Source organism: Centropristis striata, chromosome 5 (genome assembly GCF_030273125.1).
Source record: "Centropristis striata isolate RG_2023a ecotype Rhode Island chromosome 5, C.striata_1.0, whole genome shotgun sequence".
NCBI classification, from domain to species: Eukaryota; Metazoa; Chordata; class Actinopteri; order Perciformes; family Serranidae; genus Centropristis; species Centropristis striata.
The window spans coordinates 5,131,846-5,276,024 of NC_081521.1; the positions used below are offsets into that span (position 1 = coordinate 5,131,846).

The window sequence follows — 144,179 nt, forward strand, 5'->3', positions numbered from 1 at the left end:
ATATTGGGATATGACTTTTGGGCCATATCGCCCAGCCCTATACTGATGTATATTTATTTTATTTTTATTTATTCTTCATCAGTTTTCATTTCTACGAATGGTTTATATACTCTATAATAATGTTAAATATTCTTCTTTTTTTTATGTTATTTGTAGCAGCTCAATAACAGGCCGCCATATCTGTAATCTGGACATTTTTTCTTTCTAAAAGCTGTATCAGTATCTGTTTCAAACATCCTATAGCAGTTGGGCTCCAGCGACAAGACATTTTTTGTCATTTCAAATATGAGTCAGTGACAACTGTCTCTATACTGTAACATGCTGCTTTGGCTCAGCTTCATGGTGAACATTTCTCTGTTAGAGGTGATTAAACACACACACACACACACACTAAACTTCATTTCTCTGTTAGAGGTGATTAAACACACACACACACACTAAACTTCATTTCTCTGTTAGAGGTGAAACATGATAACTAAAAAAGACACAACAACAGACACAAAATTATCAAAAAAGACACAAAAAAGACACAAATGACCAAAAAAGACACAAAATGACTTACAAAGACACGAAAATACATGAAAATGATTCAAAAATGGACAAAATAGCCCAAGACTCCATAGAGTTAACTGTCTATACTGTAACATGCTGCTTTGGCTCAGCTTCATGGTGAACATTTCTCTGTTAGAGGTGAAACATGATGCGTCTGACCGCCACAAGATCAACGAGCCGTATTTTAGAAAGCCTGAGGGCTCTCCATGCTCATTCTGATCATGTATCAGGAATGCAAAGAAGGAGTGCAGCATCCCTTCATGAACCTACTGTACAGGCATCCAATTTACTCCCATTTATCAGCCGGAGCATTCCTTCTAAGCTGAGGTCATTACACCAAGTTAAGCTCCTCTCTTCAAACTGCATGATAACTGACTGGAAATATACAATCCGACCACTCTGACACTACCTGGAACAAATAAACTGTGTGTGTCTGACTCCCTGTGGGGTAACACCTGATTTCTGCACCACTGAAATAATGCACGTCTTCCAGCTTCCAGACAACACACACACACACACACACACACACACAAACATTTAACTCACACACACACACACACACACGCAAACATTTAACTTACACGCACACACGCAAACATTTAACTCACACACACACACACACAAACAAACATTTAACTCACACACACACACCCACAAACATTTAACTCACACGCACACACACAAACATTTAACTCACACACACACACACACAAACATTTAACTCACACACACACACACACACACACAAACATTTAACTAACACACACACACCCACAAACATTTAACTCACACGCACACACACAAACATTTAACTCACACACACACACACACACAAACATTTAACTAACACACACACACAAACATTTAACCCACACACACACACACACACACATTTAACTAACACACACACACACACACACAAACATTTAACTCACACACATACACACACACACACACACACACATAAACATTTAACTCACACGCACATGCACACACACACACACACACACACACACACACACTAGACTTCTAGTTCAGAAATTACAGTGGAATTTAAGCAAAATGCTGCTCACCGACTACAGCTTCTGTTCTGATTCCAAATTTAATAATCACTGTTTTTTATCTTTCTATAATATAAACTGAATATCGTTGGACTTCTTTTGGACTTTTGATCAAACATAACATCTGAAGACTTAACATTGAACCCACAAAGACTGTGATGCACATTTTTCACGATTTCTGACATTTTTTTAGACCGCAGGATTATTTATTGATCAAGAAAAGATTTGGTAGATGAAAAGCTAATGAATATAACTGTTAGTTGCAGCCCTGGTGAAGACACAATGCTGACATTTTGTTCCAAAATATAAATTTGACACCTTTTTTACAAAATTTTATTTTTAATGTAAAAAGAAGCCAAACCTCTGATTTTAAATGAACGACAGCAGCTACAAGACCTTGGGTTATAGATAAAATATTTAAAAATTTAGATTTAACTCAGGAACTATAGCTCATCTACAGATGCAACGATTAGTCGACTATTCAATTAATGAATTAAGCAAGTTTTTCATGCAGGAATAGCAGAAAGTCCTGTCTTCAGCCTCTTAAGTATGAGAATGTCCTGCTATTTTCTTTTTTTATATAGTTTAGAATCTAAAATCGTTGATGAAATTGACACTTTTTCCTGTTTTCTAATTTTTTTAAAGAACAAAAAATAAATTAATTTTAAAAAAAATCTGTAGATTTATCAATAAAGGGGAAAAAATTGTTAGTTGTAACCCTACTCTGATCTTAAGATGCTTTAAAAAGACATTCAGACATTACACATATGTAATAAGTAGTCTAAAAAGATAATAAATAGTTTAAAAGGTAAAAGATAAAGTGGTGATGGATGCAAATGATGTGTTATTGTCTATTTAGAGTTGCTGTGGGAAAGAGACTATAATAAATATAATAATAATATTGACTCAATTGACCTCGATTTGCAATATAAAACTGAAACATTTTGCAAAATGTCTTGTAATATCCTCCAATAACACTTCACGGTTGACATTTTCAATTTCCAGGAGTGCCCTATAAGGGGTTAACATGGCTAGTTAATGAATGGAAAATCTTACAATGAATGTCTCTGCCTGCTGGAGTGTTACATCCAGTTGTGTCTTGTTACCCGTCTGCTGTGCGCACCAACCTCATTGTTCCAACACCTGAGGCAAAACCTCTGAATTACAGCCGTTTGTTCAAGCTTAAATGACACAGGCTGCTTGTGTGTGGTGTCACTGCTCCTGCACTGGTATGCTGCCATTGTTAGCAGTGTTAGCCAGTCACTCCATCAAGTCCAAAGCAAAATGCTCATGTACGAACCTTAACCCTCTGGAGTCTCCAAAAGCACCAAAGCATGGCTTCTTCATCACATCCAGACCAAAAAAAGACACAAAATGACTAAAAAAAGACACAAAATGAGAAGACAGAATAACCAAAAAACCCCACAGAAGACACAAAATGACAAAAAAGACACAAAATGACCAAAAAAGACACAAAATGACCAAAAAAAGACACAAAATGAGAAGACAGAATAACCAAAAAACCCCACAGAAGACACAAAATGACAAAAAAGACACAAAATGACCAAAAAAGACACAAAATAAGAAGACAGAATAACCACAAAAAAACAGAGAAGACACAAAATGACAAAAAAAGACACAACAACAGACACAAAATTATCAAAAAAGACACAAAAAAGACACAAAAGGAGAAGAGAATAACCAAAAAACCCCACAGAAGACACAAAATAACTAAAAAAGACACAACAACAGACACAAAATTATCAAAAAAGACACAAAAAAAGACACAAATGACCAAAAAAAGACACAAAATGAGAAGACAGAATAACCAAAGAACCCCACAGAAGACACAAAATGACAAAAAAGACACAAAATGACCAAAAAAGACACAAAATGACCAAAAAAGACACAAAATAAGAAGACAGAATAACCACAAAAAAAACAGAGAAGACACAAAATGACAAAAAAAGACACAAAAAAGACACAAAAGGAGAAGAGAATAACCAAAAAACCCCACAGAAGACACAAAATAACTAAAAAAGACACAACAACAGACACAAAATTATCAAAAAAGACACAAAAAAAGGACACAAATGACCAAAAAAGACACAGAATGACTTACAAAAGACACGAAAATACATGAAAATGATTCAAAAATGGACAAAATAGCCCAAGATTCCATAGAGTTAAAAGAATGTATGCAACACAAGCAAACAAGGCCATTTAAGCTGTTCCTTTTAAGACATCCACACAGGAGAATGTCAAACTCTCAGTCTTTGTCACTGTTTGTGCCCAATAAGACTGAACATTATAAACAGAGCTCATAATACTGTGATGGTGGATGTGGAAGGGAAAGTGAAAAAGCAAGAGAGAAAAAGAAGAGATAGCTGCAGCATTCATGTCACAGCGTTGACAAGCCTTTCAGGGATGTACTTATGCAGCCGGTTGCACTAAATCAAGACTGACAAAATCGTCATACTTTAGAAAATATAAGGGACTTGCATTCTGGGACAAGCACATCACAGAAGAGATCTGTGTCTACAAAGCTGTCGCATCCTCTGGATGTCTGTGTAAGCCTTCTTAACCATGCGCAGAGACCAGAGACACAAATTCAGTGACACAACTTAGTGCAATCTTTACATAACGTCAGTCTTCAGATGGAGCTAGCGACTCGAATCACAGGGTAACATAGAGCGCCGAGTACAGCAGTTATCATTCCCATATGAGATATAAAACATGGTCTCACAGCAATCCGTGGAATAGCCACGGAATCACTCAAATTTCCGTGAAACTGACACGGATTTCGCTACAATGCAAGTTAATGACAGTCATATCCCGTGGCTATTCCAACATACAAAGTGATTATGTACATTCACTGAGTGAATATTTAGAAAATAAAACATATATTTCTCGCTAGAAATGTGATCAAAATCTTTATGCAGAAACTAAGTCAAAATATTGATTTTTTCACTAAAAATGACAGAACTGTCCGCCATGTTTTTTGTTCTGACCGCCGGGACCTTAAAAGTCACGTGACTTGGACACAAACCAATAGGAAAAAATATTAACTTGCATTGTAGCGAAATCCGTGTCAGTTTCACGGAAATTTGAGTGATTCTGTGGCTATTCCACGGATTTTGAGTTAAGCGAATCCGTGGCTATTTCACGGATTTCTGTGAGACCAGGTTCGAGATATATATATATATATATATATATATATATATATATATATATATATATATATATATCCTGGCAGGTTGAAAAGGTCATTATCAGCCCAGTCAATGGTCACTCACTGAAAACAATGCAGTTACATTTAGTTAAAAGGTTGCAGTTTCTTTAAGGTTATGCTACAGAACTACTTCCCTAAGGTTAAGGCAAAAAACCTGGTTAAGTGGCAATTTATAAAGTAAAACGGTAACACTTAACAATAACCATCATTAATGTTTAATCATAATTTATAAACCGTATATGGGCCATTTAGAATGGTAAATACATCATTTATTAATGTTTAACTAACTACACTCCGTTTGGTCTTCCTTCTTAACTGTGCCACTTCTATAGTCAGTCGATAAAAACACTATTTTTCCACGCGAGTGACGAGACATGACAACTTCTTTGTCTTTTAAAATGTTTACTTAAAAACAACAAAGTCAATTACAAGTCTGACGCACGGTCAAAAGACTGTGTTGCTTCCACCATGTTCTGACTAAAAACGAAACTTAAGATACACAGTCAGTTACCATAGTTACCACTATATAGTGACATCACAATGTAAAATTTTAAGACATAGAAACATTTTTAACCCTTTAAACATTTCTAATTGTATATTTTAAACTAACATACTCTTAGCATTGCATGAATTACAATGAAATTATTATCATTCATTTTTAAGTGTTTTTAACTTAAATTATTATTGATGAACTGGCCCTTATTGGTCCTTACAGAAAGTACACCTTTAACTGCCCTTTCACTACACAGTTACTATCCTGAAGGTTTGAATGATTAAACATATGGTCTCCCTAATAACTATACCACCCTGTCACCCAGGGGTGAGCAGAGTGACAGGACACAGCAAGGAGGGGTGAAACTGGAACAAAATGTGTGATGTGTGAAAGCGGTCTGGGTGATTCATCAGGGCGTACCAGTGAACTCCTGGTCCTCCTCTCAGGAATGCCTGGCATCCAGCAGGCTGCCCTGACTCCCTCTGGCCATTTGTCCCGGAGGTCAGACAGGATCTCGACCAAACCCGCCCATGATCAGAGCGCCATAAACCCCCAGACCTTTAGGTGCTGGAAGGGTTTCGGGTTCACTTAACCCATTTAGGCCTGAAACGCCTGGAAAAAATGCCTCAAAAACACAAAAAACCTGGAGGCCGCTGGAGGCAGTATCAAAATGATCACAAAAAAAGACACAAAATTACAAAAAAAAGACACAGAATTACCAAAAAAAAACATTAAAAAAAAAAAAAAAAAAGACAAAAATATATATTTTTTTAAAAGACAAAATTATTTTAAAAAAGACACAAAATTATTATTTTTAAAAAGACAAAATTATTTTTTTTAAAAGATACAAAATTACCCAAAAACTTTCATATCAAGGTGAGGGCCACACAATATCGTCACGAGGGCCGCAATTGGCCCGCGGGTCGCAAGTTTGAGACCCATGGTGTAAAACCTATGGGCGATGGGCAAAGTTTTTTTTGGAAATTCAACAGAAGTGTCAACTCTTCCTACTAAATAATAGATTTTTTAGCCTCTGTAGCAGATAGAAATGAAATTCAGAAGTAAAAAAGTATTTGAGAGCTTATAGCTGTTATATCTGAGCTCCCTCCACTCTAGTCGTCTTCCGCCATGATTCCAGTTCTGGAAAAGTCCCATGTTGCATTGCGACACTCCAACATGTATTCTGATGCATTTCATTGGCCAAGAGAGGTGAAACAGGTGTTAAAAAAAAAAACTACAAATACTACAAAACAACATATCTGCGTTCCCGGCTTAAATGGGTTAAAAGGTAAAAACTCAAATGCCAGACTGTCCATGTTTTAAGACATTTTGTTCACATATGGGTTTTTTTATATATACTGTGATTAGCCTTATTTTAAATCAACACGTATGATTCTTCTAACATTATATGACCTGAGAGCCTTTGCACCTATACAGGAACACCACTGATATCACATAGTCATTAAAATACAGCCAAGGGACGAAACCATTCACCTGTGAGCTGGTTTCAGCTGAGGATAAAAGATAAGAGCTGCACACAGACGGGTCAAAGTCTTGATATGAAAGTACTCGCTGTTTGTACTTTAACCTATAAATGATGCCATAACATATACATCTATTCACCATTTACCTGGGCCTCTGTAAACAGAGAACAATTAAAGTTAGATTTAAAGTGACTTCAGCCTGTTGGAGAGGAGAATGCACAGTCACAGTGTGTTTGTGTTTAATGTGTGTTTTGTGAGTCTGTATTTCAGTTTGAATAAGCCACAGGGTTTCAAACTGGGAGACATCAGGAAAAGATACTAGGGATGCAAAATATATTTTAGCCCAATAATTATGGGCTAATAATTATTCTAAATTATTTTAACAATTATTTTAACAGGGCTTTAACAACCGGGTGTTTTCATAAATTATTTATGCATTTGTTTATTTAATCTATTTATTTTCTATTTTTTTGTAAATATGCATTATGTAAATATGTATGTTTAGGATTTTTTTTATTTTTATTGAGTAGTGGAGAAGGGGTAGGTTTAAATAAGCATGCTTTATCCTACTCTTTTTCGGACATGTTACGTTCACATTATAGCTTTTGTTTTGACTATTGCTATTTTTGTTTTGATTATTCTCATCCGATTTGTTTGTTTTTCAGTTAACTTTGTTGTGTTACTCGCACATGTTCGAAATAAAAAAGCTGAACTGAACTGAACTATATTATTCCCATTATAGCTGATAAGTTGTGTTAATAATACAAAGTCAAACTGCTTTCGTTAGCTTAGCATAGCTGTCCCTCAACTCTTTTCTATTTATTTATCAAGCATAACAGTCTACTGCATGCCTTTTGTCATTGTGTTTTATCTGCAGACTATAACAGTGCATTTTTTATTAAGTATTTAATACATTGGCATGTCTGATTTGAATGCCAATGCTCAATGAAAGCCAACATTTTTTTGAAGAGTCAGAGTTGTTCTTTGTTTTTGTAGTGATGTCAGCTAAGGTCAGAGCTATGAAATATTAAAACATCCACTACAGCTTAGTCTTCCTCACCCTCAGGTGTGCATAAACTACAGGTTATGAACTTCTTTTTAAAATACAAAAATGTGACATTATCGGTCATAGGCAAAAAAAGAAAATACTGCATGAGGTGAAAGGAACAGATGCATGCTGGTATATAATAAACAATACACTTATCATAACGTTACATTTCAGCTTCTCATCTGGAGCTGAACCATGACAACAGAGTGTATCTGTGGTGACAGGTGAGCGAATGATCAGAGGAGAGAACAGGTGGCTGCGGTGACGCCACAGAGTGCTTCTGTTCAAACACAGAGTTCATGATGATAACTGAATTTACTCTCTGATGTATTACTGTAGAGCAGAGTTGCATGGGCACTGAATTTGTGAATTAAACGGTGCCTTTTCTACTAACCTCAGAGACAAGGACACAACGTTTTAGAGAGCAGCAAAAAGCAAAAAAAATGTTTGGACTGTTGGTTTAACATGCCATTTCGACTATTAGTTGTATATATTAGGGCTGGGCGATATGGACCAAAAGTCCTATCCCGATATACGATACATATCCCGATATTTTTAATTGCAGAATGAGAGCAAATGTTCAGTGAAAGTCAAATATGACATGTCACAAGTGGTTTTACTAAAACTGTTTATTTAAGTGAACATAAATACTGTATAACAGGAGTACCTTATTTGTTTTTTAATCAAAGCTCATTTGTGCACATTTAAATAAAAAAAATATCTTAAATAAAAGCCGCAGCTTGCCCGGAGCAAGGATCACAGTGCAAAATTGAGCTAAATTGATATATGCGATATGGTCTAATTCCATATCACATTTAAAAATATATCTTTTATATCGATATATCGCCCAGCCCTAGTATATAGATCTGTATATTTTTGTGAGAACTATTGAGGTGTTGTGGTGGGGGAAGGCTGCTTTTTAAGTCATTTTATTTCATTATTTTTTTATTTTTATATATATATATATATATTTTTTTTAAATTGTTTTCAGTTTTTTTGTTTGTTTGTTTTTGTATGTACATAATTTTATCATCTGTTGTCTTTTTGGAATAAGCTATTATGTTAAAATAAATTAAGATTAAAATGACAAAAAAAAATAAAACCATTATCATTACCAGCTCTGGGAAAATGACACAGCATTTTTCACTATTTTCTGACATTATACTGACAAAAAGATTAATCGATAATAACAATAATCATTACTTGAGGCACTTCACTAAAATACATTTTCAAACTGGGGCGTTCCCTGTGACACACCTGGTAGAGCGCGTACCACAGAGGCCCAGTCCTCGTACACGGGCGGCCCGGGTTCGAATCCGGCTCGGAGCCCCTTCCTGCAAATCTTCCCCTCTGTCTCCCCCTTTCACTCTAAATATCTCTACTGTCAATAAAGCTACAAAATACCCAAAAATATCTAAAAGACTAACAATAAACTTCAAAATCAAGTTTTGTTTTATTTTGCTGTTTTTTTTAATTACTTCTTTTTTTGCTATTCGTATTTTAGTTCACATCAATATCTAAGTATAGTCTGGACCTGTAAGAACTTTTAATTTTTAATGTAATTTTATTTTATTTTATTTTTATTTAATTTGCCATTTCTTAACTCCCACTGTCTTAAGTTGAATGATGTGTGATATGTGCCTCTTTTTGTGTGTGTGTATGAGGACTCAGCAAACAAAATCTACCTTTGGGTACAAATAAAGTAACTTGAACTTGAATTTGAATTTAAAAAATTCCACTGACTCCAGTGAACTATACATTGTGTACATATAAACAGGCTCTCTCACATATCTTCCATTCCTCTTGAATCTGAAGTATTATTTACAGTGCAGGGCCTAATAAAAAACCCTGGAGTGTAATATTCCACCTCTCCACCACAGGAATGCCCAGACTTCATTCAGGTGGTTTTTCTTTCTGCATTCCTCAGTGGGAGCAACACACCTGTGGAGCTGTAGTACACCACAGAGACGACCTGTCTACCTGCACACACTGATACACTTTCCATCAGCAGCACTGAGCTGATGTGGCCTCCTGTAACATGAGCCACAGCTCTGCGGAGGGGAAAGGAGAGAGATCTGATCCATCCCTGCCTGGCTGGTTCTGCATAGGAGACCAACACACTGTGAGGCACAATGGAGGTCTTGTGGAAGAATATCCCCCTCCTTTAATTATAGACGAGGAGAATCTGCTGATTTACGAGAGAAACTAATGACAAAGCAATGGAGACATACTTTAGATCTACAGTCGGGGCGGTGCAGAAGTCTCCACAAGTGTTTCCATAGTTAGTAATAATAGGAAAACTGTTTGTGGGTGATTCTCATGAAGCCAGTCTAAGTTCTGTCTGTGAAGATTATAAGGACATACTTTATTGAACTAAATATATTTCACTTTTATATGAATGAACAATGTAGCCAGGATGAGGCACAATTCATTGTTTTGTGTTAAAGTAATATTTTCTATATTTTTAAACATATTTTTGATTCACAAATTAATTACCGTAATGCGTCCAGATAAGAATGTCATGGTTATACACAATCAATATTTAATAAACTTTATAAAAAATAAATATACATTTGTTTAAAAATGTATAATTTAACAGAATATAATCAAACATAAGGGTTTTTAACAATGTATAAAGAACAAAATCGGAATGAAAATTGATGAGAAAAAATAGTTAAATGTTATGGTAATGATAGAATTGTTTAAATTAAAATATGTGTATATTTTAATAAAATACATTTTGGTGATACCAACTACCCTTGAGCATATTTAAGTGCTTGCCAAAGAAATTTTATTTATTTTTTTAAGAAATTTTATTTAATTTAAAAATGTGTTACGATGTCAGAATGTCAGAAAAAAATGTCAGAAAATACCTTAAAAAATTTACATAGATTATAAATTCTTATTAAACAGTGACTTTAGATTGTATATGTTATAAAGGGTCAAAGAAAATATGTATTCAATCAATGCTCTTGGATTTTTGCTATAAGCTGTACCATGTTGATGAGAATCACCCTTATAGAGATTAGAAACACCCAATGGTGCAACACTGGACTGATGAACAAACGCCTGTTCTGCAAACACAAACAGCCTTAGTGCTGAGCTAACGGGGTCGAGACTTCAGCTCCAGAGGTCAAGCATTCACTGTGCAGCCTAATGGACATACAGAACACTAGAAAGGCAATGATGCTACACTGAAACTACACCACTGTTATATAACACTGTTAATGATTTCCCCTGAGACAAAGCAATGCAAGCCTTGTCAAATATTGTTTGAGCAAGGAGAGTGGATGTGAGCGTGTGTGAAAAGACACATTTCAGGTAAAATATACAAATGTCTGACTTAAAATAAAAAAAATAATTATTTCAGGATTCAGTCAGGCATTACAGAACATCCAGATTTGGCCAACAGAAAGAACAACAAAAACATGCACAGTACACTGGAGACTTTGAGAAAAAAAAAAAGTTTGAACCAGTGCTGCATCCCTCTCCCTCTAGCTGTCTCTCAGACAGATGCAGATGCAGCAGACCGTGGGCAATGGGTCAAGCTCATCTAACACGCAGAGAGCAATTCCAGAAATAAGCCCAGCTGCCCATGAGTGGTGTCCCACTCACACAAACAATGCATCCCTCAGCTGACATAAACAACATAAGTAGAGATGGAACGATTAGCTCATTGATTGATTAGTTAGTTGGTCGACAGAAAAGTATTGTTTTTGTCATTTTTAGAGTAATATTGTGACACATTCTCAGCTTCAGCTTCTATTTCTGGCTCAGTTGGTGGAGCGGTCGCCCACTGTTCGGAAGGTTGGTAGTTTGATCCCCGACCATGGCAGCCTACATGTTAAAGTATCCTCGGCCAAGATACTGAACCCCAAATCACTCCCGATGGTGGCAGGTGGCACCATGAGGGTGTGTGTGAATGGGTGAATGATCGCTGTCTGTAGTTTAAAGCACTTTGATGGATGCAAAGACTAGAAAAACGCTATATAAGTGCAGTCCATTTCCCATACATCATATTAGACTGGATACCTTTGGAATCTGGGCTGTTGGTTGGAAAGAAAGACATTTAAAGTGGCTGTGGCTCAGTTGGTAGAGCGGTCGCCTACTAATCGGAGGGTTGGTGGTTTGATCCCCGGCCATGGCAGCCTACATGTCGAAGTATCCTTGAGCAAGATACTGAACCCCAGATTGCTTCCGATGCTGCGTTCATCGGTGTGTGAATGAATTCCCAATGGTGGCAGGTGGCACCGTTTAGGGTAGCCTCTGCCACCAGTGTGAATGTGTGTGTGAATGGGTGAATGAGCGCAGTCTGTAGTGTAAAGCGATTTGAGTGGTCGCAAAGTGACTAGCACTATATAAGTGCTGGTCCATTTAAAGATGTCACATTTGGCTCTTTAATGTTGAGACTGGCATTTTTTCACCAAGTGTCAGTTAAAAGGACAGTTCGCCCCAAAATCAAAGATACTGTTTTCTCTAATCTAGATCTTCAATCTTTTTCGATTTGGTGTGAGTTGCAGAGAATTGGAGATATCGGCTGTAGAGATGTCTCCCTTCTCTCGAATATAATGCAATTAGATCTACTTGTGGTGTTCAAAGTGCCAGAAAATTGCATTTTAATAAACTCAACAGCGATGACTTTTTCCAGAAATCATGACCCAGTTACTCAAGTGTCATGCAGGAACTGTTATATTTTTAATATAGTTCCTACATCTGACTGCTAACAAGGTCTGTGGAGTATGTTTAGTGACCAGGAAATGATTTCTGGAAAAAGTGAGTTTTCTAAATGTATTCTCTGGCGCTTTGAGCACCACCAGCTAAGAGCCATCAGGCTTCATTATAATAGAGAGAAGGCAGACATCTCTATGGCCGATAGGTCTGGGAGATATGGCCGAAATCTGATTTAGGCCATCCCAATGACAAAATGCACGATGATATAGCATGTTTGCTGGTAATTCAATAAATATATTGTCTAAATGAAATAATCACATGGTAAAGGGTAGGTCCAGCTTTGCTGTTTCCTGTGTTTGCCACACCACAAAAGAAATGATACAGAAAATATTGACTTATTTCAATATTGTTTTGACCATATATATCAACATATCACCCAACAAAAACAATGTAAATTGAAAAACAGCCATTTAGGTATGAGATAGAAATATGCATATTTGATTTTGGGATAAACTGTCCCATTCAGATTTATCAGATAACTAAAATAATCATTAGTTGCAGAGCTAGAAAGACGCCTTGTGAGATTTTAAACTGCAGCAGATAAAACAAGCCAATTAAGGTGAAAGTGGCTTTAAGCAGAGAAAGCAGAGTATCAAAGTTCAAATGTCAATGGACAGTGTGTGCTGGAAGTGTGGGATGTGCAGATGAAGCTTGAGTCTCTAAGTGGCCTAATCTGTGACCCCGCAGGTCTGACCCACAGTGGCTTTGGAGATGTTAGACAAATGAGGGCAGGAGGACTGTCAGGCCGGCTTCATGTCAAAGGCTGAGAGAACTCCAGGCTGCTGTGGAGGAGAAGATGAGCAGCAAGCAGCACCATGCACTCCTCTGCCCTACTTCACACGCATCACCATTTTGTTATGTGCTCATGATGCTGTGCCACATGGCAATTATAAAACAACTTCCACTGGGACCATTTTCTGCATGAGAGTTAATCTGACACGCACAGTAGCCCACATAATGACTTTTAACAGTTCTGTTTGAGATTTCTCTTACCTTGACGCACAGTTTTCAACCTGACAGGATCTTTGCAGCACTTAATCACAGTTAAAATGTCATAGAGGGGTAATCCAGACACAGGCAGCCCTTCCACCTCCAGGAGCAGCTCCCCTTCGCATAGTTTCCCGTCCTGATAAACCACAGCATCATCCCGAACTTGCCCGATGTAAGGAAACTCTCCATTCTCAGCTCCACCGCGCAGATCCACATTAAACTCCCCACACGCGTCCCGGACAACCAGACAGTCGTTGACTTTGGTGATCCAGTGGTTTTTCTTCTGAATGACTTTTGACATGATGACTCAGGTCCAAAACCAAACCCGTTAGTTCCGCGGAATGGTGTTAAAACCAGCCGATGCATAGCACAGAAACAGTCCCAACAGAGAGAAAACTTCTAATTGTTTGGCTGTCACTCCAAATTGGGACATGTTCACCCTTCTCCTGAGCCCAGGCATGCTGCTCCCAGCGCGTGTCAATATCCCAGGTGGATCAAAATCCAAATTGTTGTTGCTTCTGTTGTTGTTTCCGCATCTTGGACGCACACACACGGGCTCTGATTCCTCGCTATGGGGTCTAATCCGCTCTCTTATTGCCCGCTTTACATTCAAACACTCTTCTCCGCGTTAATCCTTTAGTTCTGCCTGCTGCTCTGTCGAGTATTTTCGCTTTTTTAAAACTTTCCAGAAGAAAACAGTTACCTATCCCGTGAGCAGGTTGGGCTATTCGCGCACACGGCGGCGCCTTTAAGCAGGTAACGCGACAAGTTCATCCTATTTGCTCCTGCGCTGTAGGATGGAGAAATAGTGGGGAAGGGGGGCGCATGCGTCCAGCTGCTACTACACCAGGGAAAATCCTCTCCGACCCCACACCTACTGGGTCCCAAAGCTCCTCCCAGCACGAGTTTCCAAACGGATTACAGCGATCTCCGCGTCTAATCCCCCCAGGAGCTCCAGCATTTAGTCTTTATTCATAAATAATGGACCAGTTTCTCGCTGCAGAGCTGCAGGTTTATTAAAGTTGTTGGTTCAAACTCCAAACCAGCTGCTGCGTGACACCAGAGGAGACATAAAGTTGTTTTTAATTGAAACTAAAACTTTTCAGGACTTTATTTTATTATACAGTTGACCAATCCAAGGTTCCTATATGTGGAAACACTGGTATTTGTGTCTTTATATGCTATTTTTTACTGCTATTATTTATTAGATGCTTTTTTTAATTGAATTTGCATAGCACTTTTTTTTATATTAGGTGATATAACGCCTTTTACACTGTCTGTTTGTTTTATGTACTGTATGTGATTGTATTTTTGTCTATTTGGACGTTGACTGTGCAAATTTCAACAAAAATACTTACATTTATTTGCATTATTTTGATCAACAGGACTTTAATATCCAGCACAAACAAAGGGCAAAACATACTTTATTTTTAGATTTGGTAAGATTTAAATAGAGTTTATTTGTGTTCTTAATGTAATTATAAGTTTAGTTGAATTTGCCCAGAGGTTGAGGATAAAGTTTTATTGGTAATAAAAGGTAATGTTTATTGTGCAGAAGGGGAAAGAAGCCCAGAGGGCTCATACAGTCTCTCTCTCTCTCTCTCTCTCTCTCTCTCTCTCTCTCTCTCTCTCCTTCATTTCCACAAGTAATTTAACATATAATGAGTCAAAACAAAACAAAATAATTATGTCAAATACACAAAAAACATGTACAGCAGAAAAGAAAGAAAAGAAAGAAAACATATCCAGACCAAATATGGTCAATAACACTTTAAATGTGAGAAAGATACAATACCTAGCAGCAGCAGTAGTAAGTAGGTTAAAAGAGATAGACAGATATTTAACTAATATAACATTCTGAATACAACACAGAAAAAAACAATGAATAAATAATAAAAAAAATAAAAGTATTGATTTCAAAATTTCACCTAAAAACATATCAGAATAGAGAACTTTAATGTAATCATAGTCTGCTCAATCTATAAGAATGCTTCATATTTCATTTTTTATACATATATTTTGTGTGTAAATCTGATTTTAAAGCATTTAAGCTACATTTAAATTTAACAGAATAAGAATTGTATGTTCCCCTTTGTGGAGTTAGTACAAAATTACATAAAAAATAGAAATATTCCAATAAAGTACCTCCAAATTGTACTAAGCAAAGTATGTGTTAAACATCCCTTAGATACAAACAAGTAGCGGTAACGTATGATGCATATCTTCTAGCAGTATGTGCTATTAGAAGCCTTCTTATTTTGTGCCCATGCATTTGCCAGTAATACTCCTTCTTTAAATTAATTTAATGTGCAGACAGCTGAGCCTGGTAGCAATATTTAAAATATACTTAATTGTTTAAAATCGTACCTTCAGGCATAATAGTTAAACTTTACACTTTCTAGGGTTAGGAAGTCACTTAAAAAAAGACACAAAATTACCAAAAATAAGAGACAGAATTACCAAAAAAGACACAAATGTATTTAAAAAAGTCACAAAATTACCAAAAAAAGACACAAAATTGCAAAAATGACACAAAAGTATTATAAAAAGACACAAAATGACCAAAAAAAGACTCAAAATGACCCAAAAAAATACACAAAATCACCACAAAAAAGACACAAAATTACCAAAAAAAGACACAAAACGACCAAAAAAGACATAAAATTACTAAAATAAACTTCAGGTTTTAGAGGGTTATTTTAAAATCGCCCGTAGGTTTTCCAGGCATTTTTTCCAGGCGTTTTAGGCCTAAATGGGTTAAAGTGACTCAGGCAGAGGGAAGACTTACTTCTTTTGACAACTTATCGTAAACACAGATATTTCTCAAAAGGTGTGTTGTTTAGTTTTTCTGACAATCTCTGAGAACATTTTGTTGTAGTTATTGTTTGAATTTAGCATGACATTTCTATTTGCAGTTTGTAAATGAATGAAAAGTTGCAAACAAGACTGTATTTTCCCACCTGTCCCTAGACAGCTGTACAATTTAAATGTTCTAGTTTAAGTAGGTTTTCCTCTGACAACCATAAAATGATCCCTTTGTCAGGTCTGACAGTGATTTACAATAATACACACATATAAAGGGTTTGCAGAGTGAGAAGGGATCAGGTGAGAAACACATGCCACTGCAGGGAAAAACAGGCTCTCTGTGTTTCCTGCCTGTTCAGATAAAGTACAGTAACTGGCACTCTACCACAGGCTGTGAGGGCATTGGCCTGGATAGCTGTGCATGAAAGGCAGCTTTCCATCCCATTACATCTCAGTGTTGAGTGCTGGGAGTGTTCATGTTGACTCAACTGTGTCACTTTTACCTCTCCTGCTCGTCACATAGAAGTTATTTGTCAGATAGAATATGGCCGTCAGTTGCACCGCCTATATTAACTTGATTTTTATATATCTGTGTGTATGGAAAAAAACAACATATGCAACATACACAACACTTTGTCTATCATTTTCTCTCTGTGTGGGATCTGTTCTGCCAGTCACATGTCACATGACATTCTCAGTGGAGAACCAACAGCTGCAGGCCGCCGCTGAACATGACACACATCCAGCTCTGATGTGCTCTGACCGCTGAGGTGTTTCTAACACACAGCCCTGTGATCACATCACCGTCTAAAAACTTGGCTCCATACATTAAAGCTTTGTCTGTAATGCTGGTTGGTGTTGGATTAACTTCACTTAATCTTCACTTAATTTGCACTAAATTGTATATAGTATATTGTATATTGTTATCTATTAGATTGTTTATTTTTGTTTGATTTTGTTTGATTTTTTGTTTGATTTTGATTGTATCTTTATCTAAAAGGGAAATCATTTTGTGTGCAATTTTTGTGGTCGGCTGTAACAAAGAAATTTCCCAGCTGTGGGATTAATAAAGTCGAATCATATCTAATCTAATTATTTAACATTATTCATTATTTGCTTCAGAATCAGAATCACAATTTTTTAATAATCCCCAGGGGGAAATTACTTTCTTACAGAGACTCTAGTGTGAAAATGTTCCAAAGTAAAACAGCTACACTAAAACAGCTCTTCTGTGTGGAGTTTGCATGTTCTCCCAGTGTCAGCGTGGGTTCTCTCCGGGTTCTCCAGCTTCCTCCCACAGTCCAAAAACATGCACTTTGGTTTAATTGGTAACTCTAAATGGCCCGTAGGTGTGAATGAGAATGAGAGCGTGATTGTATCTATATGTCAGCCCTGCGATAGTCTGGCGACCTGTCCAGGGTATACCAAATACAAATTGTATACAACATATATACAATATACAACACACAAAGTAATATATCCATATATACAGTTAACAGAGTCCAGGTAAGACTGAGTGTGTCAGTCTCTCTGAGGAGAAGGTGAAGGTGCTTCTCTATCGGGCCAGATCATCATGGAGATGGTTCACTGATGTTCTAGAAAAAGTTCTGCACCCTGTCGACACTGAGTTTATTAGAGGTGCAACATTTGTGTTTCATTTACATACAAAAAAATGAACAACACAAATCAATATAAAAGGTCTGTCACAGTGTTTTCTTACTGTACAAAATATATTTTAATATACTCTGAACCACACTTTTATACCACATAGGTGTATTGATTGACTCTTCACACTTCAAAAAGTTTTCAATTTTACAGTTCAGCTTTTGTACGAATTAAACAAACCAGATGTGATGTTTTAATTTGTGAGTTTTAGAGGTGCTGGTAGGCTATTTGGTTACCCTTGAACAGAGCCAGGTTGTTTCCACCTATTTACAGTCTTTATGATAAACTAAGCTAAGCTAAGCTAAGGTAACAGGCTGCTGGGTTGGTTTTTTCCCCTCATGTTCCTATCAACTTGGCTCCCCTGGTGGCCTTCACTTTGAAAATCGCTGCTCTAAATCATTAATATATTCATGTTTATTAACTGTGAAGTAATTTGTGAATACAAGAATGTTTTATTATTACTATGATTTTATTTTATTTGCCCTGGAGTGTCAGATGAAATAACCTTGGTTGGAGGCTCCGCTCCCTTTTGGTGACACTTAACTAGATTCAGCAGTTTGAACAAACTGTTTCTTTTACAAGAATAGAAAGTACACAGTGTTACTTGTTCACTTTGTGAAGACAAATGAGAAAAGCCTGACTTTGAGTGGTACATAAAGGTGAGGTCGCAGAAACACCTGGTGAAATAATGAATGTAAATCCTCCAGAGTTGTGTAACAGAGACAGTGTTTAGTTTTATGAGTGACAGTAATTGGCCGCCCAAACCTCGAGAATGCCACAATCAATGCACAACAATTAAACATTAACCAGCAAGTCAAACATTGTAGCCTATTGATCCGTCTCAGCGGTCAGAGAATAAAAGACACTGCATCAAAGCTCTGGCTGGTGACAACAAAGACACTCAAGGTGTTTCATTAAACCTTTGCAGAATATACTCTTGCTTATTGTGTTTTATTCATGATCTTGCTGTATTTATTCTATCTTTACAGATCAGCCACAAAGGGAAAGAAGTTCAAACACTCAGAGTTTTATGTAGAATCTAAAAATAGTTTTGATTTAACATGTTCTCTCTTTCTTTATGCATGTGGTGTCCCGTGGCAGGCTAAATCAGCCGCCTGTACAGTGAATAAAATATTTAGCTCATCTCATACTGTACCAGTAAAGAAAAGATACAGAATTCACTTCACATTATTATCAACATTTATAATATTTATCAGATAAAGTTACTTAACATTAAAATAGCTAAACTAAAACTAAAACATTGCCCCATAATCCAGTTGCAGCAGCCTCAGCAGCAGCAAAATTTAAAAAATGGGAGAAAAAATAATAATACAATCGCTAGAAGAACTCACATGTTATCTCAAAGACACTGGTAACTTTGGTGGTTAAATATTATGTTAAAGTCCTGACATATAATCACTTTTAAGTTGAAATTGCAGGAATTTCAGAGTTTTCCTTTGTTGAGGGTTTCCCTGCACAGCAGGTTCTCTGAATAAGGCAGGTCTTAGACCTATAATTGTAAATTTGATTTGTACTGTGGTGTGCTTTTATGAAATTTTGTACTTGGATGGGTGGTGTGTGAAGTACAGTTATTGCTGTAGGCTATTTTATATTTTTTTCTATCCCTGAAATGCTTTTCTTTATTGTTTTACTATTTATTCTATTGTTTTGAGACATGTCTATGGTGGATCCAAGTACATTATCATCCATTTGGAATCCTGTAAGGCCCTATATGAACTCTTTAAACTCAGTTTTTGGTCTCTACCAACTCCTGAGGTAAATGCTCCACTGTGTTCAGCTACATGTAAAAACTGTCTGTCTGCTGTTTGGTGCTGAGCAGGTGGTGTGCTGTGGGGTTTGGAGCTAAACAATAAGCTGAAACTGATTTCTTTGCTCTGTATAGTTGAGTAGAACTGCAGATTCATGGTGGTAATTCAATAGTAGTTTCATCAATAAAGACTATTGTTGTTTTAACCAAATTTTAGTGTGAAGTTTATAGTCAGCCAGCAGTGTGTGTACTGGGCAGGCTGAGGCCTTCAGTTACCTTCTTGTGCATGTGATTGAGATTAGTGCAACACAGTTGAACAGCTGGTCAGTGGGGTTAAGAAAGAGTTATTTCTGTTCCACATGAAAAAAATACCCGCATGACCTGACTTTGCATTACACACCGTGCTCTACATATTGCTGCACATTTGATGCATGCACAAAATCAAGTGTATTGAAAACAACCTGGTCTCACAGAAATCCGTGAAATAGCCACGGATTTCGCTTAACTCAAAATCCGTGGAATAGCCACGGAATCGCTCAAATTTCCGTGAAACTGACACGGATTTCGCTACAATGCAAGTTAATGACAGTCATATCCCGTGGCTATTGGTTTGTTCCAAGTCACGTGACTTTCAAGGTCCTGGCGGTCAGAACAAAAAACATGGTGGACAGTTCTCTCATTTTTAATGAAAAATCTATATTTTGACTTAGTTTCTGCATAAAAATGGTTTTTGATCACATTTCTAGCGAGAAATATATGTTTTATTTTCTAAATATTCACTCAGTGAATGTACATAATTACTTTGTATGTTGGAATAGCCACGGGATATGACTGTCATTAACTTGCATTGTAGCGAAATCCGTGTCAGTTTCACAGAAATTTGAGCGATTCCGTGGCTATTCCACGGATTTCTGTGAGATCATGTTGATTGAAAAGCAGTTAATCTCACGGTAATTTTTTTTTTTTCTTTTTTACCCAGACAACCTGCAGATGGCTGAGAAACAGCTTCAGGGTTGTGGAATACAAAGTGTATTGACACAAAGATGCATTCAGTGGCTATTTGTAATTCAGAGAAACATCTGATCGGCACAGTGTTTGTACTCTGTGAAATCATGAGAAACAGACTCATGCACACCTGCGAAGGATCAGATGGCTGCAGGGTTTGTTAAATAATGCAGCAGTTACCAGCTGAATCCTCATATTCCAGATGTCTCACAGGATACAAGGCTGAAATCTTCTCTTTTTAGAGGAACCTGTGATAGATGAAGTGAGCGGCAGATACATTTTAATGAGCACAATCTTCCCTTTTGGGGTGTATATGCAACATACGCGTGAAGCAAATCACAAGATGGAAACATATAATTGTCACAATAAAGTGCTCCTTAAGAAGTCTAAAATGGTAATCAGGAATGTCCTGTCAAAATGTCAAAACGCCTCTTATGAGGAGACTAAGGCGAGTGTGGGGGTGGGGCCGAGAGAGATGAGGAGCTGAGGAAAGAAGACCAGAGAGTGACAGGAAATGAAATATCACAGCGGAGAACTGTCTGTTAAGATGATTTTTTTGACCACTCATTAAAAATTGGGGCATTCATGAGGTCACAACTCATAGAAAGTAAAAGTAGGGATGGGGGAAGACACGTGATGACAAAGCGACAGGAGTTGTCATGCAGTGGATGTTGTACTCTGGACTCTCCAACCCCCTCCCTTACATAAGACACACGCTTGGCTGCAGGCGTAGAAAACAAGGCCTGTCCCCATGCATTGAGCCTTCCCCTTCACTGGTTCTTAACCATGCAGTACACAACAGGAGCAGACAGTGAGCAATATTGAATTATTCAGGCACAGAGAACATTGCAGCAACGGAGGGAACGGGGCTCTGTTGACTTAAGTCTGGAAAGCAAAGTGATGAAAATTAAAAAAGGCAATGTTGGTTTTTCATGCAAATTCCCAGAGTGTTTCTCTGTGGGCTGTTTGTTGTGAAAATGTTTATTATAGTGCTCATTATGCATGTCTGTACCAGTGATACAGGGTTACTGTATTCATTTCAGACCTATAAAATACACGACCAGCTGGAGGTACTTGTAGTTTACTTAAAGCTGCAAAAATTTAAGTTTTTAGATTGATAATGGATCAAATTTTATATTATGGTTGTATTAAAGGTATCATTTGACTCTACTGCAGCATCTTAGCCCATTGTTTTAGTTCAAGGGTAAGACTTGCATAAATGTAATTTCAATACATTGCCATAGAAGCCAGATATCTCAGATATGTGCAATGCTATCTTTCCCTGGAGTCACGGTATCGACTTCCTGCCTCTGTACCAGTTTGAACAATCACGAGTCAATCACAGCTGTCAATCATAGCATGTTACACCCTCTTTTTAAGCGTAATTAAAACCGAAAAAGGTACTGATAAAATTATTCAATTTTATACATATACATTCCATTATTATTCCATGCATTTACATATAAATTGTTTATACTTGCCTATCTACGAGTGACAATTTTTTATAATATCAAGACAGCATTTTTGACAATAAAATAAAGAAAAAGTTATTTTTCTTTGTTACCACAGTTTTCTTATTGCTGATCCGTCTTTTTTATGCATACAAATAATTGGTCTATTAAACATACATCAGCATGATAAGAATCACCTAAAGTCATCTCAAATTAGGCGGTCGCCTAGAGCACCATCTGCTGGAGGGGCGCCGCCAGTCACCCTCGAGGGAGAAAAAAATAAAACAATAATAATTTTCGATGCTCATTGTCACCCTCGATTCGTGTTCCGTCTTGAAATTTTCTCACTTGTGGTGCTGAGTGACGTGACGTGTGGTCATTGCTTTGCCCCCCCTTAGATGGTCAGATCGCTGTCACAGAGGTCAGGTCAAGTGACAGACACGTTATGTTTTGATATATGTTGCAAGATGAAACGGCCGCCAAAGCTCTCCGGCGCGCAGTATCGAAAGAGAAGGAAAGAGGAGAAGAAGTTACAATCTTTTTTAAATGCCATTTTGTGTGAAGACATTTCATTTGTATTAGCTTGCTAGCTAGGTTGAAATAAAGCAATGCCAGCTTAACACACGGGGTTTGCACTTTCATTGTCTCTCATCTCTAACTTTGTTAGCGGTCTCCAGCTGTGCTTCTTTGCAAATTTACTTGTAAGTTAATAATTATATAGACAGACAGTTGTATTATATAGCCTGGTTGGCACCATGATCAAACAAAAACGGGAGTTTCCCCCCTCCGTAAAAACAGCAAGCGGAGCTGTTCAACACAAATGGATCTTGCCTAGGGCACCAAATGGGCTAGAGCCGGCCCTGTGTGTGTGTGTGTGTGTGTGTGTGTTAAAATAGTAAGACTTTAATAATGGGTATTCACAGACACAGACTGTGTAGTGTACGTTTGTGAAAAGGAGAGGAAGAGAGAGAGAGGTGGAGTGAATGATTGCATCAAGTGCCAATATATCATGACAGTACACCTCAATCTGGTATACAACATTTACAAAATTAACACGGTAATAGTGTGATAGGGGAGTTATACTGGCTCACCGGTACACTGAAAAAAAGAGATTTTTTGGCCCTGTAATTATTATTTCAGTCAACTATATAAATTCTACAACGAAATACAAATTCAGTGCTTTCACTTTAAAATAGCAGTTTTTCATGTAGTGCATTACTTAGTGATTGTTTGTTATTATGTGTCTTCAGTTTTGTATGTAAATTGAATCATTCGTTCCAAGTAATATTCACTAAACCAGTTCATTGGCTTTATTAGTTGATATTTCCAAGTAAAATGTAATTGAGGGACATCAGTGAATCTGCAATTTACTTGTTTATTTTCATTAAAAAAATAAGTGGTTCTATTAAAACGTGCCTAGCTTTTTTTTAAAGTCTTAGTCCTTGCAACACAGCAACCTGTGATTCAAATATGTTTCATAGCTCTTTCCTGCATGTCTTCCCCTCTTCCTTTCACTCAATAAAAATGAAAAAAAAAAAACACAACAAATAATATGAAACAGAAAAAGAAAGTGCTCGTTGTGTATTTATACTTTGGGTACTTTTCCATCACAAACAAAGACATTCCCTGCTGCCACACTAGCACACAAGATTTTACCCTGATGTGTTTTATTAGCAGCCACGAGATTCACATCAGACCTCATGCTCTGTTTAAAAATATTTCACTGAACGAGATAATGCGGGTAACTTCCACCTCTACTTGTTATTATAGTAGCTCACAGTTCACAGCCACTGAGGTGGACATAACATTTTATGAAAAGGGGGCAGATAGTCTTGGATATGAATTTTCTCACACATCACATGTTTGATGTTTGTATGCAACAGGTTCAGTAAATTAATGTTACTTGTTTACTATTTGAATAAAACCCTAATGTTATATTAATTGTTCTATTGACACATTTCAAGCTTCTTTTACACCAAACTTCAACCCATTAGGCCGGATATAAATGTATGTTAATACAAAGTATCCACTAAAATAAACTGTACTCCCACATTTCCTATTTTAATCTCTTTCTGTAAAATCTCACGGGGTGTGAATGACAAATAAGGGACATTTCTGCCTTTGAGGCATCCTCGATCCACCTGATGAGGACTGACAGTTTAATAAGTGAAGGTGGAGCTGTACTGTATGTGGGACAGGAAAGTATAAGATAGAGTTTATATTTAGAAAACACAGAAATGAAAAGAATTCAATTAACTGGAAGAGTTGGTCTGTAAGTCTGTAAGTTTTTGGACGACTTGTTTTCACCAAGAGCTTCGAGTGAGATCAATAGCTGAGATCTTTCATAACTGGCATCAAAAAAGTGTTTCATTTCTCTGAGCTGCTTCAACAACTCTCTCCCATCAAACATCACATATCCACATGAGACCGACAACAATGTAATTAAACCTAATTCTAAGATTTTGCAACATAATTAGACACTTTGAACAATCAAGAAACGGAAGAGCGACAAAAACACGCTTTTGAATGGTTTATTATCTAAACCCCATACTGTTTAGTGCCTTGTTCTTTTCATCAGGAAGAGATTATACAGAGCTCTTTTTGTTCCTTTTTTTCTTTGTTGTTGCTTTATCTGTCTTACCTCCACAGTAATGCATATCTCATGTCTCTGATATGAGCTCAGTGTGCTTTATGGCCTAATTTCCACAGTTTTTGTTTCATAAACTGTTTTCACATGCTAATTTAAATATTTGCAGTTCTGCACACCACTGCCCTTTTATTTCATATTTGCTAATAAATGGTAACAGACATGAATTTGGGATTTTAAAGAAAGATTACAGCACACAGGAAGAGATGCTTTTTTAAATAATGAGTGATACTGTGGATGACCAAGCAAAGGATATAACAAAAGCAGCCACCAAAGTCAAACTGCATAACAGAATAATAAGGAGAGAGAAAGAAAATGATAATACCCAGCAAACCTGCTTACAAGCAACATCTTTGAGCTAAAAATAGATTGAACATCAGCACGTATTTTATAAGATGAAAAGCACTCAAAGATGTGAGGATCGGACTGATATGAATCGTTTGCTTTTCAACAGATTTTGAGGTTTTGCTCTCAGCTGAAGTGAGAGTTTTAATAATTGTTTTGTGGTTTAACTGCCAGCTTATTAGATCTTTTTATGGGACTTTTACACTACCCAAATATTCCTTCTGCAAAAGACACCATAGGTCGTTAAAAAAGCAGGTTATTACGACCCATATTTCTGTTTGTGGTCAGGTGGCGACCTCTAGCAGATGTAGTAATTATGACGGTAACAAAGACGTCAGTCAGGTGACGTAGTACAAATATTTTTTATATTTTTTGTACTTTTTGTGATTTCGTTTGCACAGTGCAGATTGAGTCGTCACATATTGGGCTCCTGTTTTAAGCTAAATTTGAATTTAAGCAGCAGTCTGTAAGGTACATGTAGTTTTATTTAATTTGGGTTTAATTGCTGTACAGTTGCACTTTTCACATGTTCCCAGTGAACACTGGTTATCTTTACTTATTATGTCAATTGGGAAATTGGCCAAATTTGCCCTGTTTGTGGGTATTAGTTGTAAAAAAATATATAAATATAAAAAAAAATATTGGTATTGGTAATCGGCTAAATGAGTTGTAAAAAATCGGCATATCGGATATCAGCAAAAAATCCAATATCGTGCGTCCGTAGTAAACAAATAAAGGATGTTTATCCAGGAGACAGCTGTCAGTGTACCAATGACATACGTAAGAACGTAAAGCAACATGACAAATGCACTTATTTTAACCTAATTCAAACCTAATTTAATATTTAACATATTTTTTTCCTAACCCACCAAAGTAGTTACCTAACATTACTTTTAGGTATTTGGATGCGTTGATCTAATGGAAAATACAATCCAAAGTTAATAAAAACAGAACTCCTCACTCCAAAAAATGTCTGTATAGATCGCTTATTACGCCCATATTTACATCTATTGTTAGGTGGTGACCTCTAGTGGCTGCAGTAGACCTAAATATTATGGGAGCAGAGGAGGATTTCTTGTGCACTGTAAAAAATGTCTGTAGATTTTACGGTGAAAAACTGCTAAACCATGACAGTAAAAGACCGTAAAATGATAAATGGATAATTCAGTTTCAGTAACAATGAAACACCGTAAATGTATATATCAGCCAAAACAGTGTTTTTAACAATAAAAAAACAACAACATTACTCCACTGTAAAATACACTGGCACCGCGTTTGCAGGAAAAATGTACTGTATTATATATACAAGCTGTTTTTGTTTTGTAAAAATACTTTTTCTCACTGTTAAATATACTAAACACCATATCTCTAACAGAAATATACCATCATATTTAATGGTAAAATCTTTAATTACGCAGCATTTATTAAGTATTTTCTTGTCAATTATAGGGCAAAACAGGGTTTCTTTTGATGGAAAAACGTTTTATTTTTATACGGTAAAATATAGAATAAAAAGGCAGTCTTGAATGGGAAATCAACAGTTCTACTATCATTTTACCTTAATATTAGGAAAAGTTGAACCGTATTTATTACGGTAAAGTTCTAGCAACCACAGCTGCCAGTTTTTTTCCATAAAAACAACAGTTGGAGGGAGGAGGTTGGATGGATGGATGTAGTAAACAATAGGGATGCACGATATCATCGGCACGTTATCGGTACCAGTTTTTTTTACAGTGTGTGTACGGAAGAGTAACGTCAGGTTATTTTTACTTATAACTAATCATGTTTATGTAGTGACATAACAACAACGTCACATACTTATAATACAATATAATAAATATATATAAAATTTTGGCACCTAGAAATAACCAAGAAGTTCTGTTTACAACGTTAAACAGTCATGAGGTTTGAACTGTGACTGTGCTGCTTTTTCTGGTTTAAAATAAAACGGTCATGAGTGTCATTTTGAGAGTCGCTGGCAAACCACAAATTCTGTTGTTTAGGTATCAATCAATCAATCAATCAATCAATCAATCAATCAATCAATCAATCAATCAATCAATCAATCAATCAATCAATCAAACTTTATTTATATAGCGCTTTTCATACATATAAATGCAATTCAAAGTGTTTTACAAAAGCCATCAGCCCGTCCAAACATATAAAACACCCACAAACAGTATGACAGAGGTAAACAGGACAGGAAGACAGAGTATGAAGAGAGAGAACTACAGCACATATGAGGAGAGGAAAGGAGGGAAAAAAATAACCTCAGCAACATAAGCATAATACACTAAAAGTATGTGTTGCAAAAAAAAAACCCTCTATATACACTACCGGTCAAAAGTTTTAGAACACCCCAATTTTTCAATTTTTTTATTGAAATTCAAGCAGTTCAAGTCAAATGAACAGGGAAACAGGAAAGGGTACAAAGGTAAGTGGTGAACTGCCAGAGGTAAATAAAAAAAGGTAAGCTTAACCAAAACTGAAAAATAATGTACATTTCAGAATTATACAAGTAGGCCTTTTTCAGGGAACAAGAAATGGGTTAACAACTTAACTCTATGGAGTCTTGGGCTATTTTGTCAATTTTTTAATTATTTTAATGTCTTTATAAGTCATTTTGTGTCTTTTTTTGGTCATTTTTTTGTTTCTTTTTTTTGTAATTTTGTGTCTTTTTTTGGTCATTTTGTGTCTTTTTTTTTAGTCCTTTAGTCCAACATAAAATGTGATTTTGAATCTTTTTTTTACTTTCAAAACACTATCATGCTCAATAAAGAATTTTAAATGTTGCAAATGTGCATTAATTTCAGAGTACACTGAGACATTAAACTGCATAATTTTCAATTAAATTCTGGAAAAGTTGGTGTGTTCTAAAACTTTTGACCGGTAGTGTGTATATATATAAAAAATGAATGAAATTAAAGAACAAAGAGTCTGAAATGTCATAATTTTAATCCAATCTCTATCTAAAATATATATATATATTTAACTCATCCAACAGGTTTGTCTTCTGGTGAGTAATGATCATCACAGCTTGCTTACATTCAACTATAGTCTATAACCTTTTCTAGATGCAAGCAGCAGCACAGATCTAACTCTGCAACTTTTAAATGTTGTTCTTACCTTTTCTTTTCTTACCCTTTTCAGGTGATTGACTGTACCTGTAAATGTATGATATGTTGAGAATATGATTTTCTTGTGTATATTCTGTGTTGTTCCTGGAAGACTAGCTGGTTACTAAGGTACCAGCTAATGGGGATCCTTAATAAATAAACAAATGAACAGCAGAAGACAACAGGGAAATTTTGTCATAATAGTTCAGGCTGTATTGCTGGGAAATGCAGTGGGAAACGACGAAGCATTTATTATCACAATGAAGAAAAATAACAGACGTGACAACAATGGAAGTGATACAATGAGACATTTCCATGATGAGTCAGCCTGTTATTGTGAACACCATAGAGAGGATGTTTGTGGGTGTGAGGATATAGACGCTTGTTGTCCAGGAAGTCACAAAGCTAAGCAATTAGAGGAGGATGCCTTTTTTTTAATAAGGATATCCTGTGCACACAATGCTGTCATGTGACTGAGTAACCAAACACTTGGAAAGAGCTGATTCCAATAAGATTTTACCTTTGTTCAATCCCTAAAAGACATTATGAGATTAGTGCATTAAATTAATTTATGAAATAAGATGAGAATTCTGCACACTCTAGATCAACAGTTCTTATAAACTTAAAATTGCATTTCTTGTTTTTTGTATACCACAATGTAAAAATAGTCTATTACAAGTCAAACTCCTGAACTAAAAACCTTACTAAAGTTAAAGTAGAAAATGATTACAAACAAATATATATAATATATAAAAGTAAAATATCAAAAGTAGTGCTGTGTAATTTAATGAGTCTTCAATTAATTCAAGATTTTTTTTAATTTTTCAACCAGACACCGACACATAATTAAAGATATGTGTAAAATTGTAAATTGTGTAATTAATGCAAAATAGATGTTTCAGACTGTAGTGAGCTGAGTTTTAAAGATCAAGGTTTAATATGAAACTAGAAGAGCTAAGGAATCCATAAGTACCAACCATGTCATAATATCTTGTCAGGAAGGGAGTTTAAATGAGTCAAACACTCCAAAAATTAGACTACATTTCAGTGAGGAAAAACTGGCCACTTTCAAAGGGGTCCCTTGACCTTTAACCTCAAGATATCTGTCACATGTCACATACAAATTGTGCTGCAACATTTAGCTAATTATAAGCACTCGATATTGTTGTTGTTTTTATGTAAAATCTTAATCTGCAAAATCACGAGTAGCTAAATACAGCAGCTTTCACTGACACTGATCAAAATTAAATTAAATCAAAATTACTTTATTTAACGCCGAGGGGAAATTCAGTTAGTCTAGTAACTCTGTTGGAATGCCTGATGGCTGTAGGAGCGAAGGATCTTTTGTATCTCTCCGTCCTGCAACAGAGAGAGAGGAGCCGTCCACTGCTGTTTTTTTGGTCCATAAAGGTTTTGTGTAGCTGATGATCTGGTATTTCAGGATGACCTGGAACATGTTGACAGGTCATCTCTCCACCACCTCCTCCAGTGTGTCCAACCTGGCTCCAACCACAGAACCAGCTCTTTACACCAGTCTGTCCAACCGCCTTCATCTCTGTGTCTGATGCTGCCTCCCCAGCAGACTGCAGCATAAAACAACACACTACCACCACAGACTGATAAAAGATAAAACATCTGCAGCATCTTACTACAGATGTCCAGAGATCTGAGCTTCCTTAAATGGTAAATGGACCTGCACTTATATAGCTCTTTTCTAGTCGCTTTGCGACCACTCAAAGCGCTTTCCACTACAGACTGCGCTCATTCACCCTTTCACACACACATTCATACTGGTGGCAGAGGCTACTCCCTGCCACCATTGGGAATTCATTCTCACACCGATGAACACAGCATCGGGAGCAATTTGGGGTTCAGTATCAGGGTTCAGCTCAAGGATACTTCGACATGTAGGCTGCGACGGTCAGGGATCGAACCATTAACCCTTCGGTTGGGGGCCAACCAACTCTACCAACTGAGCCACAGCCGCCCCTTAAGAAAAAGAGGCAGCTCTGCCCCTTTTTGTAGAGAGCGTCTGTGTTTAGGGACCAGTCCAACTTATTATCCAGGTATACACCTAGATACTTACAATTTGGCACCACCTCCATGTCCCCACAGGTATTCACTGGCTGAAGGGGGGCTTGAACCTGCGGAAATCTTTGATCATTTCCTTTGTCTTTGAGGTGTTCAGTAGGAGATAGTTCTTGTGACTCCAGTCACTGAAGGCTTTTATCAGATCCCTATTTTCAGATTCCTGTCCATTCCTGATACACGCCACAATATCAATGTCGTCCGAGTACTTCTGGATGTGGCAGGACTCAGAGTTGTATTTGAAGTCCGCTGTGTACAGTGCGAACAGGAATGGAGCCAGAACAGTGCCTTGTGGAGCCCCTGTGCTGCTCATTAATGTCCCAGGAGGGAAATAGATGAACTGCACTTGAGTGAATTTTTGTTTCCAATGAAAATGTATTTAGTAGTTGTACCACTTGTCAAACAGAAGCTCCAAACAATGCAAGATGTGATATCATAACACAGCCATGTTTGAGGTCAGAAGCCCCATCAGGACCACAGACACGTTGGTTCATCTGTCCCCGATTTGAAAACAAGCTGCACGTTTCGGTTCATTGGTGACATTAATTTTTTCTGTTCAACAGGATGCCGCCATTTAAACAAAGCAACAAGCTTTTTACTGCCAGATCTTTGTGGAATATGGTCTGACTGCCTGCGGCCTGAGTGCCCTTGTTTTTTATATTAGCCAGACTTTGATGTACAAAACAGTTGGCTTCACAAAGCTTTGTACTGTGGCTTCGCTCTCTCGTTTATTGATTCACTTTGGCTCCACGGCTGCCACTGCTGGGTGTCCTTTTATATGAGCTGGCTGCAGTTCATATCTTTATTTTGTGATGCTGTGCACAAAGCCATAAAGACAAATGTGCACATATGCTCACATACTGCTTACACACACAGACAAAATAAAGATGAACTCTCAATTTAAGCACTTATGATGCTCTTTTTGCAATTATGTATCCATGCTGTATTACATGCTATGACAAATTCTCATCTTTTAAAAACATTTTTAAAAGTCTTCTTGCATTTGACTTCACATTCTGCTTACTACTTTAAAGTCTGAATCATAGCCAAGTATGCACCACACCAGCAAACTGTAAAATTAAAATAAAATAAAGTAACTTGTAAACAAGATGTTCGAGGCACACAACTACCAATCAGAGCTCCTTTACAGTAATAAGGCCATCCACATGTGTACATTGCCGTGTGTGGGCCTGTTGTTATTAAATATTCATGGTTTCAGGTGAGGAATTGGCACACTTTGTTGCATCTCAAAACAAGCACTGTTGCTAGGGTTTGTCGTGTGTTCACCAGATGTTTTCTGTCTTTGTGGAGCACCTGTTTCCTAATAAAGCTCCCTGGGAACGGAATGGCATCTTCGCAAGACACAAACCAGATATTCTGACGTTATCTTCCTCTGATAAACCAGAGATTACACACATGCTCTCCCTGTGTAGTGTAATGTAGCTTGAAAGTCAACATAGGTTCACCTTATTTTACTGAACATCTGCTGTTATCACTCAGCACCAAGCCCATATTGAGATTACTTCAATGTATTTTTCAATTAAAAAATCAACAGTGGCCTTATGTAAACCAGTGATACTCAGTTTGCTTTACCCAGGGGCCTGCTTCTACAAAATGACAGGAGGACTGGGACCAGATAAAAATCAAACATTAGTAATATTTATGTGATCACATGAAAAGACATTTAAAGGCCCATAATTCAGTCACAGCAGACTGAGAAAGTTCAGTCATATGCAGAGGCATTTCAATATACAAGGGGAAAAAACACCATTGTGAATCTACTGTATAAATAATACAATGCATCAAAATCAATGTTGTTGCTAATCATTAACACATTCCATAACAAACTGCCATTTAAACGGGATAAAGGGTTAAAATTAAAAGTCTGAGTAATATACGTCTGTTAAGTTACAAATACAAATAACAATAATTGAGAAGTATGACCACACACACATTATTACTTTATTTTTAAAGTCTTACTTTTTTAAGACACACACACACACACACACACACACACACACACACACACACACACACACACACACACACACACACATTCTTGTACTTCTATCTTTGTGAGGGCCCTCATTGGAATAGTGAATTTTTCATTAGTTTTAATTTTGTTGTGAATTTTTGTTTTCAAATTCAGTTAGTTTTAATTCGTTTTTTGAGTTTGCTAGTTTTAACTTAGTTTTTATTCGTTTTAGTTTTTTGTAATGGGGTATTTGTTGGGTGGGGGATTAAAAGAGGTCACAGTAAATTTTGCCTTTGCCTGATCCATCTTCATTATGTATGATAAATTTGACAAAGACGAAAACAACATTTTCACTATAATTTAGTTAGTTTTAGTTAGTTTTGTAACCACAAAATACAGTTTCAGTTAGTTATCTTTTTATTTCAGTTAGCAAAAATGTTTTTTCAATTCTAGTTTTCGTTATTTCATTTCCTTTTCATTAACTATAATAACCTTGTTCCCTAGCCCCTTACGTTAACCCTAACATGAACCTTACTGTAACCTTTAACCCTAAAATAAAGTGTGAAATCTCAAAAAAGCCTTTAAAGAACTGAAAATGAAAAGTGACGACTGAAATGTCCTCACTTTGCAAAAATGTCCTCACTCTGTTGGTTAAAAACGTGTCCTGGTCCTCACTATGTAGGAAGTACAAGAACACACACACACACACACACACACACACACACACAAACAGTTGCACAGCTGCATGTGATCAGATACAGAGTAGACTGACTCTCTCTAGTTAAATTTATTTAACCTCAGCTCTGTCTTGGTGTGTTTTAAGTCCAATGCTGCCATCTGCTGGTGAGAAGTGATACAGCATGTTAATGTTCAAAAGGGACGAAACCATGTGTAAAATACCACACAAAAAACACTAATTTATTCCAATCAATAATAAATAAATGCAAACAATAATAATAACTATAATAATGATAATAATAATAATAATAATATAATAATTATTCTCAGCTCTATTACTCACAATGGGGATAGATATCATATGTTTGCTCATAAAATCTGTTTTTACTACATCCTTTGGTCTCTACATATTTTCCCTCCTGTTGTGAAAAGTGTCAAAGCACATTTTCATGCATATTGTCTCCAGATGGCCTCAAAGTCTTGCCATCTCAAATTTGGAGCGGATTTTCAAAAACATAACCAACCATGAAATCAGTAAAAACAAGTTAGTGTTGTCTGCTTTTTGTACACTTGATTATATGAAACAACTGCTTAGAAATAAGCCCAAAAAAACATAATAGCAACAAAATTGCTGCATTTTGTGACTGATTTCAGTGGGTCATCCCAGTGAAGCTTCTATGGCATTGGAAGCCAAGCGAGTGATAACTTCCATCAAGTCTCATTCATATCTGCTCTGCTTCATATCTTTCTTATCACAATAGATAGCTCACAAGATCCTCTCACGTGAATTCTGCCTCTGATTAGTGTCTGTCAGCAGAAACTCCTTCAGGGTTTGGTCTTTTGCATCTTTATCAACAGCCTCCTTTTTTTTTTTATAACCTCAGTTTAGTGGATTTTTCACATCCAGAAAACTATCATCTGACGATTTCCATACAGCTGATCAAAGACTTTCGACTTGACATGTGGGCCCCTGAGGAAATATCAATTTCACTAAAAACCACATGAAGCTCAAATAAATTGTCTTTCAGGATTTCAACATTTCCCATGCCTGCCAGTGGAGTGGACTCACTGGAAAGGTGGAAGGCCAGTCAGGAGTGACGCATGGGTCCCTCTTGGCAGTGTGGGAAAAGACTGAAGCTAAGCAGATCAAGAGTCAGATGTCTGTGAGATTGTCCCCAAGAGGTGCTGTCAAAACCAGCCTGTAAAGCCTAACCCAAGGACAGACAAGGCAGCTACACAGGCCTTTTAATGAGTTGCACACTTAATGAAAAAGCTCCTAATAGCACATGGACAACGTTACATGGTGGAGCATTTGGCTGCTAAGAAATTCAGATGTTTCTCTCAGGAATAGGTGGAATATGGAAACACAACTTCAAATGAACAGAACACTACAGGGTGTCCTTGTTTATGAGCTGGCTGCAGTTCATATTCTTATCTTGTAATGCTGTGCACAAAGTCATAAAGACTAACACACACATACACGGTTGCTCATAAAGTTGGTAAGTTGGCTCATAAAATATGTTTTACCTCTTTCCATGAAATGATTGTGACAATGTGATTTATTCTTGACATATGAATATATATCTTCTCAACACTTGCTTAATAAATCTTTTCCAAACATATCACAATGAAAATTAAACCACAATTAACTACTAAATTATTCCAACTTTATGGGAAACAGTTCACAAACACGCCACCCACACAGAAAGAAAGAAAGAAAGAAAGAAAGAAAGAAAAAAAATCTAAATTTATGTTTAATTTCTCAATTTAAGCACTTGTGATCTTTTTGCAATTAGTATCTGTGCTAAAATACATTATGACAAATTCTTACCTTTTTTTAATGCATTTTACACACCTCCGCCTTAAATAGCCTTACATTTTGTCTGTCGTCATCTTGGTTTAAAGCCAACGCCTATTGTTGTTGTTTTTTTTGCAACCTGTAAATGCTCAGAATGGATCAGGAGCTGGAACGATTGTCTTCAGCTAATGCTAATGCTACCTAGCTTGCTTAGCATGTGACATCTAAGTAAACAGACAACTCCTTCCAGTGTCTTTTAGTCGTACCGAACACGGAACAAGACATAGGGACCAAAAAGTTCCAGTTTACTTTGATGTGAAAACTAACTTTGAAAGGGTCAAGGGGCTTAAGATCAAAGATGAAAACACAGCAACCTGTCAGTCATAAGGTAGACATGCCCTAAAGCATACCCTGCTTTATTTTTCATTTCTGATTATTTTACTCTCAATCGGATCAGAAATTACAAAACGAACATCATGCTGTATTGAATAATTAACTGAACTAACTATTGGAACTCAGTACCAAATGAGATCAGAGACATCAGCACATTCGTGGTTTTAAATCTAAAATAAAATCATGGCTTAAATCCACTCAATTATGCACCTACCAACTATAAACTCAAACATTAGCTCACTATTCTTTAGTGTTGTATTTTAACATTGTTTTGTTTTGTGTTTTAATACTGTGACTTTATTCTTGATGTTGTCCTGTGTTGTATTGTGTTTTAAGAGTGTGAAACTTTGTTGTTGCTGTTTGAAAGGCTTGTTTGTTTGTGTTAGATTTATGTTATTTGTTCCTGCCCAGGGACTACAGATGAAATTTAGCTAGTAGCTAATTCTGGTACGGCTAACGAACAAATAAATAAATAAATAAACTATTGAGACCATAAACTCATTATGAGAATAATTAGCAATAAATCAAGTGAGAAGTATGGTCATTCCTATTGACTCAATTCAAATAAACTTCTTTCTTAGCCAGTGGAGTCGCCCCCTGCTGGCCGTGAGAAAGAATGCAGATTTAAGTCACTGTTCAGCCCAAGAGGTTGCCGCTTCGTTCGTACAAATAATTTGCTGCTCATCGTTACGTTACCTAACCTTATGGGTTACATTTAGGCTGCATCAAAATATTCAGATTATATTGTTAACCATTTCTTATTGATCAAGGTTGTAATGTAATTAGGTTTTAACTAATAACCCCATGTATCCTGATGATTGTCTCTGGCATAATTTCACACATCACTTTCTTCAAGGTGGGCCAGAGAGAAAACAGACAGCCACTTACCTCTACAGGCGATATCTCAGACACTCGGCAATTTACACCAAAACTATCTAGATTGATAATAGCACTAGATGTAAAAAGAAAAATGTGTATTTATTTATTATTTATTTATATTCCCCTTAAAATAAATTATATAATTTTTAAAACAGGTCAAAAAAGAGGGCAATTAATGTTTTAATATTCACACAAGAAAACATGAGCCAATGCTGATAAATTATAGAGCTCAAATTAATAACCGATCTTACTGCAATACAATGTTGATGTAGGTCATTACTGCCTTGAAAAGCAGTGTCTAAACATTCTATCATTTTCTGGAAGCTCTGCCCACAGGGAGTATCTTAGCGTCTGACCTCTGACCTCTGCTATGGCTGTCTGAGCTTGTGACTCACGTAAACCCCCACGTATCTCCCGGCTCGACTGGGTGGTCGGTACAGTACCAAAACACGACCCCAACCTGACAGGCCAGATACTGTGAGAGTCCTCCCAGTGGTAACTCCAGTGGGAACCAGGACAGAGTGATTAGGTGTTTAGCCTCGTCCGAGCATCACATCAAGAGGTACAGTACGAAAACAGATCTTACTGCGAATCTCCTGCACCGCATAGCACACTCTGCATGAGCCCTATTTCCTGCCAAAGATACCTATCTAAGACCTTGAACTGACAAGACAGATGTGTCTTGTCCCCCTAAGCCTGTTTATCTGAGAATCAATATTGAAGCGGTGCACAAACTGCAGTGAACTTTGCATGAGGGGTGAAATCACAAGCAGGGGCTCAACAGAAAGGTGTAAAACCCGTCTGCTTTCTAGATAAGGAATCGATGGCTGTGGGAAAAGAGACAAGACAAGTTAAATGTTATCAGCTGCAGGACAAGCTGCAACCCACATGTTACCTTAAACACTTGCATGAAATCAGGTATTTAAGAAAACCACAACAACATTTAGACAAGGGGATACATTGACAATAGCTGAGATTTAAAATGACTTGAGTTTAAAAAGGAACATACAACTAATCTGCCCTGACAGCTCAGAGTATCTTTAAATCCCTCTAAAGCTTCTCACAGCCCTGCAGACGAGGTGTCCAGCCTGCTAACGTCAGCAATCTCAGGAGCTCTGCACCCCTGCTTTCTGTCTTCATTTTTTTTTAAGAGGTCAAAGTTCAGACCTCTCACCGGGACCTGTTTATCACCGTAGGGGTTGTGTGACCAAGGCAAATGGGAAGAGGGGGGTTGGGAGGAGGGAAGCGGGGCTTGTTCTCAAGTGGCCACCTCCAGCAAAGCTGCCAGCCGGAGTCAGTGTCCCACGGGTGAGACCACAGCCAAGAGGACATGGTATAAAGAGAGTTGGGGTTTCAGGTATCAGAGATAGAGAGCTGCAGCTTTAATCAGCGTGGAATATTTACAAAAACCAGGAGAAATAACCACTGGATATACAGCCTTCATCACTGGCCTGTTCTTCTCATCATCCGAGACTTCACCATGGCTCTACTGATGAATTACTGGATGTGTGTGGTTGCTCTTTCATTCACCGTGACCTCGAGCCAAGCCTTAAGAAGGTGATAACTTTATTCCTTTTTATACCTTTATTAAAAGGTACTACAGATTTTTTTCTTTTTTTACAGCAAACATTACAAAACAAACTAAAAAAACAACAGGAAAACAAATGTGTTATATTAGTTCATCATAAAAGCTAATGTTTTCAGCACTGGCTCAAACATGTGTTTTTGTTCATTTTGCTGGCCAGGAGCTGAGAGAAAGCAGTCTGTGCTTTATTAAAGCCTCATTGTTATACTGGGATGATGACCAGACATGTGTATCATATCTATAGCAAGGAAAATATACTTCACCTAACATAACATATAGCATTTTCTTCACTCATCACACACGCAGGTCCTTTCTGTCACCTGAAGATTAATTTTCCCTTTTCGCCTGTTCTGTTTCCAGGATCTCCTTGAAGAAGATGCCATCTATCAGAGAGACACTGAGGGAGATGGGTGTTCCCGCAGAGCAGGTTTTGACTGAACTGACCCAGAAGATCACAGATGACAACAACGGCACTGTTCCCACACCTCTAACCAACTACCTGGACGTGAGACAATTTTCTGTATTATATATTCAAAGGAACAATTAAATAAACCTCCTGTGTGTGTTTATAGGGGTCATTTGGTAGTATTTCCATATGTACTGAGTTGAAAGGTAACAAAATTTACAGTTATAGTCCTAAAGAGAAAAGCAGACTTCAGTCCTAAAAGTTAAAGCAGCAGATCATCAAAGAGATTTCAGCATTTCCCATGAAAACACTTTAAAATACTTTAAATATTCTTTGTGTATGAGTCATACTCTCAATGCCGTTTTACACGCCCTTAAATCATATCTGTGCTTTACTGGCAAGAAAATTTATATTAATATTAAAACAACATCAAACAGCATTGGGAGGAGCTAATTTATATGTTCACTGTTTATTCCTAATAGACTCAGTACTTTGGGGAAATCAGCATCGGCTCTCCAGCGCAGATGTTCAACGTGGTGTTCGACACAGGTTCAGCCAACCTGTGGGTGCCCTCGCAAAGCTGCTCACCTTTCTCCACAGCCTGCTGTAAGTGTCCATGTCCTCACACACAGTGCAGGAAAATAACATTTACTTAACCCATAAGAACCCATAAGAACCCATGGTGACAGCCGTGTAACAAACACTGTAAATCTTCTAGAATCTCCCATATTCAGCTCTATGCTTCACATTAACTCATTAAATCCCTAAGTGACACACATTTAACACCCTGGTGTGGTGGTCATGTGACTTTGACAAGAAGTGCCTTCTCCAAAATGTGGCTGTGACTGGGAACAGAAATGTGAAAAAGTAGCTAATTTCAAAAAGCTTTATTTTTGTTACGAGGCTAAGTTTAAACCCATTTAACAATTCTAATCCGTTAATAGGGCATCCTGTATTGCATTTAACTTGTTCTGACCATATTTATTGAGCAAATTAAAGTCACAATTTTGATATATGTTAAGGAGATGCAAACAAAAAGGCAAATGGTTATTTGTTTTTATTATTGATTTATTCCTTTTTTGTTACTTAAAAACAAATCTGAAAAATAATTTGTTGTTAAAGAGCACTATTAATGTCACAATTTTGATATATGATGTGGCGATGCAAAGAAAAAGGCAAATTTGTGTTTCTGTAAGCAGAAAATGTCTAGTTTTTTTATTTTAAAAGAAGAAATATCATAAACATAAATACCATAAATGCCCAATGTAACATATATGTCACATCACAGATCTTTCACATTTAGAGGTAGAATTTTTTCAAATGTGTTCTATGTGGTCCACTTGGTCTGTGCTATATCCCCCATAATTTTCCTTTACGGATTACTGGGTCTGCGTTCTTATGGGTTAAGGTGCTAATAATGTTTATTTTTATAATAACAATTCATAAATAACAAAATGCATCTGGTGAAAAGTAATGACGATCCAGCAGATAATTATTACCTTAATCTGCAGCTCAACATCTAATGAGCATTATAGTGAGTATTAGGTAATTGTTTAGCTTTTTTCTAGGAAAATTTCCAAAAACTGACTGTGAACCACCTGCTCAGCACCAAATTTACACAATTAGCAACTTTTAAAAAAATGTTTTCCAGAAACATATTCTATATGATTTGGATTATTTTTTGGATACTTTAAAATCATCTTCCTGAGCTCTTCTGTGTCTTTTCGGCAGATTTCACTGTGCACACATACATTAATGCACATTTAAAAAAATAAAAATAAAAAATTAAGTAAATGTGTGCCTCACTGCCTCATATGATGAAGAGCAAATAGAACAGAAACAAACTAGAAGGGTAAGTACATACCCTATCGTGTAATGATAATAAAAGCAAAAATCTACACTAAGTTCACACAGTAATTAGAATCTGCTCCAAAATGTAATTAGTTCTTCCTTGGCTCGTGCTATACCCCTTCTACTAACTAATTTTGTAATTCTGTAATCTTACTGATAGACAGACAAACAAATCTAACTGAAATGTTAAGTGTAGCTTTAGCAGAATACAGTTATTCTTTATATTATTAGTATTTTAAACCCCATTACATGTATTGCATTCCTCCTAACCCTGCTGGTAAACATAGTACAAGTTACAAATGTAGTAACATTTGCTAAAGAGTTAAATATTTCCCTTAAAAAGCTGGAAGAAACCAAATACTAGTGTGAAAATCTGGTCTTAAATTTGCTGCAGGTGTCCAGAAAAATGACTTTACATGACTGATAATGTTGCTTTGTGTGAGCTGGATGTGTAAATTAGCAAACATTTGTCAAAAATTTTGCCATAAAAGTAGATCACAGCTTGTTTCTTTTGCAAAAAACAAACAAATAAAAAAATATCAGTTCTAGTAGGTTCTTGCAGGTTAAATACATTTTGTAAATGTTCTTTTCAAGGAAATAACATATTGGAGGAAACATTGTTTGATAAAAGCTTCCCACATACGCAGATGTTTTACAACTCAAATGAATTTTGAACTTTTAGTTACTCACAACAGGTACGATGCCTCCAGATCTCGGACTTACGTTGAAAACGGAACCGGATTTTCCATCCAGTACGCCTCCGGAAACGTCAGAGGATTTCTGAGCGAGGACGTGGTTGTGGTGAGTAAATGATCAACGCCTTGTAAAAAGGTGGTTGCTTTAATTTCCCCACACAGGCTACACAACCAACCTTTGACGCTCAGCTTGATTTCTTACCTGCAGGTTGGTGGCATCCCTGTGGTGCAGGTGTTTGCTGAAGCAGCCTCTTTGTCTGCCATGCCATTTATCTTTGCCAAGTTTGATGGAGTCCTGGGGATGGGTTACCCCAACGTGGCCATTGATGGCATCACCCCCGTGTTTGACCGCATCATGTCCCAGCATGTCCTCAAGGAAGAAGTGTTCTCTGTCTACTACAGCAGGTGACATCCAGCAGCTTCTATGTCATTTTCAACCTGGTCTCACAGAAATCCGTGAAATAGCCACGGATTTTCTTAACTCAAAATCCGTGGAATAGCCACGGAATCACTCAAATTTCCGTGAAATTGACACGGATTTCGCTACAATGCAAGTTAATGACAGTCATATCCCAACCTGGTATTTTTTCCTATTGGTTTGTTCCAAGTCACGTGACTTTCAAGATGGATTTTGATTAATCAAAGTCTAAGTTTAAACAAAGTCAAAATATTGATTTTTTCACTAAAAATGAGATAACTGTCCGCCATGTTTTTCGTTCCGACAGCCGGGACCTTGAAAGTCACGTGACTTGGAACAAACCAATAGGAAAAAATACCAGGTTGGGATATGACTGTCATTAACTTGCATTGTAGCGAAATCTGTGTCAATTTCATGGAAATTTGAGTGATTCTGTGGCTATTCCACAGATTTTGAGTTAAGAAAATCCGTGGCTATTTCACGGATTTCTGTGAGACCAGGTTGGTCATTTTGTATGAAATCAAAAGTGAGAACATTTACCTTAATAATAATAATAATAATAATAATAATAATAATAATAATAATAACTTTATTTATATAGCGCCTTTAAAAAGCAAGTTACAAGGTGCTGTACAACATAAATAAAACCAACCTGGTCTCACAGAAATCCGTGAAATAGCCACGGATTTCGCTACAATGCAAGTTAATGACAGTCATATCCCGTGGCTATTCCAACATACAAAGTGATTATGTACATTCACTGAGTGAATATTTAGAAAATAAAACATATATTTCTCGCTAGAAATGTGATCAAAATCCATTTTTATGCAGAAACTAAGTCAAAATATTGATTTTTTCACAAAAAATGAGAGAATTGTCCGCCATGTTTTTTGTTCTGACCGCCGGGACCTTGAAAGTCACGTGACTTGGAACAAACCAATAGGAAAAAATATTAACTTGCATTGTAGCGAAATCCGTGTCAGTTTCACGGAAATTTGAGTGATTCCGTGGCTGTTCCACGGATTTTGACTTAAGCGAATCCGTGGCTATTTCACGGATTCCTGTGAGACCAGGTTCTCCACAGCTGTGGAGCACGGACAGCGAAGGCCCAGTCACCTTTTGTAAAAAGACGTAATAAGACCTTGTTGTTACCATGTTGTTAAAGAATCTTGGAGTGGAATAACAGCTGAAAGGAGCCACAAGTTGGTTGACTCCATGCCACACAGATATGAAGCAGTTAGAAAAAACTGTGGTTATACAACTAAATATTAGTTTAGTGACTCACAGGAATGCTAAATCCTAGAAACAAAAAAGTTTGTACAAAATAGTTTTGAGTTTGTAAAGTCAACGACACTGCTATTTTTTTTAACACACCCCTTTCAACTAATTGCCCAATTGCACAGCCTTAAGAGCTGCATATCACAAATGCTGGGTCTTGTAGCAATAAAAAATATACTAAAAAGCTGGATTAACCTGGTTAGTCACATTGGACTGCTATCATTTTGAACATTACTGTATGTGGCCCACACAGGCTGTCTGGGGGGGCAGAGGTTAAAAAAAAAAAGGGGACTAGCTGCATGCTGTGGGGTACAGAAAGATTTCTAGCATGTAGGGACATGTTTTTTCAATTTTTCGGCCACTCCAGGCGCATTACATCATGTTTTTTCTTCACTGGAAGGGCACTGCATCAGGTTTTCTCCATTCAATGGCACCCATTAGTGCATCCATTTTTTTTTTTTTACTAGAAACCCGCCCTAAACTGCACTTTATCACCTTTTTGTCACAGAAGGAAATCTTATTGGGTGCTCCGTCATATTTTCTCAATTTAAGGACACCCTCAGAGGGACCCTACCACATTTTATTTACCATTGGGGCATCCATTTTTGTTTTTATCGAACATGGGGGGACACTTTGAGTTGCATTTATATGTATGAAAAGCGCTATATAAATAAAGTTTGATTGATTGATTGATATAAGATATTTGCATAAGACAATTGTCACAAAATGCATTGAACTATTTGACTGAAAATATAGATTATGCTCTGCTAACTATGAGAGTTTCAGTATATATGTAGTCGCTGTCAAGACCTGAATTTGATAAATAGCAAAAAAAAAAAAAAAAAATAAGAAGTATCGCCTTCTGGTAGAGCTTAAGAAATACCTTTAAGTTTTAATCATTAGTTCATGTGAGCTGATTTTGGATCTGAGTGAGACAAGAATGTGCATTGGGAAATACTTCCTCTCCATTAATTTTTCTCAATTATATCCAGAGGAACCCAGTCGAAGACAGACGATGATGGTTCCCTTGGAATTTCTTGGGAAATGTATAACGAGAGGTCGTAGGACAAATGTTCATATGAGAGAGCATTTAACTGTTGTGACCAGTATCACAGCCTTAACAGTGACAATGAGAATATGCACAAAAAAACATTTATTTATTCTTTTCAGGGACCCAAAACACTCTCCAGGTGGAGAGCTGGTCCTCGGTGGCACAGACCCAAACTACTACACGGGAAACTTTAATTATTTGGACACCAGAGAGACGGGCAAATGGGAGGTGACCATGAAAGGGTAAGATGAAAGAGAAAACCGAAAAACCACCAAAACTTTGATATGAATTAGGTAAGACAGCTTTTAGTTACGCCACTTTATCATGGAACAATCTGCAAAAATAATTGAAATTGTCTGAGTTGATCACAATTGGTGAATTTAAATCGATTCTAAAGGATAAAGAAATAATTTCCCTTGGCCAGTGTGACTCCACTCTCTGTGTCTCTACTTAAGGCTCTTTCACTGTAATTGTATTTAATTGTTTATGTTGACTGTGTTTAAATGTTGTAACTTGTCACTTTTTATGCTGCTTTCTTGGCCAGGTCTCTCTTGGAAAAGAGATTTTATTAATCTCAACGAGACTTTTTACCTGGTTAAATATATATATCCTTTATTCAACCACGTATACATATATATATATATATGGGTACGTGAATTAATTAATGGTGCACAAAATATTTACTCAATGAGATTTTTGATAAATTATCATCAGTAATGTGGATTTAATGTTTAGATGGGATATATATATATATATATATATATATATATATATATTATTTCTATATATATATATATATATATATATATATATATATATATAATATAATATAATATAATATAATGTAATGTAATGTAATGTAATGGTGCATTCACAAAATATTTACACAATGAGATTTTTGGATAAATTATCATCAGTAATGTGGATTTAATGTTTCAGTGGGTAAGGTGACATGATAAAACAGCAAGAACAGTGAAAAGTTCCTTCATTTTATTGCAATGCAGCCTTTTAAACCAGGAAAACTTCTACTACACTGTAAGACTTTGCTGTAAATTTACAGTCAAATTCTAACAGTAACTTGCTGTATTATGATTGTACAGTATATTGCTGTGAAAACAATGCATTGTGGGAGTTATCATGATTGCTCAGGAATTCCAACGATCAAAATTATATATTTTTTTTCAGGAATTTACTGTGTTCAGCTGAGCATGTCAGGAAAATAAAGTCATTATTTTCGAAAAGAAGACGAAGAAGTTTTATTTTATTTATTTTTTGTCTGGGCTGAAATAATCACAATGTGTTGTTTTTCCAGCAATCCTAATATAGAGTTTAAATGGATTAGTTGTAACCTAATTTAGAGTCAAACATTTAAATATCATGCTATTTTTTTTCTGCGTTTGTCAGTAAACGGACCTGTATTTCTATAAAACAGTAGAGGTACTGTAAATTTTACAGTACCTCTACTGGCGAAACTGCTGCCAGTAATTTACTGTAATTTTACAGTAAAAAGTTTTACAGTGTATGTTATCCAAAATCTAATTTGCATTCCCATTCTCTATTACCCAGCCCCACTTATATGCCACCTATTCAGAAACACGTTTTATTTCCCACCTCTTCCTTCACTCTCTCAGTGTTTCTGTGGGGATGGAGATGATGTTTTGTGCCGAGGGCTGCACAGCCGTGATAGACACCGGCTCCTCCTACATCACAGGCCCCGCCTCTTCTGTGTACGTGCTGATGCAAACCATTGGAGCACAGCTGGATGAAAGCGGAGTATGTTTTCACACACGCAAAATTATTTCCCACAAAAACATTGTGTGTAAAAAAAAAAAAAACACCTCTCATCACCTTTTTGATGTGTGTTGTTCTTCAGTACAAAGTCAACTGTGACACTGTCAAGACACTGCCCAGTGTCACTTTCCACCTGGGTGGCCAGGAGTACTCCCTCACTCATGAGGACTACATCTTATGGGTAAGCAGCAGAGTGATGAAAAGCGAGTCTTGTTTATGTTAACATGCAGCCAGAACAATTTCCCAATTACTGATACCTAATACGATTTTAGACCACTTTTATGTTATTTTATACAGCAGATGTACTATTGTACTACTTATCATACAGCTGCAGTCACTTTGCTTTTACAAGTAAACATATCACCACACAGGTGTTTTCAATTATGTGGCTGATTAGACCTGCTCAAGTTGCTATACATGTTCTGGACATTTTTATGGGATTACTACTGGCGCCATCTATGGTGGCAATATGGGTTTATTGAGTGTGCAGAAGAAAAAAATGTAGTTTTTTTTAGGCAAAATGCCCTGTGGGTATTCTACAGCTATTTGATGCTGGTTGCACAGGGGATCTGCCTGTGTGTAATTGTGGCTTGACAGTGAGAACATGAGACTGTAGATTGAACAGATACCTGCTGCCTTCAGATGGCTGGAAGGAGCAGCACCAGTGTGAAGGCCTTCAGTATAATACAGAGGCACACCAGAGACCCTGAGTTTTGATATTTACATCTTCAAAAAGAACCATTCCCAGCACCTGCAAGTTATTATTACGATCACTACCAAAGACAAACCCAACTCAGCTGGAGCCTGCAGAGTCTCCTCACAACAAGACATGAATGGGATGTCAAAGGAATGATTTATTCACACAAACATGCTCACATGCACGTATCCACCATCATTTTTGATGAACTTTCAGTTGAGTGCAGAACAAAAAATGACATGTTATTTCATCAACGCAACTCAACTTCTTGGATCTTCTCCTGATTGCAACAAATGAAAAAGCATGTGTTTTTTGGAAATTTATTAAAACAGAAATATTTGTTTTATTGGCAAACAAACTCTTCATTTATAACTTTCAGTACCCTGAAAGAGGCTTTAGGAAGACACTGAGTATAAAAAGTACTTATACTTTCAATACTTATAAGTATAATTTTATTACTTCTCCTACTTTTCAGATTCAGAGTATCAATGCAAAATATAATTAGGTAAGACAGCTTTTACAAATGAAAAAGCATGTGTTTTTTGGAAATTTATTAAAACAGAAATATTTGTTTTATTGGGAAACAAACTCTTCATTTATAACTTTCAGTACCCTGAAAGAGGCTTTAGGAAGACACTGAGTATAAAAAGTACTAATACTTTCAATACTTATAAGTATAATTTTATGACTTCTCCTACTTTTCAGATTCAGAGTATCAATGCAAAATATAATCAATAAATTAATTATAATATTAAATTATGAATAAGGCTTTATTTCTTATATGTATACGAATGTTTTTCTACTTTTTCTAAAAGCTAAAGCAGGCAGTTTATTTTGGTGCTATTGGACAAGAATTTTATAATATTTTTTCAGCATATTATAGTTAAAATGGTGTGATTCAGACTGTACAGTTTCTTTGAAAAGTACTTCTCATTATAAAACTGACTTTTCTTTGTGGCTCCAGCAATCACAGATCGAAGGGGACGTCTGCACCGTCACCTTCAGGGGCTTGGATGTGCCGCCCCCTACAGGTCCCATCTGGATTTTGGGAGCCAACTTTATCGCTCGCTACTACACAGAGTTTGACCGTCGCAATAATCGGATAGGGTTTGCTACGGCAGTCTGACGAGAAGTTAATCATCAGCCATGTTTCATTCTTTTTTTTCTTCTATCTTTGCTGCTAGCTTCTATTTGTCCAGTCATCTTTTTAGTTGCTTTTTGTGATAACTCATGATAAAAATGCATCTGTTTTATAAAAATGGTAAAGAAGAGTGAACATTTGGGAATATCATCCTCCCATTTCTTGCAAGGTCCTGCTTTCCAATATTTTGTACCAGTTGCACTGAACACTAAACTTTTATTTTTATTTATAAGCATTTTTACGGAAGAGGAATGCATTCACTTAAGAAAAAATATTTGGCTTGCAGAAGAATTAAGATAAGCATCACAAGAATTCCGGGAAAAACTCTCCCAGGAAGAAATGCATTGGTTTATCTGGGGGAAGAAACTGAAATAATTATCTCATTCTTTTCAGAAAAACTTGGATAATTATTTTTTTAAAACAGGTTTTTTTCCCCAACATTAAACTGTTTCTCAGAATTATGAGATTCATTGATTCATTCAAAAATATAGGGCAATTTTTCCCCATGAAATTCCATGAATGCATAACACTTCCATACATTTTCCAGCAATTGCAAAGTATCTGTGTGTGTGTGTGTGTGTGTGTGTGTGTGTGTGTGCGTGTGTGTGTGTGTGTGCGTTTGTGTGTGTGACTCAGCTGATAATTATTATTCAGCAACAGAGGCTATACATACCTTTATAATACTGGCATAACAAGAATAAACTTGTTTAACTGAGACTTAAAATTCAAGTGACTGGCTTCATTAATGACCCCATTGTTTTCCTCCAAGTCTGGCAAATGCATTTTGCGACCATGTGAAAGACAAGTTGAAAACAGATTGCTGTAGCAGATTTAATCGGCCACAGCAGAGCAGTCAAAGAAATTTGTCATTGTTTAAAAAAAAAAAGATGTGTATGAACATTCCTAGTATTTGTAGATAAAAAGGTAAAACAATTGGATACAGTCTGTCTCATGTCTGGCAGTCATGTGTGCTGCAGCTTGATGTGAAACCTTGCTTCCCCACCGAAGATGCCTTTCTACAGTTTCTCTTTAACTAACACTTACAGAACAGATATAATGTCATAATTCTTGCTAGCTTTTGTGCAACGCATGATTCCTGACAGTGAGCAATTTTCTCTTTACATTGTCAAAAAAACAAGTTATTTTTATGTGCAAAACAAGGCACAATTGTTCATCTTGTCACACAGGAGTAAAGGTCTTGATAAAAAAGCTCTTATGGAGTAATCATGTGTCTTCAGGGTGAGTTTAAGCCTGACTCAAGAAGCTTTTTTCTGCTTATGTAGCAGGCAGAAGAGACAGAAAGATAATAAAACAATGAAAGCAAACATATCCATCAGTTGCTCCTTGTCAGATCCTTTTGTCTAATTTTCTCTAAATTGGTCGGGAAAGTCCTCTCATACTATAATGATGTGTCACTGAGAGTGCCGTACGCTTCCTTGCCCCCACATCCATGAATTGTCTGCGTTGGATTTTATCTGTTGACAGTAAAAACTGAGGTGAGGGTGGATATCTTTCCCATTGCAAAAGCAGCTCTCATGGTATAGTGTTCATGAACAGAACTATTCATATTGGAAAACAGCCAGAGCAATCATTACGTTGCACAAGATATAATGTGTTCAATGCCTGCCAAATATTTGTTAGATAAACTCTAAAGCAAAGATCCTGGAGTTGAAATGGTTGCAAAAGTCTTCTCTCATGAACAAGACCCCAATCAATCAGTCTATTGGCTGTGTATAACATGTTGTCACTGTTACGAATTGTTTTATTTATGCAATAATTAACTAGTTTTATTTATACAATAATCCACATTTCAAGCCAGGAAATCTCATAGTTCAACTTTGTCCTTTGTTCTGACTCATAATGAAAATTACATATAATACATACACTGCAAAAAAAGAAAAGTTGGGTGAACTAAAAATTTCAAGGCAACAAACTTCGATAACATTTTAAGTTGGACAATTAAACTAAATATTTTAAGTCTTGTTTTTGAGTTTGCTCAACTCTGAATTCAGATTTTTGTCAACTCAACTGTAAGTTGTACTAACTTATAATTTTACATTGTAATAACTTTTAATCTTATTTCTGCTAACTTCTGCAATGTGCTGAATTGGCACGATTGTAACGGCGCTATGAAATGTCAGCTAATGTTGCGACCACAATTTTGAGTGAGCATTGATACGCTAATGGCTACTCTTGTAGCTGTAACAAGTAGTGCCGCTAGCATCAGGTAGCCGCTAGCATCAATTAGCCGCTAGCTTTCGCTAATGGCCGAATTTCACCGCTTTCCCGCATTTCACAACAAAGAAATAAGAGTTATCAGAACTATTGTCCCTTGTTTTGAACCCCAACTTAAAGATATAAGTAACAACAACTCACCAACTTGTTTTTGAGCAGACAACTGACTTCCTTTGTTGTGCTAACTTACATTATTAACCTAAATATCAATAATTTATATTTCCAAGTTTTACCAACTTAAATCACTGTTTTAGGCCAAAAAATACAAGTTGGCTTTTTTGCAGTCTACATTTCTACATCAATTACCAACATGTCCTAATATCTTAACTACAGAAAATGTCACTTTCTTGTTTAATTTCTGGCCATATATTCATTCATTTTGATGGAAGTGTGTAATGCACAACACAACAATAGCAAATGGACATGCAAATTCAGGAAACGTGTGTGTGTTTGGCATTGAAATGAAAGCTGGTAACTCTTTTGTTCTCTTACTCTCAGCATTAAAGTGAGTACACAATGTTCCATGACAGCCACACTATTAATTTTAAGTGGAAATTAAGTGGTGGAGGCATTTAAGGTTAACATTACAACACCAACATTTTTTTTAACTTGCAGCACTAATTTGAGGTATCAGGAAATCTAATTTCTCATCCATCCTAATTTCCGTTTGGGGAATTTTTGTTTCCAAAAGAGAGCCTCGAGCCAGAGTGAGATTCTTATATGACAGAAAAATCAACCATCTGTAAAGTTGTGTGAAATATTGGTCACTCTACATTACCCAACCCTCCCTCCTTCTGTTTTTTTCTGGACATTTTGTCCTATGGAACAGAAAACTTTACGGTTGAAAACCAAGGGCACAAGTGGCAATGGTAAAATATACTAAAACAGCTTATGTGAAACAGATGGATGCTGGTTGCTTAATAAAAAATGTTCCTTCGTATTGAAGGACATGGAAGAGAGAGTTGCCTTAATCTTGTTTCACCTTGAAGCTGGAATATTTGGCTCCCATGACTTGATTCATAAATGCAGGTGGTGCATGGAGTACCACAAGAAATTCTTTGATTCGTCTTCGTCTTTTTCCCTGGATTTCAAACCTGATCACACATTCTCCAACCCTTTACTGAATAGAGTTGTTCAGCCTTTACCAACTTGCAGCCGCGCAAAGTTTTTCACTGGAGGTGTTTCGAGGGGAGGTGTCTGTGCACTGGGCGCTAAAATCTGAGTTTCAAATGTACACCAGGCAAGCTAGATTTGGTACGTCACAACTTCAAAAAGCCATTAAAGAAACCTAGAACCTCCGGTGTAGAGCTGACAGGTCAGATACCAACTACACTTATCATTCTGATACGTCTGATAGAATCTTGTGGCTTAAACATGTATGGATAAATCTTTCCTATGTTTTCAAATAAAATTTGCACCATTATATGGAAGACTGTTACTTGTGCAGTAGACGTAGTTGTGCGTTTTATGCTGGGTCAGCCAGTATTCATATTGCCCCCTTGATGCGCCATTACACAATGTTTTCCCGACCTATTATGACCTCATTGCCTTCCCCCTTTTATATTGCCAAAAAGTGCATCTGTTGAAAAATAAAAAAATCTCTCCATGCCCTTATGTCCAAAGTGACGCCCTTTTGTGTAACAACCAAAAAAATATCATTCACAAAAAAGAGCATTCTTTTCATAAATTAAAATTGTGTCTTTAAGTCTGATGTTTATCTGATTTTTTCCCCCTTGATATCAGTGAATCCAAAGAAAATATTAAAAATGGTGCATACATATATGGTTTCACTTTTTTAAAGGGGCAAATAACTTCCTAAAATGGCTGAGCAAATGTTTTTTTGCAAACTGCAATGAATAAATCTCCAGGTGCAATATGAGCCCTGAATGTGGCCCAGTTGGACTAGCGATGGCTTTTGGCTGGTTTATGTTATCGATACTTGTAAAAGGGCATCACAAATAAATGTATTATTATTCATGACCATAACGTTAGGAGTAAATGCTAGCTAGCTAGCTAACGTTAGCCTGCTACTGCCAACTAGCTAGTCAGCTTCTGCCAGCTACAATCATTCTATCGCCCCATTTAAGCCAGCTTTAATTGGGCTATTCTTTGCAATTTTGACAACACAAAACACCCAAACTTTAATTATCAGCAACTGCTTTGCTACTTACGTTTATTTTTGGACGAAATCAACCCAGGACGTAAGCGACGTCCACGATGTCAAGTGCATTTGGCTAGCATGCCAAGAGAGAGCATGTGTGCTTTCTACTCAAACTAAAAATATTACCTGCAGGTCATGAAGAAGAAAAAAAAACTTGAGAGAAATCAAAAACTTTGTTTTGGGTCCTATTAAGTTCAGTATAAATGAAACTTGATGTCTCTAAATGCAAAAAGAATGAGTTTTACAATCAAATCAATAATGTTTTAAATGGCAGTTATTAGTCTGAATGAACAACTGCATGTTACACTTTTTCAGTGCAGGTGTATTTACGGCAGCAGGACGCAACAGCAAAGGTGTGGCTACTGGAACTGTACTCATTCAGTTTTATTTTATTATACATGCTAGATGTTGATGTATTATCCCAGAAACTGTAGTTCTTTGAATGGCCTCTTGACGCTCACACATAAAGTGAGTTAATTCCTGTGGTAAATCTACGTAGACGGCAGAGTTACCCACAGTTTTGCACAAAAGATGTTTTGGTTTCTAAGGATATTTCCCCATTCATGAAAACTGTTTGGGGGTTGATTGCTTTAGATAGTTTAACTCCGCCGTTTTGTCCATTTTGGGATGAACTGGGAGTTGGGTGGAGTCAGGCACTGCCAATGTGGTGCCTCTCCCTGGAATAGCGCATACCACTAATTCCTTGTTGCAGCGGACCCGGGGCTCGTCTCCAGCTCGATATACATTTGCTGCACGTCTTCCCCTCTGTCTCCCCCTCCCCATTTCTCTCTGTCACTATCTAAAGAAGCATGAAAAATGCGCCTAAAAAAGATCTTATCCCAAAGTAATCACATGGGGTTTCACAATGGCTCTTTATAAATCTGTTTGTGACGTCACAGACACTACGTTGATGTTTTAAACAGGCTGGGGTTGTGACAAGTTACAGAATTTTAATGTGAATGCTGCTCGAGGTGGAGCTAAACTACATTTCACTCCGTTGGGTATCCACAATAATGCATGCCATACTCTCTGTGAAACACATGTTTTTTAATGTAGAAGGCTCTTTGGTTAAGCAAACACTACATTTTACCACTTTAGCTCCTAAAGGAAACACTCAAGTAGCTCAAATATAACAAATTACAGCATGGTAAATATACTCCCCACCATAGATTCATTTTCAACCTACAGAAAGAGTACATTTCACAGTAGGACGGCCATAAAGGCACGTTTACATGACTTTACGATGTTAGGTGTTGGAAAGTGTTCAAAGCATTGGAATTCACTTCCTGTGTTAATAGATCCCAGCCCAAATGTTTTTTTTTTTTTGTTTGTTTCTCTGTCGGAGTCCGTTAATCTGTTTTGAGAAAAAAGTCAGAACTGACGTTCATCAAAATTGTTATTCTGAGAGTTCATATGTGGACCAGAGTTTTAAATGCAAATTGCCTCCAAGGAATAGTGTTTCTAGAGTGAGAACAGATGTTATTAGCATCCAGTTCAAGCTCCCACAAGCTTTATTTGTCATTTTGAAAAAATAATATTAATCCCTAAAGAGACTAATGTCGAACAGAACACACACAAAAAACAAAATTTTACCACTTCAGCACAAAAAGGAAACATTCAAGTATCTCAAATATAACAAATGCATCCATTCAGATCCATTTTAAACCTCCATAAACAGTACATTTCACGGCAATAAAGGCGTGCTTACATGAATTTACGATGTTAGGTGTTGGAATGTGGTCAAAGCATCGGCATTCACTGCCTGTGTTAATAGATCCCAGCCCAAATTTTTTGGTTCTCTGTCGGAGTCCGTCAATCTTTTTTGAGAACAATTCAGAATTGACGTTCATCAGAATTGTTAGTCTGAGAGCAAATTGCCACTCCGAGGTAACATATGTTATCAGCATCTAGTTCAAGCTCCCACTGGCTTTATTTGTCTTTTTTTATTATATATTAACCCATAAAAAAGACTAATGTCTAACGGAACACACAACACACTGTCGAGTAAATCTAAAACCCCCGAAACCATACACGTGTGGAGACCATGACCCTGCATTTTGTCAAACAGAGGAGAGGTGGGAGGTCTTTAAAAGGGCTGTCTGTCAGCTGCAACAGTTAGTCTCGGTTTGAACTCACTCTCTGCAGGAGGAGCACATCAGGCAATGCCTTTAAGAACAGCGCCACATGACGAAGTGTCAAATTTACTTGACAACAAATTCCTTTCAGAGGAGTGAAACTGAATATATGAAAAGGATCTCTTTGCTTCAATGAGTGTGACAAAGGAGTCTGGTGTTTTCCATTGTCAAACACGTACCAGATGACCATCCTTGTGTCAACCCTGATTCAGAGCAAAGCAAAGGTAGGTGAGAAGCTTTCTACAATCTCTGCGGTTGAAAATGCTTCAGTGATATGGTCAATGTGGGAAAAAACAGTGCATGCTTGTGTAAGGCTGTGTGTGAAAAATGTTTTGCTCGATTGCCTCATAAAAATATGAGAACATGGAAAGAATAATCATGTGACAGGTGACATTTGCATCATGTGCTCCTGCATTAACCACATGCCAGCCACATTAATAGTTTTATTAGATTACAATAATTTGATTATCATCAGCGATCAAGTGGGTTCCCGGTCACCATCACAGGCTGGCATGGTAGTCTTTCAGCTTTGAGAATAACTTTTTTACCTTTCTATTTTTATATAAATATTTAATTAATTTAACCCATTGAGGCCTAAAACTGCCTGTAAAACCTCTGGGTGATTTTAAAATAACCCCCTAAAACCTGAAGTTTTTCTGGAAATTCAACAGAAGTATCAAATGCTTCTACTAAATAATAGATTTTTCAGCCTCTGTAGCAGATAGAAATGAAATTCAAAAAGTATTTGAGAGCTTATACAAATACTACAAAACGACATATCCGATTTCCAGGCTTCAATGGGTTAATAGTTAAATACACATTTTCTTACCTCTCTTGTCCTGGTAATCAGTTTTAAAAGTGTATGCAGCACAGCTTTGATTTATGGGAAATTATAACCCATAATAATCCCGACAGTTTTAGTGGATAATGGACTTGTTACATAAATGAGAAACCTGAAACCAGAGTAAAATTATTCAACTCAGCGTTATATTAGGAACAGACAACAAAATATGAATACTTCTAGCCTCCGGGCTTTCAATTGCCTTTCGCTTAAACATGTCAGAAACCAATCATGAAACTAATAAATCATGATTGTTTGATTTAATTATGAATGGCCATTGAGTCCCGCTGGCGTCTGTCACAGGTCAAGTGAGTTAAATGGGTTAATTATTGAGGAATACCTCCTGCTGCATACATTTTGAGGAACTCCGTGAACTACCCGTCAGCAAAAGGATTTAATCCATTTGCTTTGAAAACCTTTTTTGCCCAATTAGGAGGAAATTTCATTAAGCTTTGCCTTGAACTCGGTTTTCCTTGTTAAATCATTTAATTGCTCTGATGTACATTTATGCCAGTCGAATGCAACGGCAATAGTGTGGCTTATTAAACGGTTATGGAAAGCACACAGTATGGCTCCTTTCAGTCTTATAAATCATGTTATATTATACATTTTATAGAAGCTGCAGTAAACTCGAAGGAGTCAATGGGACAATTACCAAGAAAAACTTTCCAGTGCATACATTTTGCCTGCAGTTTGAGGAACATATGCTTGTCACCATGTTTTAATCTTCAGTAGAAGGATTAAGTCCATCTGGAGCCCATTTCACTGTTACAGCTGCCAAAAGGTGCTTGGTAGCAGGCACATCAGCTACGGCAGGGCGTGCATGTTTTCTCTCCCAGGCGAAGCCTTCGTGGTGGAGGGCACTGTTTGACCATAAGTGGGACTTATCTAACACGGGCTAGGTTCCTCTGAGGTCACACACAGTTATACATCTGTCACTGATAGCCTTTCAACAAAGAGGCCCTGCGCGTATTGCAGAAACCTGAGTCAGTTTGCACTGGTGGAAAGAAAGTTACTGTAGCTGAGCAGCTTGTTTCCTTGTGTATTTGTGCTTTACTCAACATTTTATTTATTACTTGGATGCATAATGTTTAACTGTGTTGGCGCAATTAGGAGTAAAAACCATTAAGGTTTGCTTGGATTTTCTCAAAAAAATAATTTATAAGAAAAGATGATCATAGTCTGAGAGAAGAGACTACCATGTGGAGTATATTCATACCGGAATGGTTAAGGTCAGGATGCTTCATCTGCACTTAATGGTGCTATCGTTGAGTTGGTGGTTGGCATTTGTCTTTGTTTGTGTGTGCTTGTTCTGCCCAAGTAATAGTTAATCCTCTGGAGTCCATGAAAGCACCGGCACATTACTTGAAGAAGACATAAACATTGAGTCTTGCCATCAGCTTCCCTCTAAAGTTCTGGCTTCAAACTCCATGCCAGATTTTTTTTTGATGATATTCAGCCAAGTAAAAGAGAATAAATGTAAAAATGTAAAAGTAAAAGAGATAATGTCAAATATATTTCTTATAAAAATATAGAACTAGATATTATCCTAATTTCACCTGTTATATGTTATATATGCAACCTGTATTCATATTGCAACATTTAAAATTCTGTGTTTTGAAACGTAATTTTCAAGATCAGATTTTATGTTTTCCTTTGTTTCTTTTGGGTTCAACATTTTGATCAAGTAAGTCAAAGTTAAAAATTAATTACCAGGACATATAGGTGAGGTAACGCTGAAAAAACTGATGCCAACTTGGCATGGTGAAGATTTTTAACAGGTTTTTTTAACAGACATAATAGCCGAAGATTTCATAGGGTTAAGTCATAGCATTTTGAATGATTTAATGAACTTTCCAGCTAAGTAAATATGTATGTGTGTGGGGGGAAGTGAATATAATGTGTTGTTGTGTTAGTTGCAGGTAAAGTGTCTGTGTGTACTTATGTTCCTGAGCTTCCCTCTGACTATGGCTGAGGTTCCTGGTCCATGCAGACACTCCATCACGAGGGAGCACCTGCTGACAGTCAGGCATCTGGTAGGTGTTAAAACACTTTTTGTTGAACCAACATCAGAAACAATGTGGCGACCTGTTGCACGTCCCAGTGGGAAATCTTTTCTGTTGTTGTTCCTGATGGATAACCATTTGACGACGTTAGAAGCACATTTTGTTGAATCAAGATCGGAAACAACGTGGTGACTTATTACACGTCCCAGCGTGAAACCTTTTCTGTTGTTGTTCCTGCAGATGGACAACCAGTTGAGAAGCGGGTGCTCGATAACCTACACATTCATAGAACGGCGAAGTTTGGTAAGGTAACATTTGTTTTATTGGACTGTTTCCTTCCAAAAACCTTGGCTCACCTTCCAACTTTCCATGAACTGTATTGTACTGCTTTCATGTTTATTACCTCGTTTCCTGATTTTCAACAGAGCAAATGTTGCTTTGTGAAAGCTGCTTTACCCTGGATCTTGGAGCTCCTCACCACCCACTTCAAATATAGTCGAGGTTCAGTCAATGATGGCTACGTTCAGTCCCTGAGAGCACTCATCCTCAACATCTACTCTCAGAAATGTGTCCCTCAGATTAACGAAGAGGTTGAGGTGAGTGTGTGTTTTTCAGAGCACCTTCTGAACACTGAAGGATTATTTTTCTATAATATAAAACATGAAGGAGAAATATGTGATGTGATGTGTGGAACTGCCCAGTGTGAGGAGATAAATCTGCAATTCTTGTGAAAATAGTACAAGTATGTTTCCTGGAATTTGCTGCAGGACAAGCCAGAGAGTTTCGAGATGCTCTACAGAGGGTCGACTACAGAGGCGCTGCAGAGGGTTTCGGAGGTTCTGTCTGTTTACTGGGAGCTGGTGACGACAAGCAACGCGCCAGTAGACTGGAGATGCCAGCACGAATACTCGGAAATCTTTGGCTCTACCACGGAGCTATACACAGAATCAACCGCACAACATTTTACAGGTGGGATTCTCTTCCGCAGAAGTTCTGCGATGAGTAATGCAGATGTGTGGAGCCACTGAGATCACAAAACGTGTGTCTTTTTCTACAGACAGTTATGAAAGGAACTCAGTGAAGGCCTCGCAGAGAAGACCAGTCACAGATCTGTACAAGCTCGGCTTCATTATCGCCTCTATCTGCGGAGGACTGCTGTTCATACTCACTCTCTGCTGTCTCATCACACAAAAGGTACCAGCATTTCTGTTTTGTTTATTCCCAAATCACATGTACCCTAATAAAGTTTAGCCATGCATTCCAATCATATTGCATTTAAGCAAGGCTTGGCAGTCTGCCTGTGCTCTCTGCAGCACTCCCTCTTGCAGAAGTACCAGCCCCTCGCTGCTGAAAAACACTGTGCACATCAAAATACAATGCAGACTAGACTTACTGCTGAGAGCAGACGTGCTAATTTGCTGCAGCATGCGCATAAAAAGTCTGCATATGCAAATTTTTCTTTTCAGACCATAATAACTTAAAGCAGTGGTTTTCAGCTGACTGAGGCTCACAAGCCAAATTTCTTAACCTCAACTAATGTCCCTAATAAAATTTAACATTCAAACAACTCTTAATTATTTAACAAAATGAATATCGTAGCAACCACAATGTTTTCATTCCTTGTTAAAAGCATGAGACCCAAAAAAGAGCTTATGAACCTGATCAATTTAATGTCCTGACACAGTAACAGCTGTTTATTCCTGGTGAAAACAGTGGTGTCTCGGTGAATAGGCCTGTTTGTAGGTAAAAACATCAAAATACACATTTAGGGTTTGTTTTTTTTTACTACATTTTGTCTATTTGTGTCTTCAGATGTCTTCCGTTTGAACCAAAACGTAGAAAAAAACGTAAATCTACTTAATTTAAGTTATAAACTGGGGAAGTTTCATGGTTATATCCATTAGTTGGGTTGTTTGTCTGTAAATACAATAGTCACATTCTTATGAAAGCGATATCTCCAAATCTGGCACAAATGCACTTGGACTCAAAGATTGATTTATTAGATTTAGGAGGTCATAGGTCAAAGGTCAAGCTCTCTCTGACGCCTGTCTGTCCCATTCTCATGAACAGGATATATCAGGAGTTTCTTCTTCTTCAAATCTGACCCTTATATGGCAACAAAATGACACACAAATTTTGAACCTGGCTTTATCCATCGTTCAGATTTCTCTTTTGGAAATAAGGCAAATTAGCACATAATAACTAAATGCTTTTTACAAAAGTTGGTGCCTTATTGTATTAATTAACTGGGTTGTTAACTACGCTCTGTGAGGCTGCCTGGCCCTCCTTGAGTTATATAAGGTGTTTGTAGGGTATATATGAGGTGTTATACTGGCTCTACAGGACAGGTTTCATCAGTCAGAGCTCCTCACAGGGTAACAAGTGGTTAAGAAGACAGACCAAAGGAAAGCTGGGAATGGTTTTGACTTTGAAAGTCTTTAAAGTCTCGTGTTATGGTCGTAAAGTTGCTCTGTGTTTGTGCTCAGTGTTTTGAAAGTTAGATAAGCTATTTTTATTGATCCTTGTGGTAAAATTTGGATTCTGCTCCTGACCTAGATATGGATTTCGGAAACATTGGTAGACAGAGTGCTTGGGCACAAACCCCTAATTCTTAAGCCAGAGCTTTGATCAAGCAGTTGCAGAATTGCAACTGGCCAACATGTGTGTGATGGATGTGTGTCAGTGTGTAGCACCTGCAACTATAGTATCTGCAAGGACATGTGAACTGCACATAGAAAGGAATCAGTTGGTAGGTAACAATCACAATGACACACTGAGTTTCGTGGTTTCATAAACATGCTTCACATTCACATTTAGATCACATTACACCAGAGGGAGATTTAGGTCAGTGATTTTCAGCATACAATCAGATTAGAGCTCCACACAAGCGGGGGTCAATGGCAAAGAAATAGCTCCAATAGTTCGGCTCTTTCAGGTTAATGCGATAATAGGACTTCTTAGGAGTCAGAAGCTGCTTCCTTAAACACAGGGTTTGATTATAGCTGAAATCAGATTGAAGTGTTCAACAAGCTGGCAGAAGCAGCGAAACAGTATGTCGTACCCGGAGGACAAATAAGGAATGTGAATCTGGTAGGCAGACAGTGTGGGACAATGGTGAGACTTGATGTTTTGGGTACCAAAAATCACATTGACTTTTAGATTTGATTTGTCTTAATAATAAAAAAGTGGAAGACATATATTTGCTTCCCCTCGTGAATCTGTTTCCTTGATCAGAATACAATCCCATTGAGCTGCAAAATAACAAGACTAGCCAGCTTGAAAGAGCAAGTGGGATTGACTGGTGTTCAAGGTGTTGATAGTTAAAATAGTTTTTAACACACTAGAGGAGATGTTGCGTGGCTGGTGAATGCTGAAACGTTGACGGCTTGTAAATGCAATTAAGTGCTTGATGTGGTTTATAACTTCACACTTGTGGAATGTTTTTCTAAGCCTGTTAAATGTGCTTTCTCCTTTTGTTGATTGGGGCTGATCCCTTTATTTCCTCTGCTTGTTACTGGTCTGCTTTCTGTCCCAGTTTGTGCGTACAGGTCCCTGCATGCCAGCTGCCCCTTAAGGCAGAAGCTATTGTGCACTGATCCCTCTCAGACTTTAATTAATTTCATCTGTGTGCTCAGTGAGAAGTGACAATAGTAAGATGCAAGAGCTTTATACGCTCTGGAGAAAATGGACCACATTGAAGCGATACATTGACAAATTAGTGCAGATTAAAACCTGCAGAACCTGTCTGTTTACATCTTGAATGGCACATATGATAAATTCACTTATAGTTAATCGTGTCTTACATGCACAGCTATTACCTCTGACAGGGAGATTGTGTTTTTGGTGGAGCTTGTTTGTTTGTGAACAGGATTACGAAAAAACTACAGGCCCATTTGTATTGAAATTTGTTGGACAGGTGTATCATGGGCTAAGGAATAACTGTTTCATGGTCTGAATACAAACTGCTTCTCCCTTTTTATTACTTTGAGATAGTGGGCTTTCTGCTGCATTATGGTGGATGTAGAATAATCAGAATAAAATAGCTTCTTGATCAGAATAAAATAGCTTCTTGATCACATTTAATAGCTCCACTGATCCATTTCATTTGCTTTTCATTGTCACATAAAACCTAAAAACAGCTTTCTATGTTTTCGTTTAACACATAATCTTGTTAGTAGTGGCCATCTTGTTTCTCTAATTTAACTTTATATCAAAAGGGGTTATATCATGAAGAATGTAGGGCAAACCAACTCATTAAGTTTTATTGTGGGCTGCCTAAGTCAGATAACATGTGATTCAGCAAATCCTTTAGATTTGGCTCTCCTTCCTATGTCACATGCAGGGTCAGTGGAATATCCGTCTACCCCTCTGAGTATTGCCTTCAGCATGAGAGACAGTAGTAGTAAGCAACAAAGCACAAGCAAGAAGATTGTTGTGCACATGTGGGTTACACACGTTTTTTTCACGCAGGAGACTGGGGTTGAGAAACGGTTTTGTAGACTTCGTTGACTTACTCTTATTGCTTTGTTTGTTTGTTTTTCCAGTTTTAAGTCGCAGTTTATGGTCCATTTGTGGCAGAAGTCGTTCTACCACAAATGGTTTTCTGGCAAAAAGCTCTGGAGGTGTAACTTCCCCCATGCTGTCCAGTCAGAGCAGACTGTGCTTTCAGGAGGAGGGGGGGGGGGTTATAGAGACAGACGCAAAAACAGAGCGTGTCAGACAGACAAATTCAGACAGACAGTATGGAGAAGAATGTGTTTTTGAGCACTAAAGCATGTAAACATGTTCTAGTAAAAAACCCAAATACAAGTATGAATCTGAATCAGCAACTTCCCAACTTAGGAGATGGGACGATCCCTTGAATGCACCACTGGCCTGCAGGAGGTCTGCCCCCTCTGTTTGTTTTTACTTTCTACTGTGACTCAGCTAAATCAGCTGTGTAATTGCAGGGCGCACCTGGTTTTTATATCTTCACAGTTTATGCGCGAAAGAAATCTTGCAAAAGTCAAGTAATCCATTTATTTATCAGTGTATAGAAAGATTGACGAGACTGAAGAGCTACAACTTGGCGATAAACGATAAACTGATACATGTGAGCGCTGTCCACTTGTGCACCTTCAGGCGTAATGGCAGTAGTAAAGTCAATGTTTTACTGGAATCAAGCATATAACTACAGAAAGGTCCAAACAGGAGCCAAACACAGATCTTTTCAAGACTTGGAGGAAAACAAACTGTCTCTTTTTCAAAACACCTGGAATTCCCATCAATATCGCACCGTTTCAACATACAGCCCTGAAAATGCTTCCAAAGAGAAGTTTATTTTGATGGGATCATCTTGAAATGGGCCGGTGACTGGCCCCACTTTGGGTCACCACCCACCGGGCAGCAGATATTTGCTTTGTCTACAGGGGTGAGAGTAACATAAACATTTCCTGGTCAAAGACTTTAAAGTGAGGCTTGATTTAAAGCTACTTATTTGAAGGTGGCGGCAAAAAGCGTTTATTATACACTCAGTCAAGGAGAATGTAGCCTATGCCACAGCTTGGAATCACAGCAGTGGTTTTCAATAACAAGTTCTCTTGGTGGAAAATAATATTGAATCAGCCACAGAAACAGTTCTACTTCTTGCAGCATTACCTTGTCATATTGTGTGTTCAGTACGCTCAAAGTATGTCAAGTTTTTGCCAAAATATCACTGAATACAGTTCATTTTGTCTCAATCTCCTCCAGTTTGTTTCTTAAACTTGATTTGTACGCCTGTTACTTTGTGAATTACTCAATAATTACTCACCACGTGTTCCTGTTGGTTTTAGTTCATTAAGTATTTTTCTTTCCAAAACAGAGAAGACACAACCCTCACAGATCAAGATCGTATACAAACTCAAGGTAAGAAACATCCTGAAGTACGAAATTAAAATGAGCAGTGTTTTCAAGTTTACCGACTAACTCGTGCATTCCTTTCTTTATCATTTGGATTAAAGCAGAGACCTGCAGGACATAGAGATGGAGCCACAATAATGTGAGTATACTCTACCTACATCTGTTACTGAGAGTTAAACAGCTGGAGCTGGCACATGATTAAATGCTTCATCGCCTGTGTCTGCCTCAGTGTAAAGTATGACTGCAGTGCAAATCCATCTTCTGTATTTTGAGTCGTTTTTTTTCTCCGCAGGCAGTATAGAGCACATCGCAGCAGCAGCCGACAGAGCACTGATGATGCACATTTTATCCATCATGAACATGTTTTCACATCAGTATTGTGTGTAATCTATCATGCTCACCTATTTAATCAGAAGCTTGGCTTTGACTGAGAGCAAAGATGGGCCTTATTTGGAATAATATGGTATGTATATTATGTTAATGCGTTATGTATTGCAGATATCTTTTCACTAAAAAGTTTTATTTTTACACTAGTTATGTATGTTGAATAATGTGTCTCCATTTGCTACCACTTAACCAATTGTTTGTAATGTTGTTTGCCAAACATTTCCACAAGTTATTTATTAGTTTGATGCTATTAAATCACCTTATTGATAATAAAGGTTCCAATAAATACCAAATCCAAAATATAATGATTTCCAGCAAACGGTGCATTCTTAGATGAATACAATGTAATGTCAAGTAAAGAGCAGGTATTGTTAAAGGAGTTGGGTTACTTAATAGCCCAATCATGTTGCTTTTACACTTTATGAGCAGTCAAAAGTGTTCCACATCTTTGCTAAAGCAGTCTTTCCCACTGCACATAAAGCAGCTTAGTTTACACTCATCACAAGCTTTCATTGTTGATCAATACGCGGCCAACTTCTTCAATTTATGATTTGTATATCCAGCTTTCAACACAAGCTCAGAAGAATATTCTTTTAATGATAGAACACCCTGAGCTGTTGTTACTGGCATTGAGGCTGAGATACGATCCTGATAGATACACACTAGACGCTGCTGCAGCTACACAATAAATGTCTTCAGTGCACATGGCGTGAGAGGAGTTGGTGGGAATAATTTACTACTTTAGTTTACTCATAATTGAGTATCATATTTATTATTGCTGCATCGTGGTGGCAAATTACAGGATGATATTGAGAGAGATAGCAGCGCATGGGACTTTCACTCATGATGGTCAAGCCTTATGTTTCGTAATATTAAATTGCGTAATGTCTGAGTTTGAGATGAATTGGACAATTCCCATTACATGTATGAGTTTTGGACAGAGGATCACATTAATAACTTCTGTCTAAAAAATCCCTCATGTGATTGTGTGCATGTGTGCTGGCCACTTATTCTGTTGTTGAAGAATCTGTGTAGGAAGCGGAGGAGGGAAGAAAAAAAAAAAAAAAAAAGGACAGAAAAACCTCACAGTTCCCAGCCCGCAACCACCGCAGAACCGTGTGTAGTCTGCAATATATCTTAATCTATAACACACTTAATATAAGTAGCTACCGCTTATCAGTGTGCAAACCACTGTTGCACTGGCAGTAATATATTCTTCATCCGGGGACTTTGCTCCATTACAAACAAGGAAAGTATTTCTCTAATTCAATTTAGTGCCTTTCTGTAGAGGATTAAAGGCAGCTGTGCAAGATGAAAAGGCAAGTTGTCTTCAACAATAAATATGTGGGAACTGCCTTAGACCCGCTAGAGTTTTCAAGCTGCCGTCCCTTTTCTCTCCCCCAATCTCTCTGCCTGTTTTATCTTAAAATTAGAGGAGACAGATGCATTATTGCTGCTTAAGAAAATATTACTTTCAGTCATTAGGGCCACAAAAAACTATGGAAACAGATTTTTATTATTTTCTCTGATGTAATAATGGGCACATAGTGGAGGATTTCAAAATAAAAGATTAACTTTCCTGCAAAGTAGATACAGACACAATGTTTTGTCAATACTATATTATAAATCCTAACATTAGCTTACTGACACATTCATCAGTGATAAACATTACAATGCACATTGGCTCAGAAAGTGTCACTAAAACAAAAAATAACAGTTATTAGATACAGATAATACAGTCTTAATAAAACCACTCTATGATTATTTTTCGATAATTCTGAGGTTTTTCTCCCGTTATGGACACAAACATTTGATCACACAAGTTTAAATGTTATGTAATCTAAAATGTTTTGGAAAAACCTTCAAAGTAAAAGTATTCTGGAGATGAGAAAGTACCAACAGTACTGGCAGTGATATTATGTCAGTGTGGCCTTGCCAAATAATAATAATAATGTGAATTGTGGCTGCTCAACCTGCTGTTTTATCACCTTGTGCCACATGGTGGAGGCAAAGATCCAAGCTGAATCTCACACTGATGATAGGAAGTTTTAAAACAGGTTATACTTTGTCAAACAGAACATGTTATCATCAGCTAAATCGTCTTTACAGAGTGATTTTTTTTAAAACCAGAACTCTGGAACGTCTGGCCTTTACTCATCGGACTTAGTCATCCATATGTCAGTCATCTGGATACGTGATTACACAGCTCTGGTATTTCCCGTTGACTAACACTGGAACCGTTTAATAGTTTGGAATAATATTAATAGCTCTCATAACAGTTTAACAATACGTTACACAACATTGATACAAAAAGGAAAGGAAATGTAGCGACAGGTAACAAGTCTAGGAGGTGTTACAGCTGGAGAATCACCCTGGATGACTTGAGAGAAACCAGAGACAGAGAGAGTGAGAAGGAAGCGCTACACATCAATAAAACCCACATGCCGCAAACAGTAGGCAGCCTCTGCAGGAATGTCTTTGGCACTGATCTCGTTGGCATCCAAACGCAGCATTCTCAGCCTGGAGAAGTTTGTCATGTCGACTGTACCACAGAAACTGGTCAGGGAGAACTCTGAAAACGCACAAGAGGAAAGAAACATAAAGTTCTCGTTGTGGAACCAATCTCTTCACAACATCAGTGTCCTATCAAACCAAGCCAAACTAAATAAAAATGAGTACTGCTGTATATTCCTGCTGGGACTTTAAGTATGTCTGTGCAACAAGGCCGGATTTGGTTCTCAAATTACTATATTAAAGCAACTTTTTTTTCATTAAACTCAGTCGTGACCATTTTTCTGGTGTTTTAATTATTTTTATTGGGTTGTTGTTTTTATTGAAAACATTTGTCTTTCATAAGGTTGGTGTGGGCTTCCACTGCAGAAAGTGTTCGTGGAAAAATCCTCCTTCAGGGGAAGTGTATAATCTTTTAGTGTCATCTAATGTTTGAATTTTTGGCTTTTGTTGTGTGCTTAGTCCCAACAACAAAAGTCGTGAATGGTGTTACATCACCATTGTGTGTGGGTGGCTAAGAGTCCAAAAAATAAAATGTCCTAAGACAGGGAAATGACAATAGGAAGGAATAGCATGGATGAGAATGGATGAGTGAAAAGATGGAAACAATATGGGTGAACTGGTGCATGTCCGAACTTCATTTAAAACACAGTAGGGATACACAAATCTAACTTTTTCCACTCCATTTGCCACAACATTACTGAACTTTGGGTAATGGCCAATCGGATACTAGTGTTTGATTCAGAAAGTGTATGCCTCACTGTATAGTAGTGGCTGGGGAAAATTTTATGAGTAAGGCAACATTGGGCCGGACTTTAACTGTCCCAATCCTGACAGTAGTACATGAGACAGATAGTCTGTGAAACGAGAAGGTTTGAGCCTTAAAACAGCTTCCACCAGGACATTAAATGTTCATCTGTAGTCGTCCCAGTAATATTTGTAACTTAGACACTGAAGTAGCATATCACATGGCATAGTAAGGCTATAGCAGGGGTGTCAAACTCAAATACACAATGGGCCAAAATTTAAAACTTTAATAAAATCGTGGGCCAACATTGAACAAATAAACCTTTTAATATATACCAAACATGTTTTGCTTTAACATTAAATATGGAACCAGCAACGCTTATAAACATACAATATATAACTAAATAGTGCAGACATGCAAAATCAAATTTCAAATAAAAAACACATCAATGTCATTCATTTACAATAATAACATAATAATTTGGGATTGCCTCGCGGGCCAAATAAAATTACACTGCGGGCCAAATTTGGCCCACGGGCCAGAGTTTGACACCCCTGGACTATAGGGTCAAATCATTGAGGACCGTCTGTGATTGCAAAGGCAAAGACGTTAGAGCTCTGGTAAACGTGTGCATGAACAGAGGAGAAACCGTCGTCCTGCTAGTATTGAATTGAGGATTCGTGGATTTAATTGTCTGATTTTTTTTTCCCCATCATCTGCCGACACCCTTGAAGGTTGCACTGACATGTGTTGCCACAACAAACAACAATTGCAATTTTGTTTTGGAGCAGATGAATTACTACAGCCAACAGAGCTATGGCAAACTTAGAAAGTTCCAAGACCACCCATCACTCACTTTGACCAATTGTGTAAATCTGTCATTCATTCATAGGATTGGCTCCAGCATTCACCAGCTCGAGCCAAAAGTAATGTTCCTCTGCATCCTCCATGTGCTCGCAATTGCTTTTGCAAGAATCCACAATGCCTGAACAAAAACAATCAAAGCCGAGCAGTCTCACGCGCAGCTGTCAATCATGTCAATGACTGCTTGTGAACTCAAACTGCCAAACTTGGCAGCGCTGATCAAATATTAAAAGAAATTCTGTTACTGCGTTATGACCCGGCAGCCATTTTGAAAACAGTCGAGCCAAAACCAAGCCCTGCCCTACTCTTGTTTTGTGATTGGTTGTTGAGCTTGAGCCATTTGGAGCATTAGGAGGAGGCAAAGGAACATGATTTTTTTCACAGGTTATTAGCTCACATGTTACTGTTAGGATATTGAAAAGAAGGTATTCGTTCTAAAAGTTCCCCACGGAACCTTTAAACATTTATTTTTAGCTATTGTTATTTACATTTAGTCATTTAGCAGATGCTTTTATCCAAAGTGACTTACAGGAAGAAAAGATCTGAACACGTGTAAAAGCAGGTTTTTATGTCACGGCGTTACATCTAATTTCGCTGTTATTTATTATTAAAATATTGACAATCATAATTTTTGAGTCACTATCAGCCCAATATCTGATATAAGCATTAATATTAGTGCATCCCTTAAACCCACACAAGCAACTGAAGCTCATTAAGTTGCTGGAGTTGCTTACTACGAAGGACAAGAAGGGGTTAATGATGATTCAGATCGTAATTTGTCATATCCGATCATGTTGTGAGGATCAACAGTTTAAAATTTAACCAGCATTTGTGCCATAAAATTTAGATTAAGATTTATGAGACCGTGTGTTGTTAAGCACTGAGTTTATAACTGTGTGAGTAGCAGTGTCCTGCTTTGCCAAGAAGCAGTTGAATCAAGGCAGAGTAGCTCCTCATGTATATGATTTTTAATGAAGAGAACTGGCACTGACAGAATAAAAAGGAAGGCACGTGAGCTCAGCGTTGTAAATTCACAATTTCAGACTTGTTGTAGTATGAAACAGATGCTATTCGGCTATTTGATGTTATTTTTCATTGTTAAAAATAAAAACATGTTTATTACTCTTATATTCCCAATGAGACTTTTTCATTCTTTAACATTTAGGATTACTATATTACTTTTATAGTATGTGTTATAGGAACATATAGGAAAAGTGCCCATACCTTTGATCTTATTGGCTTGTAAATAAAGGTTCTCCAGGTTCCTACTGACAACAGGGATCTTCTCCAGTTTATTGAAAGAAAGGTCAAGCTCAACAAGCGTGCTGATATTGAAGACATTGGATGGAAGTCCTTTATCAGTCAGCTTGTTATGAGCCAACCGGACAAACTGCAGTTTGGGATGCATTGTAAGAAAGCCTGCAGGCACACTCTCAATGCTATTAAACTCCAGGTAGAGTTGCTGCAGCCTTTCTGGGAGGTTGTCTGGGATTTTTCTCAATCTGTTTTTCCTCATATCCAGCAGCGTCAGAGACTTCAGTCCCTTGAACACACCTCCAACGTCCTCGATGACATTTGCTTGGAGCTGAAGGGTGGTGAGGTTGACCATCCCCTCCAATGACTTGGATTGGATTTTTGAGATCTTGTTGTTTCCGAGTCGCAGGTCTGTGATGGACTTGGGCAAGTTGGGAGGCATACGCACAAGTTCATTGTGATCCAAGAGGAGCCGGTCCAGGTGCTTGAGTTTGCTGAACACGTTCTTGCCAATCTTGTCTGAGTTAAGCTGGTTGTGGAACAAAACGATCCATACCAGATTGGTAGCGTTGTCAAAGACGCCATCGTGAATGCCTGTGATCTGGTTCCGCTGCAGGTAGACATACTTAATATGTGAAGGGACATAGGGCACATGCTGAAGGTTACGGCTGTGACAGAACATAGCTGTGGGGAAGGATGAGGGGCAGTCACACTCCAGGGGGCAGTCCACATCCTCAACCCTCCAGCCAGCGTGCCGCCGCCGCCCTCGCAAATGGGACAGCCACTGGATCTGGCTGTAATGCTGGCAGATGCTCAGGTCCACAATCCCCATAACGAGGAGCAACACTGTCCACATGATCACTGATAGGAACCCCAGGAAGGAAAGAAAATGAAGAAATTACCTTCAAAACTTATTCCAAAACACATATTTGAAAAACTCGACTCCTCTCTGCTCCACATAAATGTACAGTAGGTACAATATACCTACCAGTTGGTTGATCAGACACGATGCCTCCTCCCTTGTGCGCTTCGTCTTTGTCTTCCTCAGACTGAGTGGAATATGTTGTTGGTATAGAGTAAATACCCCCCTCTCTAAGCCCCAGCCTCAGACACCCACCCTCATTAGAGGACATACATTTTTCCAGCTTGCATGTAAAACCTAAAGCACAACATATCACCTCCAGCCATGTCAATATCAATCCCATCTGTGAGTTGGTGCAGACATCTGCTTTTTAACTGTTTTTCTGCCTTGCTGTCTCATGCCTTATCATTAAGACAGGCACTTGAAGTCTGGCTTGCTGTTTATTGCAGCAGTGTGGGGGTTATGGAGAAAGTGGGGGTTTATGGTATAGAAAATTTAACAAACATGCTAGACGCTGTAATTAGGGGTGTTTTCTTCCTGATACAGCTTTGTAAAAGTGCCTCCACACGCCTTATTTTTATGGCACCTACATACAGTACTGTGCCAAAGTCTTAGGCTGGTGTGAAAAAATGCTGTAAAATAAGAATGCTTTTTAAAACAGAATTGTTATTGTTTATCTTTTATCAATTAACAAAATGCAAAGTGAGTGAACAGAAGAAAAATCTAAATCAAATCAATATCTGGTGTCACCAACCTTTGCCTTCACCAGCATCAATTCTTCCAGGCATTTTTTCACACCTGATCTCTTTGCTTTTTGTTTCCTCAAATGGTAGCAAACTGGATCACATTGCTCCTTTACTGGTCAACCTACAGGAGCAAAGGCCAGATCCAGAGTTTATATACAGAAAGAAAGAGTAGATGTGCTTTCTATTTTCTTTTTATGCGGGAAAACTGTCTAAAACAAAGAGTAGATGCACATACTTTATGTACAACTGCCTTGAGGGCAGACTTGAATGTAACTCTTAAATTGTGGCATGTTTTTTTATTTTTCCGCATAATTCACTGTATGTTTCAACATGTAAAAAGTATGAGAAACCCTGTTATTTGCCCACATTCATTCTCACACTCAACATGTTTTCCATCTTCCTGACCCAGTCCCTGCCTGCTTCAGGTGCTCACTACTTTTGCCAATTACAGTGTTTAAACTGTGGAGAAAGTTAACATATGTTTGTGCTGGCGCCTGAGGACGAGAGCAACGCTATCATCATGCTGGCTGATGATAGCTTAACAGGCCTTACGATTCATGTGCTCCACTGGAGCAGGAACATTGGTTTGGAGTTTCAGGGGTTACATTTATTTTCTCTAAACTGCTTCCTCAGTCCCTCTGAGGAAGTAAAAGAGTAGGTCCTGATTAGAAAATGGAAGTTGTTCAGCACATAATAGACCTTGATAACTAAACAATTACATGAGAGGAAAGGGGAGCTGAGGATACACAGATGGGACTCTTTTGCAAGTACTTGGCGGGGTTTTAGTTACAGCATTCTTTGGCAAAAAATGTCCTTTAGGTTCAAACTGTACTAATTTCTTTCCTCGAGTGATATAGTCTATGGATGTTGCATTTTGCAATATTTAAGAGGCACTGCCTGTCAGAATATTAGAACTGTAACAGTAACATAATCAGTAATCACAAATGGCAATACTCCTTCACATGTGCATAAAAAAGCAGCTGTAACTGGTGGGGGAAATGAAAATGTTTGCAGGAAAACAATGTCCCTTTGATCGTTAATGTTTTAATCAAATAATGTGCAAACCTACCTAAATCCACTTAACACAGCAGGTACTAAGACAGTTTCGTGAGTTTATGTGTGTGTGAGTGTACCACAACAACAGTCTTAATTAAAACAGGGTGCAAATGCTGGAAATGTTTTCCAGCATCATTTATTCACAGATCTAGCTACAGCCTGGAAAGCCTACTAATATATGGAAACACACAATAAACATTCACCCCTGAGGCGTTCTGCGTATGTGAGCTATACACTAAGGTAAACCTGAAACTATTTCTTGTCATTAATGAATTTCACTACAAACTACAAAAAGGTGGACTGTAATCAAATGCAGATTGATTCTTCTATGATGTGTATGTATGTGCATGAATCCAAGGCCATAAATATACTATTGGTAATGTTTAGTTTTTTATATAGATTACAGCATAGACTCATAGCACCAGGTGTCTCGATTTTTTGGGGAGAAAATTGTTGTTACATCATGAGCATGCAGACATATTAGACCATTGTAAAAATGCATGCCATTTAGCCTTTAGCTAACATTTCCTGCATTAGAAGGGTTTCAGATTGCAACCTTATCCTCTGGCCTCACTTTGAGGACACTTCAAAGCTTTTTGTCTTTCTATATTTTATTTTGTAAGTTTAATAGTTTCAGGTAAGTTATATAGCTACCCATACTTTCATTTGTAAAAAAAAAAATGTAATGGACATTAAAAGGAACATTACATTGTATTCCATTTGTTACTCTTTCTTTGCTCTTACGTTGCCACAACTACAAATGTAAGAAAAAATAAGAAGCATACACCGTGTGCAAGTAATGCATATTTAATAAATGCAGCAAGATTGTGTACAGTTATAGAGGAGCAATAAACCTTGCCCTCAAAATTAGCAAACTTTCCTAAAAAAAATAAAGACCTACACTTGGCTGTTGAACTGTGGCTTGTTAGCTCCCCGGCTAAGCTTAGTGGGGATGTTTTCAAGCATCTTGTTATCCCTTATCATCATAAAGCAGTTTTTCATGTGGTGGCTGATTTATGCATGGATGGATGTTCTTAGCCTGGTTCCCATCTTGCCTGCCTCTCATCTGCTTGTTCTTGCATTCCCTCAGAGTGACTAATCACTGCAGGGATGGAGCTCAACAATCCATGGACTTAATCATTGTAAGAGTCTCTTTAACGCAGAGCCTCAGTTTAAGATGTTAAATACAGTGGTGCTAAGTGGTGCATAGCCAAAGGACAGGGCGGGCTGGGGCTAGCTTGTTAGCATGCTTATTTCAGTATCTCTGCAACACAATACAGACACTTCTCTACCAGGCGGCAACCTCCGGGTCTGAGCAGTGAGGCAAACCAGGAAGTGCCTTAAGCTTTGTTCTGCCTAAAATTCCATTCAGTGCTGACGGTGGCTGCAGAAGCATTTGGGTCCATTCATTTCAACACAACATGAGAAAACTTCTCACTTGATTTATTACCTCAGACATTTTTGTAGGACAACACTGTGGTCTCAGTTGCTAGTAAAAATATTCTTCAAGACAATTTGATGTTGCTAGTGTAAATAATGGCCCCATTTAAAATAAAAGATAAAGAGTCGTATGATTTTGGGGTGTGGCTACCTTTGATTGACAGGTCACTAACAAGGAGAACAATACATATCCACTGCACTGTGTCAATAAAGTTAACGTTATATATGTACACTACCGATCAAAAGTTTTAGAACACCCCAATTTTTCCAGTTTTTTATTGAAATTCAAGCAGTTCAAGTCAAATCAACAGCTTGAAAGGGTACAAAGGTAAGTGGTGAACTGCCAGAGGTAAATAAAAACAGGTAAGGTTAACCAAAACTGAAAAATAATGTACATTTCAGAATTATACAAGTAGGCCTTTTTCAGGGAACAAGAAATGGGTTAACAACTTAACTCTATGGAGTCTCGAGCTATTTTGTCAATTTTTTAATTCTTTTCATGTCTTTGTAAGTCATTTTGTGTCTTTTTTTGGTCATTTTGTTTCTATTTTTTTTACTCTCAAAACACTATCATGCTCAATAAAGAATTTTAAATGTTGCAAATGTGCATTAATTTCAGAGTACACTGAGACATTAAACTGCATCATTTTCAATTAAATTCTGGAAAAGTTGGTGTGTTCTAAAACTTTTGACCAGTAGTGTATATAAATTAACTTTGACTCTTTCACAATGTATTTTCACTTGATGACAGTTGACAGTTTATTTGAACGTTTTGTTCATTAAAAATGTCTTGTTCAGTGTTTGTTGGACTAACAGACACTCCAAGGAGTCACTGGTCATTTTTCTGAGCTAAGTAACATACATTTTGTTTTGGTTTTTTGCTAGCCAAACTGAACACCCCAGTTAATGCTACAGTTAATGCTAACATTAATTAGCAGCAGCTTCTCTCAGTCAGGTTGAGGTGTAGAGAGGCTGTAGTCAGTGTCGTTAGATCCGTCTTGCTCCTCCACAGTCTAAATATGGTCTGCTCTCTGTATCGGAAACAAGATGGCGCCTAGTGTAACACTGAACTCGATGCCTTAAACAGGCAGTCCACCAACCAATGGGTGACACAGTCACTAGGTCCATTATTTATACAGTCTATGTTCTCTACACGTTGTTGTTAATGTTAATTTAATCAGAAATATATGGTCATATCTTACAAATTGCAGCTTACACCAAATAAAAACATCCTTTATTTGTTAGAAGCAATTGCGCTGCTGGACATTATGTAACTCAAACAACACACAAAATCAAAGAGAATATCAAAAGATTTAATCCTGAGTAAAAGACAGACATGTAAAATGTGTTGTGCAGTATTTTCTACTGTACATACTGCCATCAAAAATTGACTGCCATCCACTTTTCTTTTCATGCTTCACACAACAGACCTCATGCAGCTACTTTTAGTTACTGCTTTGGAGAAAATGTATGCTACATATGCACCAGTTGTCCAGCTGGCAGCACAGATTTATCAGTCAAATTCAATTATCACCCGTTTCATGAGCATACCAATCGGGATTATTGCTACACAAGGTTTCAATACTTCACAACCACAATTTGGCAAAAAAAACTTGAGAAATACTTCTGACATCAGGTCAGCATACTAAACAAATGGTTTGGTTTCTGGTAAGGGTCATTCAAAAGACAAATGTAAATGATGCTGGCATACTATTGCAACATCATCCTGAAGGGAAATTCAGTCTACATAGTTTTCAGTACAGAGAATAGGAAAAACTTAAGAAGCAGGGGAAAAAAACTGTCAGTTAATGCCAACAAAGCTCAATAACATATGTACATCAAAAACAAATAAAAACTATCCTGATACAATATACAACACATACAGATCTGCGTTTCCTCAAGTGAGATGAGTCTTTAATGAGCCTACGTGCACACACACAGAATACTTTTTAAAGCATTAAAAGAGTCCTGAAAGACCAAATAAAAAGAACAAGATGCCTAGATACATTCCATGTGTTAAAACAAAGTCATAATCAGTAACAGAAATAAATAAAAACGGCTTAAAGTATATTATAAAGGTATTATTTTAGAGCAAATTGGCAAAACACGTCACCCCTAAAGCTCCCTTTGAAAGCCTTTTTTCTTAATTAACCTTACGTGTGTATGTGTGTGTGTGTGTGTGTGAATGTGTTTGTGTGAAAACTGAATTCCTTTTAAAAACTTTTTATTTCACTAGCCTGGAGGTTGTTTGGCTGAGGTTTTACTCTTCTTTCTTCTCTTCATGAGTAGAGGATTAGTTGAGTCTTCAATGGTTTTGATTTTAATTTGATCATAGTCCACCCTCATCGTTTGCAGGGCATTTGTCATTTCCTCCTGATAATTGCAATGACAATATCAGGTTCATCAATTACAGCCAATTTGCACAGTATGCACATCCAGTTTTAAGTTTATATCATATGATTTCATTGTGCAGGCACATCATTTGATAAGCATAACATGAGCATCAAGCATTTTAAAATTAACTGCTAATTAAATATTTTCTAAAGATGAAAAGAAATGATGTGCAGTTTCTGTCCATCTAAAGAAGCAGCAATAAAGGGACAGATATGAACAGCACCCACGCTTACCTTAACCTGCTCCCAGACATCTTGTTCCTCATGCAGCACACGGCTGGTGTGAAGAGGCGTTTGCGGGACCTCCACGGACTGCTGTATTGGTGAGAGGGTATGCAAAAATGTTTGCCGAATCTCAAAAAACACCTCTCAAAAGCAGTAGTTGCTGAAACAGTGTCAAGCCTACAGGGGGCTGCTCACATTAATCCACGGGTGGTTTATGAACTCAGTGATGTTCATTCTCTGGGTGGGCTCAGTTTTCAGTAAGTGGCAGATCAGCTGTTTGGCTGAAACAGGAACTCATTATCATTATTAAATTTCCATATGTTGACAATCGGGCAGTAACTGCAGTAATGTAAGACAGTTTTTCCAAACGTCACCAGTTCGATTTCCTATGACATGAAAATGCCTCTGTAATGTAGAATATAGAATCCAGAAACACTTAATATAATAAATAAATCCAGAGGCATTTTAGATGCTTTCCTGCTATGTTTTTCTACTTAAGTCATGGAAAATAACAATTACTGGGGTAAAAATTAAGGTACAGTGATTGTAATTGAAAGAAAAACGGAGAATATGGTGTATCGTCTCAGGAAGATGAATATGCATGGAAAGTAAAATAAATACCTGATAAAGCACCCAATTATATTTCTAACATGCCTCCTTCTTACCTTCTTCAGACACATCACACCACTCTGGGTTGGGGAACTCATATTGTCCATTACGGATCCGTCTTTTCATTCCTGGAGATATTGCCAGACCATGATGTGAGAAAAAGGGAGGGTACCCACAAAGTCTGTGTTCGAGACAGAAAAAAAATCTTGATGACATGATGAATTATGGCAGCAATAATGTAGAGGAGCTTCAAAGGGACAATGTGTCATTTCAAAATGGAGATTATGAAATGACTAAAAAAACTAATTACACTAATTGACTTACAGAATGTACATAATGACACCAAGAGACCACATGTCACAAGATCTGTCATACTTCTCTGGACCAAGAACTTCAGGAGCTGCCAAAGTGTGAAGAGAATTATTTTAGATTTGAGGAATCAGTTCTGTTTCACATTTATGTTTCAAGGCCTTTGATGATTCTACATAAAAGACAGATGGCTGCAAAGAAGAATGGGTCATGTAAGTAGCACATGATTTCAACAACGGTTCACAGGATGTAATTTGTTATAACCCACATTCGTCTCGCCACTTTCCACAGGAAACAAACCATTAAGTCCTATCAGGGAAAAGTTTACAGAAAGACTGTTAATTTTTCAAAACACACATTGCAAAAATGTCACAATTTGAAAAATCTGGTTATTAACACATAAACTGGCAGTGTACAGACATTTTTCTTTTGTTTGACACAAAGGACAACTTTTTTCATCAATAATAGTGTTTCCCATTACAGTCTAGAAAGGCTTAACACATGTTCTTGGTCAAAAGTTTTAGAACACACCAACTTTTCCAGAATTTAATTGAAAATTATGCAGTTTAATGTCTCAGTGTACTCTGAAATTAATGCACATTTGCAACATTTAAAATTCTTTATTGAGCATGATAGTGTTTTGAAAGTAAAAAAAAGATTCAAAATCACATTTTATGTTGGACTAAAGGACTAAAAAAAGACACAAAATGACCAAAAAAAGACACAAAATGACAAAAAAGACACCAAAAGACACAAAATGACCAAAAAAAAAGACACAAAATGACTTACAAAGACATGAAAAGAAAAATAGCCCAAGACTCCATAGAGTTTAATTGTTAACCCACTTCTTGTTCCCTGGAAAAAGGCCTACTTGTATAATTCTGAAATGTACGTTATATTTTACCTTTTTTTATTTACCTCTGGAAGTTCACCACTTACCTTTGTACCCTTTCAAGCTGTTGATTTGCTTGATTTTCAATAAAAAACAAGCTTGATTTTCAATAAAAAACTGGAAAAATTGGGGTGTTCTAAAACTTTTGACCGGTAGTGTATATCAGTGATTCCCAACCTTTTTCTTGAGGGACCCACAATTTTACCATTGTTAACTTTGTAAAATTACTTTTATTTTACCAATTAATGTTGGTCTGCTGTTCTTTCACTGAAAAAAAAAACAGTAAGTGGTTATTTTCTATTTGCTTCAAACCTTTTGTATTCCTATTTATACTGTTATACATGCATTTGAGCATGAAATATGTTAAGTTACTGCAGTGCAAACACATTTAAAATTGCAGTTTCAACATATCTGGTTAAATGCACGGTCCTATATGTGGCCCTGTGGTATTGTCGATGAAAAATTGTGGCCCCCTCCAGTATTTAAGTTGCCCATCCCTGACTTATATGCTAAATTACTTACTTTTAAAAAATTCAGATATTCAAACTTGCATGAAGCCTTGCCATGTGTTGTGAGTTTGTAGATTGGCTTTTTTTCTCATTCAAATTTATAGTTATAGATGCATATATTCAACCCATTAAATTTATTACACCCCTTAAAATCAAGAGGGCTTCGCGACCCCCCGTGGATCTTTGGCGCCCCCCTGGGGGGGTCGGGCCCCCCCGGTTGGGAATCACTGATATATATGACCAAAAAATATCGCAAAGCCAGCTCTCATGCCATGCTGTGATGTGGGGCACACCGTGGACACATCTCCAGGCTATCACAGGGCTGACACATAGAGACAGACAACCATTCATGCTCTCATTCACTCCTATGGGCCTAAGCCTGAACTGCATGTCTTTGCACTGCGGGAGTACTATGAGAGAACCAACACTGACACAGGGAGAACATGCCAATCCAGAGCTGCACTACACTACACAGAACACTACACCACCATGTAGCTCTGACCGACCTTGTCTCCTAAACATGATGTCCCCATACAACAAAACTGAATCAACACTTTGAGGAAAATGCATCTTCTCCCAGATTACAGTCTCAATATTAAACATGTGCTTAAATGTTATGATTTGAAATAAAACTACAGTTAAAACATGTGGTTAAACCTTTATAGGGCACTCCTGGAAATTGAAAATGTCAACCCTGAAGTGTTATTGGAGGATATTACAAGACTTTTTGCAAAAAGATTCATTTTTATATTGCAATTCGAGATCAATTGAGTCAATATTATTATTATATTTATTATAGACTCTTTCCCACAGCAACTAAATAGACAATAACACATCATTTGCATCCATCACCACTTTATCTTTTACCTTTAAACTTTTTATTACTACTTATTACATATGCGTAATGTCTGAATGTCTTTTTTAAAGCACCTTATATATGAGAAGCACACATAAATTTAGTTGTATACTTCTTCAATACAATGACAATAAAGGAAAGCTTGAATCTTGTGTGATTTACTGATTGGTCAGATGCCACAGTGTCACTGTCTGTGATGTAGAAATCCGTGTGGTTCTATGACCTCACGGAGAGCGAGGAGACCTGTTATAGGTTTATAGAAGTTTGTCTACTTCTGAATATTATTTCTTAGTTTCTTTTGTTCAGACAAGGGTAAGTAGGAGATGTTTTTACCTGACATGTTTCGACTGACAACTTCAGTCTTCTTCAGAGGTGTCAGCTGATCGCTGTGACGTGTCTTTTTGTGGAGTTCCTCATAGGGCGTGGTCAACCTGACAACTGGCAGGTCTGTCAGGTTGACCACGCCCCCCCCGCCGCCCGCCGCTCCTTGCAGTATTTCCTCTGAAGAAGACTGAAGTTGTCAGTCGAAACACGTCAGGTAAAAACATCTCCTACTTACCCTTGTCTGAACAAAAGAAACTAAGGCCCCGTTCACACAAGGACGGTTTCAACAGAAGACGCAAAAGTGGCGTCGCGTCTTCACTTTTTATTCCTCGTTTAGACGAGCATTTTCGGGAGGAAATCTGCTGCATACGGTGACGCAAAAGTGTGTGAAATTCGATTGTATACATGCCAGGCGGCATCACTTAAAGCCATAAGAGCATCTTTGGGCATGCAGAAGTTTTCACGCCACACATTTTCATCAGCTACTCCTTCCACAAAGTTCTCCACCATCACTAGATCTCCCAGGTCTCGTTCACAGTCGTCTGGCTCGCCTCCGACGAATTGCTGCATCCAAAATGTGATAGAGGTAATTCCAGATCCTTCTCTGTTCACTAATACTATCTCTACATATCCTGTACATTTGGTGGAAAGACTCCTGTAAGTTTATTAGAGCTGCCAGAGCAGCTTGAAGGTCCGACGCATGGAAATAATCCCACGTTTGTTTATTTCCTGTACTGGAGCATGTATGTGACGTAAACACATATGTGACGTGAGCAGATCAGATCACTTTTTCACTTTGGAGGGTGGTTTCAGATTTTTGCGTCTTTAAGCCCCCAAAACGCCGTCACCGTCTAAACGAACGGCACTTCCGATAAAATATTTTGTCGTTTTCACCCGCGAGCGTCCTCGTGTGAACGGGGCCTAAGAAATTAAAAAAATATGGTTCTTTGCCTGATAAAGGGTTAATACAGTTTAATAGTTACAGGTTGGTTAGGTTTAGGCACCAACACTACTCTGGCTAGCTTCAGTAAAAAGGTGAAGGCTGTCCTTTACAGGTTCCTTTGACTTTTGACTTCACCCATGATGTAAGCAGCGGTCTCTCCTGTGAAAGTCCTTTGCTTGTTTGAGCAATCCACCACCCCATCCTACTGCATGTACGGACACCTGCTGACAATCATTACAGATGTTTCTGTGAGAGAATACATTTCCTTAGAAGTATAATTGATAATGCAGTTGAGATGCATGAGAACACAATATTTAGGAAAACAGGCTGTGCTGGCACAGTTGTTCCTGTTGATATACGGCTATCACTGACACAGGAGGTCTTATCTCTCAGGAACTCTTGTAATTCAAAGAGACATCCATCAAAATACAAAAGCATGTTCACAGCTGCAAGTATAGGTTAATCCACATGGGCAGATCCCCCTAAACATGGTAACATTACTTTCACATGCTGATCACATGTGTCATCTTACCAACGTAGTAGGGGGTAAAACATGGCGTTGCTAAAGAATTTAAGGTGGTGATTTCTTTAGCAAACCCAAAATCTGTCAGTTTGAGGAGGGCGTCTGGCCTTTTGGAGGTGTATAGCAGGTTCTCTGGCTGAAAGAGACAGCAAAAACAACAATTTTTACCTAAAGCAAGATCTAACGCCATCAAGCGCACGTTTCTGTTTAGAGGTATGAAAGAATGGAATTCACTGCCTAAAAATATCAAACTCACCACTAACATAAAGCAATTCAAAATATTAATAAAACAGTATTTATCAAAATAAGAAAACATGGTATATTTATATGTATGTAGTATATTTCTATAGATATATGATATGTGTTATTATAATGTATATGCTGTAGAACGAAGGTGAATATACAACATATGTCTTATGTGTTTGTAGATTTTGTAATGATGTATACATATATGTAGAAATGTGTGTAATATGGATTAATATGTGAATATTTTTTTGTTTTGTTTTATTTTTTGTTTTTATTATGTTTTCTGTTTTTAACTGTATATTTGATGCTGTTGGACCCCAGGAAGAATAGCTGTGGCTTTGCTGCAGCTAATGGGGATCTTAATAATAAACTAAACTAAACTAAACTAAAAAAAACAACAACAACAATCAAGCATTTGGAGAACATAACTCAGATGACTGGTCATCGACCACAAGAAAAGAAAATTATGAATAAAATAAATAGCAAATGGAAATGTACATGTCTCTTAATGCCCTAGGATAGTAAGAAACAATACCACAAATCAGGTGTAAAATGTTCAGTATTGTCTTTAATCTCAAATGAGAAAGGATGGGAAACCCACAATAACAGATGCTGAAAATATACAGAGATACACAGCTATACGCAGCAAATATGCATTTTACAGAGTAGCTGCTGGCATCATGATTTCCTTTTGTCTTAACAATGAATTTAAGGAAAATATGCCAATTTATTTACCGTAGTCTTCTACACTACAATAATACTGATGAATATCATACAATAATGTGCAATATCACGTGTTATTATGTTAACAGCAAATTAATTTAATATATATTGTCCAATTTTCCTCAGCACAACATATAGTTTTTGTTTTGTAAAAGTGCAGACAAGGAAAAATAAAAAGTGGTGGCCAAATCAAGATACAAAAAATAAAAACAAAAAGTTTCCAATGTTGGACTTGTTCATGGAAACATTGTTGTGTGTGTTTGCTGTTAGGGGCTTTCCATCTTACCCGTCTACCTATCTTGAAGTTTCACATGTTCAGAGCCTGGAATACTTTACTTTCATGTCTCTTGCTTTATTTTCTCCATATTGTGCGTCTTGGCTTCAAATGTGAACTCTTTGACATGCACAGGATATTACATTTAGAGACAGAGAAGTATCACTTTTTACGTTCCATAAAAACAGTCCAATGTTGCAGATTTATCTCAAATATATACGGTGATGTATTACCTTGATGTCTCTGTGAGCAATGTTGATGGAATGCAAGAGATGTATGGCTTCTCCTATACTCTTCATGATGTCAGAGGCCTCTGAGTAAACAAGGAAGTGGAGAGAGATGACATGGGCATGAAAGGGTTCAAGGTCTCTAAAGGTTATAATCCTTAAAATTTTGACTAATTAAAAGCCTGTTTTTGATTGTATTTTGTGCCCAGCATTTTTTCAGGAATAGCCGTTCAGTGAATTTGCATGCAGGATTCCATTCCCTTGGACACAGTGATGTTTCAAGCATCAAGCTCTCCAAAAGACTTTTTTGAAAAATTTCACATAACCCTTTGTCAAGCACCTTCATCTGGAGTCATCTTTTGCAGTAAAAGTATAAGCCTATTGATGTATTCACTCACACAGTCTGCATTTTTTTCCCCAGCTTCCTTTCCTGCATTTAGCAGCACCAGCTGCATTGCTTTTATCCTAAATTATTTGTTAAACATCGTATTTAACTACTATAGTTTGCTATAGGGATGCACGATATTGGATTTTTTCCCGATATCCGATATGCCGATTTTTTACAACTCATTTAGCCGATTACCGATACCGATAATTTTTACCCACAATCAGAGCAAATTTGGCCAATTTCCCAATTGACATGATAAGTAAACATAATCTGTGTTGACTGGGAACATGTGAAAAGTGCAACTGTACAGCAATTAAACCCAAATTAAATAAAACTACATGTACCTTACAGACTGCTGCTTAAATTCAAATTTAACTTAAAACAGGAGCCCAATATGTGACGACTCAATCTGCACTGTGCAAACAAAATCACAAAAAGGACAAAAAGTATAAAAAATATAAGCAGCTTCAGTCCCTAATCAGAACATAAATAAATAGGTGAGCTCAGACTACACTGCACAATTCTATGAGCTACAAACAAGGTGCAACAGAGAGGTGATGTGCACCCCATTATTTAATCAGGTTATTATATCGGCGTGTTGGTTCATAGTTCATTTTCAAGCCAATATCGGCCGATACCGAAAACGTGCCGATAATATCATGCATCCCTAGTCCATTGGTTGTATGCTGCAAACACAGCCCCTCATATGTAAGCTTGGCGATCATAACTTGATTGTCAGCTTTAGTGAAGCCAGATAAAGAAACGATGCCCTGGTTATGTCGAACCGTATTTGTTTTTTGTTTTTTATTGCAACTGTTTACCTGACCTCGTTTTCTTCCTGCCGGGATTTGTTTGCCCTCTATTTTTACTGTGCAGCAAACACTTGTGGCGAGGAGAGATGAGTTTTTTTAACCAACATTCTGTTACTGAGCTGTGCATTTGAGTCCTTCGCCTGTAGTTCTATCATTTGATAACAGCTTTACAACTTATTTACTACATTTACCTACAGCAGGGATGGGCAACTGGAGGCCCGGGGGCCGCATACGGCCCGCACCCTCACGTGAAGTGGCCCTCAGTACAACTACATGCATTTGAGCATGAAATCTTAAAAGTGCAGTGTAAAAATGCACAAAATTACTTCTTGCAATTAATGTTGGTCTGCTGTTCTTGCACTGAAAAAAAAAGAAATCACAGTAAGTGGTTATTTTTTATTTGCTTCAAACCTTTTGTATTCCTATTTCTACTGCTATACATGCATTTGAGCATGAAATATGTTAAGTAACTGCACTGTAAACATATTTAAAATTGCAGTTCCATCATATCTGGTTAAGTGCACGGTCCTATATGTGGCCCTGTGGTAGTGTTGATGAAAAATTGTGGCCCCCTCCAGCATTTAAGTTGTCCATCCCTGACCTGCAGCCTCATCAGATGTCTCAGTTTCACATAAAAAAGCTTTTAACTGGCAATACACAGATAAATTTTATTGTGAAGCCATCATGGGAAACAATGTGTATTTTTAACTGTGTTCAGCATTGACTAGGATTTCTCTTCAAACAGCAACTACAAAACAAGACTACAGTCATTTTGGGCTTTTTTGGTCAGCAGATCAGTTTGAAATATTTCACGGAGCAGCCACAGTGAGTTGTTTCATGCTGCACACCTCCTACTTCTGAGCAACTCCTTTCACTGTGCTTTGCTGTTGTGTGGAAACCTACTCACATTGTCTGCAGCAAGAAATTGGAAAGAAAGGATGGAAAATTATGGCCAGTTACTGAATGACTCCTTTATCAAAGCAACATAAGTCTGGTTGGCTGCACTTCATACAGATACACCAGATGGTCTTTTTCAGTACTCCTGACAAAATAACAGCTTAAGAAGTGTTTACTGCCTTAATAGTATAAAACGACACTTTCACTAGTAAGCACAAGTGCATCAAATCAATCAGGACTGACATCTTAAGCACTGCAATTTTTTGCTTCATTGAGAAAGAAGAATGTCTTTACCTCTTTCTGTAAAAGCATGATTCCCTCTGTCTTGGATATGACTGAATAATTCACCTCCATCCATACTGAAAACAAAAACAGCAAAATGCAGTAAACAAACATTTCAAGGCATTAAGGCATTTCATAATTTTTTTTCCTCTCTGAAAAACTTAAGATTCACTTAAGATGGTTACAAATGTGGCAGAAGAAGCACAAGTCTGGGCTACATATGAAGCCATTATCATTGAAGCAGATCCACATTTTGGCAGAGAGTTGTATGGCTATGGTAAATGTTTAAAATATTCTCTAAATCTGTGTTCAGATTAATTTAAGATTGATAAATGGTAAGGCAAATTTGTAAACTTCTACATGAATCTTTAAATGTGCACATGGATATTAATGGCTGAAAAGTCTAGTAGTATTTTCAGTCATCAGTAACAACTCAAGCAGGCCTGTCAATTGGCTCATTGGTCATTTGACATAGGATTTGTGCTACGCTTCAGTGATCTGCAAATGTGTGTAAATAGTACACACATCTGAGTGAAATGCATCCGTACATCATACCGTTTACATTCATATCCAGTTATGGCACCTCATACTCCCGCGCATGCTGACAATAGACAATAAACTAAAAAGACTTTCCCAGTAAGCCTGAAAACTAATGTCTTTGTTTGGGAAATCTTTAAACAGAGACCTATTAAAATGATGCACACCTTGTAAAACTGAAATGGCTTACCACATCAGCACAACTGCTAAGCATGTAATTAACAGCAAAGAAAAACATCCCAGGTTTTTTTTTTTTCCTAACCCCTTGCCAAGTTGGAAGCACTGTGCGTACATTTTATAAAATACAAGTAGTCCAAGAGACTCGTCCAAGGTGGGTACAGATGACTATTGGGCGGGTATGCACCCTTAATGCCTGTCCATGTGGCTGGGAGTGCTAAAGAGCCAAAAACCTACAACAAACTAACTGACTACAATTACCAACCTACACTACCGGTCAAAAGTTTTAGAACACCCCAATTTTTCCAGTTTTTTATTGAAAATCAAGCAGTTCAAGTCAAATCAACAGTTTGAAAGGGTACGAAGGTAAGTGGTGAACTGCCAGAGGTAAATAAAAAAAGGTAAAATATAATGTACATTTCAGAATTATACAAGTAGGCCTTTTTCAGGGAACAAGAAATGGGTTAACGACTTAACTCTATGGAGTCTTGGGCTATTTTTTTCCATTTTTGAATTCTTTTCATGTCTTTGTAAGTCATTTTGTGTCTTTTTTTGGTCATTTTGTGTCTTTTGGTGTCTTTTTTGTCATTTTGTGTCTTTTTTTGGTCATTTTGTGTCTTTTTTTAGTCCTTTAGTCCAACATAAAATGTGATTTTGGATCTTTTTTTTAACTTTCAAAACACTATGATGGTCAATAAAGAATTTTAAATGTTGCATTTCAGAGTACACTGAGACATTAAACTGCATCATTTTCAATTAAATTCTGGAAAAGTTGGTGTGTTCTAAAACTTTTGACCAGTAGTGTATGTCTAAATACTTAGAATCCTCAATGGCTGCAAACTTATTATTTTTCTTTGTCTTGCCCCATTGGTCCCCTCCATGAGACCATATGCATAACATCTGTAAGTCGTATTCAATTTAGAATTGAAGTTCGACAGATAAATCAATCAGGAAGTAAAATTATGCTTCACACTCAACAAGTGTTTCTCTGTACTTCTGAACGGGAGAAATGCATCCGTGTCTTCATATCCTCCCTTCTGGATTATTTCCACTTCTTGTATTTTAGTACCACCCAGTCTTGCTTATCACATCTCCAACTAGTTCAAAATTCAACAGCATGAGTCTTAACTAGAGATAGACCGATATATCGGCCAGCCAATATGTATCGGCCGATATTTGCGTTGCCGGTCAATTAGCCCATTTCACTGAGTCAACACCACAGGCTTGGTGCAACATCTGCCATTCGCTGGTGAGCTGCTGCTGATACCAGAAAAAAACACCTCGAGGCCTTTAACAACATACACATTGTTTGCTATCCAACTGTTAATATGTTTTGTTTGTTTCTTTTTTTGTTTAAATTGAGACTTGTGTAACATTTGTTACCATTGTGTCATTTTTATCATGTAAATGGAGGGAGAAAAGGCAATATCATCTTCAAGAATCGGCCTAAAAAATTCGGCAGCACATATCGGGGATCGGTTAAGAATGATGTCAAAATAATCAATATCGGCATTAAAAAACCCATATCGGTCGGCCACTAGTCTTGACAAGGTCAAAAGGCTACAAACTGAGTTGTTAAATCAGGGGTGTCAAACTCTGGCCCGCGGGCCGCAGTGTAATTTTATTTGGCCCGCGAGGCAATACCAAATTATTATCTTATTATTATACTATAAAAGCTGACCCGCCAGTATTATACGGCGCATTTACCGCTAATACTACAAATCCCACAATGCCCTGCTGTTGTTTTGGCGCGTCAATCAGGACAGGACCCAGAAACGCTCCTCTGTGACAGTCGTCATAGCAACCTCAAACTAGAGCTGTCTCCCAGCTACCCCTTCCCAAAAATGGCGAAAAGAAAGGCAGAATTTATTAACCTGTTGAAAAAGTTTATTTTGATATTTAAATCAGAAGAAGCAAATAGAAAAGAGGCATACGATTTTTATTTAATTTTTATTTAATAAATTAATGACATTGATGTATTTGAAATGTAGTTAATGTTAATGTTAAAGCAAAACATGTTTGGTATATATTAAAAGGTTTATTTGTTCAATGTTGGCCCGCGATTTTATTCAAGTTTTAAATTTTGGCCCATTGTGTATGTGAGTTTGACACCCCTGTGTTAAATAGTTTTGCCCCCTGTTACATCACAGAACGCCTGCCCCTATGCCACACTGTCAGAGAACTGTCACCTGATCAAAGAGTGTCCCTGAAAGTTTATACGAGATGCAGATGCATGTAATGGGAACATGGCCTTCTCTATCACTGCCCCCAAAAACTTGGACTTGGACTTTCTTCCTCTCACTAATCTGATTCTCAACCACCAATAAGATCTCCAGGAGTAAAAGTCAAACTCACCTCTAATCATTAGCTTTTAATGGTGTCTTCTCTAGCTCACAAATCTCCTGAAATCTCTGTAGGTCTGTGTTGTCACTATTGGTGGGTTTTGTTTGACCATGTGCATTTACTTTTTTTGTCATCGATGTTAGTCATCAGCACTCTGACCACTTCATGAGTTTTCTACTCTTGTGATTATTTCCTTCTTTTGTTTACTCTGTAGTCAGCTATAAAACACTTTGGTCAAATGTGTTGCGTGTGAAGTGCTATATAAATAAAGTTGAGTCAATTACACACACATGCTTTGGGATACGATGTACAACTCTCCACACAGCCCCATAGCTACATATTATTATCTTGCAAAAGAGTAAAAAATTGATTTATTTTTTTTTGCACAAAAAGGCTAATTCTGGATATTCTGATAATCCTGCTATGGCAAAAGATAAAAATCATTTTCTTCAAAACAATAAAGCGTTCATTTGTGCTTGAGGTAAAAAAAAAACTTTTGATCAAAATCAAAAACAGCAGGAAACATTCCACATCTGGAACCACTAAACACTCGGCCATCATCAGTCACTTTTCTTCACGATCAGGATTATCTAATTATCACACCACATTAATAATATCCTATTAGGCTTATGAAACATATGCGATGACTGTAGATTAGGTCGACGCCTGACTTTTTGTACTTTAGACCAAGCAGCCTCTGTCTGCTTTGAATTGCTCTCTGCCTTAAAATGTTCTGGAAACTACTCACCTCATTTGGTGTGCATAAACAAAAAGTGATTATCAGCATATGGAGCAACTAAAAATATCTTTTTAGGACCACACATACTAATAATTGGCTCTATAATAGTGTGTGGGTGTATGTGTGTGCAGAGGAACGCACCACTCCATCACGATGAGGAGACACTTTCTGCCCTGGTAGAGATTCTCATAAACATCTATGATTGGTACAATGTGGGGGCAAGGTGACACCCTCCAGTGGAGCTCCACCTCCCGCCGGGCCTCTGGACAATCCTGCAGCATCTGAAACACAGAGGAATGAACAAATCATGGTGATGTTTTAGTTGTAAATGTAGTTATGTTTAACTATGATTTAAATTTAGCCAAAATAAATATTATTCTAGGCAGCAATTATAGGGCTTACACATTTCATCTGTCAAGGTAAATATTATCACAGGAATACATAAACCTAAACCTTATGTCATCTTGTAAGCAAAAACTGCCCAACATTAACTTGATTTGATCCTCAAGTCTTCCAGTTTTAGACCATTAACAATAGTCTACCACACATGTGATTTTAAAGATACCAAATAAACACTGTGGTGATTTATCCTAGAGGAAACAATAGGTCCTGTTGCACTGAGAGGGCAAGTTTACTTACGACATGGGTCTCAAACTCGCGGCCCGCGGGCCAAATGTGGCCCTTGAGACGATATTTTGTGGCCCCCACCTTGATATGAAAGTTGTGAGTTTTATATGAATGGCAGTTTACCATGTTGTGTGTGTGTGTCCCTTTAATTACTTTTTTTGGTAATATTGTGTCTTTTTTAATAATTCTGTGTCTTTTTTTGGGTACTTTTGTGTCTTTTTTAGTAATTTTGTTTCTTTTTTAAGTTATTTATTTATTTTTCTCTTATTTTGTGTCTTTTTTGGTCATTTTGTGTCTTTTTTTAATATTTTTTTTTAGGTAATTTAGTGTTTTTTTCAGTCATTTTGTGTCTTTTTTGACCCCCCCCCCCCCCCCCCCCTTTTATTTTATTTTTTTTTTTTTAATTTTGGAGCATTTATAGATCCCTTCTAAACATTTTTGAAGTAGATTTTGTAGTTTGATATGATACCAAAACCTTCACTGTAGCTTCAAAACAGAGCCCCCTACAGGCTCTTAGAGACTGTCTAGTTAGTGGGGCCCTCTCACCCACAATAGAACCACTATTGTTTGAACTGTTGGCAGGACAAAACATAAGGCACTGGAAGATATAATTTGGTCTTAGTAAATTATAACAGGCAATGTTTTGTTTATTTTTTGCACGGATGTTTTGTTTTTTGGTGGTGAGGAATTGAACCTTTGTTCAGCACATTTCCTAGCTGTACTGTCATGCACACTTGACGAATCAAAATGACAAGGCACACAAGCATAATTGCGGGAAGGTTTATTTGGCTAGCATTAAAAAAAATTCTACAAAGAGTCTACAAAGAAGTGTCTACAGTCTACAAAGAATTATGGCTCTGGGAAATCATAATCACATGTATACAACAAACTAAAGGTCAATTAAAGGTTTGGCCATTTGCTAGTTTCTCCATTTTGTTTACTCATCTCAAAACTCCTTCACTGCTAATGAAATGTGAGCATGTGCTATCTGCATGACACCTTGTCCCGCTGTACCCCAGCAGACGCCATAATCTCTCAGCCATCTCAGGCCTCTCGCATGAGGCTACTTTTAGACACAAGCATGTTCCCCTCTCTCTTTCTGGCTGGCAGCATTTGGATTGGAAAAGTCAACACTCTTTCAAAACAGACTCCTCAACACAGTAGGCCTGAGGCCAGAGCTGCTGGACAGTATATCATTTACATTTTTTTTAACAAAAAGTGGACCTTTACAAAGCCATCTGTTGTGTCAGAACTCCTAAAAGTATAGGTTCCCACGAGAGCAAAAAAAAATCTTTAAATCACAACCCATGCCCATGAGCACCTCTTGAACTCTTGCAGGGTATGACTCTAACTCTAAATACTACCTGTCACTCAATGCACCATTCACAACAACAGGTACTCCATAGTTGATTATTCATCACACATGCCTTAGGAGTGACGTATTGATCCAGAGTGATACACAGGCTAGGAACACACGAGTGGATTAAAGGGTGTATGAGAAGCAGATTTTTTTAAATCAAAGATAGAGAAAAGCATCTGTAAACAACTTGTTAGGCTCGAGCCATCCTGTGGCTCAGCTTTAACTAAACTTCCTTTGCCTGATTCCATTAATTTGACAAAGGACAGAAAACCTCATTGCACGACATCGTTCAGGCTCTGATTCTGTTTACGGCACAAATAATAAAAAAAACATTTTTCAAAGGCTTCAAAGGAAACATTTATTGAATCACAGAAGCGTAGATAAGTTACTGGAGCAATAGATGTTCCAGGAACTGGAAATGATAGGTGGGCCACATGTGTATTAAATTGATCAATTGCACAATGCTGCCTAGTTTGAACAAACAATTTGAGCACCGCTTCTATTCCAATCTGCTGGATTTTTACTTTGTAATGACATTTAAAGATAGAAGCAGCACCGCATCCTAAACTTCCTCTCTGCCTGCTGGGAGAGCAGACTCAGCAACAAGAATTTAGATAACATAAAACAGCCATCTAACCATAATCCCCTGGCTTATCATTTGAGGTCACAATGTTTTGCTTCTTTTGTCAAATGTAACCCACATAAGAAGAAACAGATCTCCTGCTAAGATACTTTTTCTCTCTCTCGTATATCTGCTTAATGTACAAGACTATGCAAAGGATATGACATCTGACAGGTTCAAGGTCCTGAGCAAAATACAAAAAAGCAACCCCACGAAAGTGCTGTTACATATGTTTACAGTTCACATTGAGGTGGAATGTGGTTTTTGTGATCTGCACCCTGAGACTATCTCAGGACATTTGTTAACACAAATATTTTCACTGGTTTTACTCATACTTTACATTATAAAGACGTCATATTTGGCTGTTTTGATCACAAAAAGAAGGATGATGATGCATATTTTCTTACAAATTTAATTTTTCTTTTTGCCAAATACCACATACACAAATGTAAGTTTTCAAGTAAAAAAACAAATTTCTTTTTGTTGAAGTCAGAGTTTGAACAGTAAATCTCAACTATCTCCCGTCTACAAAACAAAAAAGCTGTGAAGACTACCAACATATGCACTTAATGCGGTTAATGTCTTTAATATGTAATCTTGCGTCTGTTTATTTTATTATGTATTTATTTGTTTTTGTTTCATTCTTTTCCATTTAATTATTTATTTAATTAATTAATCTATAACTCATTTGTTCTTCTTTGTAACTGTGCAATGTATTACTGTTTGATATAAATAAATAAATAAAAACAAAAATGAAATAAAAAAATACATCGCCTAAGTCATTTTTTGTCAAAATTGTTTTTTTTTCCTAAATCATCTCCTCATGATGCCGGCCACCTATGGTAAAATCACCTACACCCTCAGTTGATCAGATCATGTGATTTTACCCCTTTAAGACAATGGCCTATGTCAAGTGTGTGACTTAAGCGGATTTATTATGCCTAAGTCAAAATAAAATGTGACTTAGGCAACTTTCTGAACATGCCTTTGTGACTTAAGCAAGATATGGTAACACTTTATTTTGAAGGTGTCTACATAAGAGTGACATGAGCGTGTCATAAACATGACATGGGATGTGTCATGAACATTAATGACACTCTGAAGTAACATTAATGCTCATGATACTTGTCATGTCATGTTTCTGACAGGCTTGTGTGACTCTTATGTAGACACCTTCAAAATAAAGTGTTACCATATCTTGCTTAACCCTATAAAGCCAAGTGTATCATATTTGATACACATGTTGTTGAGACCTCTACATCATTAGAGTGATATCTTTTTTTCCTGAAAAACCTGATGTATACATGTGTTGGAGATTAAAAACAAACAAACTGAGCAACAAATTGCACAAAAATACCAGATGTAGCAAAAATGATACAGGTTCATTGCTGGGTGAAAACTTCATATCAGCAGATAAATAAATTTTTTTTCTTGCATATTTGAATTAAATGTTAAAAGGAAAGTCTTAATAGGATAAAAATGTTAGGTTTTATGTTTTTTTTTAGTTCAAGAAAAACAAACTGTGAGCAACAAATTGTACAAAAAGACCTGATGTATCAAATATGATACAAATTAGAATTCATATATGCAAATTGATTTATTTTTTTTGTCAGCAGGTTCAATAAATACTCAAGTTTTTAAAAAATATAATTTTCTGGCAATTATTTCATGGTTCAGGCTTTATAGGGTTAAGTCACAAAGGCATGTTCAAAAAATTGCAAAAATAAAAAAATAAAAAGTAATTTATTTCTCTTAAATTACCTAATTTACACACAGTGTTATTACTATGCCAATAGCCATCCTTTGATACATCCTTTTTGAGTGAAATGATCAATAAATGTCATATGTTACACTTTTGGTGAAGTTTTTTGTTTCCTGCGAAACTTCACAAAATGAGTTAGGCGGTTATTTGTAACAGTGTGACGTCACATTACCTTTAGTGCATACTTTTCTCCACTCTCTCTGTGGAATATTTCCAGCACTCTGCCGTTTATCCCCATCCCGAGCACCTGCCTCGTGACACTGTAATCGTCTGTTATGACGTTCCTTTTGGTTTGAAGAGGATTGTTAAACGGTTTCACAAAACACTGTGGGAGAGGAGCTGAGTTCAGGTTGGGCTGCTGTTGGATCGGGAAAGCCGGCTGGAGCTGATCCGACATGTTAACTATCGGCAACACATGAGTGGTAACCGTCCGACAGGTGCCTTTCTCGTCCTCTCACTGCAAGCTGCTATCTTAGCTATGGTTCTAACAGCTAGCTCATGCTGTCCTTGAGTGATATTAGCCCGCAGCTAGCCGGATAGTTAGACAAGCTCTCACTCAAGTCCTCCACAAGCAGCGGGCGACTGTCCAGAAACTTCCAACTGAGATTCTTGACTCACTGCCAGGCTGTTTCACAAGCTGGCCCGGTGTTCAAACCGTGTGACGTCACTTAACTCAAACACTTATCCATTAACCAGTACATAAACAAATGACCAAACTTCCGGCTGACATGGTGGGCGTTAGAGCAGCATCTCTGGCACGGTCCTACAGGGGCGTGCCTGATGAAGGGGGGGCAGAGGGCTCCTTCACAACCACCCAGCTGCCACCCAGGAAATCATGGGTTATGATTGGCTGATGGTGTTTACTAGTGATGGGTAGATGAAGCCTCATGAAGCCTTGAACCTTTCCAGCCAACTGGTTCGAGAAAAGGTTCATATCTTGAGGCTTCATGTGCTCACAAACCCCCTGCTGGTCCAAATCGTCATTGACCTTTGAGCTGTTTGTGAGGCCTCTTGGTGCATGGGAATAATCACTGCCAACAGAAATAAAAACACCTTCATTTGTGGGTAATGTGGGTAATGCTAATAGCAGTGTATTAGTAATTATTATTAATAATATATAATAATCATTATTATTTACTTTACCAGCATCATTTCAGTCAATGATAAAATAAATCCAATAGGACATGAGGTGTTTGTTAAAAATGTTACAGTGTTTTCAAAGTATGGGGCAGAGATGGGACATCAATTGTGCTTGTGACTTTATTGATTGCAGTTTAAAAACAACAATTTCTCCACTGTGCTTGGACGGTTTCTATTTTGGAGACAACCTCTCCAGCTTTCGAAAAAACTCGTTCGCATGGGACTGAGGAGGCAGGGGTGCACAAGTCGAACCATTTCCTGAACCACCGAGGCTTCGAACGTCATCAATGACGTCACTCGCCCTAAACAACACAAGCGTCGATACGCGCTCCACCAAAGACTTCCGGGATTTCTCGACACACGCTCCGAAGCATCGGCACGATCCGACCCATCACTAGTGTTTACTCTCTGAACCCCAAGCAGTGGTGGTTCTACACAGGGGCCTCCAGGGGCCACTGCCCCTGTGAAGAAGCCCTTGGCCCCTGCTGTGGCCCCTGTGTCAAATTAATAATAACGTGATGAAAAACGATGCATGACAGAACAATTCTTCCCTATTTTTTGTTCAAACAATACCTCATTGTAGACAAAAGGAACCCAGAATATGTACATTGTTTCATTGTTTAATTGTTCAATAAAAGCTTGTGTATATATAAAATAAGATCATTATTACTGTCCTGCACTTCCAAAATATATAGAAAAAAGTAATTGTGCACAAAAACGAGAAACAAAAATGTCATTGTTGTACAAAAAAAATCGTTATTGTTGGTGAGTCTCATTGTTTCAGTGTATTTGTATCTTCCAAATATACTTAAATGAGATGTTTAGATAAGCTAAAATAAAGGTTTTGAATGCTTAAATATCATTTTTGCCGTTTTTTAATGTGGCCCTCTGATTAAACACTGACCCCTGCTTGGCCCCCACAGGAACACTGGTCTAGAACCGCCACTGACCCCAAGGCCTTTCAGGGTATTTTCAATCACTGTGGCCAAGTATTTCAGCCGTGTTTCCACTCGGGGGGAAAAGTGGCCACCGGGAAAGTCTCAGGCCACACTAGGGTTGCCAACCGTCCCTTGAAAAATGGAATTGTCCCATATTTGGAAACAAAAGCACCCGTCCCGTATTAAGATGAAAATGGACGCACTTTGTCCCGTATTACTGTGAGAGTCAAAAAATAGTCAGTAAAATGCCAATGGAAAATGAATAACAGGGCGCTTTATATGAAAACTTACGGTAAACTTGTTCCCAGGTCCCGTCCTGCTCTGTGACCAATGAGCTGACAGCATACTCACACACAACTATGACGATACAGAATACGCTCATCCCATTGGTCGAGGAGGTACTGTTGCTCGCAGAGAAGATAGAAAAATACAGAGAGGAATGGGGAAAAAGGAAACACCTGGGTGGAAAAAGTGCGCAATAACATCTATAAAGCACACTACATGGTCTGCCGGCGCTCTTTTGTCGTAGCCCATGGTGGACTGACAGACCTGAAACAACATGCTTCCAGTACTGCGGTCACGCCATCTGCACTTAAAATTTTAGCGCGCAATTACAATGAACTTTAAGGTAGGCCGTTTGTCACACAGCTGCATGACTCCAAAATAGCCATTCAACTGTATTAATGCTGCTCCAATAAAATAAGTAAATCAAATTGTTTTCAGCAAACTCCACTGTAATCTTGAAGACCAGGTCCCCATGTGTTCATTACATGAATTTCATACTTTTTTTACTGTAAAATTTGGAATTATGGAATGCCAAAATCTTCCAAAATGGCCATTCAATTGCAAACATGCTGAATTTTAAAAGCCAATAAAAGAAGTAAATCAAATTGTTTTCAGCAAACTCCAGAAGACCAGGTCCCCATTGTTATTTTGTATTAAAGTGAATTTCTGGATTATAATTTGTTGTCCATGTATTCATGTCACCAAAAAATATGCATCAAATCCAATTCAGGTTCAGCAAAATGTTAGCTTTTTACTTTCATCGGCTGCATTAACCCTTCAAACATAATAAAAGTGGTGTTCATTTGTGGAAATTATCCTATTGACTAAACACGTAAGCATCAGAAACGCGTGTGTTCCACAGAGCTTATTTTTTGCAATGATCCAAAACACAATATAAAAATCCCACAGGTGAATTCTCAGTGGATCCCATGGCGATGCTACTTCTGGGTTGGCCTAAAACACGTCATTTCGTTTGCTCTCTATACACACTCACCGCCACTGGCGTCCCTGGTGCAGCCTGTGGACTAGTTCAATGCCACTTCAATGGCTGTCATTTAAAAGAACGTAACATCAACAAACATGGATAAAGTCACATCTACAGTGGACAATGTTACCCCTTATGAGTTAGGACCATTATTGTCACACTTTTTGGTATTTGGTAATTATGAACAATTTATTAGTCATGATTCAACTGTTGCTAAACTTCCTCTATTTAATATAAAAATAAATAAATCCTGCCCCAAATTTCATTCAATGTCCTTGAATAAAAAATGGCCCAAAAGTACATTAGAAAGAAACAACAACACACATTAGCAAACAAAGGATATTGTACATTGAACGAGTGACTTGAACGTCCACTAAAGCTGTTCTCCTGAAGAAACAAACAAACAAAAAAATGGCAGATCAGTCTCCTCATCTCTTGAAAGTTTATGGAAAACGTTTGCAGCTTGCCTTGGAGATAGCCAGGTCTGGCAATGTGAGACTGGAGTACAATAACCAGGATTTTCAGGTGGGTCAATGTCAATACACATGAAAATTGGAAAATAACACAACAGTGTAGCCAGGCCAAGCCCTAAATTCCTACAGAACACACTGCCAGTTTGCAGGCTTGGTTGCAGGTTTGACGTGCATCACATGCCACCAGTGTTTGTTGCCTTATATCTTTTTCCAATTTGTCCCCAATGACAGATGGCTTGGAAATTGTATTCTTTGTGGTCCTATAACATATTATTATATACGTAGGTCAGCTAAGGCAGTAGTTCTCAACCTTTTTGAGTCGCGACCCGCAATTTAACATGCATGTTGTCCAGAATCTCACATGCATAGTTCAGATCACCCAAAAAAGAAACAAGATGACGAAAAAAGTAAACAAAATGACCAAAAAAGACACAAAATGACCAGAAAAGACAGAAAATGACCAAAAAAGGAAACAAAATGACCAAAAAAGACACAAAATGGCCTAAAAAGACATTAAATTACCAAAAACACATCAACACATGAACACTTTAACACAGTGGAGACAGAGCTGACTTCCAAAATGATTTGGCGACCCCCAGAAATCATCTCGCGACCCCAATTGGGGTCCCGACCCCAAGGTTGAGAATAGCTGAGCTAAGGTATACCCCTTCAGACTGCAGATGCATGATTGTACCCCAAGCTGTACCCTCATACTGCCTCCCTAAAATACATTTATTAATTAATGAATCAATCAATTCATTATTCTTTACTGCTTATCCCAAATTTGGTGGCATGGTTTCTAAAATACAGTGGGTTTTATTTTTCAGAGAATTATACAAGCGCTATATACAATAGCTATCACTGTCATTTAAAAAATGTTTTTAAATAATTCATTTGTCACATAAGAGATTATTTATTTATTTATTTGTCACAGCCATGTCCTCCTTATTTCCGTTGAGTGTCCCCAAATGAGTGAAACAGCGCCCCTCTGGTTAGTTAATGCACCTGAACTAATTTATACCAAAGGTAAGACAGGTGAAACTGGCCTCCATTGTTTAAAAATAGTGAAATATGAACATGCAGTCACTTTCAAGTCATTGCAAACTGGATAGTGACGTCGTTGGAAAATAATCAGATTTGCACTGCGAAGCTAGTAACACTCCAATGGCAAACATATTAATATATTCAACAATGCGAGTTTTCCAATATCCGGTTGATGTCTCCTCCGCTGTTTGTTTTTTTATTAGTAAGACTGTTTAGCTCGTATCTCTGGAGTTCTGTCAACAACAAAAACATGGACATGGATACTTCATCTGACAGACAGGAAAGGGGACTTCGATTTGTGAGTCAAATACATTTTTTTTCTCAAATGTAACTTCAAGGCCCCTTGACATATAACTAAACTATCTAACGTCAATGGTTTTACAATGAGGTGAACAATTCCCGAGGCCATTTCGGGGATGTTCACAGACATTTTCTCTGTACATGCACACACAGACAACTTTTAAAACGTGAAAAATGACAAAAACTATTTTTCTCCTCGTACGTCTATGTCCTTTGGTTCGGCCTGCGGAACAAATGTTTCCGTAACATTCCCGGGCTACAGTTTCACATCGGACATAAATATGTGTCGGACCATCATACCCAAACGAGGACTAGAAAGCCAATATAAGAAATCTGGCGTTGTTTAACAGTTAGTGGGCTGATGTAATGAAAACAGTTACATTATCTCCGAGGCGGACATGCTGATTTTGTTGCCGAAGTTGTTTATTTCCTGAGAAGATGTTTGCCAGACCGTTTCGTGTAAAATCCAACACCGCAATCAAAGGATCAGACAGGTGAGTCAGTGCTGCTGTCAGTTCAACCCAGCTGCTAGTGCTTGTCGCCATTTATTCCTAGCTACAGTGGAAGTCATTTTATTTATGAAGCTAGAGGTATATTGAAACTACTCAAAAACGTATCAGAAGGCTGTCCAGATATTAGACCTCACCTGTCGTTGCTGGAGCAACTCAGAGCTAAATTAGTTATTGTCTTAAGCTTCATGCTTGTCCATAATACTATACAGATTCAGAAATCGGCATAATGGTAGTGAGTTCGTTATATTTAACTATTCTGAGCAGATAATATCAGTTCACAATTTATCTACAGTACAATTTAGTTTGTTAATTGCTAATTATTGTACTGTTATGTTAGGATCTTTTCATGTTGTAATTAAATACAAACCAAAGCCAATATTTGAAAACGGCTGGCTTCTTCTAATACAGTCTGATGTTATGAATAGCTTCGTTATTATATTGCTGGAAAGTCCCAAATGTCAGTGCACTGGAGCTGATGTAGTCCTCCACTCAATATTGGACCAGTTTAAACAATTGTTGTCACTTGCACACAAAAACATGGTGGAAATAGGGTGGATTAAAGCAAAATTACCCTTAAGTAGTAAGCTAAGTCTCAACCATTCATGTTAAGTTAAAGACATGCAAATAGAATTTTTCTAATTAAGTTTTATACATCTTGCATCTGAAGTGTGTACACTGTATATCTGTAGGAGTTACACGCATGACATGACCCAATGACTGAGACATTTATTTTCACCTTCAGGAGAAAGCTCAAAGCGGACATATCTGCAGCCTTTCCTTTACTGTCTGCTGAAGAACTCTCTGAGCTGATCCCCAACAAAGAGGAGCTAAATGTCGTGAAGATTTATGCACATAAGGGAGATGGCGTGATACTTTATGTTCTTCATAAAAATCCACTATTCTTTGAACTGGAGAAACACATTTATCCAACAGGTAATGAGCTGTTAAGTTACATTAAAAATGACTGAGTGAATAAAATACTGTAAGGTAACTTATTACTGTGTCATATTACTTTTTTTCAGTATATGTGCTTTGGCGCTACCCTGCTCTCCTGCCAGTATTCAGAACATGGCCTCCAGTGCTGCAGAAGTTGATTGGAGGGGCAGGTACAAGATCAAGACCTAGACACATGTTTTAATACATTTACATTCATGTAAAGTAACAAATACTGTGTTTCCGCAAAGATCTCATGCTGCCGGGAGTGGTGGTGCCTTCGAGTGGTCTCCCAGATGTGCAACAGGGCAACTGCTGTTCTGTTACGTTAGTCAACAGTAGGTAAGTTAAAATAAAGGATTTAAAAAGACATCTAACACTTCCCTCACACATTTAAATGTGACACTTTTTTTGCTGGTTGACTGCAGGGCTCCTGTTGCCGTTGGCACTGCTGCAGTGTCCACAGGAGAGATGCTCAGTTTGGGTATGAAAGGAAGAGGAGTGTGTGTTCTTCACACATACATGGATAATCTTTGGTGAGTAGCTTCCATCATGCTCCAGATTTCAATTATTCATTTCTGTGAATGTCTTTGTGTAAAGGAAAGTTTGACACTTTGTTGCCAAGCATTAGATGAGTAATTTGATACCTCTCATGCTGAAGAATGGGATCAATCTTCTTTTTTAACTCTTAGCAGGAAGCAAATATGCAAATTTCCCAATTTGGTGAACTACTCCTTTAACCTTCTGAACCCCTAAACTAGACGGCAGGTTTAACATAACACTTAAATAACTTTTTTTTTAATCAAAGAAATAAACATGTCATACAATACAAGTTCCTTTTTATAAAAAATAAACTGTTTGCATTAACCAGATCCTGTAAAAACATTCAATCCTGACCTCCTAGACAACTGGGAAGCCATTGAAAGTCTCCACTGAGACCAAAAGTTCTGTGAAAATCCAGCTGGACTGCAAGCTTTACACAGAAAAGAGAGAAGAGGAGAAGAGGGGTTATTAAAATACTGTAACTAGTTCAGTATGTATGAAGACCCCATTTTTTCAGTGATTAACAAGACCTCAGTGAGTAAAATGTGACGACCTGAGACGACCTGAATGTGATTCATACATTTTAAAGCTTTTATGATGATCAATAAAAAGAAAAGAAATTGTCTTTTTCAGAGCTAATACTTTGAACTATTTAATTAGAGTCAATATTATGACATTTACAAGGTTTTAAATGTATCCTTATAGTCGAGTAAACTTATTTTTATCCTTCTTTTAGGGCTTTTGGAGACAAGTCATGTCCTCCTTCTCTACCAGATGCAGAGATTGAAGGACAGGGGGTGAATGGAGAAGAATACGAGTGTGATGAGGAAGGCGAGGAGGGAGAGGAAGAGGTTGAGAAGTGTGTTGAGGAGGAGCAGAGTCCTAGTGAAGCGGCCCCAGATCCAGCCTGCTCTGGTATTGAGGAGCTGAGTCTGGCTGAGCAGGAGGAAGAGAAGGGGGAAAAGGGCAATGAGGAAGAGGAGGAGAACCAGGGTGACCATAAAATGCTGCAAGGTACCAGACTTAGTTACACGTCCCACCATATTTATTACATTGTAGTATAAAAATTAGGGCCGGAACTCGATTAAAAAAATTAATCTAATTAATTTGAGGCTTTGTAATCAATTAATCGAAATTAATCGCATTTTAATCGCATATAAATATTTGACCTGAGAACAGTGAGAAGTAATTTTTTTCACATGGATTTTTAGTATACCATTGAATAATGACTGAATACATAAGCTTAAGCAATAAAAATATTGTTTATTTTTGTTCAAGTCCAACAGACCAGTGCAATTTTTGCCATTAAGTGTAGCAATAGCATATTTAGAAATATAGTACATTTCAGAAATTCAGGTAGCCTATAGGTAGGTAGACCTTCTGTAAACTAGAATACTTTGGTTTTTTAAGTAAAACACAATACTTTCAAGTACATTCAGAACATTGGAAACCCTGACTATTAGAAAATATCTCTCTGTTGCGTCAGAGGCCAGAACACACTTTGTTGATTTACCAACAGCTGGTTTAAAAAAAATCAAATTAATTTCGGTCCATCCATTAGTTTTTTGGAACAAAATGTCCCATCATCCTTTCGTTCATGTTCCCTGTGGTTTGTTGTTGTCTGAACTCATCAACACTAGTTGGTGCTCCAGTATAATCGGTCCGCCTGGAACTCATCCAGTGAGAAACGCTCCGCGGTGCAAAAATAAGTGCGATTAAAATGCGTCAATTTTTTTTAACACGTTAATTTTTGTGTAATTAATTAATCTTAGATAACGCGTTAAAGTCCCGGCCCTAATAAAAACGAATATTTTACAAGTGCTAACTGCAACAGTGTACCAAAAAAGCTTTTAATAAAACTCAGAAACCCCATAATCCCCAATTTGCATCAAATTGATTTAATGCTTGCAGGGCATGCTTGGTTACTGTCGTCACATATGGTTGTGTTTTGTGAACTCAACTGGATAGTGAGAATTGAATTGAATAGAATCGAATGTGGCAAATGGGAGCCTGTTCAGAGAGAAGAGGATGTGACCCAGGTCATACGCTGATTTTCACAGAGACAATGGACGGCCTGCTGCTGCAGTGTTTTCTCCACGCTCTCAAGAGTAAAGTGAAGAAGTCGGAACTCCCCCTGCTGACAAGTACATTTCTGCGCAACCACATGTTCGCCTGCTGGTAAAGAAAAGCTCATGTTTTAAGACGTGCAGAAGTGGAATTAAATTTTAGTACTCAAAACATCTTGTATTATTTCAGCCCAACTGGAAAACAACTTGATATTAAGAAATCCAGCTATAAAAAGGTAATTTGGATGTCCCGAGTATTAAATTCTACAGACATAAATAAACTGTAACGTTTCCATCTGCAGGGATTTATTATGAAATGTTTTTTTGTCTTTCAACAGCTGTCCAAGTTTCTACAGGCCATGCAGAAGCAACATAACCTTGTGCGAGTGAAAGAACTGACCAAGGGTGTTGAGAGCATTGTGGAGGTGGACTGGAAAAACCCAGAGTGAGCCGAGCCCTGCCTCAATTTAAAGAAATTCTTGGTTGAGATTCAAACTCACAGCTTGCCCATACTCAGACTGACTATCTCTTTGTTTCTCCTTTTTTATGATATTAACACTTTGTAGACTGCGCTCCTTCAGAGTTCCGCAGGAGACAGATGTTGTAGCGGCTCCGGTTCAGGATGGAGGGGAAGGAGATCCTCCGTACCATCCTCCTGAGATCACAACTCTGTACTCGGTGTCAGCTCGACTGGAGCCTCTCTTTCTGGATGCACAAAAGAGGTGTGTGTGTGTGTGTTTTCCTAACCCAGACTCTTTATGCATCCACATATTTGTAATGGTTGAGGCAGTAGGAGGACATAACAGGGAGAGTTTGTGTATCCACAAGCATTTCATTATCTCAGCCAACTCCAGGGGGGTGTTTTGTATCTCAGCTCCGCTTCTGGACTTCCTGGAAGGGGATAAAACAATTTTGCCATTACCAAGGTTATAATAGTTTTGGATTTTTCATTAGTTTTAGTTTTAATTTCGTTGTGAATTTTTGTTTTCAAATTCAGTTAGTTTTAGTTAGTTTTTAGAGTGAGTTTTCTAGTTTTAGTTTAGTTTTTAGTTTTTGAAAATGCTTAGTTTTAGTTTAGTTTTTATTAGTTTTAGTGTTAGTTTTAGTATTTTGTAATGGGCTATGTGTTGGGTGCGAGATTCAAAGTGGTAATAATAAATTTTGCCTTTATTTCCTTTTGGTTTATCATCTCAGCCCCAATAAGGTTATTAACTGTTTTGAATTTTGGTTTGAGTGTAGACATCCCAGTCTCAGTAAACATATTTACCATGTGTTGCATGTTCAAATAGAAACACTGAATTATGAATGAAAAAAGTTGACAAAAACGAAAACTAAGGACATTTGCACAATAATTTTAGTTAGTTTTAGTTAGTTTTGTAACCACGCAATACAGTTTCAGTTATCGTTTTTTTTGAAAACTCTAGTTTTTATTTTTATTTCAGTTAACGAAAATGTTTTTTCAATTCTAGTTTTCGTTATTTCGTTAGTTTTCGTTAACTATAATAACCTTGGCCATTACACAAAACGTTTGGTCATTCCCTGTATGATTGTGAATTATTTTGCAATTTGCAATACCAGTCAAAATAATCACAATAAGATATTTCTTTCCATATCATGCAGTCCTAGCCATTATTAGTTGTGTTATTTACACAGGCATTATTTCACTGAAGACATTTTAACATGTCACAGTAGAACAAGCACATATGTGGAAATGTGGTTATGGACATGGGGTCATTTTTCACTTTTATGGTTAATTTTTTCCGGTCAGTATATCTAGACTGTGTTACACGTCTGGCTTACTAAACACATCTGGGCAGCTAATTTCCTATTATATGCTTCATAATTTACCTATATACATTTCCAGAACTCTAAATTCCCCCTCACCTCAAAAATGCATTTTTCATTAGTTAAAAACTCAAAGGTAGGAGTAGATTTAGTTGGGTAATAAAGTTTTATTCCGAGCATGCAGAGTGTTTTTATTTGTTTTAAATCATTTCTGGAAGAGAAATTAGCTTCTTAAACAGCTATTTTCATGTTTTGAGTGGTCTCGTAATGGATGTATTTTTAAGATCCCTGTAAGAAAGCCTTTGCAAACCAACTCAGGCTATAAATAATGTGATATAATATGGCATTAGAGCCTTCTATATACTTTTCCCTATAAAAATGAACCTTAAACAGAGAAAATAAACAAATACAAATAGTCTGTTTTGCTTACTTGGTGTTTTTGCTTTTGCAACATTCAGTAGCATTACAAAAGTCTTTAATAACTCTATAAGCTGAAGATGCATTGGTATATTTATCCCATGTGGACATGGATTCTTATACTTGTGTGCTGTAATGCCTCTACAGGAAAGGAGCAATACTGCAGCCTGCTGAAGTGAGACATATTATCACAGAGTATGTGAAGAAGAATGAACTGGTGGATGAAAATAATAAAAAGTAAGTAGATGCTTAAAAACCAAAGAAGATATTTCATTATTATTTAACCCTCTATGGTACGCATTATGATGCCAGTTAGAAAAAAATGTTTGGAGTGTTTTTTTTTGTCTCAAAATAGACTAAATAAATATAATGTGAAGAAATGTTATAATTCTTTTTTTTGGGGGGGTTTGTTGCCCGTAAGCAACACTGTACCATAACGGTGCACATGTGAAAAAGAACATTTTAAAAATAATTTTAACATAATTTATTTAATAAACATGTGTAAAAGATTCAGTAGATTCAACAGGGTACAATACATAACATTTTAAATTTAAAATTAGAAAAGGAACTTTTTTAACCAGTTTCTTGCCTGAAGGCAACATTTTGCCATTGAACCAACGACTCATTGAAATGATTATCTTGAACAGTCTAAGTGTATGAAACTATCAAAAATGAAGGTTTACTCACCTATCAGTAGGAATATATTTTTTCCAGATGAAAAAGGCCTACGAAATTAAGTTTTGAGTGATTTTTTCGGGCGCAAAATGGCAAAGCTGTTTCCTTTGGAAAAGTCTGCAATATAGTGTTTGAATATGGCCTCCTGGAGGTCATGTGACAAATTAAAGCATTGCTATTGGTTCCCTATACTCTTCCCTCTTTTTTAAAGTATCGCATCACTCAAAAACATGCATTATAGAAATTTGACAGGCCAAAAATGGGGATGTTGCCTGAGGGCAACACCGTACTATAGAGGGTTAAACTTAACCATTAAAGTTCCCTTGAGATTAAAATATATATTTTTTCATAGAAAGTCCTGGCATAGACATGCAGCTGTATAAGTATAGTAATGTTCATGTATTTTTTCTCAAGTACATTAGTGTGTTTTTTAGTGTTCTACAGCTGCAGTAGCTTGTTGAGAAGCCGTCCAATAAGGCAGTGTTATTTATATTTGCTTATTATCGATTTATTGTTATTTTGTCACTTAAAAACAAATCTGAAATGGAATTTGTTGTCTAACAGCACTATTAAAGTCACAATTTTGATATATGTTATGGAGATGAGAACAAAAAAGGCAGATGGTTATTTGTTTTATTTATTATTTTGTTGCTTAAAAACAAATCTGAAATGGAATTTGTTGTCCAACAGCACTATTAAAGTCACAATTTTGATATATGTTATGGAGATGAGAACAAAAAAGGCAGATGGTTTTTTGTTTTTATTTATTATTTTGTTACTTAAAAACAAATCTAAAAAATACTTTTTGTTAAACAGCACTATTAATGTCACAATTTTGATATATGTTGTGGAGATGCAATGAAAAAGGCAAATTTGTGTTTCTGTAAGCAGAAAAGGTGTTAAGTTTATTCATTTAAAAATAAGAAATATCATAAGGTCCACTTGGTCTGTGGTATACCCCCCATAATTTTCCTTTTTTAAGGATTACTGGGTCTGGGTTCTTATGGGATAAGAAAAAAAAGAGGGGAACAGACTACAATATTACTACAATATAAACCTTCTCATTTAACAATGGAGTGCAGGTGTAAAATCTTTATATCCAGAATATCAGTTTAAGCACCACAACTCCGTTGCCAAGGCTTTCAAAGTGGTTTTAAACCTTCTACACTCAGGGATAGCAGGCCAGCAGCAGCTGCCAAATAGAAGTGATCACCATCCGAAAGCAGGGAACTTGGAGATTAATGTCAGATGCAGCGCTCTGTCTGGTTTTTCTAGTCATAAATCTGTAATGAACATTCTGTTTTGGTTAGGCTCCTAAATGTTAAAAAGTCATAAGTGCTAGATTATCATGACTGGAGAATATGAAGGTCATTTCCATATTCGATTATGTCTTCAAAGTTGTTTAAGCATTTTCTGAGTTGATAGAAACGACACAGATATGGTGCCACATTTAACCGTTTTTGACCACTTTGGAAGCGACGATGACAGATTATTTTAACAAAGCCCGTTGACAGAAAGCTGGCCGAGGATGCTGGCACCCTTAAGGAGTTGACGAGGTTAAAGCATTCAAAGAAATCAAATATTAATTTATTCCAGTCTGACTGTGCTGCAGAATACATAAAGCTCTTTTCTGATCAACGTAGAAATAATGGATTCAGGAAAAAAAAAAGGAAAACAGAAAAAAAAATCTGCTCTGTCGTCAGAATTCTGAGATAATTGTCTCATTAATTCAGAAACAGAGCAGAGCTTTCTTTTTCCTTAAGTGACTACTCTGTGAAACATAAATACATAATTGGGGTGGGAGCTCCCCAAGAATGGATCAGGCCATACTACCCGGGAGCACAGCTCACAGTTGTGAGTCAAGACTTTAATAAGATGTAACAACCTCGGGCAATGACGTAGGTAAAAGAAATGTTTTAGTTTGTCGGTGACTAAGAGGTTTCCATCCCCCACTCAAACTCAGAGTGCAGGTCAGCTGACATCAGAGGAGGAAGTACCTCTGTAATTCAACAACACTGAGGACTTAGATCTCAGTTTGAGTTAAAACATTACCTCTGTGCCAGTTTTTTTTGGCTGCAGTGGTAAAAGGTCATCCTTCTCGGCCACAGAACCAATAAAGAGTTGACCCCAGACCATGTGATGCTATAATTGGCTAAAATGCTTAAAATGAGATTTAGTTCCAGAAGAGACTTCTCATGTTCCCTTTTAAGCTGAGGAATCGTGTATCTTCTGATGCACAACTAATTGATAATGAGGGCTGGGACAAATTGGATAACTCCTGCCATGCAACTGGCATCGCTTAACAAGGCAGCATGTTTCCTGTTGAGTGCCATTTATCCATTGTATGAGATATTTTTTTTCTGCTCTCAACAGCTATGTGAACATAAACCCCATTCTGTGTGACTGCTTGCTGGAGAAATCAGAGTACCAGGAGGTCGAGGCTCTCAAGTGGGACGACCTCTTTAGCAGGTAAAGACTCGTTTTTTTTTTCTTCTCTTTTAGGAGATCGTAAACAGCATCAAACATAAATGTTTTTGAAGCCGACGAGTTGTACCCATCTTGTACCCCAATCCGGACCACATGTCTGTAGTCGTTTCACATTTGGCACGTCTGTATCTGCATTCCTGTGGCAGGCTATAATGCCAAAACAAGTCAGTTCAATTAGGAAAAAAGGAGATAAATTGAGCATGATAATCATTAATTGCAACATCCATCAAACCAACATGTGAATACCCTGCAATGTGGGCAGGAGGACAGTTGGCATTTTGATTTCAAGATTAAAACAGGATGAATTAATCACCCTATTGCAAATCAATGATCTGATCTGTAAACAAAAATTATACAGCTGCACTAAAGTCCCACACATCTGGGTTGTAACCGCTGTTGTAAAATCACAAGATACACTTATAAAGAACCAGGACACAAACCATTATGTTTTTAGTTCTTTTTGCCTTGAGAAAAATCCACTTTTCTCAGTGTTTAGGTACAAAGACTTTAATTAAAAAAATAGTTTTGCAGGGAATTAATATAAATCTCAGTGTGTGTTTGTGGTACTGGTCGGTTAAAAGACAAAGACCAGCCTTTATTTTGTCGCCCCGTGGGTGCCATTAAATATTCCATCTGTCATCGCCTGGTGGAAATAATGATAAACATTAATCCCACGTGTTTCTTTTTAAGGTTTATTTGATGATTTGTTCTGGTGTTGTCTTCAAGTGATGTCAGAATTTGTCATTATAAAGACAATGCTCGTTGAAAGATTCCACATCAACAAGATAATTGAATCTTGTTGATGAGGAATCTTTCAACGAGCACTGTGAAAGATGCTCAAATATTAAGGACCGTCCTGAAAACCTTTTTTTTTTTATTTTCACCTTTTTGTGCTCTATGTAAAAAAAATGAACAAAGTATCAACATTCCAGTTTTTTGCTGATTATATGCTCTACATTACTACCCAAGTTTCCATGTCAGTTGCTACTATCTACCTGTTGGTGTAAGTTTAATGTTGCCACCTCATTTTCACAGGACGTTGGGAAGAATGCAGGAATGCTATCAAGTTGTGTTCCCTGGTCAAGCACCCATAAAAAAGAAGGGCCACATCGAGCCCATAGACATCTCTGTTGCTTCTCGAGGCTCCAATAAGAAGGTGACAACTTTTTCTACAATCTCATAAATTTCTACTTGTGAATTAGCAGGGATTTGTAAAAAAAAAAAATGTTCACAAATTGGCATATTTACAGTTTAAGAAGAATCTACAGTAGTGGTCGACCGATACAGGTTTTTTAAGGCCGATGCCGATACCGATTATTTTGACATCAGTCTTAACCGATCCCTGATATGTGCTGCCGATTTTTTTTGGGGGGCTGATTCTTGAAGCCGATATTGCCTTTTCTCCCTCCATTTACATGATAAAAATGACACATTGATAACAAATGTTACACAAGTCTCAATGTAAACAGAAAAAGAAACATTTTTTAACACAACAAACAAAACATATTAACAGTTGGATAGCAAACAATGTGTATGTTGTTCTAGGCCTGGAGGTGGTGGCGCCTCAGATGATCCACATATTTGATGTGTTTTTCTTTTTTCCGGTATCAGCAGCAGCTCACCAGAGAATGGCAGATGTTGCACCGAGCTAACCCAAACCCTAATTGACCAGCAAACGCACGCACATATCGGCCGATGCCGATACAGTTAAAAAAAGCTAACAGCGGCCCGATATATCGGCCGGCCTATATATCGGTCTACCTCTAATCTACAGATATGGTACAAGCCCTGCGAGGCTATACTTACAATCCAGATTTCAAAGGATTTGAACGCTATGGAAAGTGTAACTTAGTTAGTTAATTAGTTGCTTTATTGTCTCCCTTAGTAGAAATTTGTTGTGGACACAAGCGAATGTCACATGTTCACATATAGCACATCACAACATAACAAACAACACAAACACAAAAATAACAACACAAAAAACAAACGCACACAGAACGAAGTCTGTTTACATGTCACATATATTAATATCAGCACAGAACACACACACTCTTCATTTGCACTATTGCACATGCTCTTCCTGTTATGTACCCATTGAAATCCTTGAAAATGCTTGAATTTAAATGTAGTATTTTCAAGGGTTAAAAAGTGCTTGGATTTTGGATAAAGTGCTTGTAAATGCTTGAAATGCTTACTGCAGTTCTCTTGCAATCTGACTATATCCATCTATAGACTATAGATAATCACATGTTCAATGTAAAAAATAATGAGTAGCCTATCTGGAATGAAGACCGTTCCTCCTAAAAGTGTAACATCATCGCTGTTGGTATGATTAAGTGAAATCTCCCCCTTTTAGTATGTAAGTAGTCATCTAAAACATGCACTTTACAACAGGTGTAAGATACTGGAAAAGCTTGAAAATTGGCCTAGAAAGTCCTTGAAAAATGCTTGAATTTGACCACTGCTAAAGTGTATGAACCTTGTAGTTAATGCAGTTAATACTTTAATAGAGATAGGTATAAAGGACAGTTTGTATCTATTTAACTTGCAGTTTGGTACCCTATAACTTTTTCCTGAAGGCAACAGCTCATATTCCGCCACAGTTTACAATGGTAAAAATGTGGGTCCCTCAAGAAAAAGCTTGGGAACCACTGTTCTAGAGTTTGCTGTTGTGCTTGTGTAGCATCTGGCTAAAACATGACTGAAGAATATTGATGGCATCTGGCATAAAGGACTTTTTAAATAAATTTTAGTTGCCAGAGGTACTATTTATTGCCTCCCAGAGCTTAGGAGCTCAACTGGCTGAATAATGGTATGGGAGCAATCTGCCAGGGTTCTCCTCGCTTTTCTTCTTCGTCCTTTCAGTATTTAATTGGGTCAAGGGCATCTGGCAACTATTGTTTGCCGTTAACAGAATCTTAGAAAGCTTATTCCTGGATCTACAGTGTAAATGGCCACACCAGGCAGGAAGCAAAGCAGTTAAACACTCTCAATGATGGCTTTGAGGCCACAACGTTTCCTTAGGAGGAGCTGTGAACATCTTTTTAAAGATTTATTCTGTATTTTCACAGCTCACTTTGAAGTCCAAAACTGTGCCGAGGTATAAAAAGTCATCCACAGTTTCAACTTGTTGGCCATCTAGTGATGGCCAACAATGAATGAATGATTCAATATTTTGACTTGGCAACATTAATTTCTATCTGGCTGTCGTATGATGAATGATTCAATATTTTGACTTGGCAACATTAATTTCTATCTGGCTGTCGTGACACCATGTTCAGGGAGAGCCTTAGTGTGCACTAGGTAGGCTGCTTCACCAGATTCTTCTCAATAGGTGCAAATTCATTAGTAAAAAAAGAGAATGAGTCAGGGAAAAACACACAACCATGAGGGCAGCCTGTTCTCACAGTGCGAAAAAGAGTGAGCTAACAAATTTATTAGGGGGTTCGTTGTCTGAGGACCATAAATATCTGGAATACTCTCGTTGTTGAGATATTATAGTGTTGATCTAAGTGGTGGACTGACACTGAATTTTAGCCTCTCTAGCAGCGTGCCTCTAGGGAGGGCAGAGTGATAAATTAGATGATATATATATATATTGACTATGAAACATTTTACTGTTTCCACCTGTTTGTAAAACTTGATGAAACTCTGAGAGACATCATTAGCTTAGTTACTTAGCAGGAGTGGTCTCCAGTAAAGGAATTTCGTGCCAATGTTAACTCTTTTATTTTGTTTTTTATATCACTTTTATTGTTTCATGCCAAATTGGTTTTCGTGCCACGAGCAGGTGGTTTGGGTGGTGATTCACCTGCCAAGGTACCTTTGCGTTTACTGTGTCACTAACTGGGGGCTGTACCTTCAACATTATTGACTTTTCTGTCCTTTCTCTGAACTACATGTGTTATTACATACAGCTGGTTAGCATGCTCATTTTAATAGATAAGCTGCACATGGACATCTTTGATAGAACATCAAAACTGTTACTTATTCACATGCTGGCCATGTCTTACACATTGCGCCTTACCTCATAATGGAGCCTGATGAAAGGAGATTAGCTCACCAATTTTATTAGGGTTCATTCTTTAGGGACCATGAATATCTCCAACATTTCATGACAGTCTGTACTCCAGTTGTTGTCCCTAGGGACACAACGCCGGCAAAATCAGAGAGGTAAATTAGCTGATTTTACTGTTTCCATCTGTTTGTAGTCATAATAACTACTGAAACTATGAGAGCCGTTCAGGATAACACTGCTATCCTATAATCATGTGTGGCATTGACCTGCAGTTGACATTAAAATTTACCTTAATTCTATAGACAATAGTAGTACAGTATTGGTGGGTCTGTTTTTCTTAATAGTAAACATTGGATGTTACCAGTCAACAAGATCTCCAACCTCAACGATAGAATAGAACGTTAGTCACCACCACCCAGAACAAAGCAAATCAAAATAACTTTATTTATCCCTATGGGGAAATTCAGTTAGTACGTTAGCTCTTCTGTAAATTATTGAAGAATGAAACAGCCTTATGTCTGTAGGAGCGAAGGACTTTTAAATCTCTCCGTCCTGTAACAGAGAGAGAGGAGCCATCCACTGCTGTTTTTGGTCCATAAAGGTTTTGTGTAGCAGATGAGCCACTATTTCAAGATGACCTCGAACATCTTGACAGTGCATCTCTCCAACACCTCCTCCAGTGTGTCCAACCTGGCTCTGATAAAACGGATAAAAGTTAAAACATATGCAGCATCTTACTACAGATGTCAAGAGATCAGAGCTTCCTTAAGAAAAAGAGGTGGCTCTGCTTCTTTTTGTAGAGAGCGTCTGTGTTTAGGGACCAGTCCAATTTATTATCCAGGTATACATATATAGATACTTATAACTTGGCACCACCTCCATGTCCACCCCACTGGTATTCGCTGGCTGAAGGGGGGCTTGAACCTGCTGAAATCCATGATCATTTCCTTAGTCTTTGAGGTGTTCAGGAGGAGATAGTTCTTGTGACAATAGCAGTGTCGTCTGATAACTTCTGGATGTGGCAGGACTCAGAATATTTGAAGTCCGCTGTGTACAGTGAGAACAGGAATGGAGCCAGAACAGTGCCTTGTGGAGCCCCTGTGCTGCTCATTAATGTCCCAGAAACACAGTTCCCCAACCTGACATACTGTGGTCTTCCTGTCAGGTAGTCTGTGATCCAGGAGATGAAGGAAAGATCCACTTCCATCTCTGTGAGCTTGTTTTTGAGTATGTTGGGTTGGATGGTGTTGAATGCGCTTGAAAGATCAAAGAACGTGATTCTCACATAAGCACCAGTTTCCTCCAGATGAGCAAGGGCACGGTGGAGCATGTAGAGGACAGCATCGTTCACTCCGATGTGTTGTTTGGATGCTGCTTTGGAGGAGAAGGTGAACATGCAACGTTCTAAAATAGCACACACGTCATTATACACGTACGGTTTGCAATTGTAAAAGCTGCAGTTTCTGTCAATTTCGGCAACAAAACCACTGACCTAGGTTTAGGGCAAAAAACTTCCTGGTAAGGTTTAATCAGTAAATAAATGTACGTAAAAGCCAGAAGTGAAATAGTTATGAGGATGACGTGAGCCACGGAAGTTACATAAAAAACGTGACTTACAAACTGTGAGCTTTTGTTTTCAAACGTAAATATGAGTCGTATTTTGCTGCCTGTACAAACAACCTATATTGAAGTTTTTGAGGGGAGACAAGTCAAGAAGAAATGTCGCAAGTTCAATAGTTAATATTTAAATAGATAATAGTTAATTTTCTGAATGTCTAAATAGGCCTGTCATCATGATTACTTAGTGTTGGACGATATGTTGTCCCAGAAATAATTGCGGTAAATGACATTTATTACTAATTTTCAGACCATTTTATGCCACTGATATAATGATAAATATAGTAGCACAATAGTGCAAGAAAGCCATTGAAAGAGTAATTCATTTTTAGACATTGGAATTCCTAATGGAAAAAATAAAAATAAATATTAATATCCTTAAATAAATTAATAAGTAAAACCCACAAACTTCAGCAATAAATAAAATGGGCCCTCTGCTAATAAAAACACTTATAATAAATATTATTCAGTCATTCATTCCTTAACAGGCAATTTACCAACCAATCTGTCTTAATTACAATGACAAAACAAACCCCAACAACACATCTTCACCTCCCCCATCATCACCATTATTATCCACCAGTCCTTCTCTCACACAAAAACGCACCAGATTAAGAGAAATAAAAGAGAACAGAAGAGACACATAAACCAAATACCCCAAACCAGGTGTAAGTTCAAAGGCACCATGTTTTTTGTCTACTCGATGCTTATAAAACCCATGTGGCTATTACTCGAGTGCCTATTATCTTCAAATAAAATCAAATTTTCCTTTTTTTTTTTTTCTCACAGTGTGAAATAATGTCTTCCTGTTCATCTAGCTCTGTCCAGGTCTTAAAATCTTTTCCGGAAAAACCTGCTGTTTGTTAGGGCATCATGTTGGCTAAATAATTGGTGACATTCACATCTAATCAAGCACATGTGAAAAAACACAACAGCCAATACCGTATGATATATGAATGTTCTGGATATGGATGTACATGCCACATAACCTCATTATGGAGATAGATGAAAGGAGAGGGGTTTATTCTCTGGTGACCATTAACATCTCTGCAAAATTTCATGGCAGTCCATTCTCTAGTTGTTGAGATATTTTGGTGTGGACCAAAGTGGAGGACCGACAGTGGCATCTCTAGAGACGCACCACTAGCACTGTGATAAGTGATAAATTAGCTGATACGTGTTCTGACCGTGGAACATTTTACTGTTTCCATGTGTTTGTACGAACCACATGCAGTATCTTGTTACTCAACGGCTGACATATGCATGATACAGATGTGTTAGTGGCAAGCTATTATTGATATATTGTTTCCATATGCCACCTGTAGGTGACTCTAATAAAAAACCTTGATGTGTACGGTTTGGATCCTGCAGTCGTGGCCACTGCTTTGCAGCGCAGAGTCCAGGCCAGCGCTGTTTTACAGCCCATCCCTGGGTCCAAGGACAAGGTCTTGGTCCAGATCCAAGGCAACCAGATTCATCAAATCAGCAATTTGCTGCTAGGTTTGAAACTAAATCCTTACGACATCTAACAATTTCTCTCAATAGTTTTTCTAAATTGCTTTATTTGTTCAAATGAATTCAGTTTGTCTAATCTTTTCTTTCAATTTCAGATCATTATCAGATTCCTCGCAAGTATATCCAAGGGCTAGACAAAGCCCCTAAGGGCGGAAAGAAGAAGTAACATTTCAACTTTCATTTATTCATGTAATAAAGCTGGTTTACTGTCCTCTTCTGAAGTTTTATGAATGAAAATTGCTTTGCTGTGTTTTGTTCTACTGATTTGGATTGCATTGCTTCCCTGATCAGTTTCTGATGCTGAAGAGAACTTTTGGAGAAAGCTCTTCTTACAGGTTTAGACACTATAAAATGTGTTTGTCCAGTTTAATGCTGAGCAGAGCTGCAATGATCGCCAACTATTTTGTGAATCAATTAATCATTCAAGTAATTTTTGCGCAAAAAAAGCCCAAAAAGGACTGAAAAGGTCTTTTTTTTAACATATTAAACTGAATACAAAACACACTTAAAGAAGCTGGGATGGACATTTTCTCTATTTTCTGTCATTTTACAGACCAAATAATTAATAGAGAAAATAAAAAATCATTTAAATGATAATAAAATAAAACTATCAAGTTCCAGCTCTAATGCCATCCAAAAAAACCCTTTTTTTTTTCAATTAAGTTGACTTGCATTCTCCAATGTTAAGGTGATTCTATTTTTCCTCTTTTTCAAAATCAAAAGGTGCTTTGTTGAACATGTGTCACCTGTTGATGTTACCATATGAACTTGAGCTTTTAACATTTTATTGAATGTTGTGGTTTGGAAGGAATGGTTTCTGTAGTATATACACAGGATATAAACAATTTTGAAAAATGACATTTTGAGAGCTTTTAAAAAAAGTTTTTTTTTTAACATTTTATGCCACGTTTAGACAGTAGAAAGCCACAAGATGACAGGAATATAGCGAAGAGAGAGAGAGACAGGGAATGATACCGTTTTGAAACAAGCCACTTTAAGGTCATGGTGGTCACTGTTACGTAGTGGAATAAATGGAGCGACGCCTGCGAGCTAGTTCAGGCAGGCAACTCTAGCTGTGCTGCCATACACATGACATGCCCCACTCCTCATACATCCCCCACTAAAACACACCCTCTATCCAATCTGTCGCTCTATTTAACCCTTTGATGCACAACATGGGTCTAAAAGACCCGACAGTTTTTATGTTCTATATCTTTGCAATAATTCATCATTCAGTATTCCAGGTTTTCCTCATTTAGTTTGTTTTTGATCATCATACATCCTAATTTTTATGTTTTCCATTATTAATTTGTGAATAAAATCCCTTTTTCTGTCACTACTCTTCTAATACACAACATGGGTGAAAAATGACCCATATCCATTTTTTTAGCTCAGTAGCTTGTTAAGCTAACTTCTTGGCTAAGTATTTAGATAAGTAGCTTGCTAAGCTAACTTCTTAGCTAACTTCTTGACTAAGTAGCTAGCATAGCAAGCTACTTAGCCAAGTAGTTAGCTATGTAATAAAACAAAAGCTTTTTTTCTTCATAAATTATGAGAAGCAAAATGAAAATAATGATCTGTTGTTATCAAAAACAAGATATGTAAAAAAAAATATTTACAATATTCAATCATAAAATAAGTTGATATCAAAAGATAGAGCACAGCAACACACAGCAAGCAATAAATAACATGGGGAATGAATGCAGGTCATTTTTGACCCATGTTGTGCATCAAAGGGTTAAGATGAGAGTAATCCTCGCTCTCCTCTGCCTGCCTATGCTGCTGCTACATCTGTACTGCTGCTTGCTTTCTCAGTCCCACCACCACCCCAGCATCCACCTGTAGGCTCCGACTGGGGGATTTATTGCATCACTCCTCAATACCTCATGTAACTGCTGAGGAGTGATTAAGTCGGAGCCTAGACGCCACATCTAATCTATTTTTTTATTTTCCAATAAGCACACTTTGTATCATGTGAGGAATTAATTTATCTTAACTAGCACATTTCAGGACATGCAGTTCTTGTTCCTTTACAACAGTAATCAAAATCAGGATTTTATGATATTAACAAGCTAAGCTAAGCTAATAAGGACATGCAGTTCTTGTTCCTTTACAACAGTAATCAAAATCAGGATTATATGATATTAACAAGCTAAGCTAAGCTAATAAGGACATGCCGTTCTTGTTTCTTCAAAGTGCCCAAACAAAAAAAACATGGAAACAATAAAAAGTACCAGTGTTTTAAACCACCCAGTGTGTCTTCAGGGTCAGTAACGGGTGTTTATCATTTGTTATTGTGGCTTTGATGATGCTATAATGGTAAAAGATGGAATTGTTTTCCTGCAGACAATTAAGATTTGTTTTTAGTCCTGTCTAGTTGTACCTCTCCTGTTTGTTGTTACCAGATGAGAGAAGATCTGAGTGGATACAGGTACTACACATCTGAGTCTCCATGTGTTTTCACAATGTACTTGTAACAATTAGCTCAATACGCAGTAGCAAGTGGTGCAGATTTCTTTACCCAGGGTTTCATCACTTACACTTTGCTCCTTCTGCTGCTTTATACATGGCATTTGCCTGAAAGGCAGGTACAGAAAACAAACAATATATTCTTTTTTACTTTAAATCATTTAATTGTCTAAAAATGCTTATTTCAATGCTATTAAGGGTATAAACTCTTACTCTCTTTGACTTTTTGGAATAAGGGACTCTGAATCACTCAAAGTTTATTTATAGAGCACATTTAAAAACGACCTCAGTTGACCAAAGTGCTGTACAGTTATTAAAATACAATAAAAATCATACACAAATATAGCAATAAATGAAAACAATAAAAAATAGTAATAAAAACTCAATCTAAAAACCAAGTTAGAGTTAAAAAAGAAAATGAAAGAGTAGAAAGTAAAAAAGCCAAGGATTCTTGCCTAGGTGGGACTGAACCCCAAGGAGAATAAATATGTTTTAATAATGTTTTAAAGTGCTCAACAGACTGTGCAGCTCTGGAAAGGTAGGCTGTTGGGAAAAAGGCTGGGACATTGGCTAAAATGTAACGTATGTCCCATTAACATAATGGGATAATTTGCTATTCCTTTGTAGACAAACAAATGCATGTTCAAACAGACACTTTATTGTTATAAATATAAATTCTGAATTTGATGCATTCTGTTTTTGCCCATCTGTTTTTGAATTGTGGCTTGTATCATTATTGAGTGGCATAAATTGTTGTTGGTTAGTGCTGTCTTTGGAGAAATGGTAGCCTATGTTTCTGAGTTTGTAAAAAAAAAAAAAAAAAAAAAGAATTATAAAGTAATGAATGGAAATTCAGATGGGTACTTACTTACTCAATATAATGACTTCCTGATTGCAGTCCTGCACCGTATATAGTAAAAATATCATTCAGTGAGGCATATCATCCATATATGGTCCTTAACCAAAAATACCATAGATTTATATATCCAATATTTATTTTTATCCACATGAAAAAAATAGCAGGAAATGAATTCTGAAATTCAAACTACCATGTCAAACACTGGTAATGTGTGTCAGGATTGTTTACATAGAGGAAAGGCCATTTCCCTTGTTTAATAGAGACAGACTGAGTTAAACGGCAATAAAGAAACTATATTGTAAAAAGTTTTATGGAGTCTTTAATTAAAGGTCTTGTTGTCTGCCGGTTATGACTGCAGTGGGATAATTTCCTCTTTATCTTGGCACCGGGAAATGGCACCTACCTAAACGTCCCCAAGGACAACTTGTCAGTAAATGGTTTTAATAAAGGCACTAGCACATACACACACTGGCTAGATTTTTACCTGCAGTAGAAGTACACTTGTCTGGCACAAGTAAAGAACTCCTGGCGAAACTTGGACTGAGTGCATGCATAGAGGTACATGTTAGCAGCAGCATTGCTGAGGCTCAGCATGGTGCCAGTGTCTGCTGCAATATTTATCCGGTGGTTGTAATCATTCCGGTCCAAACTGTACATGTGAGTGGTGCGGAGGATGATCTGAGTTATAGCACGTGTGATGGACAGCAGCACAAAACTCATGGACACAGTCACAAGTAGCACCACAGATTTTCTCTTCCTGGAATGCAGCAGGGGCATGACTTTGTTGACCCTAGAAGTCAAATGAGATGTTATATGAACCCGATTGCTGCGAGAGATGAGGCGCAGAGTCAGCCCGTTGAGTGTTAGAATGATGAAGAAGGGGAGAATGTATGCCTCAAGTGTTTGAAGGCCAACCAGAGCATGAATGAACTGAGTGGAGGCCTCCGGTTTGTAAATACATCTGGTCTGGTTGTTCTCGTAGACTGACGCATTAGACCAGTAATACGGAATGGCAAAAAGATGACTGAAAAGGAAAACAGCTGCTGTAGTCAATGCTGCGCATCTCAGGGTGCATATTTTAGTTTTCATTTTCCATGTGTGTAAGGCAACGAAACGCTCCACTGTAAAAACAACCACCAGCCACGTTGAGGCATTGCACGCTCCGTAGTTAAAGATGTCCCTTAGGCTGCACCATGGCTCGTAGCTCCAAAAAGGCTCCTGCTGGTGGTACTTCACAGAAAGCTCCAGAACCACAATGAAGATCAGAACAAGGGTGTCGGCCACAGAAATGGCCATCAGGTAGAAGGTGCTGGACCTGGAAAGCATGCAGTTCCTCCTCCAGATGATTAGAAAGGTGGTGATGTTAGCTGAGAAAAAGATTTGTGTCAATAATGGCATCTCCTCAGAGCTAATTACCATTTACCATTAAATTTACCGCATCATGAACAATCATGTAATTGGTATGAGATAAGCCAACTAGCTCGATCATTCAGGTACTCACAGGGGATACCGACAGCTGCTAGAGCAGGGTAAAAAACCTCTTGTAGTGTCACCATCCAGTGTTTCTTTCCAGGGCTCATATTCTCTCTTGCACAGGTGGCACCATAATTGAAGCAACAAAGCAGAAAAATCTTGTGAGTGAGTACATATAGCTCAGCACAAGATGGTCACTCCCACCTCAAGATAAAAACCATGACAGTGAGTCAACACCCTGTTGTGACGACTATTAAAGGATGTTTATGGGGACTTGCCAACCAGTGAAGTTGCAGCTTAAAACTGTCCAGACTAAATATGGACATTTTTGTTCACACCAGTGACACCCACTGAGAAACATGGTCCCCTTTGTTTCCTGAGTTATGGAACAGAAAGTCAGTCACTTAGCCTGTCATGCGTAGCCGTGTTTGTAGTCACCAGTGTCTGCTGGTTGGTGATCTCTCTCCGACTCAGCTGCCAGGTGTTCTCTGCAAGTTTGAGCTACATGGCTCCTGTAACCAGGTGTGCTTTGCATTCTGAGATGCAGAAGAGCATGTACACAATCGGAGAAGCAAGCCAGAGAATTGCATTGCAATGTTTCTCTCACATAAATATGCTGTAGTACACAGCTCAGGACCTCTTTTATGTCTTCACTTGCTTTGCCCAGACAGACATGCAAACTCACAAAGATCTCACAATGTTTGAATCAAGGGATTTTTGACTTGCTTGATTTTTTTTTTTAAAAAGAAACCAGACCAAGTCAAAAATTAATCCAAGTATACAAATTCAACTGATTCGAATCAGACAACCAAAACATCTAGATTGCCCCTTCTAGCTGGCTGCAGTATAAATAGGTCAGGGATGGGCAACTGGAGGCCCGGGGGCCGCATACGGCCCACACCCTCACTTGAAGTGGCCCTCAGTACAACTACATGTATTTGAGCATGAAATCTTAAAAGTGCAGTGTAAAAATGCACAAAATTACTTCTTGCAATTAATGTTAATCTGCTGTTCTTGCACTGAAAAAAAAAAGAAATTACAGTAAGTGGTTATTTTTTATTTGCTTAAACCTTTTGTATTCCTATTTATACTGTTATACATGCATTTGGGCATGAAATATGTTAAGTTGCTGCACTGTAAACATATTTAAAATTGCAGTTTCATCATATCTGGTTAAGTGTGCAGTCCTATATGTGGCCCTGTGGTAGTGTTGATGAAAAATTGTGGCCCCCTCCAGCATTTAAGTTGCCCATCCCTGATATAGGTCATGACAATATCATGTCAGTTTATCTAAATATTAAGATAGTTTAACATGATTTAAAATGCAAATTGTTGGGAGTTTTTTTTTATGTTGCTTTGATATGACTCCCAGAAAATGAAAATGAAAAAAACAATAAACTTCTTGCGTGCACCTCTGCACATAATGATTTAATTTTTGATATGATTGTGGTTATTTGCAAACTTTGTTGGCCAGTTCCCTTCCCCACGTTATTGGCAGCAACGAGGAACGAATGGCTCATGTTTAATTCAATCTAAAATGGCTTGATTAAATGAAAGGAAATAAAGGCTTGCCAGCTCTTCCAATTCAAATCAAACACACCAATTCCTGAAACATAAATCTGGAACGAGTCCCAGGAATTTAAGGACAATAATGAAGTTGGCTGCCATGCACATCCACTCAGGCACTCAAATTGAGTTTGTCTGCCTAAATATACCCCAAAATAGAATAAAAAAGCAGTTTTAGTCTGTGAGCCAGGACAAGTGAAAGGGCTAAGTCCAAGCATATTAATAAAGGCTGGTGTGAGGTTATGAGTCTTCCTTGTGGTGACAGCGTCTTCATGGCTATACCCAGTTGGATTGTCATTTTGCTTCCAAAGTCTTCATCTCCTTCCCGAAAGATTTATTTTAGGCTGTTGATCCGTCCATGAAAATCATTCTCCCAATACAACAAATTTTACATCTGGGCTTATGTCGTGGTTCCAAAGCAGTAATGAGGTCTGAATGGGTCAGACCACAGTAAGCTGTAGTTTCTTCACAGTTTATCTTCAAGGGCAGCTTCAATACTTTTCAACCGCGCCCCTATTTTGCCATGTTTTTTTAGTCAAAGTGGCCTTTTGGAGACAACATTTTTTTCAAATTGGTCCTGTATTAAGCAGAAATCATGAAACAGATTGCAATCTATTCCTCCGGGGCAATGAATGTTTGAAGATATTATTTATTATGAATCAGCTGATATTTTCCACCTACTGCTGGCTGACAGGGAAATATGTGTGGTCGTACACATCAACTGAGATATGCACTGTATGTGCACACATACAAATATATCCTGCATGTTCTGTGCAATGTTGGCAATGCAAATTATGCATCATATACGGGGCTGAGTATTGCCTACACTCTTACAATACAATACCTATCATAATACAGAGGCTGTGGTGAAATGCATATCACGAAACCTTTTGTAATAATGACAGTGTCCTGCAAACAATACAGAACAGCTGCAACCACAGAAATCCAAACACTTCACTTCAGTCCCGCAGAGATCTTCAAAAGTAGAACTAAATGTTCTTTTCTAATTTGTTTCTAATTCCAGAGTTATTGATAAATTAAAAGAAAATGGGATGTTGTAATTGCGTAATGTGGACTTGTCTGTTTCTTTTTCAAAACTTGTGTGTTGATACAATAGCATCTGTATTTTTGATATGCGCATCAGCATGAAGTATGTCTCAATATATTTTTATATATTTTCAAAATGTTTTAGTACAGCCCCATCATATACATTGTACAATCTAAAAATACAATATACACAATCAGTGCTAAAAAATATGCAACATATACTTCATACAATCTAAAGATAAAATACACACATTCAGGAAAAAATCCTCAAATATTGTTAAGGTGTACATCTGCCTCTCGATTAATAGTACGTAGTAGTAATTATGTGCTTTATTCTGTTATTTTGTTTTTCTGCGGACCAGCTACTTCTTTGTATCAGGTGAAGTTTGGAAGCATCATTGACGATCTGATCAGCCTTTTTAAGAAAAGGTCATTGTACATCTGTGCTGCAGACACCTTGTCAAACATTGTTATCCTATGTGCTCATCTTGATCATGAGCTGATATTTGGCCTGATCTTGAAAAGGCATAGTTTTAGGTGTGGATCGGGCCAAAGGACATGAGACAGATTTGTAGAACATCTGGAACATATGACTGTATACTCTGAAGTTAGTCAATTTCCTAAGAGAGAAGCGCCTCTGCTGTAGTTTCTGAATTGAAGGTGGGACATCAGTTTCAACTACATGTGTTTTTAAGTTGAGACCCGGTCAATATGGTCACTGCAGACCTGGACGTCTGCAAAGAACAGTGTATGGACCACAGCTTTAGGATCTATTTGTTGACAACAACGCCCAATTTCAGCTTGTTTGTATCCAGTGAAGGTTGTCTATGAAAGCTGCACAAAGTGTTCCTCAACACGATGGCACAACTATTTGTGCAGATGCAAATTGTTTTCATTGAAATCATTCAGATAAAACAAAATAAAGCTGTACACCAACACAATAAACTCCTCTCTCCAACTCTTAATCAAGTTTACTGTTGTCTTCCAGCAACAAGCCATTTTTCTTGAGTTTTCAGAATTCAGTTGTCAGTTCCTTATCGTAGCAATCTGAGCCCGTTGTAGTGGCAAAAACAAGAACTTTTTTGCTCCCCAGACTCTGTGGTGGAGTCAACTCTTGAGTTGCCATCGAGTAAGGTAAGTAAAAAGCCCCTAAATTTACACTGCCTGCATATTGTGAAAGCAGTTCTTCTATTCACACTGTCTTTCTTTGCATGAAACCTTGCTGTCATAGTTTGAAAGTGTCATTTGGTGGTAGACGGCAAGTGCTGGGACGAAGAAGAGAATGGCACGGAACAAAGAGCCCAGTCTGTGATCAAATTGCAGTAAAATGGTATTCAGCCTAACTCTGTGGTGCCTTTTAAACAAGTCAGTGTGTAAGCATCCAAACAACAGTATTGTTTGTGGTATGTGTGTTTATCCCAAACCATAATGGTTTAAAACTGTCTTGTCCAATTAGGCTAATTGTGTTCAGGACCACAGCCAGCCACGGAACAGTGCATTCTTTACATTATTATGTCTGACAGTAGAATGTCCTATTGATGTAGCCTTATTACAGGGTCAGCGCCCCATTAGCAAAACCTGATCTCTGGATGTTTAGGGACCTGATTTGGATCAACTCTGAATAACAGTTGACATTTTGGAAATAAGCCAATAATCTTATATGTACACATTATATTCTCTGAGGTCCCATGTTTGTCTGGTGCTGAAAACATTTCCAAACTTATATTACTCTGTTCAGAAGTAGCCAGACTGAGCAGTGACAGTAGAACAATACATGCATTAGACATAAATTGATTTCATGCTGTTTCAATTAAGTGCATTATGCACCAACATGCATGCTATACACAAACTCATATGGAAGAGGAAATAAGCTCACAATAAAGCCACTGTCTCTGCACAGATTCCCCATCTGCTGTAATGCTGAAGAGACTCTGTTTAGATGAAACATAAATGTGTCTCCTGCCTAATGAATAACATGTGCAGGAAATCTATAAGCAAGATGAATGCATGTGCGCGGTAAAAGCCATTGTGTCAAGTTTCAAGTAATAAGTCCTGTTAGAAGCTACTGTTCACTCAAAACAACAGCTCTCTTAAAGAGGTGAGTGTATGTAGCTATAGCAACAGCTATAGCAGAACAGGAGAATATTTCTTCATTGAAAAAGGACAAAGAGCGACTTTGAAAGCTTTTCTTTATGGAAAACATGTTTTTGCTCTTCAAACAATTGACTTCAGCAGCCTGTGATAAGCAGCAATATACATAACCCCCCTGTAAAACCACAGTTTAACACTCTTTACACATTTTTGGCACAGATTAAACAACGTAAACAGAAGTAAACCCTGAATCAATATAACTTTTGGCCCAGTATCCAGTTAGGAAGTAATAGCCTACATTAAAGATTTCTGTTATCTTTGGGCAGAGCTAAGCTACTGTTTCCCCACACTGTAACACTGTAAAAAATGTTCCGTTGTTTTTACAGAAAAAAACTGGCAGCTGTGGTTACCAGAATATTTCCGTAAAAAATACAGTACATATGTCAACATCTTTACAGAACAACTTGTACATTTTACATCCTAAAACTGTAGTAATTTAACCCTTTGATGCACAACATGGGTAAAAAAGGACCCGCATTTATTTCCCCTGTTATTTAATGCTTGCTGTGTGTTTCTGTGCTATCTGTTTTGATATCAACTTATTTTATGATTGAGTATTCTAAGTATTCTTTAAATATCTTGTTTTTGGAAAAAACAGATCATTATTTTCACTTTGCTTCTAATAATTTATGAAGAAAAAAAGTTTTTGTATTATTACATAGCTAACTACTTGGCTAAGTAGCTTGCTAAGCTAACTACTTAGCCAAGAAGTTAGCTAAGTAGTTAGCTTAGCAAGCTACTTAGCTAAATACTTAGCCAAGAAGTAAGCTAAGAAGTTACCTTAACAAGCTACTTAGCTAAAAAATGGATATGGCTCATTTTTCACCCATGTTTTGTATTAGAAGAGTAGTGACAGAAAAAGGGATTCTATTCAAAATAAATAAAGGAAAACATAAAAATTAGGATGTATGATGATCAAAAACAAACTAATTGAGGAAAACCTGGAATACTGAATGATGAATTATTGCAAAGATATAGAACATAAAAACTCTGTCGGGTCACTTTAGACCCATGTTGTGCATCAAAGGGTTAAAAAACAAACAAAAAAAACATTTTAAAGTTGTAGATCATACCGTCCTTTACTGCTAATTTAACAGGAAGATGCTGCTTTTATACTAATTAATTATGCAAAATGTACATAGAGATTTTGCTTGTTGTGCAGTAAATTAACATTCAGTTATTATTTATTGTATGCTGAATACCAGTAAAATGTACAAGTTGTTCTGTAAAGTTGTTTACATTTGTACTGTATTTTTTGCAGAATTATTCTGGTAACCACAGCTGCCATTTTTTTTTTCTGTAAGAGCAACAGAATTCTTTTCACAGTGTAGCTCCATACTTAATAGACGGATAATAGAATAGAATCAAACTCTCTTTTTTTTGTGATCAATTTTTTCTTTATTGAAAAAAAAATACAATATATAAACATTCACACCATATACACTTTTTCCCCCCACATAGCAATGTAAACAGAAACAAAGTCTCTTGTACATTCTAAGGAAAACAACAATATTAGAAACCATGTACTACCCTACCACCCCCCACCCCAAGGCGACTGAATAGAATCAAACTCTCATTGAGAAAGCGAATAGGTGCATTTTTTTATCTCCAAAACGTCAATCATCAACGTCACAAACTGCACCAGAAACTGATCAAGTGAATCTTTCCATTATTTAGCAGGATGTTGAACATTTCACAGCAGAGGAATGTGTCTGACTGAAGAGAAAAAAACAGAAAGGATGAAAAACACCTGCAGAAATGCACGCTGGTTGCTGAGGTAGACATGGTGCCCTGCTGCCACTGAAACCCGGGTTCAATGGTCGCTCTCTCACAGAGTAATAGGTCTCATCTGGAGAGGATTTCATGTCTCCGGCTGCACAGAGATTCATCTAACAATTCACACATACTTGTCTCTTTCCAGGCTGCCCATAGCGATCTGGCTCTACTTAGCTCTGCGTGCAGCAGGGGTCCCTGCTCCTCCCTGAGCCACCCAATGAGGAGATATCTGAGTTTACTAATGCTGTGCCAACAACACTGCACAGAAATATGACTGTGATTACTGCGTGATACAGAGGTTACATAAGGCTGTAAGCCGGTCATTAGGAAAGATGTTTTTAAACATTTCTGAAATCTGTATTTGGCACTCGCCAGCCTGTTAGTAAATAATGTGAGGCTTCATTTAGATTATCTCTTTTATGTTTCAGTGAAGCCATGCAGTCCTTTTCCAATAAATGTATTATTTTTTAAAATTTTATTAAATTATATGACTATCAATCCTGCCTACTTGCTGCGCCTTGTTATTATTATTATATTATTTTCAACTTATCACTCATGTTGCATGTCTGATGTTGGATTATGGGGGTTTTTTTTGTTGTTTTTTTTACGAATGAACCACTTGCATTGGTTTCAATTTAGATAACACACTTGCTGATTGCGTAATGGTCTGTGGTGATACTTCTCTTATGCTTATGTCAGGATCACTGAGGTCATTCTGCATCACTGCCGGTCCAGTTTACAGCTGAGAGGATGAGAAGATCAAAATTATTTGGATGTAGTTATAGAAATTATTAATCTGGTTCATCGGTTTTTGGTGTGTCATCAGCAGCAGCTACATGTTATTTTTTTATCGTATCTGATCATCTGCAGTGTTTTCAGTTTGTAATGTAGTTCCTAAAATGGGAACCAGGCACATAAGTAAAGCCACGTACTTTATAAACTGGCTTTCTTTTTATTATAAAGATTTCTTTGACTTTGGTGGTGAAATCTTTTTCATCGCTGCCCATTTTTGCAGCTTGTCATGAAACAATGAAACAACGAAGAGATGAAAAGATCTCCTTTTTTCTCACAGTATCTGCCAGTTTGGGTATGATAGCTATGAATCCAAACAATCCTCCCAGTTGAGTATTCAAATAAAAATTCCACTGCGCAGTCATGAGGGCAAAACAGTAAAAACCTCAAGGCAGAAACTCACTGGAAGCAGATGTAGAAATAAAAATAAATCCATGGAAAAAGGTTTGAAAAGAACACAGGAAAAAGAACTGACAAATATGATATGTCTGTATACTTGCACTTAGTACAGTACTGAATAAATGATAATTCATATTAATAAATAAGTGCAAATAATCAACTGATTGGCCTGAGAGAAACAGTCTGTGTCGCCATCTGTTGGTCGTCAGGCAGCACAGCAGGAACTTTTCCCTGCAGAGAAGCAGCAGTATATACAGGGTTACATTTCCCAGAGTCTGATAATTATATCCTGCCCATAATAAAATACCTTTGAGGACATTGTGTGCTGGAACTGTCAGGAAAGTAGCTATGGAATAATTTAAGCGCATAGTTTCTCTTGAAGCTCCCTTTGAACTGTGTGATCCTTGGATGGTATTTATTACAAGGTAATTCTATAGATTTGTAGAATAGTTTGCAGGTTTTTTTTACTTCACTGCTTATAGGTTCTTCTGGGAGATTTTGTTGAGAGGCCAACTGATACGGGATTTTTTTTTAGCCCAGCAATAGAGGAGAAAAAAATCAGTGATTATTCATATAGCACAAGGGTCTCAAACTCAAATTACCTGGGGGCCGCTGGAGGCAGTATCAAAATGACCAAAAATTACCAAAAAAAAGACAAAATGACAGAAAAAAAACGAAATTACTTAAAAAGACACAAAATGACCCCAAAAAAGACACAAAATGACTGAAAAAACACTAAATTACTTTAAAAAGACACAAAATGACCCCCAAAATACACTAAATTACAAAAAAAAGACACAAAATTACATTACATAACATTCCACACACAACACAGTAAAGTGCCATTCATATAAAACACATTAAACTTTCATATTAAGGTGAGGGCCACAAAATATCGTCACGAGGGCCGCAATTGGCCCGCGGGCCGCGACTTTGAGACCCCTGATATAGCAGCTGATAGAAATATTGAGTGAATTTATTAGTTGTTGTTTTTTTAACTGCAATGAGATTCATATATTTCTTTGTTGATTTTATACCAAAATGACTATGCAAAGGCACTCAGAAGGCTGTTTTCTTATACAAGTAACCAATAGTGAAGAATATTAAGCATTACTATACAGTACATTATACATGCAATGTAATTATTGTCAGACAATTCTGGAAATGATAACTGAAAAAAATAAGAAGGAAATAAGTTAAAAACAAAACAAACAAAAAGACACAAAGCCAATTTTAAAATCATCCCAAGCATTGTTTTCTGCACTATATATTGTGTTAAAAAGTTATCATATTGGGCAACATATACACAGATATTGATGCATACTGTAGTGTTTTTACTGGGGGGTTTTAAACCTCAGTATAGTGGTTTTTGTGTCAAACCATAAGGAAGTGATTGTGGTGCCTAAATGTAACTGCATAAACAGCACTCACAGGAATTGTGACGTAGAGTACAACAGCAGTGTTTTTTTTTTGCAAACAGTATGTTGTGGTCACGCCTTAAAAACCATGCTTGTCATGTTTCATAGGCTATCATACAAATTGGGCTGCAAACGTTTTTGTAGGAAATCCTACAAAGTTGATGTAATCACACTTTAATGTGAGCCACAGCTAAGAAAAAACACCAATATTTTCTCATCAAACTCCCAGCAAGAATGCAAATAAGGCTATTTGCCTAAATCTCAGACTGTTCATTAAACCTCTGAAATCCAGGAGATTTTGGTTCAAATTTGTCAACTTCCTATGCATTTATTTCTGTCTCTGTTTAGCATCTTTCAGTCTGTCCTTATATCACATGCATGGCTCCTTTTTCTCCACACAAACTTGGCTATCAGTGAGATTTTTCATTTTATTTTAATTAACAAAGTATAAAGCTGCCAGGAACCCAAAATGCAAACAAAAGACACAGATGTCCATGGAAATGTACCATTTTTTAAACCATTTATACACAAAAACAGCAGAAAAAATAAAAATAATATAACTACAAAACAGTCTATTTGCATGCAAATTAAAAATAGTAATAGTTTTCATTGTAGAAAGAAAATTCACATTTTAAAAATGGTCTAGAAACATAAATGTCACACTGTGAAAGCTCCTATGATTGACTTTCAACTGGCTTTTTCAGCTTGTCTACATATCATATATAAATAAAGTTATTACTGTACATAAAACATGTGTATTTTCAATAAATAGATGGACTCCAGAGGGTTAACTGCACATATTGTGAGTTTATCACAGTGCCCCTTAATGTAATCAACAAGTAGGAGTCTTTTCTATTAAATTCCTGGAGAAAAGGTTGGAAAGGCTTGCCATTGATTTAGATAGAATAGAACTAATAATACATATTAATACACACTAATACACACATATTTTTGACCTCTGAGTTTTAGGATGCAGTCACTGATCCATCAGACAGACCACAGAGCCTCATCATGCTGAGAGGATTTCACTGCTAAAAAAGGATTACACCATTTGACATTTTTGCCTGACTAACACTGCGTAACCACTTTGATTAGAGACCCAAAAAAAAAGAAGAAACATTTCTGACCAAGCGGCAGATCAATTCAAATATCTTCAGTGGGCTGATGTGTGTAATTGTTGGCATAATGCGGCTGAATAATGGATAAATACATTAAATACGGACACAGATGTCCAACAGCTGCCCGCCGTGGATGCATCATGTTCCAAATAAATGTAATTGTGCTGTCTTCATGTAAATGAAATGCCAAAATGAAAAACAAATCAGACAAACAAAGTGAAATGCAATACACGTTGTTAACTGCGGTTCCTTTTCATGTATTCATCTGCATACATAACTGAATAAAAAACATCATTGGCAGATCTTTGCTGTCACGGAAATCCAGTACACTTTTGTTTTCTATTGTTTAATTCTGACGTTGCATGGAAAATTGGTGACACAGAATCCAAATGAAAGGCCTTGTAGCACGTTTACGGGTGTAATGAATTTAACTTTTGTTTGATCTGGGGTTTTTTGTGGACTTTTGTGACGTGTTTCATGCTTCATGTCCTGTCATGTTTAAGAGCTTGATTGGGACTTTTGTTTTTATTCAGTCCTTTCACTGTAAAACCACAGGCGGTCTTTCCATAATAAGTAAACCGTGACTCTGTCGTGGATCTGTGCTTCCTTCTTTTTCTTACACACTGCAAAAAAAGAAAAGTTGGGTGAACTAAAAATTTCAAGGCAACAAACTTCGATAAAATTTTAAGTTGGACAATTAAACTAAATATTTCAAGTTTTGTTTTTGAGTTTGCTCAACTCTGAATTCAGATTTTTGTCAACTCAACTGTAAGTTGTACTAACTTATAATTTTACATTGTAATAACTTTTAATCCTTACTTCTGCTAACTTCTGCAATGTGCTGAATTGGCATGATTGTAGCGCCGCTATGAAATGTCAGCTAATGTTGCGACCACAATGTTGAGTTAGCATTGATACGCTAATGGCTACTCTTGTAGCTGTAACTAGCATTAGTTAGCCTCGCTAATGACCGAATTTCACCGCTTTCCCGCATTTCACAACAAAGAAATAAGAGTTATCAGAACTATTGTCCCTTGTTGTGAACCCCAACTTAAAGATATAAGTAACAACAACTCACCAACTTGTTTTTGAGCAGACAACTGGCTTCCTTTGTTGTGCTAACTTACATTATTGCCCTAAATGTCAATAATTTATATGTCCAAGTTTTACCAACTTAAATCACTGTTTTAGGCCAAAAAATACAAGTTGGCTTTTTTGCAGTGCAGACGTTTAAAATTCCTCACATATAATATAATTTTGATCTGTCCTTCAGTAGGATTATAACATCACATCAATCTGGATTGATTCAATTCAATATCGTTGATGCAAAGTGAAAGAATCGATACAAAGCTTCCTCCTCGCTTCCTGAAGATACGTCTTTATTTAGAAATTAATGCTTTATATTTATTGTTTTTTATTTTCTAAAACTAGTATGTTTTTCATTTGTTTTGTTGACTGGCTATAATTGTATTGAGCAGAATTCAAAAGGCCCTCACACTGGTCATTGCCAGGAGCCTCCAAATCACTTAAACCTCCCCTGTGTAAAAGACAGAGTTTTTATTTTTATTGGACTGAGATGAAATGGACCAAAGAACAATAAAACCAATAAAACCTACATTTTTCTGTCCATTTAACCTTTTTCCCAGCCAGGATTACACACCAAAGCATCCAGTTTAGCTCATTAGTATTTACAAGTAATAAAAGTAACAGTAATTTAATTGATATCTATATCCATACAACCATAAAATGTAACCAAACACATCTGGAGCTTTACAAAGTGTGAGTTGATGTATTGACCTGCTCCAGATGTTGCCTACTTTCTGTCTTCTGTCAGCTGCTTCTTGCTCTCCAACTCCCACTGAGCCCAACTGGATTTTCTGGATCATCCTTATTATCTGTTGCTGGAGAGGAATGTGTACGTATGATGTATGTAACATTTAGTGAACAATGTATCTATACCATATGTTTCTGTGAATGCCATTTTTCAAACATGAAACGACCATAAACTGTCTGAGGTCGGCACAGTTCAGACACTTAAATAAAAAAAAGGGCACATCTCTGCCTCAATCACACATCACCACCTCGTGTGTCCTTAACATACTGCAAGATCACACCTTTAGTATATATCACTTTATTTTATGTGTGTGTGTGTGTGTGTGTGTGTGTGTGTGTGTGTGTTCTTGTACTTCATACATAGTGAGGACCGGAACACGTTTTTAACCAACAGAGTGAGGACATTTTTGCAAAGTGAGGACATTTCGGCCGGTCCTCACTTCTTTAAAGGCTTTTTTTAGATTTCAGACTTTGTTTTAAGGGTTAAAGGTTACATGATAATGATAATAAACTGAAACTGTATTGTGTGGTTACAAAACTAACTAAAATTATAGTGAAAATGTCCTTCGTTTTCGTCTTTGTCAACTTTATCATTCATAATGAAGATGGTTCAGGCAAAGGAAATAAAGGCAAAATTTACTGTGACCTCTTTTAATCTCCCACCCAACAAATTCCCCATTACAAAAAAACTAAAACTAACACTAAAACTAATAAAAAACTAAACTAAAACGTACGAAACTTACGAAAAAAAATACGAAACTAAAACTAGCAAACTCACTCCAAAAACTCATTCAAACTAACTGAATTTGAAAACAAAAATTCACAACAAAATTAAAACTAAAACTAATGAAAAATCCAAAACTATTATAACCTTGCAAGGGAATTCACTGTTCCAATGAGGGCCCTCACAAAGATAGAAGTACAAGAATGTGTGTGTGTGTGTGTGTGTGTGTGTGTGTTTGTGTGTGTGTTGTGATATATACATGAAGATATTTGTCTGAGTTACAGACTTTCACTCATGCTCCTTTTCAACAAATGCATTCATCTGATGAACAGCTGTATTTCACTTCCAGCCACAAATCGTAAGGATTTTGTCGAGCCTTTTTTCTCAGCCTACTTCATACTAATATGTGAAATCCATACTGTTCGATACAGTGACCTCAGGCTTTATTGAAACTCCCTCCGGCAAATTTTGTAGAATCCCAACAGCAAAGATAAAACTGAGGTCATTCAGGGGACAGAACCATAAAAATATAAAGGTAAAAACATGCAGGAAATTAGAGAAATTTGGAATCAAAGTGCATCTGTGTTGCAGTTTTGAACTGCTGCAAGAAATTTACTTCCTTACATGCTAAATACACTGACCGATGATCTCTGAACCTTGTGCATAATTCATCAGCTGGGTTTTTTGATTAATAACCAGCCATTCTGCTTCGACAAAAATCTTTCTCCCTTTAGTTTAATTTATGAAAGACTCTTAAGGTCAGAGGATGAGTAATGTGTGGCATTCCCAGAGAGAGGAAGCATGTTTGGGGTCTGTGCTCGTGTTAACTGTTGTTAATTTGTGGCCAGTCCTATTTGTATTTTAGCTGTCTGCATCTCGTCAACTGTGCTGACTACAACAGACATGAAACAGGCATTAGATCATGGAATAGGGAGATATGTGAAAGGATATTTTTGATTACCAAAAGAGAACATCAATCTGTAATCTGACCAGGGCGGTACAAAAAATCTGTTTAATTATCTGTAAAATACCGGCAGCTTTGGTTGCCAGAACTTCACTGTAAAAAATACAGTGAGCGTATGTAAATGTAAATATCAGCAAAACTGTAATTTATACTGAATAATCCCATTACTTTTAGGATAATTGTGTCATCGTGGTATTTCTCCATTAATTTTACATCAAAAATTTTATATTGTTACACTAAAACTGTGTGTTTTCTGCAGTTTATGGCGGTAGAATTTAAAGTTTTATGATATTCTTTGATTTACAGTAATTAAAAGTATTCACTACGGTGATGTACAATGTTTAATTTGGCAACCTATTTCTGATGCAATTTGACAGTGTTTTACTGTAATTTCTACAAAGGTTTTTTACAGTGTACATTTAGCGCCTGCCCATTTCCCAATTTAAATATATAATAAATGTTGCCCTGTGTCTTTTGGATTAGTGAAAACGGGCAACTGTCTGCTAACATGTTAACTTTATTAGCCCTCTGGAGTCCATCTATTTATTGAAAATACACATGTTTAATTTACAGTAATGACTTTATTTATATATGATATGTAGACAAGCTGAGGAAGCCAGTAAAAGTGCAATCATAGGAGCTTTCACAGTGTGCCATTTATGTTTCTAGACCATTTTTAAAATGTGGATTTTCTTTCTACAATGAAAACTATTGCCATTTTTAATTTGCATGCAAATAGACTGTTTTGTAGTTTTATCATGTATTATTTTTTCTGCTGTTTTTGTGTGTATAAATGGTTAAAAAAAAAATAAAAAAATAAAAAAAAAGGTACATTTTCATAGACACCTGTGTCTTTTGTTTGTTTTTTGGGTTCCTGGCAACTTTATACTTTAATTAAAATAAAATGGAAAAATCTGACTGGTAGCCACGTTTGTGTGGAGAAAAAGGAGCCATGCATGTGATGTAAGGACAGACTGAAAGATGTTGAACAGAGACAGAAATTAATGCTAGGAAGTTGACAAATTTGAACCAAAATCTCCTGGACTTCAGAGGTTTAACTTTAGGCTGCGGTCACACATACACAATGCAGGCGAGAGAACATTGAGTAAGGGCCTGCTCCACCTGCAGGTAGGCTATATTAGCTTCTGTTGTTTAGCAGCAGAAGTGAAGTTGTGGAGAGTGAAAGCTTGTCAGGTGGGAAGTGGACAGATCAAACGAACAAAAGGTTTTCACCCAGGTGACCGGGGCTCGTACCATACATCATTTTTGACATTTATGTGCAGTTGTTTTACCTTTGACAGTATGCTTTATAACGTCTTACCAGGACCTTTTTTAGCCCTTTTGGCCCATCTCAAATCAATCATATTGTACCTCTGTGATCCCAGTGACTTGTTGTCTCTAAAGGTCTTTGCTGTCAACTAAGAGAGAAATGAACCTCAGAGGAATTGATGAACTCTTCACATCCCCTGGAGATGAAACATCTCCCTTTCATCCAGACACCTTTAATTAGAAACAACACATTTGTCTCCATGGACACTACTGTATGAAGTAATATATGCCCCAGAGGTATAAAGCATGTTATACATTTTCCCTGATAAGGAGGTTTATAGTGACAACAGTAATAATATAAATCACTCTCAGCTAGAATCTGAAAACAACTCAGAAATGTGGAGAATTACAAAGTACTTTGATGCTATAACTTCTGTGAAATAATAAATCATACCTCATCCACTAAATATTTTTATTATACTCAGAGAAGATGTTTTCCAGCACGTAACCACCCAAAAACTTAATAAATCAAGATATGATGAAATAAAAAAAAATAAAAAGAATTATATATATATATATATATATATATATGTATGTGTATATATATACATATATATATATATTTTATATCAGGATGGGCATTGGAAATTGGCAGTAGCTGCGATGCATTGCATTAGATAATTGTGCAATTATCTATCTATACTGTATCTGTCCCTATTAAAATGTGTTGTGAGTCTATTTCCTAAAATGTTTGACTATTTCCTTTAGATTGTCTAAGAAATCTTTTTGTCCTTACATTGTATTATGGGATTAATTTAAAATCTTACAGGTGAAAAGGAGCCAGTTTACGTTATTTTTTTCATTCCATTTATCCTTTATTTATATCTCAAGGAATCATTGAGGGCAACCCGTCATTTACAATGATGTCGAGATAGTTTTAAACTGGCCCATAGTTATAATTGTGTTGAGTTTGAGTGAATGTTGTAAGATGTTCCAGGTAGATGCAGCAGAAAAACTGAAAGCAGTTTTTCAAAATTCAGTATTGACCCATGCCTCCTTAAAATGCAGCGTGGCCTTAAATGTCATACTGGCTAAATCCCTCTGACTGATTTATAGCTGACGTGCTCTGGGGTCAGAGGAAGGGTTTATATGTTAGCAGGTAGCAGGGGCAGGAGGGGCGAAAGATGTTTGGAGCCTAGAACCAGAGATAATTTCTGTCGTATGTGGTACTTGCAGACTCCGGCTTTGGGGTCAAATTGAGAACATTTCTCATCCCAACACCCCAGTGCTCCTAAAGTAGCATCTTATCCTCATAAACGTCTCAGGGCAGCATTGGCAATAAGTGCAAGGAATTTCATGTTGCACTAAGTCAATTTTAAGACGGCTGATAAAGGCCACTGATAACTTCTCACGCCCAATAAACTAAAAAATAAAGTTTTATGTGGGTCACTGATAATAGAGGTGAATTTATGGTAGATCTGTACTCATATACAATCAGTAGAAATGTCAAGCAGAAACATCTGTGACACCTGTTAGCGTGTGAACTTCTATTGTTTTCTTTTGATGTAATTCAATATGAAAAGCGTGGGTGGTTGTATTTATTTTGAATTTATGAATTGATGCTTTGGCAGTAAAACTGACACTTTGGCAGTAAAAATGTTGAGTTTAATGTCTTCAGGTGGGGTAACCCATAGAGGTTGTGACACTTTAATGTATGCATTTTTAGGTTGTTTATTCAAAAAATCATTGCTGTATAATCTACATTATATTCTATATCTTTTTTTTTTTTTTTAAAGGCATATAATACACTCTGCCTTAGGGAAAATGTTACTGCCGCCAGCATTTTTTTTTATTTTTTCAGCTGCTTTGTTTAAGAAAATCTGCTGTAATTGGATTATTTATAGGCCATAGTGGTATACTGGTGAGGGGTGGTGCGAGATGAGCAAACTGTGGAGAACTTACAATTTGTTATTTGTAGTTGTGCTCAATAACAAACAAACATGTCAGTTAATGAAAATGTTTGGTAACACTTTACAATAACCAACTAAGTGGTGTTTATAGATGGTTTATAGATCAATTATTAACCATTTACAAAGTGCTATACATATTTAATCGTTAAATGTTTTCAACCAATTTCTTAAAGGTAAATTAATAATTTCATAATTATTAACATACTTAATTTGGTGTTAAAAATGTTATAATCAGTGCAACTAAAACTATTAATAAACTATTAATTATAATTGAATTGTTTGTTAATGGTAAAGTAACTATAAACTTACATTAATATACCAAATATTTGTCATTTATAAATTATGTAGTTAGTTAAACATTAATAAATTACGTATTTACCATTCTAAAAGGCCTATAAATGGTTTATAAATGATGATTAAACATTAATAAACTATCTGTTTACCATTTATAAATTATGGTTATTGTAAAGTGTTACCAAATGTTTATACTTCAATTACAGAGAGTGCAAGGAGTAAAACAAAAAAAGCATTGTGTCATATAAAACCTCTTCTAATTTGAGCCCACTGCAACGACCAGTTATTAAAGCTGGTCTGTTTTTAATTCCTTGTGTCAATATAATAGTTTTTCGGCTGGATAGGTGTGACATTAGATGTCTAAATGCTGCCAGAGGAGCTGGATAAATACTGTGAGCCACAGAACAGGCCCGGTGGTTGATCAGGGGAAAAAAAATCAGCGCTCCATGGCCTTAATCTGCAGGATTAGAGCATCAGAAAGTTCACTCCTGTGTGTTTGTTTTTGTGTGCATGTGTGCGTGTGCTTGTGTGTGTGTTTGCAGAGCATTCTTTGTAGGTAACTTGCTCATGTGTTGTGTGTGTTAGCATGCTTTTGTAAACCAACATAGGTGTGAATGAGTGTGTGAACAGTAGTATTCGGAGCCACATGTGCAGCAGCAGCAGCAGCAGACAGGCGGGGAGGGAGAGGAGGGAGAGGAGGGAGGGGAGGGGAGGGCAGGGAGGTGCCCGTGGGTTAAGAGCTAAAGCCGCTTGGCCCAGATGAAGATGGCTCTCCGGCTCCCTGCCAATCAAAACCCAGCCAACAGCCCACTCTCACTGACAGGGCAGGGAACCGGTGAGTTAGGCCACACGCATACTTGATGTACGTGCAGCCTTCAGCATGCAGACGTAGTATGGTTTATGAAATAACAGACCATTCCAGGGATAAAGAGCACAGGCTTTACTGGAAATTGCATTTGCATAAAGCTGCTATAATCAATATTTTTATATAAACAATGGATGAAATTACTTAGTGGATGTGAAAGTGAACTGATGAACCTCACATATTCTTCAGACCAGGTGACTTGTTTTATGAGATAGATCAGGGATGGGCAACTGGAGGCCCGGGGGCCGCGTACGGTCCGCACCCTCACTTGAAGTGGCCCTCAGTACAACTACATGCATTTGAGCATGAAATCTTAAAAGTGCTGTATAAAAATGCACAAAATTACTTCTTGCAATTAATGTTGGTCTGCTGTTCTTGCACTGGAAAAAAAAAAAAATCACAGTAAGTGGTTATTTTTTATTTGCTTCAAATCTTTTGTATTCCTGTTTATACTGTTATACATGCATTTGAGCATGAGATATGTTAAGTTACTGCACTGTAAACATATTTAAAATTGCAGTTTCATCATATCTGGTTAAGTGCACGGTCCTATATGTGGCCCTGTGGTAGTGTCCATGAAATATGGTGACCCCCTCCAGCATTTAAGTTGCCCATCCCTGAGACAGATGGTTGAAGTATGAAGGTATAATGTGATAGATACAGACTTTAAAATAAAACATTACATTTGATTTGTTTGCCAATTTCACCTTTTTTTTTTTGTTATTTTTGCAGGCTGCACAGCAATCTTGCACATTTAAAAACTGAATTAATCTTTTCTATATGATTTATCATTATTTTTATTTACATTTGAGCCATCTTTTCACTTTAAGTGATACTTTAAGTTTATCTAGAATTCTGGAGCACTTAATAACGTTGGTTTCAACATGAGTGCTATGAATTAATCAATAATCATACTTTAATAGTTTAGTAATTATCACAATTGAGATTTTTCCACCATGATGGTTTGCTGAAACATGAAGAATTTGTGGTACAGACACTACAAATATCCACAGCTTTGTGTAATGACAGCTGCTCTGGCGCCAATGGAAAAACTTCCCAAAACTGAGTGAAAATGCGTGAGTGTTGGAGAGTTTTAGGGCATTTTTTACGTCCATCGTGACAACCTTGGTAAACTACTTCTTCCCTACATAAATCATTTTTTCTCCGTCCGTTCTTCCTGTCACAGATATTCAGACAGCTTTCCTGCCTTGAAGTAATTACAGTGCAGCTAGAAGACTTCATGATGTTTAAATTATCCGAGCGGTCAGAGCAACATGATGCACTTTGTAGCTGGTTTCAGTCGGTGAGGATAAAGTCTCTCTGAACATCTGCCAAAACACAGAGATCATCTAACCAGAGATGGGCACACAGTTCACTGTGACATAATGTCAGCATACAAATACTAATGGTTTGAAAACAAGCTTTCCTTTCATCCATTAAATGCCAGTTGTGTTTTTGGCCATGCTATCTTTATCACTAGGCAGGTGGTGTGGATTAGGGATGCTCTCTAAACTTCAGTAAATTACACGCAACATTCAAGAATATATAATCCACAGTCCAGCAGGTTTTAAGTCTCTAATAACCACCTGAACATCCATCTTTTCCTTGATTGCCTCGTCTTCTAGCCTCTCCTCATTTTACTTATCTAATCTTCTCATTTGTCCCCTGTGTCCTATCAACCAGCTCTGCCACATCGCCACGATCTATCATCTCTTTTCATTAAGCCACCTTTCCTTGGCTGCATGATGCTGCTGTCCTCATTAATTGAAACTTCACTGGAGCTCATGGTCCTTCAGGTGACCCCCATGCAATAATTACAATTTATTGATGAAACTCTTGCTTTCATTGTCTCGGTAAAATACTTGTGTGAGGTGTGAAATTGACATAAGTACTCTAGTAGAATAAAACACATGATTAATTTGATATAACTTGCTCATACAAAGTAAAAATGTGTTTATATTTAATATTAATATAATTTAATATATTTAAGACCCATACAATTTAGAAAAAAAATATTATATTTGTAGTCGCTGTATGGTCTGATTTTGAATATTTTTTAATATTTTTGAATGATTTTGAAATGCAATTTCACCTGTGTTTACCATGCTTTTCTATTAAATGAGTATGTCAAGAATTTTAAGTCCAGCTATTTCTATTTAGCTTTACGTACAGTTGTTTGCCATACATGTAGCTATGGAAATTTAGACAATTTTAGGATGGCTGTGTGGTCACATGTTCAATGGAAAAATTAGTTGACCAAATATTGAACCCTGTGGAACACCAAAAGGATTTGAATTGGGTGTTCAAAATACTTCCAAATAAAAAGTCTTCCTGTTAAAAAGATAGTGGAGGCTCTTGCAAGAGATTCCAACTACATATGTCAAACCATCTATCAGCACAGTTTGACCTACTGTATCATATCCAGCACTTGTCAAGGAGGACCAGCACCAAGCAAACCCCAAACTTTAACCCAGGGGACCAAAGTCAACCAGTAGTGTCCAGTAGTGCAGAAGTAGTACGCCCAACCCTGTTCTTTTACTCTAAACGTAGTCAAGTGGGTTTTATTGCCTAAACATAACCTTTTCCTGTGAACACAGAAGTTTATGGTAAAATGCATCTATGCATGTAACTAGCGGAAAGTGACATATACTCCCCGACATGTCTCAAATGGAAGCAAAGAGGTGCTGTGTGTGTGGGTATCACACACAGTGGGCCGTGTCAAAGCGTTGGTATCTGACAAATTGGGATAAGAATGTGTTGCTGTAAATCCCCTCTGAGCAGCCAAGTGCATGTCTTTCTCTTTCACTTTTATCATTTAGATAACCAGTATGTTAAAACAACAAAAGTTAACATTTTGAAAATAGTCTCCAACCAGTAACCAAGGGACCAAAATTATGCAAACACGTGTGGTAACGGTGAGAGGCATTCGTTTCAAGTTCAAAGAGTTATACAAGTGCAGCCTGCAGCCCTTCAACAGATAATGGGTCATGACCATGCAGGAAAAATATAAAAGAGAGAAGCAGTGTGGGGACAAATAACAAAAGAGGGATGAATGCACAGTAATGAAATGGAATCTCATCTTCCATCTGAAAAGAACATCAAAGGAGATGCTTAATCTCAGGAGGCAGGACACGTCATCTGACGTGCATCCCCTCTGTCTCTCAATCCCTCTCCATCCATCCCTCTCTCATGATGAGATGGATGATGATGAACGTGCGTGAGGGAGGGAGGGAGGAAGGGAGGGATAATACCTTCTGAATACATGATGAATGTAGTCACTGGGCTTAAACTGACTAGGGGGCGAGTGGCACACAGAGACCGAGAGCGTGCATGTGAGTGACACCGAGTACCATCACCAACTCTCCCCTGCAGCTCCTCTCAGTCTCTCTATCCTCATCCTGAAGAGAGACACATGGCATCACGCAACAGACAAGACAAGTAAAAAGAGAGGGTGGAATCTTGCTTGTTTTTTTGTTTTTTTTTAATCTGAGGTACCAGAGGCAAGAGAAAAGAGGCATTGAGACATCAAAAAAGTAAAGCAGTATCTTGTGGTTGGCTCCAGCCAACCCAGCATCAGTTTTTTTTTTCTTCTAAGCAACAAGATCAGGAGCTGTGGTCACTGTGCACAGCCTGAGGAGGAGCGAGGATGCTGAACAACATGACGGACGGCGAGGAGGGCGAGGGGGGACCCAACAGTCAGGGTGAGTGACGAAATCTGACCGCAGACTGATGAGAGAGAGGAGTGCGTGGCAGTGTGTGGATGCGTCGATTTGCGTATGTGTCAGCGTGCTGAAAGTGCAAGAAGTACACACGTGTGAGGTGGGAAAGTAAGATGATGTCATTTCAGGGAGATGAGTGTTAGTTTTTGCATCTGTCTTTTTAAGACCTAAGAGACAGAGAATGAGAGAGGAAACTTGCCAACTCTGTCCGCTCTGGGTGCATATCTGAGTCTGATTAGACACAGATATTAATGTTTCACATGTTGAGAGATTGGAAACAAGTGGATATGCTCCAGTCGAGCATCTGTCTGCTCCACAGCACCTTCACTTAGCTCTCAGGTCATGCACCTCCTGGAGTGCCATGTGTCAGATCTTTACTCTTTTCTGTTGATTTTTCAAGTAGATGGATGAATTTAACATCTTGCTGCAGTACATTTGTTTCACATGTGGTTCATCCTGTGTCTGTAGATTCATACATCCATCCCATGGACTGAGTGCAGCCACTGCAGCGCATCCAGGGAAACCAACCTTTCACTTTTCAACTCATTCATGTCTCTCTCCATCAAGAACATATTGCCAGGGGCGGTATTTGCCTTCACAATAGTGTGTGTTTACAGTCTGAGTGTGGCTTAACATGCATGCAAACATGTCTTGGCAGGCACCTTTCTATATATATTGTAATATCCACCTTTCAATCAAATCAATCAAAAAATCAATCAAAATGACTTTATTTATCCCAGAGGGGCAATTCAGTTAGTCTAGTAACTCTGTTAGAATGAGACAGCCTGATGGCTGTAGGAGCAAAAGGATCTTTTGTATCTCTCCGTCCTGCAACAGAGAGAGAGGAGCCATCCACTGCTGTTTTTTTGGTCCATAAAGGTTTTGTGTAGCAGATGATCTGGGTATTTCAGGATGGCCTCGAACATGTTGACAGTGCATCTCTCCAACACCTCCTCCAGTGTGTCCAACCTGGCTCTGATAAAACTGATAAAAGTTAAAACATCTGCAGCATCTAACTACAGATGTCCAGAGATCTGAGCTTCCTTAAGAAAAGCAATGAACAAAATACATTTGAAGAAAAATAGCCTTACATACAAACAATAACTTATAAGAGAATATATCACATCTTGAAAGAGTGAACAGTATTTTATATTTGGCAGCTCTGCTTCTTTTTGTAGAGAGCGTCAGTGTTTAGGGACCAGTCCAACTTATTATCCAGGTATACACCTAGATACTTATAACTTGGCACCACCTCCATGTCCACCCCACAGGTATTCGCTGGCTGAAGGGGGGCTTGAACCTGCTGAAATCTCTGATCATTTCCTTAGTCTTTGAGGTGTTCAGGAGGAGATAGTTCTTGTGACTCCAGTCACTGAGGGCTTTTATCAGATCCCCATATTCAGATTCCTGTCCATTCCTGATACACGCCACAATATCAATGTTGTCCGAGTACTTCTGGATGTGGCAGGACTCAGAGTTGTATTTGAAGTCTGCTGTGTACAGTGTGAACAGGAATGGAGCCAGAACAGTGCCTTGTGGAGCCCCTGTGCTGCTCATTAATGTCCCAGAAACACAGTTCCCCAACCTGACAAACTGTGGTCTTCCTGTCAGGTAGTCTGTGATCCAGGAGATGAAGGAAAGATCCACTTCCATCTCTGTGAGCTTGTTTTTGAGTATGTTGGGTTGGATGGTGTTAAATGCGTTTGAAAAATCAAAGAACATGATTCTCACATAAGCATCAGTTTCCTCCAGATGAGCAAGGGCACGGTGGAGCATGTAGAGGACAGCATCGTTCACTCCCATGTGTTGTTTGTATGCAAACTTCAGGGAGTCGAGTTTGTCTTTGACCTCAACTCTCAGGCCGCTCCAAGGTCTTCATGATGTGAGAAGTGAGGGCTACTGGTCTGTAGTCATTAAGTTCAGCTGGACATTTTATTTTTGGTACCGGCACAACACAGGAAATTTTCCACAGTGCCAGGACACGCCCCAACTGTAGACTGAGGTTGAAGATCTTGTGGAGAGGTTGACACAGTTCGGCAGCACAGTCCTTGAGCAGCCTTGCACACACACCATCTGGGCCAAAAAAAACATAATTAGATAATTGATGAAATGTATCAATAATAGTACACCAAGTTGGGTCCAAGTCATCTGCCCCAGAAAGTCAGTTTGCTAACATTGACTGCTGTTATGTTAACTGTCTAACAACAGGTTCGTTCTTCAGAAGTTGTGTCGTGGCACCCTGAACTGCAGAACATGTTACCATATTCAAGCCAAGAAAAAGAGCACATTAATCAACACTGATTTTGCAGCATTCTCAGTGCCTGTCCTCATTTTGTAAGCAATTCCAGACTCTGAGACATTTTCACAGTTATTTTAACATGCTGATGTTTAGCAGGTGTTGACATGTTAACTATCGTAATTTGGCTTGTTAGCATGTGTCACAACTGAACGAGGACCCGAACCCAAATGCACGACTCAGACAAAGTTTACAAATAAACTATCCTTTATTTAGGAAAAAGTAACAAAGAAAAATCGCTCTTGCTGAGGAAAATCAAAAAAACTACACGAGAAAACAAAGATCACTCACTGAGAGGAACAACAACAAAAAATCACTCAAGAGAGGAAAAACACGAAGGCTACAAAGTATCAAAATAACATGAAGCAAAGTGCCAAGCAAAGTGTCAAAAATACAAAACCTGACGTGCACAAGATACAAGGAAATGGCTGGCGTGGGTCTTACTGTTTCACGAGACAAGACGAACTGGCACAGGACAAGGGGAAACACAGGCTATATATACACACACAAGGTAATGGGGAACAGGTGGGAACAATCAGGGCGGGGCAGACAATCAGACTGGTGACACACGAGGAAGGGCAAGTGACCTGAAACGAGAGGAGAGTTAATTTCCAAAATAAAACAGGAAGCCACGAGACAACATGGACACAGGGCAAAACATATAACTTAACACAATTTCTTGGACATGACAGCATGCTAACATCTGCTAATCATGAACCCTTACCATCCTACCAAACCTTATAAAATATTTTTGATTGCTTTTGCAGGGTTATTGTGCTATGGGGGAACGTATTTTTAGGCCCGATGATATTACAAGATGTTGTAATTCTACAGTTTGGCCAATATGAAAATTGACTTCCAAGCCCTGCAGTCTTCCTTGGGACTTAAATAAATCAGGTTTCTGGTACAGATCAGGCATTGACAATGACTGATGTGGCTGAATGTCATTACTTTTGCTGGTACTGCAAACTAAGACATCAATTAGATGTGTGCATGAGGCAGAGACTGTATACGCCTGGAATTTCAACTCCTTCTGTGCATTAGATGACACAACAGAGCGACGGTGGTGGCCTTTTGCTTTTTAAAGGTCATGATTTGAGCTACAACATGACATCATAGGGATGAATAACGAGGTGGCATTTGTGGTAAAATGTAATGTTTGATCAGGTTTTGAACCAAGCACAAAGAAAAAGAGTATTATAACTAGAAATTTATACCATCTCCTTTTTTTTATATTTTTTTGTTAATGCATATGGCATTTTTGGCAGAGGTTTAAGTGTTTTTATTTTTAATTTTTAATTTTTAATTTTGAAAGTCCAACCTCAGCTCCTATACATTTGTCTGTTTTGTTACTTTAGTATACAAAAAAATATATTATTTTTTTCATAAAAATACAAGCATTTTAAAGTGTTAAAATTCTGAAATACAATGAAGATTTGGTAGTTTTGACAGGGCTGATGTTGGTTAAAAGATTTAACAAATTTAAAGTGTAAAATCATATGAATATATTCTTTAATGGCAGTTTTTAGACATGTTTTTCTCTAAGGTAACAAGGACACACAAGGGGTTAACGGAGGTGACACGCCGACAGATTTATGAGAT

General features: G+C 37.4%; 7 protein-coding genes across 17 annotated transcripts in view; 3 read left to right on the forward strand and 4 right to left on the reverse strand.

The window, feature by feature from the left end:
* The window catches only part of LOC131971315 (membrane-associated guanylate kinase, WW and PDZ domain-containing protein 1-like), a 134,053-nt gene extending 119,641 nt beyond the window's left edge, over window positions 1-14,412 (reverse strand). For 3 of the 11 annotated variants that reach the window (XM_059332711.1, XM_059332700.1, XM_059332699.1), the window contains exon 1: window positions 13,595-14,410. In XM_059332711.1, coding sequence (XP_059188694.1) covers window positions 13,595-13,892 — 298 coding nt within the window. In that variant the 5' untranslated portion in view covers window positions 13,893-14,410. Of the gene's footprint in view, window positions 1-13,594 lie in introns of all 11 variants that reach the window. The other 8 variants (XM_059332709.1, XM_059332704.1, XM_059332701.1 and 5 more) reach the window with 5 other exon arrangements.
* Window positions 14,413-37,684: 23,272 nt separating this feature from the next.
* On the forward strand, window positions 37,685-47,687 carry ren (renin). Its single transcript, XM_059332714.1, has 9 exons — window positions 37,685-37,761; window positions 38,150-38,294; window positions 38,678-38,801; window positions 40,729-40,847; window positions 40,950-41,146; window positions 43,608-43,730; window positions 45,120-45,261; window positions 45,362-45,460; window positions 46,941-47,687. The coding sequence occupies exons 1-9, from the start codon at window positions 37,685-37,687 to the stop codon at window positions 47,100-47,102; spliced, it is 1,188 nt and encodes a 395-aa protein (XP_059188697.1). The 3' UTR covers window positions 47,103-47,687.
* A 6,015-nt stretch (window positions 47,688-53,702) lies between these two features.
* On the forward strand, window positions 53,703-63,419 carry csf1b (colony stimulating factor 1b (macrophage)). Its single transcript, XM_059332718.1, has 9 exons — window positions 53,703-53,872; window positions 56,406-56,525; window positions 56,736-56,798; window positions 56,921-57,091; window positions 57,263-57,464; window positions 57,553-57,689; window positions 62,338-62,381; window positions 62,477-62,514; window positions 62,668-63,419. The coding sequence occupies exons 1-8, from the start codon at window positions 53,831-53,833 to the stop codon at window positions 62,511-62,513; spliced, it is 816 nt and encodes a 271-aa protein (XP_059188701.1). The 5' UTR covers window positions 53,703-53,830; the 3' UTR covers window position 62,514; window positions 62,668-63,419.
* Window positions 63,420-63,932: 513 nt separating this feature from the next.
* fmodb (fibromodulin b) lies at window positions 63,933-69,150 on the reverse strand. The gene is made up of 2 exons (XM_059332717.1): window positions 68,110-69,150; window positions 63,933-65,334 (listed from the first exon to the last, which is right to left on the reverse strand). Exons 1-2 carry the CDS (start codon window positions 68,993-68,995, stop codon window positions 65,183-65,185), a joined length of 1,038 nt encoding a protein of 345 aa, XP_059188700.1. The 5' UTR covers window positions 68,996-69,150; the 3' UTR covers window positions 63,933-65,182.
* A 4,313-nt stretch (window positions 69,151-73,463) lies between these two features.
* LOC131971318 (MAP kinase-activated protein kinase 2-like) lies at window positions 73,464-92,591 on the reverse strand. Its single transcript, XM_059332713.1, has 10 exons — window positions 92,015-92,591; window positions 87,613-87,752; window positions 83,688-83,752; window positions 81,303-81,382; window positions 79,836-79,962; window positions 75,795-75,870; window positions 75,527-75,651; window positions 75,057-75,142; window positions 74,871-74,951; window positions 73,464-74,616 (listed from the first exon to the last, which is right to left on the reverse strand). The coding sequence occupies exons 1-10, from the start codon at window positions 92,237-92,239 to the stop codon at window positions 74,476-74,478; spliced, it is 1,146 nt and encodes a 381-aa protein (XP_059188696.1). The 5' UTR covers window positions 92,240-92,591; the 3' UTR covers window positions 73,464-74,475.
* Window positions 92,592-97,204: 4,613 nt separating this feature from the next.
* Window positions 97,205-113,786, forward strand: eif2d (eukaryotic translation initiation factor 2D). The gene is made up of 15 exons (XM_059332712.1): window positions 97,205-97,501; window positions 98,262-98,452; window positions 98,542-98,625; window positions 98,704-98,794; window positions 98,881-98,988; window positions 99,732-100,009; window positions 101,056-101,173; window positions 101,252-101,297; window positions 101,400-101,506; window positions 101,628-101,783; window positions 103,411-103,500; window positions 106,312-106,407; window positions 107,461-107,581; window positions 113,386-113,560; window positions 113,671-113,786. The coding sequence occupies exons 1-15, from the start codon at window positions 97,446-97,448 to the stop codon at window positions 113,739-113,741; spliced, it is 1,788 nt and encodes a 595-aa protein (XP_059188695.1). The 5' UTR covers window positions 97,205-97,445; the 3' UTR covers window positions 113,742-113,786.
* Window positions 113,787-117,383: 3,597 nt separating this feature from the next.
* Window positions 117,384-118,229, reverse strand: LOC131971099 (probable G-protein coupled receptor 139). The gene has a single exon (XM_059332398.1). The coding sequence runs from the start codon at window positions 118,227-118,229 to the stop codon at window positions 117,384-117,386; it is 846 nt and encodes a 281-aa protein (XP_059188381.1).
* Between the last annotated feature and the right edge of the window lie 25,950 nt (window positions 118,230-144,179).

Bases quoted from the DNA above. Each gene is read 5' to 3' on its own strand.
- eif2d (XM_059332712.1), top strand. From the start codon at position 97,446: ATGTTTGCCAGACCGTTTCGTGTAAAATCCAACACCGCAATCAAAGGA. The intron at 98,453-98,541 runs GTAATGAGCTGT...ACTTTTTTTCAG, and splicing joins GAAACACATTTATCCAACAG to TATATGTGCTTTGGCGCTAC. The intron at 113,561-113,670 runs GTTTGAAACTAA...TTTCAATTTCAG, and splicing joins AATCAGCAATTTGCTGCTAG to ATCATTATCAGATTCCTCGC.
- LOC131971318 (XM_059332713.1), bottom strand. From the start codon at position 92,239: ATGTCGGATCAGCTCCAGCCGGCTTTCCCGATCCAACAGCAGCCCAAC. The intron at 87,753-92,014 runs GTAATGTGACGT...TCTGTGTTTCAG, and splicing joins GAGAAAAGTATGCACTAAAG to ATGCTGCAGGATTGTCCAGA. The intron at 74,617-74,870 runs GTAAGCGTGGGT...TGCAATTATCAG, and splicing joins ATGTCTGGGAGCAGGTTAAG to GAGGAAATGACAAATGCCCT.
- csf1b (XM_059332718.1), top strand. From the start codon at position 53,831: ATGACCATCCTTGTGTCAACCCTGATTCAGAGCAAAGCAAAG. The intron at 56,526-56,735 runs GTAGGTGTTAAA...TTGTTCCTGCAG, and splicing joins TGCTGACAGTCAGGCATCTG to ATGGACAACCAGTTGAGAAG. The intron at 56,799-56,920 runs GTAAGGTAACAT...GATTTTCAACAG, and splicing joins TCATAGAACGGCGAAGTTTG to AGCAAATGTTGCTTTGTGAA.
- LOC131971099 (XM_059332398.1), bottom strand. From the start codon at position 118,229: ATGCTTTCCAGGTCCAGCACCTTCTACCTGATGGCCATTTCTGTGGCC.
- ren (XM_059332714.1), top strand. From the start codon at position 37,685: ATGGCTCTACTGATGAATTACTGGATGTGTGTGGTTGCTCTTTCATTC. The intron at 37,762-38,149 runs GTGATAACTTTA...TTCTGTTTCCAG, and splicing joins TCGAGCCAAGCCTTAAGAAG to GATCTCCTTGAAGAAGATGC. The intron at 38,295-38,677 runs GTGAGACAATTT...TATTCCTAATAG, and splicing joins CTCTAACCAACTACCTGGAC to ACTCAGTACTTTGGGGAAAT.
- fmodb (XM_059332717.1), bottom strand. From the start codon at position 68,995: ATGTGGACAGTGTTGCTCCTCGTTATGGGGATTGTGGACCTGAGCATC. The intron at 65,335-68,109 runs GTATGGGCACTT...GTGCGTTTTCAG, and splicing joins ACAAGCCAATAAGATCAAAG to AGTTCTCCCTGACCAGTTTC.